Below are 144,179 nucleotides of genomic sequence, written 5' to 3'. Positions count from 1 at the left end.
TATGGATTTAGTAAATGAGCATTCAAGTAATATCATTCAGATTATGGAAGTACAGGATTTGTTGGAAACGTTAACGTATTATGATTCAAAGATAGATCACATACATAACAGAATTGCACATTTCATTGAGAAATCCAAGGATTATGTAGAAGCTATCACGTTAGCAACTAAAGGTGTACTGTCGCCCCATTTGTTGCCTATAAATTACTTAAAGTTAGTTCTGGGGAACGGAAGGGATAAACTAGGCTATGTTCCTTTGTTAGGCGAACGTAGGATAGAATTTTATTACAGCCTAATTACAGTAAGCGTTGAAAATAACGAGATTAGGATTACAATTCCCTTTGATTCTTCTGATGCCTGGCAATCTTACAGGATATCACCATTTCCGACTTTCATGACGAATCACTCAAATCCAGTAATATCCAGTTTGACAGGACACGTATTGATTTCCCCAGACAAGGAAACATATACGGTCATTAAAGACTTAAATCAATTAACTCACTGTTCAGACGCAATGGATAGAAAAATATGTACAGCTGACTCATTTGAATTCCATAAAAACTTAATGGATTCATGCGAGTTAGGTATAGTGCTAGACGATACTCTCTCCCATACAAGTGAAAATTGTCTGGATAAGCTTTATCCCTTTGACAATAATGAGTTCAATTGCAGACTGAACAATGGCTCGTGGATACGATACGACAAGGACGGCTTCAATGTATCATGCCCTGATGGATCCACGTCCTTCACCCACATCTTCGTCGCAGCAGATGGTTGTATCGGGACTTCCCCTAATTCCATGGTGACTGGTCTACGGACACTCATCAGAGAACGAGCCTACTTCGCGAACTTCACATGGACCTCTACAATGCCAGCACTCCCTCTTCCGTATAACAGACAGGTTGCAAAGCGGTTGATGAAATTGACTGAGATGGACCACCTGTCACCGACTTATAAGGAATTTCTTCACCCCATACTGCTAGCAGGATTAAGTGTGACGGTGATGATATTTATCGCCGTGAACATCCTTGTTTGGCGTAGGTTACGGAACAGTTGGAAGCTAAAACAGAACGTTTTGCCATGTCCAGACAAAACTCCTTATTTAATTCAGTTTAAAGCCGTTTGAAGTGGCCACCTCATTCGCTAAAGGAGTAAAATGCTCTGGAAATTGTGTGTGTACGAAAAGCAGTTAGTACGCTAGTAATATGTAATTGAAGAAATTATTGAACATTGCATTGTTAAAATACATTTAAAAAAAAAACATTTAAAAAAAAAATATAAATAATTTTTTCTCTCGGCATCTAATAAAATATATAAGCCGGAATGTTAAAAGAAAAGAGAAAAAAAAATAAAAGCAACAGAATCTATGGGTATTTAATAAAATATATCAGCCCTATATATAAATATATATATATATATATATATATATATATATATATATATATATATATATATATATATATATATATATGTACGAAACCGTGGTACGTGTACGTACAAGGAATTCGTGTTTGTGCACTAAAATTGAATCTTTACCAAGGTAACAAATATTTTTATTAGTTACCGTATTGTGTTAATCTATGTTTCTGACAAAGGTAACAATTATTCTTTAACAAGTTACCGAATCATATGTATATCAGTATTTTTTTTTGGTACCATATAATCATTTGATAGCAATGTACCATATATGTGATCTGTATTTATCATGCATTTTTTTTTCTTTGCTTTGGTAATATCTTTTTATATGCATTATTGTTATTATTTTTTTTTATGTGCCTATTTGGACATTCGTCCTCATTTGCTTATGGCTAAAGTTAAACAAAGAATAATACATATATCCAGTCACACCTAGTAAACATATTTTGGCTTGTTGTTAAATTTTTTTTGAAAAAATTGAGATAGCTGGCCGAGCTAATGTAATAAATGAAATAGTTAAGTATTACATGTTTAAAACACATGACGTAATATGTCATTGTGGATGAAGATGCTAGCGTGAGATTTGCTGTAGTCAGATAAAATCATAAACAGGATGTATTTTGCATCCCTCGGCAATGTAACATTTTTCTGAAACATCAACACAAATGCATACCGTGTGAAAGATTGTGTCGTCACCGGATGCAGGTGTCTTCCGAGAGACGAATGTAAAGTTTACATATTGTGTTTAAATGCTGAGACAACTAAACATACGATATCTGTGATATCGATAATTTAGGCAGTTCATATCTATACTTCACCTGAATTGGTCATCCGACCAAACCAGCTACACTCCTGTGATGGAGATGTTTAACACTGTTGTTTTTAGAGAATAAACCATTTTTAAAGTTACCATGATGAACTTTATTTCAAGACTCAACATCTCAAACAACACATACTCAATGTGTGTTAATAACAGTAGCACACTAATACATTAACATTGTGCTGTAGGGTCTTCCACATATATATTTTACTTTATTGTATTTATTGTGGTTTATTTTTTATAACAAATGGAGGCCCAAATATTACCCTTAAATACTTTCCCTTGAAAATCATATTTTGAACTACAACAGAAATCAAAGTTTGAATTACATCTGTGGTGTATTTGCACAAAATGTCTTACAAAAATAAAAGTTGGTATGCAGACGTATGTTGAATGAGTTGCATTGGTAACTCTTGTGCTCTAATTATCTGAATAATTATTAGTAGTTTTTCCTCTTTTTTGTAGAGTTTAGTAACCACTAGGAAGAACTAGTTCATTCAGTACCTGGGATGTATGCTTGAGATATTTTTTTAAATTTTTACATCTGGATGTGTAACAGAAATCTGGCTTTTTATTATTTTTGCCTTATTTCAATCGTATTTGACTTACAAAGTAAAAGTTTCTCTAGAATAGTACTTTCTTGTAGTTTTTGTACTTCATATAAATCGGTCCTTTGAAAAGAAGTGAAAGGCTTTATTGGTTCTTTCAATATAATGTATAGTATATGTTTTAAGGGGACCACTGATCTCCTGCAATGTTAGAATTTATACCGAGATGATTCACCTCAATTTTTTGTGAATGTTTTCTAAGCAGTCCTCAATAAATAGGAGTAAGGAAACCTAGGTATTCAGTCTTTACACTTATTGATTTATAACTAAAATATATTTTTTTCTTATTTTTTGGAAAAAAGTAATATAGCCAATAATATTTCCTTACTTTTTTATAACTTCTTGTATTTTTGCATTGCGAACTGTTATCTGCAAGGAATTTTGTTAGGCTAGAACAGGGAATCCAGTATAATATGATGTACTGTACTATAGAAATTTTTGTCTTCCCTGTCCTAAGGCCAGGATATCAATGTACCATACCGTCATGATCTGTGTGTATATAAGGGAGACCTATGGGTTCAGTCTCTCTCGAAACCTGACACAGCCCCTCCAATTCTGAATTTATCTGCTAGAAGATGGCATGCCACCATCTATTAAGAAGCACTACTAATTGCAGGGAAGACAGCAACACCACTTAGGCATTTGTTTACCACTGTAAGCCATGTTCTTTCTGTTACCTTCAATCATGTAACATCACCTTTTTTCTGCTCCAACCGTTTAATTTGCAAAAATATAAAATAAATTTGCCTTGACTTTAAAGTTTTGTATTGTAGATTAAGCTCTGCTTTGCTTTTTAGTATTAGGGATGATTTTAATGCATGCTTTGTTTTCATTAGCCTAACGAAAAACTGTTGTGTATGGTAGTAAAAAACTATGCTATCTTTCATAGGTTTTTGATTATTTTACAAAAGGTTTATATAGCTTATCTAGATAAAGGTTGGGACAGATTATACTTAGCATAGCCTAGGCGTTCTTGCAACTCCCTTATTTAATTTCATAGAACATTTTGGTGCAAAGTAGAGAGAGAGGGAAGGTTAGGGAACTTAGATAATGATATATGTTGAAAAACCATTTAGCCTTTACATATACAGTGCAGTAATAACTTGAGATACAAGCTTAATGTGTTCAGGACCCGAGCTCGTATGTCAATTCGCTCATATCTCGGATCAGTTTTTCCCATATAAAATAACCAAAAAAAATTAATCGGTTCCCACCCTCTGAAAAAACACCTAAAAACAATATAATACAGTGGAAAAACATGTTCTTAATTGTTCTAATTCACAACCTATGCTCACAAAATAACAAATACCTATGTACTGATTATGATCCGCATTAAAATGTGACATTATTATGGGGTTCTTACCTTCGAGACAGGCTGTAGCGGCTAACGGCGATGTGTGCGTAGGAGGAGGGAGAGAGAAAGGGGAGGAGAGAGACTTGACGGCAACACGTTCAGTACACTACATTTTTGTAAAACTACATAACATAATTAAACTTTATATTTAACTTAAATGAAATTAGCTTACTATGCACAAACTTGGAAATAAATGTTAATCTTACATTACACTAAACTTAATTGTAATTTTGTTTTCATTTTCATTTTTGTACTTTTCTTCCAGCTTGGCTCTTTTTGCCTAGCTTTTTGACTCTCTTTCACCTTCACTTTTCGCCGGCGTTTTTAAAAGGAACCTATCTAGGGATGTTTGCTTTTGTCTCCCCTTCAATATGTTACGAAAATGACGTTGTTGATGTACTCCTCTCATATTGGCAAGCCAGCTCAGTCACTCGTACACCACTCTCATGTTTTTCGATTATTAAATGTTTTATCTTGATTGTCATCATAGGCTTGTTCTTTTCACTACCCTTGTTTGCACTCGCTTGCTTTGGACCCATTGCTTATTCACTTAATTCTGTACTGATTAACGCAAAAAACACGTAAAAAATGCAAACATTACAGCCGATGCTCAGAGATAACTTTCTTTGACGGAGATCCGACGTGGAAGAGCGATCGATGCAGTTCTCGTGAGCAGCCTCTCGCACACTCGGCCACCTAGCGGCTGCATATCCTCGTATCTCAAATTTGTCTCGTATCTCGGGGCAAAAATTTGCTGGAAACTTTCCTCATATCTCAAATTTCTCATTAGTTGGGACACTCGTATGTGGAGGTATTACTGTACATCAGTATAAAGGCCCGTGCACACGGGATTATGTTTCTTATTGGCTGAAGCCTATATTCATTATCAACTTTATGAAGACATTTTGGTGTATTGCCTCTCAACAAGAGAATGCCTTGAGATAGTCACTCAGCTTCAACATAGAATATCATTTCCGTGTTGAAGTCTTATGACGGGTAAGAGGACTCGTACTAGGGAATAATTTTTTCTGTTTGACTCAAAATTTCTGTTATACTTTTCTACTTATTATTACTTCAACCCCCTTCAACTTTTATTAACTGTCTCCCACCTTACTGTCCAACCTCTTTTCTTTTTACAGTCTAGATTTTTGGGAAGGGATACCATTGCTGGGATTGGAGATTTTTTCAAAACCAATTGTGGAAATTGTGGCGCTCTTGCCAAATACCTGAAAATGTTTTTACCAAAGGAGTGTGAATATTTCCAGATTGGCATGCAGACATATCTCATTGAAACAGTTCACTCTAGGATTCCAGGGGTAGGCTGGTTTTCCGAGATAAGACTCTCAATTTGCCTGCCACTATGATTAAAGTGGAGATGATTGTATTCTTGAAATATATGGATCAAGATCTGAAGCTACTTTGCAGTCTTTAGATCCAATACCCAGCAAGGCCTAAAACTTTGTAGTGGAGCCCAGATCTTCCTCCCAAAATCAGTACTCCTCCATTCACTACGTGGTATCCCTCAAAGGCTATGGTCTTTCGAGGGAGACAGATACCAGGTCTGAAGAAAGTCCTAGCCTTCTCCAAATCCCAGCAATGACCACCACCAGATTTTTCCTCCAGAAGAGGTTGGACTCTGCTTCACCTGTTCTTGCCCCACCCTGACGAAGTCCAGGAGGGGTAGTAGGTTGAAAAAGAAGAGGGGTAAAGCACCACAGTAGTGGAATGCCTTGTGTTGCACATTTTCCGTTCATCTTTCATCTAAATCCATTCCAAACCTACTTCTGAGGTTCTATCTTGGATATGCAACAGAGATGGAAAAATCCTGGAGTTTTGCTCTAGAAGTTTTATTTTAACTTTGTCCAGTCTTTTTCTGTCAGCTCTTGAGGAGTTATCACATTGACATAGCATGAGTCCATTACTTCTCTCAGCTGATATGGTACTTGTCAGGCCTTGTTCAGTTGGAACTTCAGATCTATACTCAGCCTCCAGAGAGGAAGACTTCATGCTGTTAGTGACACGAGAGACTTTATAAAGCATGCAGTCTTCAATCATTCCAAAATTACCTGTTTTGCTCCTCAGGTGTTCCCTCAATTTTCCAGCTGATTGTCAAGTTTGCGACAATAGGAGTAACCTCTTCAGAGTCTTTCCAGGACGAGATCAAGAAGAATCTTATCTTGCAACAAAGCAAAGGATGAATACCTGGGAATGCTGTTCGAATGGGAACTTTTCCTTTTACTCATATCAGCAAACTCTAAGAGGTAGCACACCTGTTCTTTGTCAGTAGAGACCACTGAACCACTCAAGGTAGCAATGAAAATGGTCAGCATGTGAAGAAGAGTAGAGTTCTCTCTCTTCTTCCTCCTCTACCAACTCATCCTTACCACTCCTATTTTCTTCTTTTGGAACTACTTCTCAGAATGGAGAAGCAGTAGTATTCACGCAGGAAACTTCTCACAAGAAGTTCTTTTGGACTTTTTAGCCAGGTGTGTTCTTCTCGTTTTGGAGGGAGTAATTGATCTCAGCCCCAGACTGTTACCTATGGGTCATTCATGGGAGGGTGAACATTGCTCTTACCTTCATTATTCCTGTTGTGACATAGGAGAAACACTCAAGTCCTTGAGAAGCTGTACATCAGGTCTCATTCTTTGACTGCTAACTTTGGGGTTGGTCGAATGATGTTGAGCTTGATATGGCAGTTTTCTCTTTGGATTGGATGCAGGTGAATGGTCCTGGTTAAGACCCAACACTGATTTCATAAGCCAGGAGATGGTGAGAGGTTTTTCCCATCTTTCCTGTTTCTGCCATGAATAGCAGGAACATCCTTGCCCTTAGAGAGCTGCTCTCGTCCACCAAAAAGAGAGTAATTAAGCTCACCTGCTAACCAATTCCGTAGGGGTCCATAAAACAGAGAGTGACCCCACTGTGTGAGAGCTACTGATGTGGAGCTAATTGCAGGTGCGCAATCCCACTTGCACCAATCACCAGCGCTGTAGTCCAGGTAAGAGGAGGGTATAGGGCTGGGGGTTATGGCCATCTATTTAGAGAACAATAAAAATGTACAGTAGTACTGTCAGAGCCAAAATGACAAAAATTGTCTCCTCAGATTTAAATTAAAATCTGCCATACTTCAGTAATAATCGATTATAGTTTAATAGGCTTAATTAAAAACATAATCATAATAATATTATTTAATATACTTTTATTCACATAGCGAAGTAGATATGTTCTTTCAGGCATTATCCTTTCATTTAAATGGCAGAACTATTAAAAAACAAATATTATTACATTTAGTACCAGTAGCATGAAATATAATTATGGGAATCACAAAATACAAAATAAACATAGCTACGTTGTATTAATTGAAGTTATAAGATCATACCTTATACTTGAAGGGGAAACTACAGTAGTATAAAGTATTTTTTGGGCTCAGGCCATGTCGTCCTGATGGAAGGTTCCTTTAAGTAGCTTCCTAGGGTATATTTGATAACAGTGATATTCCCAGAGAATTTAACCTAAGGTCTCCAGAATTCTAACTCCTGGTGCGAATATCCTTAAAGTTTCCTTTTAGGATATCGCATAATATCGGGACGTATTCTTGACACGCCACATAGCAATCTGCACCCCGCATAGCGTATACGCTTCAAGGGGGAAAAGTGGCAAAATAAAAGAGGAGCCGTTATAAAGTTCTCTTCCTCCGTTACTGTTTGAGTACTCAGATGGCGCCATCATCGTCTGCCATCTTTATTCCTTTTTCTGTAGCAGTTTCGCTCGGTGCTTTTCCCAGTGCTCTTTCGTTATCAGGATTTATTATGCAATCTCCAGCTTCTTCTGCCTCTGGAAAGTTGAGTATTCGATTCTTATGCTGTATAAATTTAGCTCTGGCCGTAAAGTAAGAATTAATTTGAATTAAACTAGTTTTTTGGCAGAGCTATTGCCTTGACCGGAGGCGCCTTCAGCACTGTCGTTCGTAACGCATGAGTTATTTAGTTAGCCAGAACGACTTTCCCGGCATAATAGCTTAAAAGAAAATAATTAGCTATTTAGTCTTCATTGCTAAGAATTAATTATATTATGCCGATAGTACTCGCATTAGTTTCGGCAAATCAGGTAGCCGATCTTGTTTACGCTAGGCTTTGTAGCCTAGGCGTTATAGTTTACTCTCTTGCATGATATAATAAAGTTTTCCTAGTGCTATTAAATTTAAATGAAGATAATAGGCAATTTATACATGTAAGATATATGGATTGCATATAAAATTTCCTCTTCTAAGATAGTATACGAGAGAGCTTCAATGAGTTAGGTAGTCGATCTCACTGTCGCTAGGCTAGTAGCCTAGTGGCTTTAGTATACTTTCATACAATCTCCCTGGTTACCCTCATATATAGGGTAATCCCTCCTTCCCTCTGAGTGTAGCCTATGGCTACAATCCTAGTTAGTCTTTCGTTGAATTGTCATTCTGGCAAGGTTAGGCTAGGGTTTTCTGCCCCTTCACCTAGCTACTGATGGTGAGCTTTGGGTTTGGGTCAGAACCTCAGAGTACTTGTCGTGTGCCGGCAACTGATCGATAGGGAAATGTACTTCCCTGTCGTATCTTGTACATCAGCATAGGAGGCCTTGCCTCCCTAGACTGCACTTGATGGGGGCATGTGATCCCTTTCTCCCTCTGGTTTAGCGACTAGTCCTGTGCTCGCAGACCCTAGGCTGAAGAATAACGTTTATTTTTCTGCCTAGGTTGGCGCCGGCATTGGGACTCTGTTTCTCTATGATTAAGGGTGGCGGCTAGATGATTGTCGGCCCACCTTACTGTATTGGCTGACCCTAGGCTGGGGAATGTATTCTCCGTCCGCCTAGGATGGCGCCGATACTGAAACAGAGCTTCCTCTAGGTGTGGTAGGGCCGACATGCCGCCGACTCCTCTCACATCTTATACAGGACCCTTTTCCCCTTCCCATTCTGTCCTTTAGTGATGGCCTAGCCATCACATCCCTCTGGTCGTTGTCCTACAATCTCGCCGATTGCCGGCAGGCTGTAGGGCCGGCTTGGGCTTCTGCCTGTACGGCCTAGTCGTATAGCTTCCCTATCGAACATGAGCTCCGGGATAGCTGTATCGGCAGGCCTAGCTGCCGGCAGGAGACCCGTTTGCTTTAGAGTGTTCTTCAGTCCTCCCTTGGGCGGCCATCCACATCCTACAACCGGCAGATACCGGCACGGAGGTGGATGGGTGGAAGCTTGATTATTCTATATTCTGCCCTTCCATTAGAACCCTCATTCCGGAGGAAGGAAGTGATACAGTGGCTAGTGCCGCCACTCTTACATCACCCTTCACTCCTTGCTTTCTCTCTCTATTGGCTAGTGCCGCCAGCTACTATCCTAACTGGCGACTGCCGGCCACTATCCTTACCGGTAAGATGCAGGCTAGACTTGTGGTCCGACAGCCGTTAATTCACTGTCACACTTAACTCTGCCGGCGAGAGCCGGCCGAGTCAGGTATTCCAGCCACTACCTTGTCACATTGAATGCTGGCTGGGATAGTGTGCTGACAGCTGGTGACCTGCCGGTGTCCAACAAGCCGCCAGCAATCCGGTGGGCCGCCGGCCGTAAAAATTATCAATTTTGTGCCAGTTGAATTGAGCCTTAGGTACTAGCCTTGCCGGCTGCATGCCGGCAGCAACTATGGTATATGTATATACAGTAGCAAGTACATCTGTAGTATAGAGTATAATGCAGACAGAAAACTACGGTATAAAAGTATACAGTAGTTAAACTTTCCAACGTACTCTGTGTTTCCAAGCGAAGTCTATTGTTGAGACCTTATAAGATTGGGGAAGGAATTCCCTTTCTTTATACTGATAGATGATCAGTTATTTTGACCCTTATTATTAATCCTTTTGGAAGTGGGTGTTGTTTACACTACTCTATCCTTATAGGCTAGACTCTTCCATCGGGCCTCTTAAGGAGGATAACCCTAGAATTAATATTGAGGGAGGTGACAGCAATTGGCTGGGTGGGAAACACGTATGTGTCTTTCCTATTTCATTTCTAGCTTATCTATCCTAAGCTATATGCAATAAAATAAAATGGAAAATATTATTATAATATTTATTAGTTTGTCTAGTGAGATAGACTACGTTATACTCATTTTATTTTCCTCTCTTTACAGGAGGACCATGTGAAGTGCGATAGTGTCTTCTGCAACGTTCGTAGCAGGAACTTCTATGGCCATCTGGGGTGTAGGACACACTCCCACTGCTCCATCACCAAGGGACCTCTCAAATACTGGGACCCGCAGGTATGTACAGTATGTAAAGACCTGATGAATGAGGCTTTTGAAAATCACAAGACAACGGAGTCAAGGGATGCAGCTCGGGACAGGCTGCGCAAACGGGTTTGTGGCTTTCAAAAGAATTCCATGGGGCGTTACCTCCCTACTGAGTGTATGAGACCCCTTCTATTCCCCAAAGCATCTGCGGATGCTGTTACTCGTCAGCCTCACCCTGAGATCCCGGGCATCCAGATAACCGTCGACACGGATGTCTTGGATGCGATGAAGGACATCCATCTAGATGATGAGAGGATGTCAGAGGACACCGAAAAAGACCTTCTAGCGGAAGGCTAAGATGAGGAATCAATAATGTCTCCAGAGACAGAAGAGGATGAAGTCGAAACAGTCTCTGTTTCGTCGGTTCCCGCCCCAGAACCCGTGCCCTCTACGTCCTCCGCTCCTCAACCTGAGAGGTCGGACGACACTTTGTCTGCCATCAAAGCTATGATGGAAATGTTCGAGAAGGTGACCAAACAAAGGGAAGCTTCATTCAGGAAGGAGATTCTTGAGATAACAGCGTCCCGTGGGTCTCAGCGGAGACTCAACGTAAAGGATCTTCCCTCGTGTTCCGAGGTAAACCCATGGAGGGATGCTGAGTACATGCCAATTACAAACGGTAAGATCTTCGTTTCAGAGAAGCTGGGAACTGTCCCTATAGAGGACATTGAGTTCTGGCCCAGCTTTGAGTCCTATCCAGACTGCTTCGTTCGTCTAAGGACGGAACCTGTATCCAAGGAGGAGACAAAGTGCTTGACCATACGAAGGCTCAGACGTTGTTAGCCAGCAGTTTGAAGGACAGGGGCTTCACCAATTCGAAAGTGCCGGCCCTGAGCAAGAAACATCCCTCATTTCTTGCTCCAGCAACTATGGCTTTCCCCTTTGCGGAAAAGTCCTTTAAGGCGGTGATTAAGGCAGTGGAAGCTGGGAAACCTTGCCCTACACTGGAGGAGTGTAGGCCTCTTTCCCTAGCTTTGCCAACCAATCACAAAGACTGGAAGGATATTCAGCTTACCTTCTCAGTCGGGAAGTTGGAGGCTGATATCGCTGGACGTCAGTTCAGCGAAAACCTCCCCAAGTTGTCTGAGTTTCTCTTGCGCAGAGAACAAGATACAAAGAATAGGCTAGCTGCCTCTCTGTCCCTCCAGGTGTCCATGGAGGCAATGGCCAGCAAACAAAGATCCCCGGATATGTTCATGGTCATGGCCAAAACACATTCGGCAACCCTAACTAAAGACTTCTACAGCTTTGTTAGGGCAAGGAGGGTTTGTAGAGAGTTCGTGTTTGCCTCGGCTGCGGTCAAACATGAACCCAGGAAGTTAATATCTTCCAATATCTTCGGGAAAGACCTATTCCCAAATGAATTGGTCAAAGAGATAGTCGACAAGGCTGCCACGGAGAATAGAAATCTTCTCCAGAAGTGGGGCATGTCGGCTAAGAGGAAATCTCCGGATGAGGGTCCCCAACCGAAGAGGAAGACAAAGAGGCCAAGAGTGCCTTCTCGCCCTGCTAGACAACAACTTCCCAGGACCGCGGTGCTACAGATGGTGACACAGCCCCAACCCACCTACCAGATGGTATCCCAGCAGGTGGTGACTCAGTCACCAGCCTACGCTCCCGCCTATGAGAGGCAGACCACTACCTTTCGCCCTAAAGGTAGCGGGTCAGGTAGAGATTCCTCTAGACATCCCTCGAGAGGAAGAGGGGGTAGGGGAGCACACGGTCAAGGAGGCAAGCCCTCCGGAAACCAGAAGTAATGAGATGCTTCCAGTAGGAGGAAGACTCTGACTCTTCCGGGATCGTTGGACCTTCGATCCCTGGCCTCACAGCCTAATCAAGAACGGACTAGGTTGGAGCTGGAAGACAGCTCCACCATCATTTCCTCAGTTCTTCCAACACTCCACCCCGTTCTGGAAGAATATACCCGAGAGCTCTTGAGCAAACGGGTGATAAAGAGGGCAAAGCCCATTAAATTCCAAGGAAGGCTGTTTTTTTTTGTTCCCAAGAAGGATTCAGACAAACTCAGAGTCATTCTGGATTTGTCGCCACTCAACGAGTTTATCGAGAACGACAAGTTCAAGATGCTGACCCTTCAACACATAAGGGCCCTGTTGCCCAAAAGGGTATACACAGTCTCCATAGATATGGCAGATGCCTATTGGCACATTCCGATCAATCGCCAACTCTCCTCCTACCAAGGATTCAGGCTACAAAAAAGAAAGTACGCTTTCAGAGCCATGCCCTTCTGACTAAACATAGCCCCAAGGATCTTCACGAAGCTTGCAGAAGCAGTCGTTCAACAACTACGCCTACAAGGTGTCCAGGTGGTATCATATCTGGACGATTGGCTGGTGTGGGCAGCATCCAAGTCAGAATACATGCAAGCATCCAAGAAAGTGATCCAGTTCCTGGAACATCTAGGATTCAAGATCAACACCAAAAAGTCTCGACTATCTCCAGCTCAGAAATTCCAATGGCTAGGCATACATTGGGAGTTGCAGTCATATCGTCTCTCCATTCCATTAAAGAAGAGGAGAGAGATAGTGGGATCTGTCAAGAGACTTCTAAAATCTGACAGGATTTCAAGACGCCAACAGGAGAGAGTGCTGGGCTCTCTCAGTTTGCATCAGTGACAGACCCAGTGCTAAGAGCAAAGCTAAAAGATGCGTCAGGAGTCTGGAGAAGATACGCATCAAACGCTCGAAGAGATCTAAGAAGACAAATACCGATTTGGCTACGATCACTTCTCAACCCATGGTCGGAGGCCAGAAACTTCAAGAGGTCAACACCTCTGCAACCGCCTCCACCTTCAGTCGTCATCCACACGGATGCATCAAAGGAAGGATGGGGAGGTCACTCTCATCAACGCAGAGTTCAAGGAACTTGGTCCTCTCTATTCAAGACCTTCCATATCAACATTTTGGAGGCCATGGCAGTCTTCCTCACACTGAGGAAATTATCCCCTTGCCCTTCACTCCACATAAGACTGATTTTGGACAGGAAGCTGGTAATGAGATGTCTGAATTGCCAAGGCTCGAGATCGCCTCAACTCAACCAAGTGATGTTGGCCATCTTCCGCTTAGCGTAAAAGAAGAGATGGCACTTGTCAGAAGTTCACCTTCAAGGGTTCCGCAATGTGAGAGCAGACGCTCTATCCAGGATAACTCCGATAGAGTCAGAATGGTCCCTAGACGCAGGATCATTCTCCTTCATCTTACATCAAGTCCAGGAACTGCAGATCGACCTCTTCGCAAAGAGCGACAACAAGAAACTTCCTCGATACGTGGCCCCGTACGAGGACCCTCTAGCGCAGTGGTTCCCAACCTTTTCTTCAGGCGACCCCAATCGTGCACCTCAAGCCATGACCGCGACCCCACTAGTTTAGTTGTATAAGTATTATTATATATTACTAGTTGTTGGCTGTAAAAGTAAGGGACGGTAAATATTCTTCTATAAGAGGGGTACTATAAGATTGGAGAAGAAAAAATTAACATCATTAAATTTTATCATAGCACCATAAATTTTAAGGCTTAATATTAATCAAAAACCCCACTTCTGGAATAATATTTTGTCACATTCCACAAAAACAAACTAAAAGCATATATAAATGTTTTCTGTTAAATGGTAAACTGATTTTATATGGAGCCTTGGGCCTGGATCGTGGTTCAGTCTTAAAAAAGAGGGTAGGTGGCAAGGAACAAGGAGGAGGAGGTGTAGAGACGAGGGGAGGGGTCAAGGAAGGAGTAACATGGAAAAGTGGTGTAATATATTTGCAAATCGCAGTAAATAAGACGAAGCAGAAACGAAAAAATCATTGATATACAGTACTCAAAATCTCACCAAAAAAAACTCAAAAACCAACCATATACAGTACTCCAAATCTCTAAACAACCGCCAAAACAACAACCTCAAAAACCAATGACAAAATCCTCAAAATCTCTAAACAACCGCCAAAACAACAACCTCAAAAATCAATGACATAAAATCCTCCAAATCTCTAAACAACTGCCAAAACAATAACATCAAAATCCAGTGACATAAAATCCTCCAAATCTCTAAACAACTGCCAAAACAACAACCTCAAAAACCAATGACAAAATCCTCAAAATCTCTAAACAACCGCCAAAACAACAACCTCAAAAATCAATGACATAAAATCCTCAAAATCTCTAAACAACTGCCAAAACAACAACCTCAAAACCCAGTGACAAAAATCCTCCAAATCTCAAAACAAACGCCAAAACAACAACCTCAAAAACCAATGACTTAAAATCCTCTAAATCTCTAAACAACTGTCAAAACAACAACCTCCAAAACCAATGACTTAAAATCCTCTAAATCTCAAAACAACTGCCAAAACAAAAACCTCCAAAACCAGTGACATAAAATCCTCCAAAGCTTCAAACAACTGCCAAAACAACAACCTCAAAAACCAATAGCTTAAAATCCTCTATATCTCAAAACAACTGCCAAAACAAAAACCTCCAAAACCAGTGACCGAAAATCCTCCAAATCTCTAAACCACAGCCAAAACAACAACCTCAAAAACCAATGACTTAAAATCATCTAAAGCTCTAAACAACTGCCAAAACAACAATCTCAAAAACCAATGACTTAAAATCCTCTAAATCTCTAAACAACTGCCAAAACAAAAACCTCAAAAACCAGCAACATAAAATCCTCCAAATCTCTAAACAACTGCTAAAACAACAACCTCCAAAACCAATAACTTAAAATTCTCTAAATCTCTAAACAACTGCCAAAACGACAACCTCCAAAACCAATGACATAAGATTCTCCAAATATCTAAACAACCGCCAAAACAACACCCTCAAAAACCGGCGACTTAAAATCCTCCAAATCTCTAAACAACTGCCAAAAAAAACAACCTCCAAAACCAATGACATAAAATCCTCCAAATCTCTAAATAACTGCCAAAACAACAACCTTCAGAACCAATGGCTTAAAATCCTCTAAATCTCTAAATAACTGCCAAAACAACAACCGCAAAAACCAATGACAAAATCCTCCCAATCTCTAAACAACTGCCAAAACAACAACCTCCAAAACCAATGACAAAATCCTCCAAATCTCTAAACAACTGCCAAAACAACAACCTCCAAAACTAATGACATAAAATCCTCCAAATCTCCTAATCAACTGCCAAAACAACAGCCTCCAAAACCAATGACATTAAATCCTCCAAATCTCTAAACAACTGCCAAAACAACAACCACAAAAACCATGATAAAATCCTCCAAATCTCTAAACAACTGGCAAAACAACAACCTCCAAAACCAATGACAAAAGCCTCCAAATTTCTAAAAAATTGCCAAAACAACAACCTCCAAAACCAATGATATAAAATCCTCCAAATCTCTAAACAACTGCCAAAACAACAACCTCAAAAACCAATGACATAAAATCCTCCAAATCTCTAAACAACTGCCAAAACAACAACCTCCAAAACCAATGACATAAAATCCTCCAAATCTCTAAACAACTGCCAAAACAACAACCTCCAAAACCAATGACATAAAATCCTCCAAATCTCTAAAAAACTGCCAAAACAACAGCCTCCAAAACCAGTGACATAAAATCCTCCAAATCTCTAAACAACTGCTAAAACAACAACCTCAAAAACCAATGACAAAATCCTCCAAATCTCCAAATAACGGTCAAAACAACAACCTCAAAAACCAGCGACATAAAATCCTCCAAATATCTAAACAACTTCCAAAACAACAACCTCAAAAACCAACGACATAAAATCCTCCAAATCTCTAAACAACTGCCAAAACAACAACCTCCAAAACCAATGACATAAAATCCTCCAAATCTCTAAACAACTGCCAAGACAACAACCTCAAAAACCAATGACATAAAATCCTCCAAATCTCTAAACAACTGCCAAAACAAGAACCCCCAAAACCAATGACATAAAATCCTCCAAATCTCTAAACAACTGTCAAAACAACAACCTAAAAAACCAATGACATAAAATCCTCCAAATCTCTAAACAACTGGCAAAACAACAACCTAAAAAACCAGCGACATAAAATCCTCCAAATCTCTAAACAACCGCCAAACCAACGACCTTTTCGACCGAGTGACCAGCGCCGCAAATGTGCCCACTTCACAAGAACATACATCTAATAACACAATTATATTATTAAATGAAATAATAATCGAAACAATACAAATTCACAAGATGTAAATAAAAAGGAAGGGGAGGAGTAAAGATGAGGAGAGTAAGGGAAGTGGCAAGGAAATATCGAAGAGGAGCGGAGGGTGGAGGGCAAGGAGGAGGAGGAGAGGAGGGCAGGGGTTAGAAAGAAGCAGGGGGAGAAGGGGCCTGGAAAGACGGGAAGGGGGAGAGGAGCAAGGAAATGGTGGCGAAGGGAAAGGGGAAAATGGGGGGTACCATGTGGTTTTAGAAGCCACAATTATGAATACTGTGATAGGCTATCATCCACTGACATACTGTGGTGCAATACTTCGTCAGAAAGGGAAGTACTCAGTTTCTATTGTTGGCATACCACTTTTTCATGAATAATTGAGAATTTTAAAGAAACAAAGACTGAGTGTAACTTATGCAGCACATTCGAAATCACTATACAGGTATAAATGCATCAACTTTATAAGACGAACAAATAGTAGACAGTGTTTCCCGCTGCGGCAGTACAGCTGGAGTGGCTGCTTGGTTGGACGTGGACGGTGATGCTGTTCATGTATCAAATGCGTACTGCACTCAGGGATACCACCATTAAAATTTAGTTGTTTATATTTATATATAAATATATATACATATATATATATATATATATATATATATATATATATATATATATATATATATATAAAAGTCGATAAATAAAAATCCACAAATACGTTTTTATATTTTTCCTTTACTGCGAGTTCTGCCATATATTGAATTTTTATTTTTATTTTGATATTTTGAGATTTTGGCGACCCCAGGAAAAGCGCTTGGCGACTCCACTTGGGGTCGCGACCCCAGGGTTGGGAAACCTGGCGTCTAGCGGAAGCAGTGGACGCCATGTCCCTCGACTGGAACAAATGGACCAGGATTTACCTGTTCCCTCCACCCAACCTGCTGATGAAGGTCCTCAACAAGCTGAGATCTTTTCAAGGAACAGCAGCCCTAGTAGCTCCCAAGTGGCCCCGGAGCAACTGGTTCCCCTTAATTTTGGAATTACAGCCGAAGCTGATTCCCCTGCCGGACCCAGTTCTATCTCAACAAGTACAGAAGTTGACTGTCTTTGCTTCATTACAGAAAACCCAAGACCTTCATCTCATGATTTTCTATCCCTAGCAGTAAAGAAAAGGTTTAGGATCTTGAACGAAAGTATAGATTTCTTAGAGGAATATAAGTCAAAATCTACGAAAAGGCAATACGAGTCATCTTGGAAGAAGTGGGTGGCCTATGTCAAGGCAAGAAATCCAAAGGAAATCTCGATAGATTTCTGCCTGTCTTTCTTTATTCACCTTCATGAACAAGGTTTAACAGCCAACACGATAACTACGTGTAAATCTGCCTTGACTAGACCCTTGCTTTATGCTTTCCAAGTAGACTTATCTAATGAAATTTTTAACAAAATCCCTAAGGCCTGTGGCAGGCTCAAGCCTGTGGCAGGCTCAGGCCTGTAGCAGGCTCAGGCCTGCAGCACCTCCAAGGCCCATCTCATGGTCTTTGGATAAGGTTCTACATTTTCCTTCAAGTTTGGACAACGATACTTGCTCTTTGAAAGATTTGACTCAAAAAGTTATATTCTCGTTTGCTCTAGCCTCAGGGGCTAGAGTTAGTGAGATAGTGGCCTTGTCTAGGGAAGAAGGCCAGATCCAGTTTGCTGAAACGGGAGAGCTAAATCTCTTTCCCGACCCAACGTTTCTTGCCAAGAATGAGCTACCCACTAAGAGATGGGGTCCCTGGAGAATCTGCCCTCTGAAGGAAGATCTCTCGCTGTGTCCAGTGAAGAGTCTAAAGGTCTATCTTCGCAGAACTTCAGACTTCAGGGGAGGACAGCTTTTTAAAGGTGAAACATCGGGCTCAAACTTATCCCTGAAACAACTAAGGGCGAAGATCACCTACTTCATTCGCAGAGCGGATCATGACAGTACACCTGCAGGTCATGATCCTAGAAAAATTGCTTCTTCGTTAAATTTCTTCCAGCTCATGGATTTCGAGAGCCTTCGCTCGTTTACTGGATGGAAGTCATCCAGAGTGTTTTTCAAACACTACGCGGAGCAAGTGCAAGAATTAAAATGTTTTGTGGTAGCGGCAGGTAGTGTACTAAAACCTGTTGCTATAGGGTGTACATGGTGGCAGTTTATAGTGCAGCATGGTGAGTGAAATGTCATCATGGTGACATTACGAACTGTTCCAGTGTACAAAGGTGATGAAACATAGACTGAACACCAAGTGCCATGTGTTTTTTATACAAGTGTAAATAGACAGACTTCTCAGAAAGACATTAGAAAATTTATTAAATTTTCATGTGAGTGGCAAAAGATTGTTTTCAGGTAAAACAAGTATTTCTGATTTACTCTGTCTATGTTAATAAATTTTATTTCACTTGCATTTTTATGTTATTATAGATGTATGCTGAATTTTTATTTATTGTTTGACAATAAATGATGAATTGTTTTGTGCATCTTATTTCACCCTAAACAGCTTAATATAGTTATTTGTGAGCATTCATTTCATTCCTTATTATTCTGCATAATTATATCGAGCAAAGGTAGTAACTTTGTTCCTATATGTAAGCAAACCTTTCTAGCTAGAACTAACTTGTTTCAATACAAGATACAAACTTGTCTGTTATGGTACACAACTGGATTGCTATACCCTAGATGCTATGGTGGCTGACATGAACCTGTGTTCATATTATAAATACAAACTTTGGCTAAAGACATACAGTGAGACCTGTATGTCCCTTTGAATGCTAGGTTGGTCATATGAAATATGCAACTTCGAGACTTTTTCTCGAGTCTAGTTCGACTCTTCCCTGTAGGGGGCAGGAAGCACTAACATAGTATATGATTAGAAGAAATGGCATATAACGGTAATGTCATAGGTCTCTTAGGTCTGGATGACCAAGGAAATATTGTCTTGATGTTTAAGGCACAACTGGAAAATCCACGGATACATTAATGCTCTGTCCATCAGGACGACATGGCCTGAGCCTAAAAAACGGTTTGGGTGAGATAGCCATGTCGTCCTGATGGACCCGCCCTCCTTTCTTTGAAAGGCCTTGGCAGAATCCCTCCTGATAATACTGTATCTATAAGTACTAGATCAACGCTACAAGGAATAAAGATGACGGACGATGATGGCGCCATCTGAGTACTCAAACAGTAATGGAGGAAGAGAACTTTATAACGGCTCCTCTTCGAAGCGTAAACGCTATGCGGGGTGCAGATTACTATGTGGCGTGTCAAGAATATGTCCCCTGATATTATGCGATATCCTAAAAGGAAACTTTAAGGATATTCGCGCCAGGAGTTAGAATTCTGGAGACCTTAAGTTAAATTCTCTGGGAATATCACTGTAGTCAAATATACCCTAGGAAGCTACTTAAAGGAACCTTCTATCAGGACGACATGGCTATCTCACCCAAAAATAGATTTTTCGCTTCGCTCAAAATCCGTTTTTTTTTTCTTTATGTTTACATAGGAAATCATATGTGTGAGAATGCAAAAGATGTGATTATTAATAGTATTAGAAATATTTAGGACAATCACAGTATTACAAAAGACCAACACCATTGCATTCATGGAAATATCATATGCTAAAAACTTAGAAGGAATTCATTATATATATATATATATATATATATATATATATATATATATATATATATATATATATGTATGTATATGTGTGTGTATTTATGTATGTATGTATGAATGTACAGTATGTATATATGTATGTAGGTATGTGTATATATATATATATATATATATATATATATATATATATATATATATATATATATATATATATATATATATATATATATATATTTGGGCTCAGCCATGTCATCCTGATGGAAGGTTCCTTTAGGTAGCTTTATAAGGGATATTTGCTATAGTGATACTCCCAGAGAATTAACCGTAGGTCTCCAGAATTCTAACTCCTGGCGCGAGTATCCTTAATATATCTTTAAGGATATCTCATAATATCAGGGGATGTATTTTTTGATACGACACATAGCAATCTTCACCCCGAATAGATTTAAGAGTGGCGAACGAAAGGGGAGCCGTTATCAAGGTAGGCTACCCGGTGGACCCCCTCCCTGTACTACTACGCCCCATCATTCCTTTGAACTGTAGCATTTAAGCTAAGTGCGCTCCCACGTTTCTCTCGATGTTGTTACTGTTTATTGGAATATTATTATGCAATCTCCAGCATCTTCATCCTCTGGAAAGTTGAGCATTTAATCTTTCCTGTGTATAATTTACAGCTCCCTTCTCACAGTTGAATTGGCATAATTTAAGTGTGTTAAGTGGAGCACAGCCATTTTGAGACCGCTGTCGCACGTCATAAATACAATTATTTAGTTAGTAGTGCGACGCTCCCGGTATTTAGCTGTAAAGAGACTTTTTAGCTAGTTAGGCAAAATTATACTAGTGAAGATTGCATATATATAATATTTCCTATTCCAATATGCAACGTTACTTTCGTATACGATAGGACCCTGGTGGTATCACTCGTAGCCGCGGTCCCCACCCGAGTTAGGCTAGCCTAATCTGTTTTTGTATACATTAGTAATGTAAATCCCATTGTTTATTCTCTTGTATCGTTCCTATTAATTCGGTTGGGGATATATATCCCCTAGAATTTATTGGTATAATTCGATATGTTTCTCTTTTAGAGAAAAGATGATAAACCCTTCCTCCCCCCTGAGTGCCTTCCCAAGCGGCAACCCTATCTTTCATCATCACCACCGAGTAGTTAACTCCGGCTAGACTTGGGTAGTTTTTTACCATCGATCTTCTTTGCCGCTGAGTATCCCGTCTTCTAAGTATGACAGTAACTCAGGGTGTATTGTCTTGCAGCTGGCAATGTCGCCGACAGGGGAATCGTGATTCCTCTGCCGCCCACGATGTTGTCGGCATGGAAAGCTATGCTTCCTTAGTTTACAACCGAAAGTAGGCGGCATACCTGCCGCCGCCTTTCTCTCTTGTAGACTATAAGACATGTCTTATAACCGACAATGTCACCGACAGGGCAATTCTTATTCCTCTGCTGCCCACGATGGCGTCGGCACAGGAAGCCATGCTTCCTTCGCTTACAGCTAAAAGTAGGCGGCATACTTGCTGCCGCCTTTCTCCCTTGCAAACTATAAGACCCTTTTCCCTCCCCCCTTTGTCCTTTAATGTCGGCCTAGCCGTCCCGATATTCTTTGGGTCGGTATTCTACAATCATCCCGGCTTGCCGGGTTGACTGAGTTGCCGGCCAGGATCCTACCAGCGGCGGTTGGGTTACTGCCTTGGCCAACTCCCCCTTAAGTCCTTCCTTCACCAGAAGCAAATGCCCCGGGGGGAAAGGCTGAGCCGGCCCTGACGGCTGCTGGTGGGAAACCCATTATATTGTTGAGAATTCTTCAGTCCTCTCTTGGACTGCCATCCACAAACCTTGCAACCAGCAGTACAGCCGGCGGCAAAAGTTGTGGCTGGATGGAAGCTAGAATCAGATGCATTCCTCCCCTTCCATTAGAACTCTCATTCTGGGAAGGAGGCAGTAGGTGGCAGTAGCCCTTCTACACTTCCAATTATTGTGCTAAACCATAATAGTACGAAATCCTCCTTTCCATTCTCTCTCTCTCTCTATCAGTTAGTGCCGCCAGGCACTAGCCTAACCCCGGTAGTACACCGGTAAAGCTACAGTATACGACAATACAGTAGCCAGTATATCTGCAGTATATAACAATACAGCAGTTAGAAAACTACAGTATACAATAATACAGTAGTACAAGTATTTCTAACATATTCTGTGCATCCTTTCACAGTCTATTGTTGGGACCATATAAAATGTTGAGGTGAAGTATTCCTTGAACATCCTGATGAATCCTTTGATTATCGGGACACTTATAAATCACTGTTTAGTATTAATATTCTACAAGTGGAGGAGTTAGTGTAAATATTCACCGACTCCGGCTCTACGTAGTGGAGTTATTCCACTCTGTATTTTCTCTTATAGGGAAATTAGAATATTAATATTGACGGAGGTCATAGCAATTGCCTGGGAGAGGAAACACAGATATGCGTTTTTCCTATTTCCTTTCTAGCTGACTATCTTAAGCTATTAAATATACAGTAATAGTAAGTATTACTATTTTTAAATATTCATTTATATCAATGATATAAATAACGCAATAGTCATTTCACCTTTTCTTTCCTTACTGGAGGAGCCAACGGTGAAGGGTGCAGTCGTGTTCTGCAACCACAAGAGCAAGGACTTTAGTGGGCGTACGATGTGCAGGTCTCATGCCCGCTGCTGCATCCTATCTGGATCCCTGAGGTACTGGGACCCGAAGGGTTGCTCCACCTGCTCGGCCATGATGACCGAAGGATTTGGAGAAGATATCCCTGACACTACAGAGTCAAGGGATATAGCAAGAGAAACTCTTCGGAGGTGGGTAAGAGGGTTCCAGAAGAACTCTCCGGGACCTTACCTACCTAATGAATCTTTGAGGTGCCTTCTGTTCCCTAAGGTCCAATCTAGTGCGGTTGTACCCCAAGTACTGTCAAGCCTCTCTTCATCCAGCTGACAGCGGACGCAGACATTAACAAGGCACTGGAAGGCATGGACATCCACCAAGAACAGATGTCGGAGGTGTCTACCGACACCGAAAAGGACCTTCTACAAGAAGACCTTGAAGAAGATGTGGTTCAACCACCTACGGAGGAAGATGGATATGTCGATGGTAACTGAGGACCCTCAGTTTTCCGTGACGGCATATCAACCTGTGCCGTCAACCTCTTCAGCCCCAACTCCCCAACCGAATGTGCAGATCGGCAGGAGTGAAGCGCTCCTAGAGTCGATCCAGCAGATGTTGGTAGTGTTCCGGAAGGAACAGCAGGAGATTAAGCAAGATCTCAAAGAGACGAAGAAAGAGGTAAGGGAAGGGAAACGCTCTGGTGCTTCCAGAGGCTTTGCTAAGCCTCTTAGAGTTTCTGACTTACCTCACTGCTCCGAAACCAACCCCTGGAGGTACACGGAGTACATGCCCATGATGAATAGGAAGCTCTATATCTCAGAGAAGTTGGGGGCCAAACCCCTTGAAGATCTCCAATTCTGGCCTAGCTATTCGGCATACCCAGATTGTTACGGGAGACTGCAGGATGAACCAGCATCCCATGAGGAGACGGAACCGAAGGAAGTCATTGTCTTTTAGCATGACAAGGCACAGGCTATCCTATCCAATACCCTAAAATGAGCCGGATATACCAACTCCAAAGTCTCATCATTGAGCAAGAGGCATCCTATCTTCATTGCTCCTTCCTCCAGAGCTTTCCCCTTTTCGGTGAAAGCCCGTGACTGTGTCATGAGAGCAGTCGATGAGGGCAAACCATGCCCAGTGCTTGAGGAATGTAAACCATTATCTCTAACCATGCCTACCTGCGAGGAGAAGTGGGACGAAGTTCATCTAACCTTCTCCGTCTCTAAGCTGGATCCGGAGATAGCAGGTCAGCAGTTCAATGAGAACCTTCCAAAGCTGCCAGAGCATCTTTTGGGAAGGGAACAGGAGACAAAAGAGAGACTAGCCGCTTCTTTGTCTCATCAGAACTGCCTGGAAATGTGTGCAGGCCTTACCAATGCCCCAGACATGTACATGGTCTTAACCAAGTCTCACATGGGTACCCTTGTGAAGGACTTGTATGCCTTTGTCAAGTCCAGGAGGGCCTGTAGAGAGCATGTGTTTGCCGCAACAACGGTCAAACACGAACCCAGGAAGCTAATCACTTCATGCATCTGGGGCAAGGATCTCTTCCCACAAGATGTGGTTCAGGAGGTTATTGCTAAAGCCGCCACTGAGAATAGGAACCTTCTCCAAAAGTGGGGCATGTCTTCCAAGTGGAAATCATCCTCAGATGGTGGTCCCCAACCTAAGAACAGGAAGACAAAGAAAGCACATAGACCTGCACAACTTCCGACCGTGACCATGGACACAGTGCCTCAAATGGTAGCTCAGCCGCAAACCACCTTCCAGATGGTCCCTCAGCAGCTAGTAGCTCAATCGCCTGTGTTTAAGCCAGACTTTGAGAGGCACACAACTACCTTTCGACCCTACAAAGGTAGGGGCTCAAAAAGAGGTTCCTCAAGAAACCCCTCAAGGGGTATGGATGACGCTGTTGCAAAAATAAATCCTCAGGAACCCCTTAGCAATGAGAGGCTCCAGGTAGGAGGGAGACTCTTCCACTTCGGGATCGTTGGACCTTCGATCCCTGGGCCCACAGCCTAATCAAGAATGGACTCGGTTGGAAGTGGAACAAAATTCCACCCCCTTTTCCACAATTCTTCCAACACTCCACCCCCTTATTGGAAGAATATACCTCAGAACTCTTGAAAAAAAGGTAATAAGAAAAGCGAGGTCCATCAAATTCCAAGGAAGGCTGTTTTGTGTTCCCAAGAAGGACTCGAACAAACTCAGAGTCATTCTAGACTTGTCTCCACTCAACAAGTTCATCGAGAAAAACAAGTTCCGGATGCTTACCTTACAACACATAAGGACCCTGCTACCAAAAGGGGCGTACACAGTCTCAATAGACCTAGCAGATGCTTACTGGCACCTACCAGTCAGCCGCCCCCTCTCCTCCTACCTAGGATTCAGGCTACAGAAGACGAAGTATGTCTTCACAGCCATGCCCTTTTGGCTAAACATAGCCCCAAGGATATTCACAAAACTTGCGGATACAATTGTCCAACAACTACGTTTAGAAGGAATTCAGGTAGTAGCATACCTGGACGATTGTCTGGTGTGGGCAGCATCCAAGACGACTTGTCTACAAGCAGCCGGAAAGGTGATCCAGTTCCTGGAGCCCCTAGGCTTCAAGATGAACTGCAAGAAGTAGTGCCTTTCTCCAGCTCAGAAGTTTCAATGGTTAGGAATCCATTGGAACTTACAGTCACACCTTCTCTCCATTCCACCGAAGAAGAGGAGAGAGATAGCGGGATCTGTCAAGAGACTATTGAAACTCAAGCAGTGACAGATCCAGTGCCAAAAGCACAGTTAAAGGATGCGTCAGGAGTCTGGAGAAGATACGCATCAAACGCTCGAAGAGATCAACAAAGGTTGACACTGACCCGATTGCGCACGCTACTAAGGCTGTGGTCAACAGTCAAGAGCCTAGCATGAACAATTCCCTCACAACCACCTCAACCATCAGTGGTAATACACACATATGCCTCCCTGTAAGGATGGGGAGGCCATTCCCAACAAAGGAAAGTGCAGGGGAATTGGTCGCACCAGTTCAAAACCTTTCACATCAACTTCTTGCAGGCTATGGCAGTCTTCCTAACGTTGAAATAATACTATTCCCTCGCAGATCAGTCCACATCAGACTGGTGTTGGACAACGCGGTGATAGTAAGATGTCTAAACCGACCAGGCTTGAGATCACCTCACATCAATCACGTGATGCTAGCCATCTTCTACCTGTCAAGGAAAAGAAGATGGCACTTATCAGCAGTTCACCTGCAAGGGTTCCGCAATGTGACAGCGGATGCTCTATCCGGGCGAAAGCCGATAGAGATAGAATGGTCCCTAGACGCAGACTCATTCTCCTTCATCTTGGAAAAAGTCCCAGAACTGCAGATCGACCTCTTCGCAACGAGCGACAACAAGAAACTACCTCGATATGTAGCCCCTTACGAGGACCCTCAAGCAGAAGCGACAGACACCATGTCTCTCGACTGGAACAGATGGAATCGAATCTGTCTGTTCCCACCAACCAATCTCCTGCTGAAGGTCCTCAACAAGCTAAGATCCTTCAGAGGAACAGCAGCAGTAGTGGCCCCCAAATGGCCCAGAAGCAATTGGTTCCCTCTAGTTGTAGAATTGAAACTGAAGCTGTTTCCTCTGCCGAACCCAGTATAATCCCAACTGGTTCAGAAGTCGACTGTCTACGCTTCATCCTTAAAAACCAACAACCTACATCTCATGATTTTCTCACCCTACCAGCCAAGAAAAGGTTTGGGATCTCAAAAGACAAGATTGACTTTATAGAAGAATACAAGTCAAGTTCAACTAGGAGACAAAATGAATCGTCTTGAAAGAAGTGGGTTTCCTTCGTGAAAGCAAGGAAACCGACAGAAATATCAATAGATTTCTGTCTCTCCTTCTTCATCCGCCTAATTGAACAAGGCCTGGCTTCCACTACAATAACTGCGTGTAAGTCGGCTTTGACTAGACCTCTTCTTTACGCCTTTCAGGTGGACCTTTCAAGTGAAATCTTCAATAAGATACTGAAAGCATGCGCTAGACTCAAACCAGAAACCCCTCCAAAGCCCATATCGTGGTCATTGGACAAAGTCTTGCACTACGCTTCGAATATGAACAATGAGGATTGCACCCTAAAGGATCTGACACAGAAAGTGATATTTCTGTTTGCTATAGCCTCAGGGTGGCCTTATCCAGGAATGAAGACCATATTCACTTCACAGAAACGGGAGAACTGAACCTTTTCCCTGATCCTACCTTTTTCGCCAAAAACGAGCTGCCCACCAAAAGGTGGGGTCCTTGGAGAATCTGCCCTCTGAAGGAAGATGTCTCTCTTTGTCCAGTAGAGTGTCTTAAGGTCTATCTTCGAAGAACTTCAGACTTCAAGGAGGGACAGCTTTTCCGAGGCAAAACATCAGGATCAAATTTATCCCTAAAACAACTGAGGGCGAAACTCATCTATTTTATTCGCAGAGCAGATCCTGACAGTACACCCACAGGTCACGATCCAAGAAAAGTTGCTTCTTCGTTGAACTTCTTTCAACATATGGACTTTGATAGGCTCCACTCATATACGGGGTGGAAATCCTCCAGAGTCTTCTATAAACATTATGCGAAGCAAGTGCACAAGATAAAACACTTTGTGGTGGCGGCAGGTAGTGTCATTAAACCTGTCGTCTAGTGCTGCGATGAACAGTGGACTGTTTTTGGACTCAACAGTGTTTCGGGTGAATAGGCGTTAGCACCCTTGAGTGTTATACCTTCTAGTGAAAATCACTATGGTGATTTATGGACTGTTCTATATAGGTGCAGAATCTAACCAATAACACCAGTGCCATGTGAATATTTGTACACAGTGTTGAAGCATATCCAACATCTAAGTGAAACTAAACAAGTTAACTTCACATTATTGTGTGGCATTTTAACAAATGAATTAATATATGTATATTCATCCCTTACAGGTTAAAAATATATATATAACCATGATGTTCATATAGGCAGGCTAGATTCCTTCTCAGGATACATTATTATCACTTTGTTTTACTTATGAAAATAAAAAACAAAAAGTGTATCTGCGTCTTTTTTTATCCTCAAAAATAAAATAAAAGATTCCAGAGTTTTTCTATTTTCCTTAAATAGATACCTTGTTAGTAATGATTTCCAAAGAACAACCAGGTAATCTCAAAAGAAGTTTCCCTCGTGTTCCTACGGAAATGCAAACTTTTAATCCTTATAATCGAAGTCGACAATTTCCCTGCAGTGGGAAGCCCTAAGTTAGTTTCAAACTTAGTGGATATGACAAATAACAGTAATGTCATATACAGTATAAAGGTCTAGGAGACCATATAAGGAACTCATTCAAAGTAAAGGCACTTATACAAACCCACAGATATAGTACTTTCAAGTTAATTCTCTGGAAAGCTTCCATCAGGACGACATGGCCGAGCCCAAAAAACGGATTTTGAGCAAAGTGAAAAATCTATTTTTGGGTGAGATAGCCATGTCGTCCGGATGGACCCACCCTTGACCCCACCCGAAACTATTCTATCTGCGGCTATTCCTGCTTAAATGCAACAAGGAATGATGGGCCGTAGTAGTACACCGGGTACCTTGATAACCGGCTCCCCTTTCGTTCGCCACTCTTCCCCCTCAAAGAGTTAAATTATTCGGGGTGAAGATTGCTATGTGTCGTATACAAAAATAACATCCCTTGATATTATGCGATATCCTTAAAGATATATTAAGGATACTCGCGCCAGGAGTTAGAATTCTGGAGACCTATGGTTAATTCTCTGGGAGTATCACTGTAGCAAATATCCCTTAGAAAGCTACCTAAAGGAACCTTTCATCAGGACGACATGGCTATCTCACCCAAAAATAATTTTTCACTTTACTCAAAATCCGTTATGTGTGTGTGTGTATATACATTTTATATATATATATATATATATATATATATATATATATATATATATATATATATATATATATATATATATATGTATATATATACATATATATATATATATATATATATATATATATATAGTATGTATGTATATATAAATATTATATATATATATATATATATATATATATATATGTATATATATATATGTATATATATACATATATATATATATATATATATATATATATATATATATATATATATATATATATATATATATATATATATATATATATATATGTATATATATATATATATATGTATATATATAGTATGTATGTATATATAAATATTATATATATATATGTATATATATGTATATATACATATATATAAATATATATATATATATATATATATATATATATATATATATATATATAAAGTTAATTAATGGGAGATTTGTTCCTGGGATTCTTTGGAGAGCTGATCAATGTTTGGAGAATAAGTAGTAATTTTCACCTTTAAGCAAGATACAAGTTCCCTGTTTAATCTACTTCTTAATTTTCTTTTTATGAAATTCATGCTTGAAAATATTTGCTCACACAAATAAGTGGATCCGCAAATGGAGGGAACCCTAAATGCAAATTTTTATAATTTTTGTAGTTGTCTGGTAATGCATTCCAAACCTCAAAAACCATCTTTTCTTGCTTTTTTCAGATTTAGTGGCTCTCCCCATTTGTTTTGGCTAGCTAATGTGGCTTGCTGTGTTTATAAATACTCAAGATCTATGAGTAAAACTTTGAATTTTGATGCCCATAACTCTTTTTCCTGCAAATAAGCTATTTCAGACTCTAAGTAAGAAAAGGACAAGGTTTTTATCCTCCTGAATTCTTGGAAACAATTCTTTAAAACATTTCCATTTTCAAGAAAGCTCTTTTTTGGGTATCATCATAAAACTCAAAATCTGCCGTTTCTTTGTATGTCTTCAGTGATGGAAAATTAACAATTTCTCTTTTCTCAATACCTCTGACGAACACCGTAAGCTTTCATTTGAATGACAACACTCCTGAGAGGCATAAGGCAGTGTTTCCCTTTCCTTGTAATTTTCGGTTAAGATGATTTAAATGTGAAGTGATATCTACCAGAAAGTAAATTTTTTCCAGCCATTCAGATGTTGAGAGCTCTTGACATACATCACCTTTCTCAACCAAAAATAATTTCACTTCTAAGCAGGCTGAAAATCGCTCAAGAACTTCTCCTTTTGAAATCCGTCGGACTGAGATGTAAAGAAGCAGATCTGAATATTGGTAATCAGCCTCCTCCAAGAGTTCACGAAAATGTGGTTTAATACTTTCGCTAAAATTTTGTTCACAATTTTGACTACTCATGTCATCACTTCATTGAATTCAGGAGGTAAAGATTGTCCACAAAGAGCCTCTTAATCTAAATATAAAGCCCTTTTGTTTTCCCATCATGCAAGGTGCCCCATCAGTTGCAACAGAAATGATATAGCTGATGTTTATTTTCTTTGCTTCCAAACATGTGATAATAGGTGTAAATATATCTTCACCTCTAGTATTACTAGTGAGAGGCAGTAGATCAATAAGCTCCTCTTGTGGGCCCTCAGAATTTACATACCAACAAAGTAGGACAACCTGAGCTATATCTGTATTATCACATGACTCGTCACAAGCAATAGAAAATCTCCTGGGGAAGAATTAATGTCTTTTGTTTGCTTTCCTGTAATGTCTTTTGTAAGTTTCACTGTTCTATAACAGTTTGTGCAGACAATGGCACATCTTTAATTTTTTGTCATGTTACTGAATAGATGTTCTGATGCCTTGACAAAGCAGTCCTTAATATATTGTTCATCTGTGAAAGGATTTCTTATCTTTATTATTTCACTGGTAAGCAAAAAACTTGCAGCTGTTGAGCCACTGGAGGATTTCACTCACTTTGTGAATACATTACAACTCAGTGGTACATTATGTTTCAGTTCCTCTATGGCTTTTTTTTCTTGTATCTCCATTTGGATACTTCTCAGCAAATCTACTATGCTTTTTCTGAAAATGCCTTTCAAGATTACACTTCTTATTATTGGAAAGTACTTCATTACATATCATACAACATGGAAATCGTCTAGAGTTCTGTATGAATCCATAAGAGTCAGTCCATTCACTTTTAAATTCTCAATTTTCATCATCTATTTTTCTCTTTTTAGCTATTATTACTTTATTGATTTTCTCATTAACTCAATGGAGAAATAAAGCAGCAACGTTGAGCTCATAGAAGTGACTGATATTCCGGTACCGGTGGTGCTGCAGGTGAGGTCTGGAAATAGACAGAAACTGGATGAGGCCTCTCTCTCTCTCTCTCTCTCTCTCTCTCTCTCTCTCTCTCTCTCTCTCTCTCTCTCTCTCTCTCTCTCTCTCTCTCTCTCTCTCAATATTTTGAGTTTAGAAACTATATATCATCGAATAATCAATGAAATTACAGTAAATGGCTATGCCTCTAAGATTAAGTAAACCTCAGTTGGATATTGTCTAGAGTGTGTTACATAATTTCTTTGTTTTAAATAAATAAAAAGGTTAGTTTAGCTTTCAGAGCTGCAAAATTGTCTTGAAAGAGTCACACTCGACTCCTGAGTCGCAGGTTGGTGACCACTGGTATAGAGTATACACTGCCCTCGAAGCTACTCTTCTTCTCTTGGAGGGAGTGACAGAGCTCACCCAATGACTGTTTCATTAGGATATATATGAAAAGATTCACATTATGAAATGTAATTATAATAAAGCTGATAAAACCACTAGACCTTATAAATTATTGGCATATCTTCATAGTAAATAATCTATTCGGCTTTTTTCTATGCGAGCGCAGCTGAGAAAGTGTGAACTTTGTCAGTGATTTTATCATTTTATGCAGCCTGTTTAGGAAATACATGATGTAAAATCACCTTTAATTCATCTATTTTGAATTCATAAGGATGCAGTAAATAAAATAACATATGTAATAACATCATCTTTACTACATAATCAATATTTTATAAGATATCTGTTGCAGCAGGAGCTACCCTCTACAAAGATGGTTTTTTTAATTTAGCAATTATCTTTTACTACAGATATAAGATAAATTCAATAAAATTTTCCCAATTTTCAACCTCATCTTATCTAAAGGTCATCTTATATGCGGAAATACAATATAGGGCATTTCTGACATATCAGCAGCAGGCAATGGTCTTCCCAGGGGTTGAGTATAGTGGAATGTGTTTGACCACCTCCCTGTTCCCTTTTGGGGGACCCTCGGGTGGTCCCAAGTCGAGTGCTGTCCCATTTTCCTAAATCTTGTGTAGGTCCTAAGGAAAAGAAATTCCTCAGGCCAGACAACTATTCAGCAAATCACAAACTTCTTCACTTGCTTCAGCCAAAGAAGCTCCTCGGTAGAGTTTGGATCCCTTCTAGGGGGAATGGTCAATGCTCAAAGGAAGCTTCAAGCATCCTTCCCTATCCTTGGACTTAGGTCTTGTGGTGGGATGGTCCTCTTCCTCAGATCATGAATGTACACACATCCTGCTACCCTGAAGAGGGCATAATAGTGTCTTACCTGAAGACTCTTCTCTGCTTCATCAAGAGAATACGTGTAGGGGCTCCTCGAATGATCAGTCCATGCTTAAAGGGAACTTTGAGCATTCGTGTGCATCTTTTGACTTATATACTGTGATGAAATGGTCCTCATCCTTAGGGCACTGATGCATGCCCTTCCAGCTATTCTTAGAAGAGCCTCATGAGGACCTTTCCTTCTAAACTGTCCTTCTTCTCTTCTAGGGCAAGAGATTAGGAGAGCTGTAGGTTCTTCATCATGTCAAACTTTGAGATATTGGTGTTCTGTCATCTCACAGACTGATGAAGACCATGCACCAGTCACTCCTCGAAAACCAGTTCGTAATCCCATCCTTCCATGTAGGTTGACATGGTTGCCTTGTGTCATGTGAGAGCCCTGCAGTACTACTTGAGGAGGACTTTACAGCCCACACACGAGTGTTTCGCCCTTCTTGTTATCCTCAGCAGGAATAAGAATAAGAAAGAAGTGTCCAGACACTGTTCCTTATGGCATGTTGGGGCTGCTTGTTTGCAGAAGTATCTAGGGTAATTGTGTACCTCTGCCATCTCAGAGAAGAAATCACAAGCAAAGAATTGTCAGTAGCCTTTCTGGTAACCTGTATCCTTACTTGGAACCGAAGTGGGGTCTGAAGGTTTCAGAACACCATTGCCTTTCTTTACATTACAGACATTGCCCACATACCATTACACCACGTTCCTTGGGTCCTGAGTTAAGCTCCCTCACGAGACTAGTATGCATCATATCTAAGGTAACATGTGCCATATGTCTTGGAGAGGTAGAATGAATGTTTATTCAACCTATTTCTTATTCTCCTCCTAATTAAAGGAATGTGGTAGCCACAACTGTTAATCAACCCCAAAACTACTTATTTCTTCGAAAGACATTCAGCATTAAGAAAAATAAAAATATTTTTTGTCTCCGACAAGCCAAGACTGTTCGAACATATGTTGATGGTGAGTAATGAAACACAGCACCTTTCTTGCAGACATCTTTATTATTATTATTATTATTATTATTATTATTATTATTATTATTACTAGTTAAGCTACAACCCAAGTTAGGCAAGCAGTATGCTATTAGCCGTAGGGCTCCAACGGGGAAAAATAGTCCAGTGAGGAAAGGAAATAAGGAAATAAATAAAGGACAAGAGAATTAATGAACCAATAAAATGGCTTTTTTAAGAACAGAAACACCATTCAAATAGATCTTTCATAAATAAAATATAAAAAGAGACTTATGTTAGCCTGTTCAACATAAGACATTGCAAGTTTGAAATTATGATATTGTATTCCACCAATTCAACTACCTCATTAGGAAGATCATTCCATTACTTGGTCACAGCAGGAATAAAACTTCTAAAATACTGTGTAGTATTGAGCCATATGAGGAAGAATGCATGACTATTAGAATTAAATGCATACCTAGTATTACAAACATGATAATACTGTCTGGGAAGATCTGAATGCAAAGGATGGTCAGAATTAGGAAAAATCTTATGCAACCTGCATAACGAACTATCTAAATGATGGTGCCAGAGATTAATTTCTAGATTAGAAATAAAAAATTTAATAACCCATAAGTATCTGCCCAACAAATGAAGATGAGATTCAGCAGCTGAAAACCAGAGAGGAGAATAATACTTTCATAATGAGCTAATTTTTGTTTAATTGAAGAAGAAACAACAGTACCCTGAGGATCACCAGATATCACATTCCTATACTCACTATGGTGCCCATCAACAACACCTCATTTTGATCTACTATTTAGAAATACAGTGATGCCTCAGGATACGAAATTAATCCGTTCAGGATGCGGTTTCGTATCCTGATATTTTCGTATCTTGAGTCGCGTTTTACATTTAAATAGCCTAATCCGTTCCAAGCCTTATAAAAAGTCACCTTTTCTTTCATAAACATGCTAAACTGTAGTAATAAACATGCAATGCAGCCATTTCTATCATTCAATAATTAACACAACCGTTAAAAACAGCCTAATCCATTCCAGAAACCACTATGAGATTATTCAATAATGTAGTTATAGCCAAGTTATCCCCCCCAAGCCCAAAGAAAACGGTCCGTTTTCTTTACTACTGTATAAAAGTTACGGTACTGTATGTACGTAAAGCATTTAGATCAGTGAAGGTGTATTGTTACCTGTACGTACTGTACACCTAAATTAATGATTGATACCTGTACACTCTGAAAAAAAGGTTACAGTTAATTAGTGTAACAAAAAAGTTGAAACTTACCTTTTGATTGAGACGATGTCCGATAGCGAAGTCGCGGCAGAGGAGGATGGCATAAGGCAGAAAACGTAACAAGTGACAGACTACGTACAGTAATTTACACACTTAACACATTAACACTTAAACTTTACGAAATAAAAAAATGGCAGAAATAATTAACACTTAACTTTACGTATGGAAAACTATAAAAATGAAAGAAAAAATTACTTTAACACTTAAGGGTAACATAAAACTTAAAATTGAATTTTTTTTTTTTTTTGCTTTTTTATAACTTTACGTTTTTCTTATTTTCTAAATCTCTTCTACTTCTTCATCACTTTCTTTTTTCTGTTTCTTTTCTTTACTTTCACCTTCTAATTCTTCATCCCTTCCTCTTTTCTGTTTCTTTTCTTTACTTTCACCTTCGTCTTGGCCTACTAATACCGCTGGCCTCTTTAATAAGAAACTATCCATTGAAGCTTGTTTCTGCCTACTTTTCAACACATTTCTAAAATGCGTTAGGCAAACGTCATTGCAGTGTTGAAGCGCACGGTTGGTATAAACTTTTTCTGGATGTTCCTTTTCAACGTAGTCTGCCATTTTATGGAAACATGCAAGAATTTCCTTGATGTCTGCCGTTTTCAAAGGTGCAACATCCTCCTCATCACCGCTAGAGAGCTGCTCTTGAAAATCACTCACTTGCATCGTCTCCAACTCCTTCAAGTCGTCCGTCGTCAACTCCTCGTGGTGCTCCTCGATAAGTTCATCGATATCTTCCGTGCTAACTTCCAGCCCCATGGACGTACCAAGATGTACGATGTCAGCCACCTCAGACTGCTGAATTGGTTCAGGATCGTCAACGATCTCGGCTTCTCCTCCAGGCTTCCCGAACCCCTCGAAGTCTCGTGCAGAGACAGCATCAGGCCACAGCTTCCTCCAAGATGAGTTTAGGGTACGCCTCGAAACTTCCTGCCAAGCGAGATCGATGAGTTTGAGGCATATCACGATGTTGAAGTGATCTTTTCAAAATTCACGCAGAGTGAGGTTTGTACTCTCTGTGACTTGGAAACATCTCTTGAAGAGATGCTTCGTGTACAATTTTTTAAAATTAGAAATAACTTGCTGGTCCATGGGCTGGAGGAGAGGGGTGGTGTTAGGCGGTAGATACAGGACCTTTATGAAGGAATACTCGGCCAGAAGATATTCCTCGAGGCCAGGAGGGTGAGCTGGAGCATTGTCCAACACCAGCAGACATTTCATAGGGAGGCGCTTTTCTTCCAAATATTTTCGGACAGTCGGACCGAAGCAGACATTCACCCAATCAATGAACAGTTGCCTCGTTACCCAGGCTTTTGCATTCGCCTTCCACATCACGGGAAGGTTCTCCTTAATGACTTTGTGGGCTTTGAAGGCTCGGGGATTTTCTGAATGGTACACCAGCAGGGGCTTTATCTTGCAGTCCCCACTGGCGTTTGCACAAAAAGCAAGGGTAAGCCTGTCCTTCATAGGCTTATGTCCGGGTAGCCTCTTCTCCTCCGCCGTGATGAACGTCCGATGAGGCATTTTCTTCTAGAAAAGCCCAGTTTCGTCGCAATTGAAAACTTGCTGCGAACTGTAGCCTTCCTGCAGAGTCAACTCGTCGAACGTTTTAACAAAGGCTTCGGCGGCCTTCGTGTCCGAGCTGGCTGCCTCCCCATGCCGTACCACTGAATGGATGCCAGTCCTTTTCTTGAACTTCTCGAACCACCCACGAGAAGCCTTGAACTCTGGGGGTTCCTGCTGGGATGTTCCTTCTCCTGCTCCTTCTTCGGCCTGAGCACGCACGAGATCACCGAAAATGGCGGAGGCCTTCTGGCAAATTGTAGTCTCAGTGATGGTGTCTCCTGAGATCTCTTTGTCCTTGATCCACACAAGAAGCAGCCTCTCCATCTCGTCATGCACGTGCGTTCTCTTGTTGGAGAAAATAGTGACGCCCTTAGAAGGTGTTGCTGCTTTGATGGCCGCCTTCTGTTTCAGGATGGTGCCTATCGTAGACGGATTCCGGCCATACTCCTTGGCGATCGCACTTAAACGCATGCCAGACTCGTACTTTTTAATGATTTCAAGTTTCGTCTCCATCAAGAGCATCGTCTTCTTCTTCTTTCCTTCGGCAACATTCTTGGGACCCATGGCTACAGTAATACGTAATATAATACACTACGTAACGTTATATACAGTCTATGTATAGTAAACACTAATACAGTACAGTGCACAGTAACGAATGTTTATTAACGATAACACGTGGCGTACGAATGTACTGTATATTAACACTAAGTCAAACAAGCGAAAGCACACAATGTCTGTTAACGATACCGCGGTTGGAACGAAAAGAGAGAGAGAGAGATGAACGCCCGTGCGTAGGCAAGCTGGGATAGTTGCCGACCAATAGGAAAGCAGGATCTTATGGCGTCAGCTAGCGTCTGAGTAGGGAGATAACCAATGGGTGAGCGGGAGGCTGTAAGTGAGTCTACCCAAGTTCAAAGTCAGGCGGCGCGCGCTTTTTAAAATTACTCTCGGCGAAGAGTTGGGATCTCGTAAGGTTTTCGTATCCTGAAATTTTATCCGTATCCTGGGGCATAAAAATCTTGGAATCACTTTTCGCATCCTGAATTTTTCGTAAGCAGAAACTTTCGTATCCAGAGGTATCACTGTACAATGATGATATTAAAAAAGACGGCACTAAAATCTAGGCCAATCATACAAACTTCCTGACCACGATCATGAGTTTCTGTACAGGATTGGAGATTGTAAGAAGGGCATCACATACTCCAAGGCCCTTACAAAAGCCAAATTGCAAACTAAGCAACAGATTATTACCTTCAGCAAACCTATTTAGACATTTTGCCAAGACATTCAATAACTTTAGATAATGTGGGAGTTATGGAAATTGGGTGGTAATCAGCTGGACTTGAACTACCACAAGCACTCATAATGGAGTAACATTGCCAATTCTTCAACAAGTGCTAAAAGAACCTCTTCTTGCTAATTTGCTGAAAATAACAAATAACGTGGGAGGTGAGAAGTTTGTAGTCTTGATAAAAAACAAAGGAAATACCATTTCAGTCTACATCTCTATGAGCATCAATGCCCATCAAGAGAGCTTTAATTTCATGAGACCGAAAAGCTAAACTAGCAAGTTTAGCCTCAGGAAAACAGGAATGAAAATGATCAAGTTTCTCATTAGTATGCTTACTGTCAAAGACATCAGCCAAGAGGGTTCCCTTTTCCTTTGGACAGTAAGTGACAGAGATATCTAGTTTAAGTAAAGGAGATACTGTTACGTCTACACCAAAGAGTGCAGATTTAAGAGTAGCCCACCACTTATGTTACTGGGTTGTACTAGAAAGAGTTTCTTTTAACGTTCAATTGTATTCCTTTTCAATTGAAGCATATACTCTGTGAGTTAAAGCTCTTGGCTGAGTATAGTTATTTCAAGTCAAATCTGATAATCTGTTACCCTTCCAAAGATGACAGGACTCCTGCTTCTACAAATAAGCATGTCTACAATCATCATTAAACCAGGTTTTGTCTTCCACTTGGTACTTTAGCACATGGGAAGGAATACACCTATCAATTATGTTGACCAGGCTCAACACTATTATACAATTGTGACCAATTCAAGTTAAAAATAAAAACACTCAAAATGCCATTCCAGTCTGCTTGTGATTTTATATAAATCTTACATGTAAATGATACATCAGGGACAGGCTGCTTAGTCTTCACTCCTAATGAAATTAAGGCATGATCAGATGTCCCAATTGGAGAACCCACCTTACTTATCATAATGCAGGGGAGTCAGTGTATACTAGGTCTAAGCAGTTACCATACCTGGGAGTAGCTTTACTTCTGATTTGCTCACAACCTGATTCAGAATAAGTCCAAAGCTTTTAAACCATGGCAATCAGTAGGAAAAAACAATTTAACCACTCCCTATGGTGAGCACTAAAATCACCAGCAAAAACAAAAGAAGCCTCTCTATTATCATCTTGTATCTTAGCTATAATGGTAAGAAGACAATCGAAGCTAGAATCATCCATGTCTGGATTTCTGTAGATTGAACACAAATAGTTGTTATTCCATCCGCAAACTTTTATTAAATGAATCCCATGGCATCCACATTCATAACAGAACTTTAATGAAGTAGGGTAATCAGTCCTAATATACACTGCCATTTTGCTTGCCCTAGGAATGGGATCCTGTTTCAAAATTATTGGCTTCTTGAATCCAGTAATAAGGATTTCAGATGAGTGCCTCATTTCAGAACCCAAAGTTTCTGTAGATCAAAGAATATCATTCTGTCTAGACGCAGTTGTCAGGGCTTGAATATTGGCAAGCAGACCATGAATATTGCAATACAGTAAATGATTCTGGCAAAGTCTATGACATACTGGTCCCAGATTTTGCTTAATGTCTCCAGACAGAATAAGAATTAAAAGAAGTAAAAAAACATCATACTTAAAAAGTAACTTAAGAGTAATGCTAACAAAAAACTATATGTAGAGAAATATATATAAAGTGATTAATACAACCCATAGAGTAGAGATAAAAAGTCGGATAAAATTGGTCAACATGGCGGAGCTGACACCATGCAAGGATAAATACCCTCCTGGATAACCACTTCATCTGAAGGGATGACAGAAAGGGTGGTATTGAAAATTAATCCTTGTTAGGAAGACAGAGAAACAGATAAGGCAAAGACAACCTCTTGATAAACCACCAGGCATCTACAGCCCTTTTTATTAAGCTTGCCTTACACACCATTTCAAAGAAAACAAGAGGAAGAGAAGACAGATAAAATAGTGTTTCTAAGTGTACCTTGAAGCAAGAGAACTCTACCCCAAGACAGTGGAAGACCATGGTACAGAGGCTATGGCACTTCCCAAGACTAGAGAACAATGGGTTAATTTTTAGTGTCCTTCTCCTAAAAGAGCTGCTTACCATAGCTTATGAGTCTTCTACCCTTACCAAAGGGAAAGTAGCCACTGAACAATTAGTGCAGTAGTCAACTGCTTGTGTGAAGAAGAATTGTTTGGTAACCTCAGTGTTGTCAGGTGTATGAGGACAGAGGAGAATGTGGAAAGAATAAGTCACACTATTCGGTGTATGTGTAGGCAAAGGAAAAATGAACAGTAATGAGAGAGAGATCCAATATAGTACTGCCTGGGCAGTCAAATGACCCAATAACCGTAGTGGTAGTATCTCAACGGATTGCTGGTGCCTTGGCCAACCTACTACAAGAATATCTTCCTGGCAAGGAGGAGTAGTCTTACCAAGCATTGCTCCTAATGCTCCTAGCTTAACACTACATATGTTATCTCCCTGTTAGGGAGATACATTTTCAGTGTCCTAGTACTGACCTTTAAATCCTGTGATTTACTGTCAGGAGGTTGTTAGATTTACCTTTCCCACTGTTGTACGGGTTTAGGTTTTCTGTGTCCTAGTAGGGGATTCTATGTTCCTATGATTGGCTGTTAGAGGGTTTTTGGAGTTACCTTTATCACTTCTTTGCAGGACCAGAAAAGAAAAGAGCCTTTCAGCTTGATTCTACTCCCACCATTGAGAGTGTCTCCCTAGGATAAAAAGTTTGTATACTTGTAGGATCACATAACTTTTACAGTAATTTATATTTCTCTAGCTATACAAAACTGAGTTTGCAAATTAAATTTATCACCTCAATCACCACTCTCAGTCCTAGGCCTAAGGATGTAGCTGGCTATTGTATGACAGGTAGGTAGGTGGGACTTCCCCCTCAACAACCTGGCATTACCAACTGCTTTGCTAATTATCAGTTCCCATTACAGTAGTTCAGACTATGATGGACTACACAACAAATCCTGGGAACCAGTCTTCAATATTTTTATATCTGTTTTTTTTTTTTTACTTAATAGACTATGGTTTTTTTATTTATAGCCATTGCTGATAGTAATACCCAAGGCATTACCTGTCATTCAATAACTTGAAAAGAATTTATGTTTACCTTACAGGATATCTCATATTCTCCAACTTAAGGGTCTTTGTTGTTAAATAGATTTCTGATTTTAATTTTTAAAAATTCTACAGGTACATTTAATCATACTCAGCGATTGTTGCACTGGAAGCTGTCGTAATTTTTCTTTAGATCATGTAATTTTTGGATTTTAAGGAGTTCTCAGAGTCCATTATAAAAGGTTATTAGTTACATTTCTTATATTTATAGGATTACATTTAAAACATTCCTTTCATCTTCATTAAAATTTTTACTGACCATTGACAGTTTATACAAAGAACCATAAGTAATGCCTTTGCTGCACTACTTAAGTTTACAATGATTTTTGGGTTATTTTTATCTATGTACCTGTACTCCTTATCATTTTTTTATTTTGTAATATGGCTAGAACACTCTTCTAAGGGAGCGATAGACTATCTTGTGCAATTTTGACATTCAAAAGACCTACACAGTTATTTTAAACTCATTTTAGGGGGTGCTTTATTCTTGAAGTGGAGTTGATTGGAGTGAATTTATGAATTTTGGACCTTATGTCCCAACATTTGGACCTAGAAGGTCATTCAGCAACTATGCGATAGGAGGAACCTGCAGTTGTAGTATGAAGTAAATGTTGAGAGGTTGGACAGCAAGATAGAATCAAGGAGGCAGGGACTTAGGTATTGCAGAAGGCTAAAAAGTGAGTGTATCTAGGAGTCAAAAGAATGCTACAGAGATCTTTTATTAATACCTTCAGTGCATCACTTGAAGGCACTACTCTACAGGGGAATCTCAAGTTTAGGTGGTATGTACTATACGGTGTAATTAATGGAATTTAAGATTTTGAAGTATATCTTGGGTTGAATCAGTAAATTGACTATTGTCACTTCTTATTTCCACCCTCTTGGAAATATGTGACTTAGCTTTATGATTTAAAGCTATTAATCCTCTTAATAAATAAAATTTTCTTTTATTGTAGAATCTATTATTTTCATACTTCCCTTCAAATTACATCAGGTGCTGTTCCTTCTCCTCATTAAGTGGCAGTGATAAGTTTTCTCAGCTTACATTAAATTGATATTTAGCATCAGGACCCCCTCATAAACTTACCTACAGGGTCATGCTGTTTTGTCGGACAAAAGGTCGTGAAGCTGATGTGGCTAGTATTTTTTTTCATTTTAGGTTTAAAGTTTACACCTCTTATTTAGTAGCTTATGATTTAAAAATATGTAAGAAAGTATAGCTTATGATAAAAAATCATGAGAATTTTCTTAAAAGTTAAGTATAGTATACATAGCCAACCTCATTGAATGATATTAAGAGTATTTTTGATTGCTCAAAAATAGTTCTGTGGTTTAATAATACTGTATCTTTATTGCAGCTTATTCTTGATCACATAGCTAACAATTCTGATGACTATGGTGACAGTCAGCCGGTTCCCAGAGTTAGTAAAATAGCTAGCATCAAGGCTCATCAGTCAGGCATCAACAGCATTGCAATTACTTCCAAAAGTGGTGGCTTCCATCCTGACCATTTCCTCATAGCAAGTGGGGGTGATGATAACAAAATTGCCCTTTGGAAAATAACTGGACATCTAAGTAATGATAAAATATTCAGCATTTCTACCAGCCATGTCTGCGATGTTTATGGACATGCTTCACAGGTAACAGGTAAGTACACATGTATATCTCAATCAATAGGCTCAGCCCTTTTGTTTTCATTGTAGTGATTTAACTCAATGATAAACTTTTCTTGTCAGTTTGCCTACATGTAGGTTAAAGGAAATTAGGTAACTCTTGTCTGTAAAACCATGTAATAGCAATTTTTTCTTTAACTAAACTATTAATGGAATATCACATATTGTAACCAGACTTATTAGCAATAGCTAAAGAAAATTAGTTGGAATACCAGTTATAGGTCTCCCCCTTTACCTAGTCAGTTACTGTAATATATGTCACATGTCAACGGATAATGAGACATCAGATCATACGTTTTTTCACTTCATTACATGAAGGTTTGTGAATACACTTTGCACAATGAGATACTAACAGGCAAGTACCCAATTGTTCTTGTGAGGGTTCGAGTGGTACTGTCATTCCATCTGAGCAAGAAATGCAATGTTGCTGAAACTATTAGATTTGTGGAAACTTCCACTGAGATGGAAATATACTGTTACCATACAACTTAAGACATGTCACTTATAAGACTTAAAACATGTCACTTATAAGAGTTCAATGATTTTGCACAAAAATTTATAACAGTCATAGTACTGTACTCTTAAAAAGGCCATTAGCTATGCAAGGCTTGGGACACTACTCCTCCCCATGCTCCTCACTCCGGAGGAGGTGCACACTTGCCCTCTTTAGTCTATATGGTATATAGAGGACACTCCGATCTGGAATAGGGCGTGCCATGTAATAAACTGAAAATGATATATACGTGGAAATCACCCCAAAAAATAAACATATTACACAAAAAATAAAAAAGGAAATATTGTATATAGAAATGTACACAATAAATGGAAAATAATTCCACTCATTTCTTCTTGTGACCTTTGTAATCATAATAAGAATACCCAAAGATAAAAAATAATAATATCAATATTACACAACTTCAACAATAGCCTCCCTCTGGTTGCGGGCAATAAAGGCATGAACAGGTAGGATAGGGGTAGGAATAGGCATTCCTTCATCCCTCAATTTTACTTATTTGGGTTTAAAGCAAAATTTTGCAACACAAACCCCCATCACAGTATCACCATTTTCAAAATGAATACATGTACTACACTTCCACTTGTTACTATTGATCAGTGGTCACTAGCCAATTTCCGTGAAAATTATTCAGCTTCCCTGCCTTTCCCATATTATAACTCTAATTAAGTACAAGGTATTCACATCTACTAGCCAATTTCCGTGAAAATTATTCAGCTTCCCTGCCTTTCCCATATTATAACTCTAATTAAGTACAAGGTATTCACATCTACACATTCTCTAACTCTGCCTCGCCTGGAGGATGAACTTTAATCCCGTAGCCATTTGCCCTTCGGGAACTTCCCGGTCCCCTCAACCGGGAATCATATAAATATATCATTAATGCAGCATCCACCTGATGGATCACACCTGACCTCTCTCTCTCTCTCTCTCTCTCTCTCTCTCTCTCTCTCTCTCTCTCTCTCTCTCTCTCTCTCTCTCTCTCTCTCTCTCTTATCAGATACACTCAGTACTATATCATACATATTTCTAGACACAGCAAAATTACCACAACACTTTACTTCACTACATTAAACACAAACATAAGAATACATTGTTATCTTCAAGTTTATCTAGAACACGTCAAAAGAAGAAATGAGTTCTGTTCAAACAACAACATAAAATTCCTACTCATTAACTTGGTTAATGTCACATATGCAGGGTAAGGGGGTACACTCTGTTTGACACTTTTGAAAAAAAACCTCTTCCAGAACCACATGTATATGTGCCTGAGGATGTTCAGACATTGCTCAACTAATAATGTTTTGTATCACTATTATGTTAGATTTAACCATCTTTACTCAGGTTGGACCCAAATACGCTGGCTCTAGTTTGTGTTTCCTAGGTTGTAATCATTTCAAATACACACAGCCGCTCACAAATACCTTTACCAGTGCAGTTTTGAACTGATCCTCATACTTTGAGTTGTGTTTTTCATTAGCTCTTCTCAAAAACCTTTCAGTGGTGCTCATTACTCTCCTTAAGAGATTTAGCAAATAGACTCTGTATTGCTCAGTTGAATAATTTGGCAACTGTTGCGAATATATCAGGACCGTAAATGGTAACACAGGATCCTGTCCATACACTAAAGGGAAAGGTGTGTCCCTGAGTGAAGGAATTACATGCAATTTTCAAAGTTAGCTCAGCCGTAGGAAGCATGACGTGCCAATGACGGGGGTCACAAGCCACTAAGTAGCGTAAAATTTCCACCACTTCCCTATTATGAAATTCCACTAGAGATTCCACTAAGTCATTAGCTGAAGGCTTACATGTGGTCACTGAAAATTGTACAATTTTCATGAAGTCTGTAACCGATTTCACCACTTAATCTATAAACTCGAGTCCATTATCACTTATCAAAATTTTTGGGCAACCAAACCTAGTAATGAAAGAGCATAGCACCTGGGCTAATGAATTTGCTGATTTATCCTACATTGCATAAGTATGAGTGTAATGTGTAAATGTATCCACAAATATACATACAGTACTGTATGTACTTATGTTGTGTTAAACCAGTAGGAAATGGTTCTACCACATCCATTTGAACCTTATAAGATTTAATAGCAATCACAGGCCACACTGCGCTTTGAAACAGTTACAAGCATAACAACATTTTATATACCTTTCTATAGATTTTTTCATTCCTAACCAAAATAAAGGATTCACATGCTTTCCTTAATATCCTATCAATCCCCAAATGCCCTACATCCAGACTTGAATGTACAATGTAGATGGCTCGATTAATTGAAGAAGGAGGAAGAACTACTAATGCACAAATTTCCCCTCCCTTCTTCTCGTGAGCACAATATAAGATATTCTTTATAAAAAGATTCTCACAAGACACATTCGGAAACGATGTGTAACTACCTGACTCCCCTTTAATCACTGCTTGTACTCTTTCCATTCATTTCTCTTTTTTTTCTGTCCCTCTCGGACTTCCTTTATGACCCAACCTCCTAGGGCAATAACACCTGCATCATCAGGGCACTCATTCTGGACACCTCCAAACCTGTTCCTGTCATCCACACACATTCACGTTTACTATTTCCCTCTTTCTCTCTCACTAACATGTCCACTCTCTCTCTCTCTCTCTCTCTCTCTCTCTCTCTCTCTCTTGTGGATCTCATTTTCTGATTGCTCCTTGCGTGAATTCATATCCCGTTTTCTATTTTGATAGGGTACCTCAACATTTTGGGTTTGAACTTAATTCCTAGTTTTATACCCTAGTAGTTACTCCTACTACTGCACACCTCTAGAGAGGACATCAGTTACTTTGTTAGCCTTACCCTCAATGTGGTCAAACCCTTTTATGTCGAACTCTAGCAATTCAATCCACCTCGCTTGTCGAGATGTCAAGTCTCCCTTGTAAAATAAATCACATAAGAGCCGACAATCACTTTGAAACTCAGTCACCATATATAACCTCTCTAGGACCCAAAGAATAGTCAATGTCTCTCGATCGAATGTACAAGTACTATAATTCTTTTCTGCCTCTTTTAATGCCCTGGAAGAGAAACAAACAGGTTGCTCTCTACCCTCATCATCTCATTGAGAAATTATGCCACCAATTAGCTATGCTACTCGTATTTTGTCACAAAAAGTGGGCTATCAAATCTAGGATATGCGAGTAACTCATCGCTAATTAAGGTAGCTTTGAATTTGTTAAAGGCCCTTTCTTCTTCCACTCCCCAATTTAATACTTTTTGTTTTTTTAAAGCATCTAATGGTCTTACTATCTTGCCAAAACTTCGTTTGAATTTACAGTAATACTAAGCGAGGTCAAGGAACCCGGCCACTTCCTTAGGGATATGCGCCCTCGGGAAATCTCTAATTGCTTCTACTTTACAGGGGCAGGGTTGGATATGACCTAAAAATTCAACCGGTTTAAAGAATTTTCTGGGCTCCGACCCGTGTCGCCCAGTGAAATGCTCCTATAGCACCATTTCTAAGGTATATAACTGCTATATATTACCAGAGAAAAAATTGCATGGGAATGCCAGGTTGAACCCAGCTCGCTCACCTGTATAAGGTGTCGATATAATACTGGGGCGCGATAAATCACAACCAGAGGCCTCGCACCATTTAGATGTCTCCTGTCAAAATCCCCGAACAGCGAGGCGCCGTTCAACCTCGTACTACTACTAACCAACCCACGCCAGTGACGTCACTCCTAATATAGCACGCAGTTTGTTAACAATACTTTGTGTTGTGTGTAAATTTCGCTGGTTTTTCTCTGGATTTACCTCAAGATGTCCGACTCCACTGTCACTACTTCTAAGTTAAGTACCAGAGCTATGAGTTTTTAGATTTTGGAGGGGGCCTTGTCCATTTTTGTTTATATTATTCAGTTTTTTATTCACGACCTTGCTGGGTCTCCCTCGGGACAGGCTCCTTCCTCTCTCTCTCTCGTTCGTTCTAACGATTTTCAATTAGTCCTCCATACTGATTGTTTCTCGTTGTGAACTTTATGGATCTCCACGGTTCACACACCGTATCAATTTTATATTGTCCTGTTTTATGATAACAGTTATTTCATATTCATGTGCGTATATTGGAGGTTGGCATGCCTGATCGCCATCGGCGTTCTTTTCCACATATCATATCTTAGCTTATTTACGTTCGCACGCCACGGACTCGCTTACTATTTTAACGTAATTCGTATGATTGCATTAGTTCGAGGGGCTTTCATGAGTCAGTTATTACAATTTAGTTTTCATTTTGTTAGCACTTCACTGACCCTGTGTTCTATGGTAGCCCTGCCTACTCCTAGCGCCATCAGGCTTGTTCTTTCCTGTCTCTTGTTCGCGCCCTCGTTTGTTTTACGATTGATTTATAGCTAATTTTATTATTATTATTATCATCCAGCATGCCTTCCTCTCTTATTTACCATGTGTTATGTTTTTTATAGTGTTTTAATCTTTCCACGTGATCATATCAATCGTGGGTCTGGCAGGTTGGTATACCTGATATCGTCTCGGAGCCAACCTACTCCTAGCCTCCTCCCGCCGATATCTTATAAGCACCTTTGTACTCCTCCCGCCGATATCTTAAAAGCACCTTTGTACTCCTCCCGGGGGCATCCGCTTTGCACGGGCAGTTTCCCGTTGTTCTGTGAGGCATTCTATTATTATTCATTAACGTACATTACGTTTCCCCACTACTCTACCCAGTCGTAGTCGTTTCTTTCCGTCGCTCGTTTGGCCGACGATCGGCGGGGAGTTTCGACTCGTTCCGTGGTACCTTGTTATGTTATTTAATATTAAGTTGTGTACGGGCTTCTCCCGCTTGGTCCCGCATGTCACGGACCCTTTTAAGATCCCCCCCCCTCTGTCACGCACCTCACGGACCTCATATAGATATATATATATGTTTAAAGACTTCCATTACGGGATCCCCGGGAGTAGCTTTTATTCATTACCATTCGGTCGAGTTTTTTAGTTGAGCCCCGGAGCCAACGTTATTCATTATTACTTGGATTCCCTTTATATTTTAGTTGGGATAATTATAACTATATATATTCAACTTTTATACCATGATAGTAACTTTTATGATATTTAAGCACTGGGACCTTCGGCCCCTAATTGCTTTCCTTTAAGATACTCATGTATCTTTTATCTTACAGACTGTCCGCTGTGCGATGACGACATGTGTCGCTGTTCTCTCAGTCTCAAATCGCCTCCACGTCCTTCTCCCCCGCCTTTAACCCCATTTATGAGGCTCAGACCTCCTTCCGTGGCTACCAGCGTCACAGAGGTGCCAGGGGTGCCTTTCGCGCCCGAGGTAGCGGAATGGGTTACCACCGGGGAAAGTCTTCCCGTGGAAGCAGAGGAGGCAAATCATCCTCCACCCAATGAGACAACGCAGGTAGGAGGGAGACTGTACCTTTTTCGAGACCGTTGGAAGTTCAGCGATTGGGCTTCCAGCATTATCTCCAAAGGACTAGGGTGGAGCTGGATACAGGGACCTCCTCCACCGAACAGCTTTTACCAATTGCCAACAGAAGAACTATGTTCCTTCACGACAGATCTGCTACAAAAGAATGCGATCCAAAGCATACATCGCTTAAGATTTCAAGGGCGCTTGTTCAGCGTGCCAAAGAAAGGCTCAGACAAACGAAGGGTAATCCTGGACCTGTCTCGTTTAAATTCCTTCATTCGTTGCGACAAATTCCGTATGCTTACCGTCTCGCAGGTGCGGACCTTACTTCCCCGTAGGGCCGTCACCACCTCCATCGATCTTACCGATGCCTACTATCACGTTCCAATAGCAAGGCATTTTCGTCCTTTTCTGGGCTTCAAGCTAGGCAAACAAGCCTACGCATTCAAAGTGATGCCGTTCGGGCTCAACGTGGCACCCAGAATCTTCACCAAACTAGCAGAGACAGTCATTCAAGAGCTTCGCACTCAGGGAATACAGGTAGTGGCCTATCTAGACGATTGGCTAATCTGGTCAGACAATGCCCAGAATTGCCGCGTAGCAACGAACAAAGTCCTCACCTTCCTTCGTCAACTGGGATTCCAAGTCAACTTCGGAAAATCCCGCCTGGTCCCGGAGACCAAGTTTCAATGGCTGGGTCTACAATGGGACCTATGCTCCCATACGCTGTGCCTCCCCAAAGCCAAAAGGAAGGAGATTGCGAGGAAGACGAGGCAATTTCTCAGGGAGAAGTTGACCTCCAGAAGGAACCAAGAGAGGATCCTAGGTTCCTTGCAGTTCGCCTCCGTGACAGACATCGTCTTACGGTCCAAACTCAAGGACATAAACAGAGTGTGGAGATCCAGAGCAACCGCAAAACACCACGACAGACGTGCCCGCCTTCCCCCACTCCTGAAGAAAAGTCTACAGCCTTGGACGAAGGTCAAGATTCTCTCCCAGTCGGTACCCTTACAACATCCGGTCCCGGGACTCGTCGTCCACACAGACGCCTCCTTAACAGGGTGGGGAGGTTACTCCGAACACAAGAAAGTCCAAGGGTTATGATCATCAGTCTTCCGACACTTGCACATCAACGTCCTCGAGGCCATGGCAGTCTTCCTCACTTTAAAACGTCTCAATCCAGCCAGGAATCTCCATATCAGACTGGTTCTCGACAGTGCAGTTATAGTTCACTGCCTCAACAGAGGAGGCTCCAGATCAGCCCAAATAAACCACGTCATGTTGCAGATTTTCTCCATGGCGGCAATGCACAAGTGGCACCTGTCAGCAGTCCATCTAGCAGGAGTCCGTAATGTGGTAGCAGACTCCCTTTCCTGGACGACTCCGCTAGAGTCGGAATGGTCACTAGACCATCGATCCTTCCAGTGGATACTATCTCAAGTCCCGGGTCTCCAGGTGGATCTGTTTGCGACGGAATTCAATCGCAAACTAGATTGTTACGTAGCCCCCAATCTGGACCCTCAGGCTTATGCCACGGACTCTATGATTCTAGATTAGAATACCTGGAAGACGATTTATCTGTTTCCTCCGGTGAATCTCCTGCTGAAAGTTCTGCACAAACTCAGATCCTTCAAAGCTCGAGTGGCTCTCGTAGCCCCCAACTGGCCCAAGAGCAATTGGTTCCCCTTGTTGCTAGAGCTAGGTCTCAGCCCCCGGCGGATTCCCAATCCGGTGCTCACACAGACAGTACAAACTCGCAATGTGTTCGCTTCCTCAAGGATTCTGAATGCCCTAACTTTATGGACTTCATGAAGTTCGCAGCCCAATGAGGTGCGAGCATCGATCCTTCGAATACTATTTTCCTGGAATCCGACAAAAGGGAATCTACTCTCCGACAATATGACTCAGCTGTCAAGAAATTAGCTAAGTTCTTGAGAGATTCCCAGGTTGAGAAAATGACAATGAACCTAACTGTGACATTCTTCCGGACTCTCTTCGAATCAGGCCTGGCAGCCAGTACCATTACTACAATTAAGTCAGCCTTGAAAAAGATCTTCCATATTGGTTTTGGCATTGATTTAACGAATTCATATTTCTCATCCATTCCGAAAGCTTGTGCCAGGCTAAAACCTTCCACTCGCCCTAGCGCAGTTTCCTGGTTTTTAAACGATGTTCCTAAGCTGGCCTCTGAAACTCCAAATGAATCCTGTAACTATATGGCATTATTAAGAAAGTCATTTTCCTTTTGAGCCTCGCCTCTGGCTCCAGAATCTCGGAATTGTCAGCTTTATCTAGAAACCCAGGTCACATAGAGTTTCTCCCTTCCGGTGAGGTCCTTCTCTCCCCTAACAAAGTGTTCCTGGCTAAAAATGAGGATCCCCAGAACAGGTGGTCCTCCTGGAAGATTGTTCCACTTCCTAGGGATCCATCCCTGTGCCCAGTTACCACCCTGAAATCCTACTTAAGTAGAACTTCCACTACAACCACAGGGCCCTTATTTATTAGAGAGCACGGAGGAACTATTACCCTTAAGGGATTCAGGCAACAAATTCTTTACTTTATTAAACAAGCTAATCCTGAATCATTCCCACATGTCCATGATATTCGAGCTGTGGCTACCTCAATTAATTTTTTCCACCATATGAAATTTGATGAGCTCTCAAAATATACGGGTTGGAAGTCCCCTAAAGTTTTCAAACGCCACTACCTAAAACCTTTAGAAGCTCTTAGATTTGCCACAGTAGCTGCGGGGAATGTGGTTCCTCCCGAGGGTACCGAGTCCTAATCACAACGTCTTGCTCTGTCCTCTTTCCCTTGCCTGGCTTACCTGTTGTTCCTACCTGTTTTATTTACCATGATGTATTATTTATTATTCAATTGATCGATTTCTCGAATTATTTTGATCTCACTTGTTTTTGGGAATCCCCGAGCTGATGTCCCTTTGTTATGTTAATTATTTATATCTATGATTGTATGCTTTACTGCATTTTGCTTACCAAGCTGTATTAACATTATTCATACTTGTTGACTTTCCCTTCGAGTTTCATTTTGTTTATGTATCATGTCTAATTGTCTCTGTCATTTACGTGTTGATCTGTTTACGGGTTTCCATGTCCCTCTTTTTTTATATTAAAATTCATCAGCTATATTAATTTTGTGTTATTCCCTCCAGGTAGTTAGCCTTATTGGGTCCCCATTCTCTGGTACGATTTCTCTGGGCGACACGGGTCGGAGCCCAGAAAAGGGATTTTGACGAAGGAAAAATCTATTTCCGGGCGAGAGACCCGTGTCGCCCAGTGAACCCGCCCGTCCCTCCCTAATTGGGCCCCAATCTGGGGTGCTATAAGGAGTGACGTCACTGGCGTGGGTTGGTTAGTGGTAGTACGAGGTTGAACGGCGCCTCGCTGTTCGGGGATTTTGACAGGAGACATCTAAATGGTGCGAGGCCTCTGGTTGTGATTTATCGCGCCCCAGTATTATATCGACACCTTATACAGGTGAGCGAGCTGGGTTCAACCTGGCATTCCCATGCAATTTTTTCTCTGGTAATATATAGCAGTTATATACCTTAGAAATGGTGCTATAGGAGCATTTCACTGGGCGACACGGGTCTCTCGTCCAGAAATAGATTTTTCCTTCGTCAAAATCCCTTATTTATACTCTGTTAAATTCATTTTCATACCATTACAGAGCAATGCTTTTAAAACTTTACAAATATTGATATTATGTTCTTCAGCCGTTTTCCCTGTAATTATGATATCGTCTAGATAAACAAGAACATTATAGCCAATTAAGGGAGACAATACTGCCATCATTGCCCTAGAAAAATGACTGGGAGCATTTTTAACCCCAAATGGAAGAAAATTAAAATGACAAGTTGATCATTGGCTATAAATGCCATTTTGCATTTACTGTCTTCCTGAATGGGTATTTGATCGTATCCAGATTTTAGATTGACAGTTGTAAAATATTTACTATCCCGTACCTTTACAAGTAATTCTTTGGTTGAGGGCAGTGGAAATGCTTTGTCTTTAGTGACTGCTTTCAACTTCCTATAATCAACACACAATCTTACCGAGCCATTCTTTTTCCTAACTGCTACAATTGGAGAAGCACAAGATGATTAGCCCTGCTCGATAATCCCTTGTTCCCTTAATTTACTAATTCCCTTTTATATCTCTCCCTGGAATTGTATGGTTACCTTATAAGGCCTTGACTTGATTGGCTCCGATTCTCCCGTTTCAATGCTAAAGGGTAATCAATCAATCCTCCCGTGTGGCTCGACTCCAGTTGCAATGGCATCGGGATAACTATTGACAATGTTACTAACTACAAGTTGATATTCTATGGGACAGTTTTTGAGCTTGCCAAATCAAGTTCTGGGTGCGTTTGTCTGTGCGGGCTGGAGTCGCGGTGGGGAGAAATAGTTAAGAAAAGTACAAATTATTCCTAGATTTTTTTCATTTTATTATCATACTGCATAAATTGTATTTATTGTTTATTGATTCTCCAGTCCTTTTCTAAAAGAATTATCTTTATTACAGTGACAGTGCCCTGCACCCAGCAGTGATTACAGTATAGGCAAGATGAAGTTGTCAAAAGAAAAGTTACTCAAAACTTGTTTTGTTGTTCTAACTTCTTCCCGTACACTGATGAGTGATTCAAGCATGCCCTACTACATTGTGATGTACAGTAATCCCTCGCCATTTCGCGGCTCAAGTTTCGCGGTCTCAGTGCATCGCGGATTTTCAAAAATATTCATCAATAATTAGAAAAAAAATTGTGCGAGAGTTACGCGGGCGCTAGCAGAAGGTAGAGAGTACAGTAGAACATCAGGTATCAACACGGAGATGGCGCGCAACTCAAAATCCACCTCTCTGATTCGCTGGCCATCTCGGCTCCAGAATCTCCCAAGCTGATTGGCCAAGCCGCCGAGACGCTTTACCCAGCATCTCTCCCTGCCGTGCGCCCCGCGAAGGGAGACCGTATTCATTGTTCTCTCTCGCTTCGCTTGTGTTGCTTAGTCTTGCCACGTGGAACTTTTAGCTGTTTTCTTGTGCTTTTTAGTATAAAATAGTGGTTGTGACGCCCTTAAAAATGGCTCCTAAACATCCTCTATCCTCTACATCCTCTAGTGAACCCAAGAAGAGGAGAAAAATGATGATGGTGAACGAGAAAGTAAAACTATTGGACATGCTTAAGCTTAGCAGGCAGTAGCTATGCGTCTGTTGCCTGCATTTAGGAGTGAATGAATCAATGGTTCGCCACATAAAAAAAGATGAAATGAAAATACGTAAAACTACCTCAATAACGTTCTCCAAGGATACTAAGCGCGTTGTAACTCCTCGTAATAAGACGATTGTGCAAATGGAGAATGCATTATCAATGTGGATATCGGATTGTCGGGAAAAGAAGGTTAGTCTCGATACCAACATGATTCGAACGAAAGCCAAAACCCTGTATGATAGCCTAGTTCCTGAAGGAAAATCTAATGAAGACGACGAAGGTGAAGATAACGACGAAGATGATGATCCTGCCCCAAGAGAAAAACGTGGTTTTGTTGCCAGCAAGGGCTGGTTCGAGAAATTCAAGAGGAGGTTTGGCCTTCGCAGCGTTCCTTTGTATGGGGAAGCCGCCTCGGCAGATCAAGAGGCAGCTCTTTGTTACGTCGAGGACGAGTTCCCGAAATTAATTAAAGAAGGTGGCTATCTCCCGGAGCAGGTGTTCAATATAGATGAGACTGGCGTCATCTGGAAGAGGATGCCGTCCCGGACATTCCTTTACAAGGACGCAGTAAAGAAGCCAGGGTTCAAGGCCCACAAAGATCGCGTCACTCTCCTCATGTGCGGGAATGCCGCGGGCATCATGCTCAAGCCTGGCTTAATTTACAAGTCCATGAATCCTCGGGCTTTGAAAAACAAAAACAAAGCCTTGCTGCCCATCCACTGGATGAGTAATAAAAAGGCATGGATAACTAAAGCCCTCACACTCGACTGGATCGTGAACTGCTTTATCCCACAGGTGAAGCTGTAGCTCACGGAGAATGGGCTGCCCTTTAAAGTCCTCCTCTTGATGGACTGTGCAGGCGGACATGCAACGAATCTGCATTATGACAGGGTCCAAGTGGAGTTCCTGCCCCCCAACACCACTTCCCTCATACAACCAATGGATCAGGGGGTCATTCGGGCTTTCAAGGCCCTCTACACAAGGTCCACGATGGAGGGCCTCATCTCCTCCATCGATGAAGATGACGATGACTTCAGCCCCAAGAGATATTGGCAGGAATACAACATTGCAACGTGCCTGGCCAACATTCAGAAAGCTCTTAATGAGATGAAACAGCAAACATTGAATGCAAGTTGGAGAAAATTGTGGCCAGACGTTGTTCATGACTATGAGGGCTTTACGCCAGACGAAGTTCACCACTCCGCCGTAGATAAGGTTGTGAGACTGGCACGGTTAGTAGCCAACGAAGGTTTCTCTGACATGACGACGGATGACGTCAACTCACTGATCGAGTACCACTTAGAGCCCCTAACCGACAAGGACCTTGTTGAAATGACAAGATCAGCGAGCGAGGAGGCAGCTGATGTCGGCGACGATGACGAAGCTGAAGAACGTGGCCTTACCTTGGACAACCTGCAAGAGCTCTGCAACATGGCACGGGCCATCGAATTTAGTAACTGTATTGACAGTGTAATGGCGTTGTACAAGAGCATCTTTGCTCGTATGAAAAAACGTCAACAACTTCCTAGTGCGCCGAAAACCTTCTGTAGAAGCATCTGATACTCCTCCTGCTGCCTTTCCGGCTTCCCACGGAGCCACTACGCTGCCTCCTGCTCTATTGGAAGCTGTCGTTGATGATCCATGCCCCTATCAACTGACGATGAGGCATCACCTGAGGAGCAGTAAAGCTCTCATTAACCTGTGCAGTAAATCATCTTCATCTTCTTCACCTCCATCATACTGCACAAGTGTTTCATTGTCATTTATCAAGATCATCATTATTTATCAAGATCATCGTCATTGTTAGAGGTGAGTTACGTATCTTGCTATAAGAATAAAAGAGGTCTAAAATCATATCTACAGTATATACACGTACACTATTTATATCTACATATGTATGTACTGGTACACTTACACTCTATGTATAAATGTAAATGTGCTTACAGTATATGTAATGTATTAAATACTGTATATTACAGTATTTATACAGGACAGTACTTTATTTTATATACAGTGTATAATTTATACTGTAATATCAATATTTATTTACATGTTTCTTCAATGTTCTAATGATAACATATGCATTTATAGGGTTAATATACACATATTGTTATTATATATACATGTACATGTACACAAAAAATGTACGTATTCCAAAAATAAGGAGGGAACCTACTTCGCGGTTTTTCACCTATCGCGGTTGGTTCTGGTCCCCATTAACCACGATAGGTGAGGGATTACTGTAATTGTTTTTTTTTTATATATATTGACACGGAGTTTCCATGGATTGTGTTTCACATACTTGTCCCCAGAAACAAGTGAACATAAAGTGACATAGAAAAGTTTTCAGTGGCAGCCAAACTTTTAAGTGTTGTCAACGTCCAAACCCGGCTGACTGTTCATGCAGATAATGAACCACAGTGTTGCTGGGTTCTCCTTTAAGCTTGAAGTTTTTTCTGTCATAAGCTTAATACTTTCTCTGGATAATATATACATTAAACAGAAAGGCTCTGTCTTGATGTTAACATTTAGAAATTTGCATCACAAACCAGATAGGGCTTTATCCTGAAAAAGGGCTCATAGTGATATATCTCTTTTTGTGTGTGACTAACAATGATTGTAGCTGCCGGAGTTGGCTGCTGAAAACATTTTGTGACTGGACGTTTAGTGTAGCGGTAGTGTTGTTTGAGATAGTTGGACCACCCAGGCAGTACATACGGTGGCGTTTATTATGTACTATAACATGCAGATGTTTGTAGCATACCTTTAGGAACTTACTATATTGTATTTGATATGCTATTTAGCCATCCCCTCTGGGTGTAACACTGAGGTTTTAAATATTTAACTTAGCCGGTGAATATATAATAGCTGCTACTCAGCGGCTCGACAGAAAACACACTCAAAAAACTCGCGAGCGATCGCTATGAAGGTTGCGGGTGTGCCCACCAGCGCCAACTATCGGCCAGATACCACTCTTGCATGTAAACAAACCCTTCAATTCTTCTCTGTCGACCTTGACGACAAGACGTATCATTACTCGCTGTAGAACCTGGAGTTTTCTTAACATATTTGGTGAAGTACTTCATTTTGGTTTGAGCTTTCGCAGTGCAGGTGTTTTATCTTCAACTTAAATCTTGAACTCGTTTTTGGATAGATTTAATTTTTGATGACTTTGGATTGTTTTTTGGACTTTCTTTGACTTTTAAATGGCCGACCCTTCCCTTAGAACGGAAGTGTGTTTTAGGCTTTTAGCAATTATCTTATCACGTTATAAATTAATTATAGATTTTCCTCTATATATTTTATATCTCAACCGCCTTTATTAGGCCTCTTCGATTAGCTTTCCATTTATAATAAACATCAACATAAATTTTAATGACTTGTTTATATGCGACCTTTCCTGAGAGTAGGCGGTCCTAACTTGGAAACCGAAGTTAAACAACGTTGAGCCCTTTCAATCGTAAATAACTTTTACAGAGCTAATGATTTAAAACTTATTAAATGAATGTTTTTTAGTAGATATTTTATGAAAGATTTTCTTTGAATAGTCTTCGTACTGTTTCAAAGATGAACTAACGTTTAGTTTATTTATGCTACGCAGTTTGCGCTCTATCGTTACGATAGAGAGAGAGAGTATCACAGTTTCACTTTACAGAAAGAGTAAATCGATTCTGACGTTTTGTTCATTCTTCTTTCAAAGCTTAAATGTTTTAAATTCTATTTTAAAGGAACTTTTTAATTGAAAAACCTTTCAGTTTTTTCCTTTGGTCAAATAACCTGTTTATTGACGAAACGTAAGTGGGCTCTTCTCTTCGGTGCGAAATCAAGAGAGAGAGAGAGAGAGAGATAGAGACGGAGAGAGAGAGAGGAGAGAGAACGTTCCGATCTTTATTCTCGTCCCAAGCGAGTAACGTTGTTCTCGAGTTTCTCTCGTCCCTAGTCTCTGTACGGGGAGAAAGGATAAAACGTTTTTAGTTTTTATTCTCGTCCCAAGGCACTGTACGGTGAGAGATTGAAAACGTAGTTTTGAATGAACTAGTGTTTAGTCTCTTTCCCAGCCACTGATTTTTTTATCTTAAAATATGTTTACTGTTTTTTGCTTGTATTAATGTGCTTACATTATATGACTGATTTCGCAATTATAACCTTTTGATGAGGGTAGAATTGCGTGCTTCAGGTAGAAATCAGTTTTATTCATACCTAATGTGAATTGTTAAAAAATTCGATTTCAGTGAAATAAGTGCAAAACAGAAAATCGTAGTGATAAAGTGATATTGCGCAAAGTGTTATCAGTGTTGCGACCGAGGGTTCGTCTGTTCGTGCCTGTCGTTCGCCTAGTCCGAGACCTCTTGCAAGCTCCCAAGCCCAGGGGAGAAGTAATGTCGTACGACTTATGGGTTCGAGAGGCCTTGATCAGCGAACAGACGTTCCCTCTATGGTATCAGGCGTATCTCACCAAGATCACCCCTACCATAAGGCGAGAGAGACGATTTTCTCCTCGTCATCCGAAGGCTTTTCGCATAAGAAACCGTGGAACAAGGTTTCGAGGCCCTTTAAGCGAAAGTCAGTCCTTTCAGGACAGGTCCAGCGTCCTGGTTTTAACTATTAGGACAGCTCTGACCCTATGCAATCATCAGAAGACTGCTTGCCGCCTAAACAAAAGCGTAACACAGGCTCCGAGAGTCTTTTTGTAGGCAAGGTTTTGCAGTCACAGACGTTACCCTCGTCTCTTACCGCAACCATTCCCGTTGATCCTAAATGGGTTGTACGGTAAGACATGCAGAATAAGCTTGCCTCTCTTATGGAAGACTTTTCTGCCGATAAGGTTCACGTTGATCCTAGCCGTTTATCTCATCGAGATCCTGGCCTTCAGCCGCCCAAACGAACCTTTGTGCGTCCTGTTGACGTTGGCGTAGCTAAGTCACGTCAGTCACGATATGTAGAGCCTCACTCGATGCGGTCACGTGTTGATTTTCAGCCGCATTTGGACGTTAGGCCACTTCCTAATGCTCCTGTTGACGTTCAGGACGTTCGCCAACCAGCGGAGTTGACTTGTTTTGACGCTGAGCGTCAACTACCGCAGTCTAGAGTTGTTTTGACTGCTCAGACTAGGCAGTCAAAACAGTCTCGAGTGGACGCCGAGCGTCCTCCCGCACCTGTTGTTGTTGACAGTTCACAGACTGTTAAGCAGTTACATGACGTTGCGTCCTGGTCCGCTACTAATGCACCAGTGCGTGTGGACTCTGCTTGTAAAGCATTGCCACCACGGTAGGTCTCTCCCTTGCTTGAGACTCGGCTATTGTCGGACAAGGTTCCTTCTGATGAGGAAGTTGCTGTTCCCCCTCCTACTGATATTCCCTTGAGGACTCTGTCAGACGGAGAGGAGCCTAAAGCTGCTTAGACCTCTATGGACTTTAAATAAATCATGCTGATTTTTAAGGATCTTTGTCCGGATCTTTTTGTAACTGCTGCTCCTCGTTCGCCTAAACGTCAGAGTTTACACTAGGCCTAGCTACTTCGAAGCCGTTGTTTTATAAGCTAGTGCTCTCTCACTCTTCTAAGAGAGCTTTACGTTTGCTAGGCGACTGGTTTATCACCAGGAGGAGTTTGGGGGAGACAGCCTTTGCTTTCCCTACTTTTAAGCTGGCTTATAGAGCGAGAGTTTGATATGACACGAGAGAAGTTCTCGGCTTGGGAGTTCCGGCCTCTGCCCAGATAGACTTCTCAAACCTCATAGACTCTCCCTGGCGCCTGGCCATGAGACGCTCCAAGATTTTATGGTCGACTTCAGAGCTATTTTCGAGCGTTTGAAGTTTTGCTGTACAATTATGTCATGCATAAACAAGGCTTTCAGGGATGGCTCCAATGATCTGACAGCCACGTTCTCTGCAGGAACAAGTCCCTCAGGGATGGCTCCAATGATCTGGCAGCCATGTTCACTGCAGGAGTACGTAAGAGGCAAGTGCGCTCAATGTGTTCATTGTCAAGACAAACTTCACGATGAAGTCTACCAGGCTGTCTTGACAGCATTTATGGAAGGCGACTGGATGGTCTCTCTCGACCTTCAGGAGGCATACTTCCACATTCCTATACAACCGGATTCCCAACCGTTTCTGAGGTTTGTTTACAGGAATGTGGGGTACCAGTTTCGAGCCCTGTGCTTTGGCCTCAGTCCTGCTCCTCTCGTGTTTACGAGGCTCATGAGGAATGTGGCAAAATCCCTCCATCTATCGGGGATCCGAGCCTCCCTGTACTTGGACGACTGGCTTCTCAGAGCATCGTCCAGTCTTCGCTGTCTGCAGGATCTACATTGGACGTTGAGTCTGGCCAGGGAGTTGGGACTTTTGGTCAACCTAAAAGTCCCAACTGATCCCATCCCAGATTATTCTATATTTGGGGATGGAGATTTGCAGTCCAGTTTTTTTTGGGCTTTTCCGTCTGCCACCGAATAGAACAAGCCCTGCTCGAAGTCCAACTAATGCTAAAAAGAAAACGTTTGTTCAGTCAGGAGTTGGAACAGTCTCCTAGGGACTATCTCATCCCTGGAGCAGTTTGTCTCACTAGGGAGACTACACCTTCTGCCTCTCCGGTTCCATCTAGCCTCTCACTGGAACTAGGACAAGACGTTAGAGACGGTATCATTCCCAGTCTCCGAACCAGTAAAGGCATGCCTGAAATGGTGGGACAGCAATATCAGTCTGAGAGAGGGACTATCCCTAGCAGTCAAGAACCCAAACCACGTGTTGTTCTCAGACGCGTCGGATTTGGGTTGGGGTGCGACCCTGGACGGTCGGGAATGCTCGGGTCTGTGGACCTCAAGTCAGAAGAGCATGCACATCAACGGCAAGGACCTATTAGCAGTCCACTTGGCCTTGATGATATTCGAAAGCTTCTTCGAAACTAAGTGGTAGAGGGCAACTCAGACAACACCACAACTTTGGCGTACATCTCCAAGCAAGGAGGCACACACTCCTTCACGCTGCTCGAGATCGCAAGGGACCTTCTCTTATGGTCAAGAGATCGAGGCATCTCCCTGTTGACGAGATTCATCCAGGGGGACTTGAACGTCTTGGCAGACTGTCTCAATCGGAGGGGTCAGGTGATACCCACGGAATGGACCCTCCACAAGGACGTGGGCAAGAGTCTTTGGGCTACTTGGGGTCAACCCACCATAGACCTCTTTGCCTCCTCGTTGACCAAAAGGTTACCAATCTATTGCTCTCCAGTCCTAGATACAGAAGCAATCCACATAGACGCGTTTCTACTGGATTGGTCTCTTCTGGACTTATATGCATTCCCACCATTCAAGATAGTCAACAAGGTACTGCAGAAGTTCGCCTCTCACGAAGGGACAAGGTTGACGTTGGTTGCTACCCTCTGGCCCGCGAGAGAGTGGTTCACCGAGGTACTTCAATGGCTGGTAGACTTTCCAAGAAGTCTTCCTCTAAGGGTAGATCTGTTACGTCAGCCCCACGTAAAGAATGTACACCAAAACCTCCCCGCTCTTCGTCTGACTGCCTTCAGACTATCGAAAGACTCTCAAGAGCTCGAGGCTTTTCGAAGGAGGCAGCCAGTGCGATTGCAAGAGCGAGGAGAGCTTCTACCATTAGAGTATACCAGTCGAAGTGGGAAGTCTTTTGAGACTGGTGCAAGTCAGCATCTGTGTCCTCGTCCAGTACCTCTGTAGCCCAAATCGCAGATTTTCTTTTACATCTGAGAAAGGTTCGCTCCCTTTCAGCTCCCACGATTAAGGGCTACAGGAGCATGTTGGCTTCGGTCTTTCGACATAGAGGCTTAGATCTTTCCAACAATAAAGATCTCCAAGATCTCCTTAAGTCTTTCGAGACCTCTAAGGAACGTCGTTTGGCAACTCCTGGATGGAACTTAGACGTGGTCATAAGGTTCCTCATGTCAGACAGGTTTGAGCCATTACATTCAGCCTCCCTGAAGGATCTCACCCTCAAGACACTTTTCCTAGTGTGCTTGGCTTCGGCTAAAAGGGTCAGTGAACTTCATGCCTTCAGTAAGAACATCGGTTTTTTCTACAGAAAAAGCCACTTGTTCACTTCAACTTGGTTTCCTGGCCAAAAAATGAACTGCCTTCTCGTCCTTGGCCTAAATCTTTTGATATTCCTTGCTTATCAGAGATCGTAGGCAACGAACTGGAAAGAGTATTATGTCCTGTTAGAGCTCTTAAGTTCTATTTAGCTCGTACTAAGTCATTACGAGGTAAATCTGAGGCATTATGGTGCTCAGTTAAGAAACCATCATTGCCTATGTCAAAGAATGCTTTGTCATATTTTATCAGTTTTTTAATACGAGAAGCTCATTCTCACTTGAATGAGAAAGACCGATGTTTGCTTAAGGTTAAGACGCACGAAGTTAGAGCTATAGCAACCTCCGTGGCCTTCAAGCAAAATAAATCTCTGCAAAGTATTATGGACGCGACTTTTTGGAGAAGCAAGTCAGTGTTCGCGTCATTTTACTTAAAAGATGTCCAGACTCTTTACGAGGACTGCTACACACTGGGTCCATTCGTTGCAGCGAGTGCAGTAGTGGGTGAGGGTTCTACCACTACATTACCCTAATTCCAATATCCTTTTTAATCTGTCTCTTGAAATGTTTTTTAACCCTTTTACCCCCAGGCTCTTTGGAAATTTCCAACCCTTAACCCCCAAGGGGTTATTTTTTCCCCAGCACATTTCGCAGCATATTTTCTTTAAATTGCTCTAACAGCCTTAATTTTTGTCATAGAGAGGTCAGGTTGGTCACATTCTCTTGGAAAATGCCTGAATTTTCTTAAATTATTATTAAAAATATGAAAAATTAAATTTTTATAGCATTTTTTTGCATGGACGTACGGGTACGTCCATGGGGGTAAAGGGATGACTTTTGTGAAATGTACCAGTACGTCCTTTGGGGGTAAAAGGGTTAATATTGTTTTTTGGGCTGTACGGAAGGCTAAGAAGCCTTTCGCATCCTTGTTGATTTGGCGGGTGGTCAAAGTCATTTCTTGAGAGCGCCCAGATTAGGGGTTTGATGAGGTCCTGTTTGTATGGGTTGCAACCCTTTATACTTCAGCTCCTGGGAGTCTTTCAGCATCCTAAGAGGATCGCTGGGCTTCGTGAGGAAGACAGACTTACAAGGCAGAGTAATCGTCTAAGTCAACTTCCTTACCAGGTACCTATATATTTTGGTTTTGTTATATTGATAACTGTCAAAAACTCTTAGCTTATACGCTGTAAACTTAATTAACTCTGGTCTCTACCCACCGCCTTGGGTGTGAATCAGCTATTATATATTCACCGGCTAAGTTAAATATTTAAAAATGATATTTTAATTATAAAATAAATTTTTGAATATACTTACCCGGTGAATATATAAATTAAAGGCCCTCCCTTCCTCCCCAATAGAGACGCAGCGGGACGAGAAGAATTGAAGGGTTTGTTTACATGCAAGAGTGGTATCTGGCCGATAGTTGGCGCTGGTGGGCACACCCGCAACCTTCATAGCGATCGCTCGCGAGTTTTTTGAGTGTGTTTTCTGTCGAGCCGCTGAGTAGCAGCTATTATATATTCACCGGGTAAGTATATTCAAAAATTTATTTTATAATTAAAATATCATATTGTAAGTTTTTTCTCTTTCTCTCAGGAATGATATAAACTTTTTTCCTCTTCCCAAAATAAATATTATTCTTGTTTTTATGAAGACAGCATTTCATTCCAGTACCTTACACCATTGTGTCCCCTTCTCAGCCACTAATTTTTTATTTTTCTGCTTAGTATCATTGTTTTTTGTACTTAATCTGAAAATGGCTTACCTTTGAATAATATAATGCAATTATATTTTTAGCTGGGTCCCCATGCCCAGTATAAATCAAGGGGTGGTGCCCAGTGCTCCGTTCTCTTGACCTGTTATCTAGATTTTTGGGTGTGCCACCGTTTTATCTTTTTTGTGTAGTGAACGTTGGTGTGTGGTCGGCATTCGGACACTAGGCAGTTTGGGTGCTACCTCTGGCCACAGTCCGCAAACTAATACAGCGGCTCCCAAGATCCCGTTATCAGTAATTTCACTTAATTCCAATTCACACATAGAATCACTTCTTAACACAACTCTTTTATATGTCAAATTAACTATTGTATTTTAACATATCTGCTTTATGCTCTTTTATTTCTGACAAGCCCTCTAAGATTACGTGTACCCATGCTTCAAGTGGTTTAACGACCTTGGTTCCCTCCAGGAGAGGCTGAGATGGGCTCACTGATATGCTCGTTAATATCTGAGGAGATAATATTTCTCCTTTTACAGGTACGGCTGTCACCTTACTCACTTGTCTCTCCTTTCCCGCACTGGCACTAACTCTCTCATGACTTTCTATTGGCAAAATGCACCCTCCAGCCATTACTGTTACTGTCTTCTTCCCCACAAATGTATATTTTATTATTCTTAATGAAGTCAAAACCAAGTATAGCCTCAATTCCTGGAATTTCCAAGATAGGTATGATAAAAAAATCATGTGTAAACTTCACAGATCTGACCTTAAAGTTGACTATCATTATATGGCTTGCCTGTAGTTTATTTCCTCCTGACGTTTTCAAGGATGATGAGTGTAGCTGACTGTGGTGGGTTTAAGGAGCTTCCTTGTTCAAGAACCAAAATGCTGGCTCCTGTGTCAATCAGCGCTCAGATTAAATTATCTGCTAGGTCTACAGTATTCTGACCACTAAAATTCCGAGCTTCCAATTTGGATCCCAATATGGACAGCACAGTCTATCGACCTTGCTTGAAATATCGTCGCCCCTGCTACTGTCTCTAGTGCTGCAAGGTGAGGTTGGGGGTATTGAGGGAGGCGCCATTGCCTGCATGCCCGTTGGGCCCCGCTAGATCGTACTCTCTGCCTCGTTGACTGTCGCTGCTGCTTTCATGGGGAGTGGGGGCCATCGATCTCTCTCATCTCCCCCTTCCAAAGGAGAAATGTGCTTGCTAGAAGTTCCGAGGAGCTTCTTGCAAGAGGTCTCCTGCAAGACTACTACTGCTTCTTCTTACCTTTCAAAAGAAATATCCTAAGACGAGAATAGGAGGAATGAGGAAGTGGTAGAGGAGGAAGAAGTGGTTGGAAATCTATTTCCCCTTGCCAATTGTTCTTCCTTGCTACCTCTATGTGGTTCAACAGTTCTTACTGATCAAGAATAGTTGCCCTACCTCCCTGAGTTTGCCGAGATGAAGACTAAGGAAAATTCCCAGTCATATTGCATTATTAGGTACTTCTTCCTCTGTCTAGGTGTGAGATCACTCCCTCCTCAATCATGATTCTTAGACCGTAATTACGAGGACAGGTATTAATTTAGGCTAGTCAAAGTCTCTTGAGTAAGTAATATCAAGACAGTCAACCTGGGTGACAAAGCAGGCACTTTCATGATGACTAAAGGACTGTATGCACAACAATTTGCAATTGAAAACATTCTGAAAATGTACCGGTTCAAACAAGAGGGGTATGGAATCGTCCTCTATTCCCACAATTATGGACTCTTCAAGAGCCAAAAAGAGAAAACCGTCATGCAAAACTTCCAACATGAGAATCCAGGATTGTTCCACATGTAGAGTTGAACCTGGAAGTAGGATAGATTTGGCACAGATTTGGATAGAAGATGGAAAGGGGAAGGATAATCCCAGGCTCTGAGTCACCCCAACACCTTTTCTTTTACCTCTTAACCCCCCTTCATGGATTTAATCAGGGATGAGGAAAGAACAGGTAGAGCAGTCATACACACTATAAAAAGCTGTTAGTAGTCCTTCCTGGAGTTTGGAGGTTTGTGCCTTCCTCAAACCCAAGCCAATGGAGGAGGTTGGTGCCTTCCTCAAACCTAAGCCAAATGGCATGGCCACCTCCAAAGACTTTGCAGCAGTCACCCTCGAAAGGTCAAAGACCTTAAAGAATATCATTGGGTTAATGAAGGAGTCTTGACGCATGGCTCTCCACTTCCAATGCTACCTCAATGTCACCCTTTGGAAAGGAAGGCAAGGAGTCAAGGACCAATCCAATACAAAGTGCAATTGCCGTCTTAGTGTCAAAAGCTGAGCAGGTTGATTATCTGGTGAGAAAACACAAACCAGCAGAGCTTTGGCCAGGACTGCAGAGTTGGACCAAGTACAAAGGCAAAATTTGCTACTTTGGCCAACTGCCAGTCTATCGACAGAGCTGTCTCGACGGTGGTCATGACTAGAGGTGATGTATACAGTCCTCTGTCTGATTGAAGGGATCAGTTAGACCGAAGTGAGTTTTCAGACCAGCAGAACTGAGCAGGCACCCCATCCAAGGCCCCACTAGGAAGTTTCGACCACAAGAATCCACACTAGGGTTCCAAATCTTGTTGGGTGCCGAAACAATTCACACCAGACACAACCTTCAAGGTCCATGATTGCCTTGTTCCCTTTGATTGCTCTAACTCTGTGGACTGAAACTGAAGACATCACACTGCAAGTCAGAACCCTCTAGGTCAGACCTCCAAGGCTCTTTATCCCTCACAAGAGATTTTTCCCTCTTCCTAGAATACAAACACTCAAATCTAAGAATAGAGACGGAATGTATAATTGGGGGGCGCCAATAATGGATTAGGCATCAAACACCTTAGTTCCATGTCTGGAAAACGATCCCTGGTACCACCAGTCAACCAAGAGAGGAAGCAGTATCATGTATCTTCCCTCTAGTGATCAGGTCTGGGTGTCTGGCCTCGCTCGGTGCTCGTAAGCTATTTAAAAGATATAAGGTTTGTATTTGCGTAGGAATAAAATTTTTAAAAAATTAGAAATTAGACAAACGGCAATACATCTTGGTCATAAATAGTTACATTAAAAAATGTTTTAGACAAACAGCAATACATCTAGGTCATAAATGGTTACATTAAAAAATTTTTGTGGTGTTAAAAGTTTATTTGAAAAGATAATATGAATTAATATAGAATTATATTTATAATTGTGGCAAAAGATATTTACATAGCCTTGAACATTTATTTCACATTAATCCTAACATTTTCTTTTTTCTCTCTAGGTCTAAGCTGGCTCACACCATACCATTTAATAAGTACTTCAATTGATCAGCGAGTAACTATATGGAAGATCCATAAGGTTGACGACCGAGATAACACCCAGTTCAGCTCATACAGAAATCAAGATGAAATAAAATCAAAAAGCAATCATAATCCATTTACAGATCATTCTGGAAATGAAAAGCTGGAAGTTCTGTCTACAAATTTTACTGGAGTGCCTGATGTGAAAGGATTAACAGTTAGCAACATTACTAAACATATTACACAGACCAAAGAAAACCCAAGAGAAAGTTCACTTTCGAAAAGGGTATTCCTTTATGGAGTGGGGCTGCAAGTATATGATATTGAAATAAATGAGTGAAATGAAGTATTTATTTTTGTCATCGTCTTTCCAAAGGTGATACAGAGAATTAATAAATTTTCAGGGACTATTTTCAGTCTAATAAATATCTTTAGTTCTGTGGTGATGAATATAAAAGATAATTCTTTATCTTCTTACGAAAGAAGATATAAATATATTATTTCTGGACAATACCTTGGTCAAATAGTAAAATATTCATACCTTTATGGGGCTGCCATCTTTCTATGAAAAACTGAAATTTTTATTCCTTAAAATTTAGAATTTAGACAACTACTAATAATTTGGCTCTGATATTCCTCAATATGGAACTTTGTTCCTCTAAATGATGACCCTTTTTTTTCTTATATAAAAAAAAGAGTTTTCTTCTAGCGGTAGGTTTTCTTACCTTGTTCCTTGTGGCTAAATTGTGAACATTTTCCTTGTGTGAAAGCAATTACTGTACTAAACACTGTGATACTAAATTCTAACTATTTATCATAAACCAAATTCACAGGCTTCTCAAAACATTTGTAAAATCCTGACTATAGTACTTAAAATTATGTTACAGTTGAAGCTGTGGGCTCTCTGAAGAATTTTATTGCAGTATGCAATTTTAATAGAAGCCAATTACATGTTTATATTATTCTCATAAAGCTCCTAAATTCTTCCAAAAGCTTAGAATATAACAGATTTTTTGTTTGAAGAGGTAGAGCATCTTTTTACATCCTACGAGAGATACGTAAACATGCATTTGAGAATTCCTGGATTTACTGATGAAAATTAAAAAAAATATAGTATATTTAAGAATAAGAAAATTAAGACTTTCTGCACTTTTGCAAGTACTGTACTGTATAAACTAATACATTGTATCAGTTCACAAATATGAACACTATTCCATTGCTCCATCCAGGAATGCTAAAGTATCGATGGCATTAATACAGTTGTCCAAATCCCGTTTGGATACAGTTTTCTTGCGTGACTGGACAGTGTATTGACAAACTTCTTGCACCAAACTATCAATAAAAAGTTCCTGTAGAAATAACATACATATCAGTATATTGTACATACTATGAATTAATACTTTCAAGTTCAGCATTTTAACAATAGTAAAAGAATACAAATGCAATTTTAATAACAATATATATTATTTTGATACCGGTATTTACCTACAGGTCATACCGAGTGTTTTTATTTTATGACAAAAAAAAAAAAAAAATCCCACTAGACCTCAGACCCTCCCTTCCAAGAATCACCTACCCCTTGCCTCTCACAATTGAAAGTTGACTTAGACCTCTAGGTAGACAAAACCCATTAAGTGTGGGAGGGAGGGCCATAATGTGAACTAGAGGTAAGTATCAAAATAACTTTTTTTAATATACAAACCTGGGACCTTTAATCAGTCTTTGAAACTTTAATGAGTTAAAGTAGTCAATTACCTGACAGATGGTGCGCGGAAAGCTAAGCCCCAGGGCATAAGTCAGTAAGCCTATCACTTTTGACCTTAAGGGCAGGGACTAGCCAGGTTGTTAAGGAGGGAAGCGTACTGTAACTTGAACTAAGGTTTGTATAGTTAGGAAAAACAAAAATTAATTTCAAAATTTGTGCGATTTGTTCCTAAATGAATACAAACCATCATCCTTTAAAATGATTCTTTAATTATAAAATAAATTTTTGAATATACTTACCCGGTGAATATATAATAGCTGCTGCTCCAAGCGGCTCGACAGAAAAACACACAAAAACTCGCGAGCGATCGCTATGAAGGTTGCGGGTGTGCCCACCAGCGCCAACTATCGGCCAGATACCGCACATGCATGTAAACAAGCCTCAATTCTTCTCGTCCCGCTGCGTCTCTATTGGGGAGGAAGGGAGGGCCTTTAATTTATATATTCACCGGGTAAGTATATTCAAAAATTTATTTTATAATTAAAATATTATTTTTAAATATTTAACTTAGCCTTGTAAGTCTGTCTTCCTCACGAAGCCCAGCGATCCTCTTAGGATGCTGAAAGACTCCCAGGAGCTGAAGTATCAAGGGCTGCAACCCATACAAACAGGACCTCATCAAACCCCTAATCTGGGCGCTCTCAAGAAATGACTTTGACCACCCGCCAAATCAACCAGGATGCGAAAGGCTTCTTAGCCTTCCGTACAACCCAATAAACAATATTAAAAACATTTCAAGAGACAGATTAAAAAGGATATTGGAATTAGGGAAGTGTAGTGGTAGAACCGTCACCCACTACTGCACTCGCTGCAACGAATGGACCCAGTGTGTAGCAGTCCTCGTAAAGAGTCTGGACATCTTTTAAGTAAAGTGACGCGAACACTGACTTGCTTCTCCAAAAAGTCACGTCCATGATACTTTGCAGAGATCTATTTTGCTTGAAGGCCACGGAGGTTGCTATAGCTCTAACTTCGTGCGTCTTAACCTTGAGCAAACATCGGTCTTTCTCATTCAAGTGAGAATGAGCTTCTCGTATTAAAAATCTGATAAAATATGACAAAGCATTCTTTGACATAGGCAATGATGGTTTCTTAACTGAGCACCATAATGCCTCAGATTTACCTCATAATGACTTAGTACGAGCTAAATAGAACTTAAGAGCTCTAACAGGACATAATACTCTTTCCAGTTCGTTGCCTACGATCTCTGATAAGCAAGAAATATCAAAAGATTTAGGCCAAGGACGAGAAGGCAGTTCATTTTTGGCCAGGAAACCAAGTTGAAGTGAACAAGTGGCTTTTTCTGTAGAAAAGCCGATGTTCTTACTGAAGGCATGAAGTTCACTCACTCTTTCAGCCGAACCCAAGCACACTAGGAAAAGTGTCTTGAGAGTGAGATCCTTCAGGGAGGCTGAATGTAATGGCTCAAACCTGTCTGACATGAGGAACCTTAGGACCACGTCTAAGTTCCATCCAGGAGTTGCCAAACGACGTTCCTTAGAGGTCTCGAAAGACTTAAGGAGATCTTGGAGATCTTTATTGTTGGAAAGATCTAAGCCTCTATGCCGAAAGACCGAAGCCAACATGCTCCTGTAGCCCTTGACCGTGGGAGCTGAAAGGGAGCGAACCTTTCTCAGATGTAAAAGAAAATTAGCGATTTGGGCTACAGAGGTACTGGACGAGGACACAGATGCTGACTTGCACCAGTCTCGAAAGACTTCCCACTTCGACTGGTATACTCTAATGGTAGAAGCTCTCCTCGCTCTTGCAATCGCACTGGCTGCCTCCTTCGAAAAGCCTCGAGCTCTTGAGAGTCTTTCGATAGTCTGAAGGCAGTCAGACGAAGAGCGGGGAGGTTTTGGTGTACATTCTTTACGTGGGGCTGACGTAACAGATCTACCCTTAGAGGAAGATTTCTTGGAAAGTCTACCAGCCATCGAAGTACCTCGGTGAACCACTCTCGCGGGCCAGAGGGGAGCAACCAACGTCAACCTTGTCCCTTCGTGAGAGGCGAACTTCTGCAGTACCTTGTTGACAATCTTGAATGGTGGGAATGCATATAAGTCCAGATGAGACCAATCTAGGAGAAATGCGTCTATGTGTATTGCTGCTGGGTCTGGGACTGGAGAGCAATAGATTGGAAGTCTCTTGGTCATCGAGGTGGCAAAGAGGTCTATGGTGGGTTGACCCCAAGTAGCCCAAAGACTCTTGCACACGTCCTTGTGGAGGGTCCATTCCGTAGGAATTACCTGACCCCTCTGACTGAGACAGTCTGCTAAGACGTTCAAGTCGCCCTGGATAAACCTCGTTAACAGGGAGATGCCTAGATCTCTTGACCAAATGAGCAGGTCCCTTGCGATCTCGTACAACGTGAGGGAGTGGGTGCCTCCTTGCTTGGAGATGTACGCCAAGGCTGTGGTATTGTCGGAGTTGATCTCTACCACTTTGTTTCGAAGGAGACTCTCGAATTTCATCAAGGCCAAGTGGACTGCCAAAAGCTCCTTGCCGTTGATGTGCATGCTCCTCTGACTTGAGGTCCACAGACCTGAGCATTCCCGACCATCCAGGGTCGCACCCCAACCCAAATCCGACGCGTCTGAGAATAGTACGTGGTTTGGGTTCTGAACTGCTAGGGAAAGTCCCTCTCTCAGACTGATATTGTCGTTCCACCAATTCAGGCATGCCTTTTCTGGTTCGGAGACCGGGATTGAGACCGTCTCTAACGTTTTGTCCTTCTTCCAGTGAAAAGCTAGATGGAACTGGAGAGGTCGAAGGTGTAGTCTTCCTAGCGAGACAAACTGCTCCAGGGATGATAGAGTTCCTACTAGACTCATCCAATTCCTGACTGAGCACCGTTCTCTCTTCAACATTAGTTGGACTTTGAGCAGGGCTTGCTCCATTCGGGTGGCAGACGGAAAAGCCAGAAAAACTGGACTGCGAATCTCCATCCCTAAATACAGTATAGTTTGGGATGGAATCAGCTGGGACTTTTCTAGGTTGACCAAAAGTCCCAATTCCTTGGTCAGATCCAATGTCCAATGAAGATCCTGCAGACAGCGATGACTGGACGAGGCTCTGAGAAGCCAGTCGTCCAAGTACAGGGAGGCTCGGATTCCCGATAAATGGAGGAATTTTGCTACATTCCTCATAAGCCTCGTAAACACGAGAGGAGCAGGACTTAGGCCAAAGCACAGGGCCCGAAACTGGTATACCACATTCTTGAAAACAAACCTCAGAAACGGTTGGGAATCTGGGTGTATAGGGATGTGGAAGTACGCGTCTCGTAGGTCGAGAGAGACCATCCAGTCTCCCTTTCTGACCGCTGCTAAGACTGATTTCGTGGTCTCCATGGTGAACTTGGTTTTTGTAATAAAGACGTTGAGCGCACTGACGTCTAGCACCGGTCTCCAACCTCCTGTCTTCTTCGGGACTAGGAAGAGACGGTTGTAAAACCCCAGTGATTGAAGGTCCGAGACTTTCACCACCGCTCCCTTCTCTAGCAACAGAGACACTTCTAGGTTTAGGGCTTGTCTCTTTGACTCCTCTCGGTACCTGGGAGAGAGGTCGATGGGGGAAGTCGCTAGAGGAGGTTTGCGTACAAATGGAATTTTGTACCCCTCTCTGAGCAACCGAACAGACTGTTGGTCTGCGCCCCTCTTCTCCCAGGCCTGCCAGAAGCTCTTCAATCTGGCTCCTACTGCTGTCTGAGGCTGTGGGCAGTCAGACTCTGCCACGTGAGGACTTGGCTCCTCTCTTCTTTCCTCTCTTTCCCTCGGCACGAGTACTTCCCCTGCTGGGAGCTCTGCCACGAAAGGGCGGGATAAATCTGGACGCCGGAGTGTCGATCCTGGGTCTAGCAGAAAAGGATGTAGAAAGAGTCCCCTTGCGAGCAGAGGACGCCACCAAGTCATGGGTGTCCTTCTGCACAAGTGAAGAAGCTATGTCCTTAACCAATTGTTGCGGGAACAAAAACTTTGATAAGGGAGCAAAGAGCAGTTCTGATCTCTGACAGGGAGTAACTCCTGCCGAAAGAAAAGAGCAAAGGGACTCTCGCTTCTTTAAGACTCCCGACGTAAAAGAGGAGGCGAGCTCATTGGAACCATCGCGGATGGCTTTATCCATACAGGACATTATCAGTAAGGAGACATCTCTATCAGCCGATGAGATTTTCCTACTTAAGGCTCCCAAAGACCAGTCAAGGAAGTTGAAAACTTCAAAGGCTCTGTATACGCCTTTCAGCAGATGGTCAAGGTCCGAGGAGGACCAACTAATCTTCGAGCGTCTCATGGCTAGGCGGCGGGGAGAGTCTACGAGGCTTGAGAAGTCACCCTGGGCAGAGGCAGGGACTCCCAAGCCGAGAACTTCTCCCGTGGCATACCAGACGCTCGATCTAGACGAGAGCTTTGACGGAGGGAAGGCAAAGGCCGTCTTCCCCAAACTCCTCCTGGTATCCAACCAGTCGCCTAAAAGTCGTAAAGCTCTCTTGGAAGAGCGAGAGAGCACTAGCTTTGTAAAGGCTGGCATGTTAGCAGGTAAGCCTAGAGCAAACTCAGACGGTGGCGAACGAGGAGCAACAGTGACGAAGTGATCGGGAAAAAGCTCCTTGAAAATTAACATGACTTTCTTAAAGTCCATTGATGGAGGAACCGTTCTAGGTTCGTCTACATCCGAAGGATGATCATCATGATGAGGGTCAGCAACGTCCTCATCTGAAGGATCCTCATCCGACAACTGCTGAGTAACAAGCAAAGGGGTTGGCAATGCTTGACACGCAGAGTCCACACGCACTGGTGCATTAGTAGCAGTCCAGGACGCTACGTCATGTAACTGCTTAACAGCCTGACTGTCAACAACAACAGGAGCGGGAGGACGCTCGACGTCAACTCGAGACTGTTTTGACTGCCTAGACTGAGCAGTCAAAACAACTCTAGACTGCGGTGGTTGACGCTTAGCGTCAAAACAAGTCAACTCCGCTGGTTGGCAAACGTCCTGAACGTCAACAAGAGCATTAGGAAGTGGCTGAACGTCCATATGCGGCTGAAAGTCAACACGTGACTGCATCGAGTGAGGCTCTACAAAGCGTGACTGACGTGACTTGGCTACGCCAACGTCAACAGGACGAGCAAAGGCTCGTTTTGGCGGCTGAAGGCCAGGATCTCGATGAGTTAAGCGGCGAGGATCATCGTGAACCTTTTCAGCAGAATAGTCTTCCATAAGGGAGGCAAGCTTGATCTGCATGTCTTGCAGCACAACCCATTTAGGATCAACGGGAATGGGTGCGGTAAAAGACGGGGTTAACGTCTGAGACTGCACAACCTTGCCTACACCAAGACTCTCTGAGCCTGTGTAACGTTGCTGCTTAGGCGGCGAGCAGTCTTCCGATGACTGCAAAGGGTCAGAGCTGTCCCAATGGCTACAACCAGGACGCTGGACCTGTCCTGAAGGGACCGACTTTCGCTTAAGGGGCCTAGAAAAGGTTTCTAGGCCCCTTAAGCGAAAGTCGGTTTCTTATGCGAAAAGCCTTCGGATGACGAGGAGAAAATGGTCTCTCTCGTCTTATGGTAGGGGCGATCTTGATGAGACATGCCTGTTACCATAGAGGGAACGTCTGTTCGCTGATCAAGGCCTCTCGAATCCATAAGTCGTACGACATTACTTCTCCCCTGGGCTTGGGAGCTTGCAAGAGGTCTCGGACTAGGCGAACGACAGGCACGAACAGACGAACCCTCGGTCGCAACACTGACAACACTTTGCGCACTAATCACTTTCCCACGATTTTCCGCTGTGGCACTCTGACACTTTAGCTCTTTAACGTCAGCCATGAGTTGATTACGATCTGTTGCTAACGATTCAACTCTTTCACCCAAGGCATGAATGGCACGTAACATGTCTCGCATCGATGGTTCCTGAGTGCCAGTAGGGGGTTCAGGCACAACCACTACAGGGGAAGGATTAGGTTCAGGGGCATGTGGAGAGGAAAAATCTACTGATCTAGAGGAACTCCTCCTTACCCTATCTCTCTCTAGCTTACGAGAATACTTGTCGTATTCGAGCCAATCGAATTCCGAAAAGCCCACGCATTCCTCACACCGATCTCCTAATTGACAGGTTTTACCACGACAATTAGAACACACAGTATGTGGGTCGAGAGAGGCCTTTGGAAGACGCCTATTGCAATCCCTAGCATTACACTTACGAAATCTAGGGGCTTGTGAAGCGTCAGCCATTTTGAATTGGTCAAAGAAAGTCCAAAAAACAATCCAAGTCATCAACAATTAAATCTGTCCAATAAAGAGTTCAAGAGTTTAAGTTGAGGAAAAACACCTGCACTGCGAAAGCTCAAACCAAAATGAAGTACTTCACCAAATATGTTGAGAAAACTCCAGGTTATACAGCGAGTATTGATACGTCTTGTCGTCAAGGTCGACAGAGAAGAATTGAGGCTTGTTTACATGCATGTGCGGTATCTGGCCGATAGTTGGCGCTGGTGGGCACACCCGCAACCTTCATAGCGATCGCTCGCGAGTTTTTGTGTGTTTTTCTGTCGAGCCGCTGGAGCAGCAGCTATTATATATTCACCGGCTAAGTTAAATATTTAAAAAATGAACTCATCCTTAGAAGGAAGAAAGTTCCCTAAACCAATTCAATGCACCTGGTACTGTACAGAAGCAAAGGAGATGACTCCATCCACCTTCTAATAGTCTGAGCATAGGGATGCTACAGATATTAAGTTAGGCCAGTATCAAGATTAAATGGCACTTGGTCACAGGTATGGAATATGTTGTCAGAATGTACCCATGGGGTTTGCATTTATTCATGTCGTAAGACAGGGAATATACTTATTAAAGAGCATGACTCAGCTCGATTAAAACAATGTTATTTAAGGATTACTTCAAACTCCTAATACTTTTTTTATTTTTCAATTGATTTATTTCATTTAAAACCAACTTGAAAGAGAATTCTATGCTCTAAAAGTTATACACTGAAAATTTTCTTAGCTTTCTTAATATTTTTACATGTATTATTTTATCAATTTACAGAAGTCCCTTTCAAAGGTGACTATTTTTCATATGGAAGTTTATTGTTTTATAAAGTGAATGTGCAGATTATAAGATATAGAATTTCCTATCATTTCATGTTTGAATAATAAAAATCAATCCATGCTTAAAAAGAAAGTACTGTAGTAGAAATTTTTCTCAAAAAATTGACATTCAGAGATATGACAATTTGTCCTAAATTGTATTTTTCCTAGCTATACAAACCTGTAATCATTTAATATAGGAATTTGCTTCAGCTCAGCTGAAACACCCAAAGAGAAAGAAAACCAGGCAGTTGTGCTGAATGGTTGGCTGGCGGTATGGGGCGGAGCTTTGCTCCCCCCACCCCCCCACCCCCATACTGCCAGCCCACTTTCCTCATTCGAACGCTTTAGGCTCAATGTGGAACATGAGAGGGGTGGTAGAGGCGGGCATTTATATTAAATGATTACAGGTTTGTATAGCAAGGAAAAATACAATTTAGGACAAATTGTCATTTGTTCAGACGCGATATACAAACCTCGTGATCATATAATATAGGAAGACTCACTGGTTGGTGGGAGGTCTGCCTTTGCTGCTTGTGAACAGCTAACTGCCCGAATAAAGACCTAGTCTAGAATGAGAACAGAGGACTAAATCCACCCACCCTTGTCTCTTGACCCGACATGATGATGGTGGGGTCTGAGAGACTGGGAGCCAGGTCGTGCGATGGGTAAGAGCATCACCCGACCTGAGAGCGTGAATGTAAGAGACATTCAACCCTGGGGTCACAGTGACTGGATGAACCTTCATAACCAAAAGGCAAAGGGTTTATACATCCACCGTCTTCTCTTCCTAGCAAAAGACGGGGGAGAATACCTGTAAACAAACTCTAGCAATCTTACCTAGGAAGACTTATCTTGATGTATGGAACTCCCAGGGAGGAGACAGAAAGGCAGATCCATGCAGACTGCTTTCACACCGCCAAACATACCATAAAAATCAAGACAAGAGACTTCCCTGTCCCGGAGGAACTGGAGAGGTCAGACAATAGCTTGAGCCACTACCAAAAGGCCAAGAACAAAGATGTCCAAGGACTTGTGCATAAACTCCCTCAAGTAAAAGGCCGTAGAGGTGGTCGGCCGTTTCTAAACGCCAGCCTTCAGCACTAGGCCCACTGCAAGATTTCTCTTGAAAGCGAGTGTGGGGGCAATGCCCTGATCTCGTGAGCTTTAACCCTCGCTGGTGCTTAGACTCTTGAAGAAGTCTCATACGCCTTGTGGATGGTTTCACGGATCCAGAAGGGTATCGTGTTCCTCGACACCTCCTTCTTGGCTCTGCCGGTGCTAACGAAGGGTCGTCGACATTCAGGTCTGAGAGGCCGAGTTCGCTTAAGATAGCGCCGGACACCTGACGGGACAGAGAAGCCTCTCACCTAAACCGCCACTTGCCGCGGCCGATAAGGAAGGAATAGTGAAGGCCTCAAACCTGGGATCGTGGGTCGCTGGGTTCTGAGGCTTGCCCACAAACTCTGGCACAAAACTCAAGATAATCTCCTTCCAACCCTCTGCGTGAGTGACATTACAAGAGAGGCCGTGTAACTCCCCCACTCTCTTCGCCGATGCTAAGGCTAGCAGAAAAACAGTCTTAAGGGTCAAGTGCAGAGCACGAGTAAGATGAGCATAGAAATCTCCAGGGCGTTGGAGATATCTACGCCCCTCAGACGTAACACCATTGCAAGCGCAGACCTGTACCCTTTAATGGCGGAAACTGAAAGGAGCTTATCTCTGCGAAGAAAGACTAGAAAGTCTGCGATCTGAGTCAGAGACTCCGACCAGAGAGATACCCTTTCCACTACACCAATCACAGAAGACCAACCACTTCCCCTGGCAGACTGAGGGGAAGGATCGTCTAAGGTACCCTGACATCTCTCTCGCAGCGAGTCGCGGAAAGCCTCGCGTCCTGAGGAGATGCTGGATAGTCTCCACTCGTGAAGTCTGAGCGACTGCACTGCCTGGTGGTTCCTGTTCGACAAGGGTTGCCGAAGGAGACTGAGCCCGTGTGGTAGCTCTCTCGGTGCCTCAACCAGGAGCGACAACAGATCGGGAAACCACTCCATGTGTGGCCATAGTGGAGCAATGAGTCATCCTGAGTCCTGGGGTTACTAGGACCCGGGACAGGACTGTCCGAAGCAAGCAAAAGGGGGGAAATGCGTAGATATCCAGTCGATCCCAAGGATGTTGCAGTGCATCCTCGAACAAGGTTGCGGGATCTGGTACTGGAGAGCAAAACACATGAAGCTTGGCGTTGTGCTGCGTTGCGAATAGGTCGATGCATGGTTCTCCCTCGAGGTTGAGTACTCGACTCGCTACTCAAGGGTGAAGAGACCATTCTGCCCCTATTACCTGGTTTCTGCAACTTAGGGCATCCGCCAGAACATTTCTCTTGCCTGGAATGTACCTGGCTGACAAGGTTACGTGTTGACTCTCTGCCCACAGAAACACCTGCCTCGTCAACTGCTGCAAGGGACGTGAGAGCGTGCCCCCTTGCTTGTTGACGTACGCAACCACGGACATGTGTCGCTCATCAGCACTACCGAGTGCTCTCTCAAACGGGCCTGGAATTGGATGAGTGGTCTCGAGACTGCCATCATTTCCAGCACCTTGATGTGCAGGTGTTTCTCCTCTTCCGACCACACAACTGACACGACTAAGTCGTCCAGGAGTGCACCCAAACCTTCCGTGGACGCATCTGTGAACAGACGGAACTGAGGTGGAGGAGGATTTATGAGAAAGCCTCTCATGAGGTTCTCCTCGTTTTGCCACCAAAGGAGATACTCCCTTACATCGGTGGCTGCCGACCACTGCTCCTTCAGACACCACTGAGGGGAGAGGAGATGGATCCGCCCGAAAGGAACGAGCTTCTCCAGCGAGGATAGGTGACCTGGAAGAGCTTGCCACTGGAGGGCTGGAAGTTGTTCCTGCGACAGGAACGGCTGCGCAACCTCTCAGAGTCTGCTGATCCGTTCTTCCGTGGAAAGAACGCAAGCTGCTGCCGAGTCGATCAGCATTCCCAGATACTTCACCTTCTGCTTTGGAATGAGATTCGACCTCTCGTAATTCACCACAATCCCCAGATCGCGACAAAATGCCAGAAGCGAGTTTGGACCTCAATAAACTGCTGCTGCGAGGGAGGGAACATCAGCCAGTCATCGAGGTACATCAGTAGGCGGATGCCCCTCAAGTGGGCCCAAGCTGCTACCGTCGTGAACACTAGCGTGAACACTTGGGGAGCTGCGCACAGTCCGAAGCACAGGACTTTGAACTGAAACACCGTGCCCTGGAAGGTCAATCGGGGGTACTTTCGAGATGACCGATGAACGGGTACTTGAAAGTACGCGCCCTTCAAGTCTATCGAAAGCATGAAGTCGTACTGCCTGATGGCTAACAACACAGTGCGAACTGTCAGCATCTTGAACGTAGTTTGCTGAACAAACTTGTTCAATGGCGAAAGGTCGATGATTGGCCTTCAACCTCCTGTCGCCTTCTTGACAAGGAATAGACGACAGTAGAACCTTGGTGACTGATCGTGTACGACTTCTAGAGCATCTTTCTCCAACATTTCCTGTACCTCCGCCTCTAAGGCCAGAGCCTTCGGAGATGTTGGAGCTCCTGAGGGAGGCTGAAAGGTCTGTTTGGGGGCAGAACCCTTCTGAACAGGAGCAGGTCTCGGCTGCACAGGAGCAGCAGGAGCACGACCAGCGGTACCATTGCTACTTCCCGTGGGCTTGGCCTGACTCAGCCTGGCTGCGGACGGTTTCGCGGGACCAGGTCCCTTGAAACTCGCAGCCTCCGCCTGGTGGATAATGGAGTTTTTAGAGTCGCGGCCCCATTTATCCTGCACGGCCTGAAATTCTTCGGGTGGAAAGAGAGAAGTTGCAGCTCTAATAGGAGCGTTCCTGAGTGCCAGGGCCTCTCCTGGACCAATCTGTCTTGCCAAATGAGCGGCTACTGCCTCGTGCTTTTTGAGGCTCAGATTGGCATACTGGGTAGCAAGCTGGTCCAAGAGAAAAAAGCAACAGCTTTCCCACCAGACAAAGCCAGGTTCCTGTACTGCTCCATGTGTTCGGGGGTAGCAAGCTTGGTGTCCCTTGCGAACAGTGGTCGTACCACACCAGTAGTCGAGCCACGACGCAGCATGGAGAGCAGCTACAGAGATGGACTCCATAGTTGAAATCTCAGAGGCCGACAAGGAGACACCGAGATTTCAAACTCTCGCCCTCGCCCGAGGAACCCCCAGCAAGCGCTCCGACAGCGGGGTCGAGAGGGAGAGGACAAGGCACAGAAGACTCTGTGACATAGTACCTCTTCTGTCGCTAAAGTAGTTGAGGGAGTCACCAGGTCCTGCGATCTGGTCACTCACTCACTCAAATGCTCGAGCAACCTGTCTCGACCAGGGTAGTGTGATGGCCTGTGAACTGCCTTCGGGAGCTCCCCATAGGAACTCCAAGACTACACTTATCCTCAGACACTACCGCAGGAGGAGCCCGGAGGCCATTAATCTCACGCATGAGGTTAATGACCTCTAGGAACGGCGACTCCACCTCGGGATCTTCCGTCTCCACGGCCGGTGAAGGCCATGGAGGTGGCTGATCCCTCGGTCCCACTAAATCCATAAGTGTAGGGGAAGCGACATGCTGCACAGGTGATGACATTCCCCATGTGTACCGTCCCTCTGGTCCTAAGACCGAACCAGGCATGTATTCAGGAGTCGAGGAAGGACCCTGGCAGGGTTCATCCCCAACAGAATACATTGAGGTTTCCACTGCGACCGAGTGCGTGACTGGTCGCTGTGAGCCCCCTTGAAGCTCCCGAAGGAGCTCGACCACGATCGGGATCGCTGGGAACTGCAGCGCTCACAACAGGAGGTGTAGACAGGTTAGTCGCCCAAGTGGTGTGCGCGGCCTCACCTGTTACATGGCCAGAAAGCATGGGGGTTGGCTGCACCTCGTGCGGCTGGTATGCGCGAGACCTAGCCTGGTCATGCACGACCGGCCCCCATATCACGGGCAAAGCCGCAAGGTGGCTCCATGCCGGGCCTGAGTCGCACAGGTTGATTGCATAGCTGTCTGGGCCTGCTCCCTACTCACGCAACACACGAGTCGCGGAGTCGGTCCGCATGGCTAACCCTGTGGCGGTAGTCGTGCGTACCACGGATTCTTCACGAGACCACAGCTGTGATTTCTCGTGCCGAAGCTCAAGAGCGGTTCAAATCGAGTCTGAGCAGCAGCTCGGGGGCCCGGGGGACCCCGTCACCATGCTCTGGGAGACAATACCTACGCCCTCCAGCGTGGTTGTCGTGCATGGAGGCCTTGCACGAAATTCGCCGTGAACAATCCCACAAGCGAAGGGAACACGGGAATCTCTCGCGTTGCCCTCATCCTCCGGAGGAGAAGACGTGTCTCGGGACACCATGTCCCTTTGATTGTGACTGGCCTTCCTGGCCCTCTTCGCTTTCCTCTTCTTCCCCTTCCTCTTTCTCCTTGTGGGAGAAGAGTCAGAGTCAGAAGATGAAGACGAAGAGGAGGAGAGAAAGGAGGAGGACTAGAAGAGGAATACCGCCCACGCTTCCTCTTCTTGTGCCCCCTCCGAGGTACTGGAGCAGTGGTCGAGGCAACAGTAGACGACACTGGACAAGGATGAACAACCTGAGCCACGTCCGTAGGGAGAGCGTGGTGAACCTGAAAAACATATTGTATCGGCAGGAGTTTTGCCAGATTTTAATTTTAACGGACTTGCGGGCAAAGCTGTAAAGGGTTTGCCAGCAGTCATTAAAGAAATCTCCGTGTTTAAAACCTTACTCTCCCTTGTTTTAACAAGGTCAACAACAACAGGGGCATCATGGAACATGGGAGTCGATAAAGTTACAAAATCAGTTACATTCATGTGTTCATCAACAATCGGATCATTCAAATGACGTTCAATCTCGTCCGCCAGAGTTAAACGGCGTTTTAACAAACCCAAGTCAGGCTTACCTGATAATCCGAGAGATGCCCAAAGTTCCCCCATCTTACCAGGTAAAGTGTCGTCATCAGTATCAGACGGTCCAACAATCTGTCAGGTGTTCCTCGAGATCGCCGAAGTAGCGGGAGCGCTAAGGTCACCCACTTCCCCGGCGAAATCTGAGAAATCCCCGACAGGCTGTGAATCCAAGCTTCCCAAAATAATACTCACACCCTCCTCCGACTCGGAGGGAGCGTGAGCAGATTTCGCTGCGGTAGTCTCTTGAGACGACACACTTTGGACCAGCTCCCCCTTCTTCTTCAAAAGAGGCGAGCTCTCTGAAGCAGAAGAAGCTTTAGGGGTCCGGCGATATTTGCGTCAATTCTCGAAAGCTTGTCACTGCAAGGGCGGCCAGGATTCACACTTACGGCAGGGAGAACCTTGAGAGCAAGGTTTTTTCCTGCATGTTGGGCAGAGCGTGTGTGGGTCTACAGAAGGTGACGAAAGACACCTACTGCAACACCCGCCACATCCTACACAACATCGCATCTTACGAGTAACTTTCTCCTCCATAACAATCACACAATCCCTAGTACACAAGTACAAGAGAAGGCAAAGGGCTGCAGCGGAGAGTAGCACAACCATCCACGTTAAGCCGAAGCGAGTGAATGAGGAAAGTGGGTTGGCAGTGGGGGGAGCTTAGCTGCCACCCAACCATTCAGCACAACTGCCTGGTTTTCTTAATCTTCGGATGTTTCAGCTGAGCTGAAGCAAATTCCTATATTAAATGATTACGAGGTTTGTATATCGCCTCGGAACAATTTTATTTTTCCCTAACTAATACAAACCTGGAGTTATTTATGTGGATTATCTTGCAGCATAGCTGGAAGGTAGCCATTAGACTTTAATTGCAAGGTGGCAACCCTGCCTAACCACTTGAAAGGATAGGCTGGGGGGGAGGGGTACCCAGCCACCTCTATATATACTCTCACAGCAGTGAGAGACATCACTTTAGATTGCAGGTAGGACTTCCGGGGGACAGGTGACAGCGGGCCAATTTATATAAATAACTCCAGGTTTATATCAGTTAGGGAAAAATACAAATTATCTCCAAATTTGTCATTTGTTCCTATACAAACAAACCTTCCGTTATTCATGTGGATGACTCGCTCTTAGGTGGGTGGAAGTCCTAGATCTGGCATGGACATTGACCCGTTTTACCTAGAACAGTACAGTATATGACTGTGGTCTAGGAAAAACTTTGATACCTCGCTGAAATACACAAAGTGACTATACTAACGACCTATGCAATGCAGTGTAATAAAGGTTGTTTTGTATGAACGCCTTCCGAGTTTATATAGGAAAACAAGATGTATCCCATTGCTACCTCGCACAAAGCAAGGGGGACGTGGACACTATAACACTTTTATAACTTATACTAGGCTACACAAGGGAAGTGATAACTACCAGCAGAGGTTGAAGCCAACTTACAGAGGAACCCATGGTGCTGTGCTCCAAGATGAAGAAAGGGAAAGCCAGACATTCTTCTCATTCATCCCAGTCTTAACCCAGGTAACCAATGTCCTCAACCAACTGCTACTCGTCCATCAAGGAGCTTGAGGTATCTTAAACCACTTGTTGAGCAGCCAACACAGGACTGATAATGAACGTATCGAGTCTCCTGTGGGTCACGTCTTTTAAATAATGGGCTGTGAAGGTGGTCTGTCTCTTCCACAACCCGCTTAAAGAACTTGCAACACAAAGATGTTACATTTGAATGCCAGGGAAGTACTGATTCCCCTGACATCATAGGCTCTAGGTATATGAGCCTGAGGAGGATCAGGAGCCAAGGCTCTTTCAATTACTTGACGAATCCAGGAGGAAAACGTGTTTTTGGTGATCCTCCTCTTTACTCTCCTGAACTAACAAACAGAGGTGTTAGTCTGGGCCGTGTTGCTGCAGTGCGCTTAAGATAGTATCTCAAACTCCTCACTGGGCATAGTAAAAACTGATCTGGGTCATTGGTTACAGAAGGAAGACTTGCAATCTGAAAGGGCTAGAATCTATGGTCTAGCACCCCCGGATTTTGAGTCTCAGCAATAATCTAAGGGACGAAGCCAAGTGTCACTTCCTCCCATCCCCTTGAATGGGTGATGTCATACGAAAGGCCACAAAGTTCGCGGACTCTTTGCCGAGGCTAAAGCGAGCAGGAACACCATCTTCAAAGTGAGATCTCGGTCAGTTGCATGGCGTAATGGTTCATAGGGTGGTCCTTTCAAAGATCTCAAGACGTGAACCACGTTCCAAGGAGGAGGCCTAATCTCTGACTGGGGGCAAGTGATCTCAAAACTCCGTATGAGTAAAGAAAGCTCCAACAAAGAGGAAATATCCACTCCTGTCAGTTTAAAGGCTAGGTTTAAGGCTGAGCGATAAGCTTTCACCGCCTAAACCAAAAGCAGCTTTTCCTCCCGAAGGTATACAAGGAACTCCGCTATTACTGGAATAGTGGCATCAAGTGTCGAGATATTCCTTCCACGACACCAATCACAGAATACTCTCCCCATTTTGCCTGGTAGACCGAGGCCGAGGACCTACGCAAGTATCCCGACATTCGCTCCGCAACTTGTTGTGAAAAGCTCTTCTGAGAGAGGGGACACTGGATAATCTCCATGCGTGAATTCGAAGCGACTGCACGGTCTTGTGGAAGATGTTCGCGTGTGGTTGTTTGAGTAGATCTGGTTGTGGAGGGGGTTCTCTCGCTAGATCTACTAGAAGTGCTGCAGGAGGTCCGGAAACCACTCAGCATGATGCCATAGCAGAGCTACAAGGGTCATCATTAGATCTTTGGACGCTCTGATTTCGTTGAGCAGTTTTCCCATCAAACACAACAGGGGAAAGGCGTACACGTCGATGTTGTCCCAGCGTTGTTGGAATGTATCTTGCCATAGAGCCTGAGGGTCCTGGACTGGAGAACAGTACAGGGGAAGCTTGCTGTTCAGAGATGTTTCGAACATGTCTACAGTCAGGGAACCGCACAAAGTCAGAACTTTGTTGGCTATCTGACGATTCAAAGACCATTCGGAGCCTAATACCTGAGTCGCTCTCCTCAGATTGTCCGCGAGCACATTCCTCTTGCCAGGAATGAATCGAGCTGATAGAGACACCGAACGTTGTTCTGACCATTTGAGGATCTTTACTGTAAGATGGCATAGAGGCTGCGAAAAGGTACCACTCTGTTTGTTTATGTAAGCCACTACTGTGGTGTTGTCGCTCATCAACACCACAGAGTGACCTGCCAGCAACTGTTGAAACAGATGAAGAGCTAGGTAACCTGCTCTCATCTCTAGATTTATGTGTTGGTACCTTTCTGACTCTGACCACAGGCCGGAGATCGTATGGTGCAGCAGGTGAGCCCACCACCCTTCTTTTGATGCATCTGTGAAGAGCATCAAATCTGGAGGGGAACTAGAAGATTCTGGCCGCTTCAAAGGTTTTCATCTACCATCCACCAACTCAAATCCGTCACCTGATCCTGAGTTATAGGAAATCGGGTGTCCGGTGGATCGGAGTGTTGATTCCACACGGACTTCAGGTGCCACTGCAGGGATCTTATCCTGATGCGTCTGTTTTGAACAAGACGGATGAGAGAGGTTAGATGGCCTAAGACTCAACCAACGAGAGACAGGAAGAAATTCTTTCCTGAGGAAGGGTGCAGCCACTTCCTTCAGTCTATGTATTCTTTCATCTGATAGGAAGACTTTCTCTTGGAGGGTGTCTATGATCATACCGAGGTATACCAGTCTTTGTGAAGGTTGCAGTAATGACTTCTCATGATTTATCAGAACCTCCCAGGTCCTGACAAATCTCAAAAAGCATGTCTCGGTGATGAAGAAGAGTCGTCTCTGAGTCTACTAAGATCAGCCAGTTGTCCGTATATCTGAGAAGATGGATGCCATTCCTGTGAGCCCAAGATGACATTAGAGGGAATACTCTGGTGAATACCTGAGGAGCTGTCGCGAGACAGAAGCATAGAACCTTGAACTGGTATATCTTAGAAGGTCTGGAGGACCTAGAATTGACTGGTGAGAAGAGGAAGGTGCTTGCTGAGGCCATGAAGACTGGGAAGGTCTACCATAGGTCTGTGATGTCATGGCTCTATGAAGGAGAGAATCGTTTGACGACTCCCTCCATTGCTCAGCAGCCCTCTCTATCTCTTCCGGAATGAAGAGAGATGCTTAGACTTTGGCTTCCGTCGCCGCTCAAACCTTTCCCACTGGGAGGCAGACCACTCCCGACACTCACTACACTTAATATCACTATCATACCATTGACCTCTGCAGAAGGGACAAAGGGGGTGGAGACCAGTGTCCAACGCAGACATGATGGTATTGTAGTGCCAGCCTGCAAGTCCAGAGCAGGTATGCATGTTCAGCAAAAGTTAACACAAACACACTGAAAAGAAAAAGCAAACACAAAAAGCATTAATGGCAGTCTAAATATTTGGTGAGATTGAAGAGTGGCAACGACCATTCACCATTTGAGCAAAAAGCAAAGTGAGCTCAATCACAAGTGTGTGTGTGGGAGGGGTAGTGAACTACCCCCCCCCCCCCACTAACTAGCGGGATGGGTAATTAACCCTCACTAAAATTTGGTGGCTTGTCCTTTCAGCGAGTAATAACCCCTAATAAATAGTGTTGGTTTGTATTCCAGTTATGGAACAAATGCACCGTTAAACATGACATAGGAGCAAAAATCATTAAGGATGTGAAGTAAATCATAGACAATTATTATACAGTGATGCCTCAGGATACGAAAGTAATCCGTTCAGGATACGGTTTCGTATCCTGATTTTTTCGTATCCTGAGTCGCGTTTTACATGTAAATAGCCTAATCCGTTCCAAGCCTTACAAAAAGTCACCTTTTCTTTCATAAACACGCTAAACTGTAGTAATAAACATGCAATGCAGCCATTTCTATCATTCAATAATTAACCCAACCGTTAAAAACAGCCTAATCCATTCCAGAAACCACCATGAGATTATTCAATAATGTAGTTATAGCCTAGTTATTCCCCTCCAAGCCCTAAGAAAACGGTCCATTTTATTTACTACTGTATAAAAGTTATGGTACTGTATGTAAAGCATTTGGATCAGTGAAGGTGTATTGTTACCTGTACACCTAAATTAAGGGTTGATACCCTGAAAAAAAAGGTACTGTACTCTCGGCGACGAGTTGGGATCTCGTAAGCTTTTCGTATCCTGAAAATTTTTTCGTATACTGGGGCATAAAAATCTTTGTATCGCTTTTCGTATCCTGAATTTTTCGTAAGCAGAAACTATCGTATCCAGAGGTATCACTGTACTTTAATTTTCAGCAACTTACATGAACCATGACAAATTCGTAGATAATTTGTATTTTCCCTAACTATACAAACCTTAGCTATTTATTAGGGGTTATACTTTCGGCGGAGCTGAAATGACGAGCCATTAAAATTTAGAGAGAGTTAACTACCCACACCGCTAGTTAGCGGGGGTGGGGGGGGATTGCTTGCTACCACTCCCATTCACACACCTGTGATTTAGTCACTTTGCTTGGAGGTAGGACATCAAGGAGGATAGGGATGGCGGCCAAGTTTGTATAAATAGCTAAGGTTTGTATACAGCAGTTAGTAAAAAAAAATTCCGTAACTGGAATACAAACCACTCTATTTATTAGGGGTGACTCATCAATTAGGAAGGGTGAACGTCACTGCCAATCTGGCTTTTGGCTTTGCCCGGGGGCTCCTTATCTGAGTATGTTAGTACTCAAAAATAAGGAGTCCCTGCCCTCGCTAAAACCATGCTACGCAAGGTCCGCAGCCTACGCAAGCTGTGTGTTGAGATATTCAGAAGCATGACTGTCTAGGTATAGTTATTCCGAGTCTATGTATGAAAAACCTGATGTAACCAAGACTTTCCCAATACCACCTCGCCAAGGTATCGTGACGCAACAGTATTAGCTTAATACTAAGTACACAAGGGAGCATGGTTTACCTTCGGTGGTTTGAGGACAGCTTATGCAGAGAACCCAGGATGCTGCTTTCCCCACGAGAGGGTAGGATGAAGAAAAGAATAAGAGCCAGTCAAATCTTTTCATTCACGCTGACTAAAACCGGGTAACAGTGCCCTCAACCTTCTGCTACTTGTCCAATAAGGAGCTTGAGGTATACAACCAGCTGTTGTGCAGCCACCACCGGACCGATAGAGATCGTATCGAGTTCCTGTGGGTCACGTCTTGCAAGAGAAAGGTTGTGAAAGTCACCTGGAGCATTCACATCCTTTCTTGTAAAACCTGCGTCACAGAGTAATCTGCTAAGAAGGACCAGGGGCATAGCTATGTACCTGACACTGTGAGTCGTCACGTCAAGATGATGTTTCGGTGATCCTCCTCTAATCTCTCCCAGTGCTGATGACGAGAGAAAGGACCCGGGTGGGCTGTTGCCGTTTTCTTTAGGTAAAGTCTCATACCTTACCCAGGGTACGGTAACAGATGATCTGGATCGTCCGTTAACAAGTGGAGACTTGTGTAGGATCCGTCACCTCTGGCGACATACTCAGGAATGAAACTGAACATTGTCTTTCGCCCTTCTCAATAATGGGCGATGTCGAAAGAGAGACCATGAAGTTCCTTGACTCGTATGGTTGCTGTCTGAGTGTGTAGGAACATTGTCTTCTTAAATCAGGAGAAAATTTGTTGCCTGGTGAAGTGGAACATAAGGAGGTCTCTTTAGAGATCGGAGAATTTGTACCATGTTCCGAGAGGAAGGTCTCAATTCCGACTGGAGAAAGGCAAGTTGTAAGTTCGTATGAGTTAGGAAAGGTCTATTGATGAGAGGATGTCCCTTTCTTTAAGTCTGAAGGTGAAGAATCAAGGTTCAGTGATCATCTTTACCTGTCAAAACTGAATAGGGGTTCTTTTCCTCTTGTATGCACTCGAGAATTCCGCTATTGCTGAAATAGAGGTATCGAGTGGAGAGAGACACTTTCACATGACACCAATTACACAAGACGTTATACTGCCTGGTAGACTGATGCTGAGGAATTCCTCAGATATCTTGACAACCTTTTCGCAAAAGAGGTACTGGGTAGTCTCCAGGCGTACAATCATAGCAAGCAATAGCTTGTGGAAGGTGTCGAAGTGGGTTGTCTGTGATGTGGAGAGGGTTCTCTTGGAGGCTCTATCAGGAGCTGCAAAAGGTTTGGAAACCATTCTGCATAATGCCATAGCGGAGCTAGGAGAGTCCTTGAAAGGTTGACAGATGTTCTAGCCTTCTTGAGTGTCCTTCTCCAGATAAAACAGGGACAAGACGTAAATGTCATTGTTGTACCCATCGTTATTGCCAGAGAGCCTTGGGGTCTACGACTGGGGAGCAACAGCAGTTGAGATTCAGGAGCGTTGCGAACAGATCCCTAGTTGGAAGACCCCGTAAAGTCGGGACTTTCTCAGCTACAAGGTGATCCAAAGACCATTAGGTATACCTTATCTGAGATGCTGTGCACAGATTGTCGACGAGCATGTTCTTCTAGTCTGGAATGAAGCGGGCTGATAGTGGTACCGAACGGACTTTGGGCCATCTAAAGTGTTTATACTGTTAGTTGGGAAGAGGCTACGAGCAAGTTCCTTCTTGCTTGCCGATGTGAGTCTCTATGTGGTGTGTGGTGTTATCGTCCATCACATCACTGAGTTGGTCTGTTGACCTTCATCTCTTAAGAGATTTAAGTGAAGGTACTTTCGGACTCTGTCCAGAGGGCTGAGGTCATGTGGTGCAGCACTATGGTCCCTCCTCTCTTCTTTTGATGTGTTCTAGGCACAACATCAAGTCCAAGGGGTGGGGAAGGATGAGAAGGTTATGGCGCTCTGTAGATTCTCGACTGACACCCATCCCTTGAAGTTCGTCCAAACTTCTGGTCCAATGGGGGTCAGAATGTTTGGGGGATTGTGGGCCTGATTCCAGTCCAACTCAAGTCACTTTGGAATGGGAGTTGTTCTCGTTTCGAGAAGGTTTTGTGGAGATTGGAGTCTAAAATCATTCCCAGATACACCAGTCTTCTGGGAGGGAAGTAGGGAAGACTTCCACAGGTTTACCCTGATCACTGGATCTTGGTAAAAAGACTTCAGAAGTTCCGGTGCTAATGCAAGGTTGCCACCGAGTCTGCTAATGTTAGTCAGTCGTCCCGAAACGGAGGAGACAGAAGCCGATCCTGTGAGACCAGAATGGGTGTAGTGGAAAGACAGAAGCACAGTGCCCTGAACTGGTGTTTCTTGTTTGTCTAGACTGAATCTTCCAACCTTCCTAGATGGATGGTTTGGGCCTGGAAGTAAGTGTCCTTTAGGTCCAGTGTGCAAATGAAGACCTGAGGTCTTAGCCCTTGTTCGAACTCCAACATGGTGTGGACATCGACCCAAAGGGACAGCTACTTACATATCCTTTTGCATGGAAGATTGTCGACGCTGGAGTATTGACTCGTGTCGTAAAGGATCAGACGCGATACCCAGTGTAAGAATTCTTCCCTGAGAGAGAATTCCTTTAACTAACGGAAGGAAGGCAACGCTTAGCTTTACCATGGGCACTGATGGGATTGATGCTATTCCTTAGAATAGAATCAATCTGGCGAATGTTAATCAATGGTTAACAGTTGGGTATCGTGGTTACTGTTCAGTTGGAGATTGCTCGCAAGTAGTTCCCTGTCGACAAGGGTCAGGAACATTCGACTCGGACCCCTTCATACATAGGATTCCCCCGACCTTGAAAAGGGAAACTTCGTGACCACGAATATAACTTATACCCTGTGAGAGGAATCAGATGAGTTTCATACCTTATTTCCATAGGCGAGTCCAGCTGAAACTGGCTACAGACTAGGATCCCCAGATGGGAGGGAGAAGGAAATGAAGAAGACAGGTGGATGTCCTTCTTAAAACTTAGTGTAATACAGTATCCTCCACCAATGGCTACTGTCCCCTGAAAGGGCGTAAGGTAGCTACACCACTTGTTGACCTGCCACAATAGGCTCTAAAGAAAAGGTGTCTAGAGACCTATGTGTCATGTCGCTCAATTAGAAAGCGATGAATGTAGATTGGCGTTTCCAGACCCCACCTCTTAAGACTTGGGAGACTGAGAAATTCTCTTAAATGCCAGTGAGGCAGCCACTCCCCTAACTTGATGGGCTTTGGGTTGTGCTGCCTCTGGGTCTCCGTGAATAGCCCTCGCAATACCTTTCTTGAGCCAGAAAGAGATGGTATTGCGAGAGATTCTCTTCTTTACGTTGTTGGTATTAAGGAAGAGATGACGGAGACGTGGTCTGAAAGGTCTAGTGCGCTTCAGGAATTTCCTTAGCGCCCTGATTGGGCACAGTAACAACTGGTCTGTATCCTGTGTTACCTTAGTGAGGCTGGAAAATTGAAATTCTCAAAATCTCTCATCGGCAGATGAAGGATTCTGAGTCTTAGCCACAAAACCTGGTAAGAAGTTGAGAGACTTCCACCCATCCCCTAGAATGGGTGACGTCGTAAGACAGACCATGTAGCTCACTGACCCTTTTAGCCAAGGTGAGAGCTACGAGGAAGAATGTCTTAAGGGTCAGAAAGTAGTCTGAGGCCCTATTTAAGGGCTCATAGGGCAGACCCTTCAGTGAACGTAAGACCAAAGACATGTCCCAAGGTGGTGGTCTAATCTGAACTTGGGGGCAAGATCGCTCAAAACCTCGAATGAACAAGGCGATACCTTCCAAGGCGGAAAGGTCAACCCCTCTCAGTCTACAGATGAGGCTCAAGGCTGAGCGATAGCCCTTCCTCGCCGAGACTGAGAGGAGTTTTTCCTCCCTGAGGTACAAAAGGAAGTCCGCCACCTATGAAGTCTGGAAACTACTGATTCCTTCCTTTTAAGAACACAATTGCCCCACATAGTTGCTGTTGTAGCAGTTAGGAAGTTCATTGTCTTGGCCCCATCAGCTATGACTTCCTGTAGGGACTGCATGGAGTCTTGTTTTGACAGGTCCTCGTGACTCGCGAGGTAGCCGACTGTCCCAGACCATGTGTCAAACCAAGATAAAGCCTCCTGAAGGAACATTGAAGCCGCTTCCACTGCCGAGGCTTCTGTGGCTGAGAAAGAGACTGGAAGAGTAGAGTTACTTCGAGGAGCAGCCAGGTGTAGGCTTTGCCATGAGGGGATCCAAGGTCAGAAGAGAAGGTTTGGCGTCTTGGACCTTGTAAAAGCGCTTTTGCCTCATAAACGGGAATTGCAAAAGCTTATGGGATCCCTGAGACTTCATGGAACCCGTTTCTCCCGAGACCACCTGCAAGACCTTCCTCAGACGGCCAGCATGGTGAATAGACCAGGGAAGTTCAATTCTGGTCTTAGGGTTCGGTGGAAGACGACATAGCCTGTCTAAGGCTGGAGCGTCAAGAGGTAGGGGAGACAGATGCAAATCGCCGAGGCCTAAGATATTACACATAGTTCTTAGAGCCCTTAAATAGGAGGACTCTAAGTCCTTCGACGGTAGCTCGTCCAAGGAATCCTAAGGTTGCGCTAATTCCTAGCGTGTTATTACAAGTGAAGTGAAGACACGAGTAGCAGACAAACCTTTTATTTTACCCCTTGCATCTTTCGTATCAAAAGGGGAAGAGCGATAGAAGTCGGAGTGTCTGGAGGTAACAGCGAAGTAGGATACCGTTGACGAGAGTCGGAAGACTCTCTGTCATAAGAGTAAAACTCTTGATGACGATGGTTGCGCGCATAGCGCTAATTGCGCGCACGCGCGAACACTTTACATGACGAGAGTCAGAAAACTCTCTATCATAACAGTAAATCTCTCGATGATGATGGTAGCGCGCGTAGCGCTAATTGCGCATGCACGATCATTTTGCGTAACGAGAGTCGGAAGACTCTCTGTCATAAGAGTAAAACTCTTGATGGTCACGCACGCAGTGTTGGTTGCGCACGCCAAGTTGGTCGCACGTGCGAACACTCCGCGCGACGAGAGTCCGAAGACTCTTTGTCATAAGAGTACAACTTTTGGTGACTTGTTACACGAGAACCAGAAGGTTCAGTGTGATCGCGTGAGCCCCTAGAGGTCGTGTTGCGAGACCCCGAAGGATCAAAGCAACGGGGAACCGGAGTTTCCCTGTCACGAGACACCGAAGTGTCAGCGTGACTAAAGGCAAGAGAGAGCCCAAGGGTTCAGCAACCTGTGTTGCGAGACCCGGAAGGGATAGCGCAACGGGGAACCAAATTTCCCTTGTCCCGATACACCGAAGGGTAAGACTGACTGATGGTACGAGAGCCCGAAGGATCAGCGAAACCATTGTTTCGAAAGCCCGAAGGCTCAGCATAACTAAAACTTAAAGGTTTCAAGTCGTGTGAACTCGAAAGTCCAGCGGGACGGAGGCCCGAAGGACTCCTAAGAACATAAAATCCCGCAGGATCAACATGACGAGAGCCCAAAGGCTCATGATCACACCAGCACAAAGGGTGATCGTAACGAGACCGGAAGGGTCAACGTGAGGAGAACCAGCAGGTTCAAAAAGACGTCTCCTCACATTACGAGGAGGAGAACATCCGGGATGGAGAGGAGTTACAAACTCTTCCACTCTACAATCCTACGGAGAGGAACATACAGCAGACTCCGTCCGAGGGGAAGACTGCTCCAGATCTAAAGATAGCTCCTCCGCAGGGGAGGTTTGATCTCCCGAAGGAGAACATCGCTTAAGACAAGGCTCTCGCTCAACCCCTGGAGGAGAACCATAAACGTAAGGGGGGGAACCGCCGATGCCCAGAGGAGGTCTTCTTTTGAAAACGAGACTCATTCCCCCGAAGGGGGAACCTGCTTCGGAGAAAGCTCTGCCACCGCCCCTGGTGAATCAGCAAACTCCTACAAGTTTTCTCTCGCGAACGAGAGGAAAGTTTTCCCGAAGGAGAACACCTAGAACAAGCTTTCCCCCTGCTCTATGGGAAAAAAGCATAGGTGTAATAATCTCTCTCTCGCAAACAAGGGAGAAGTCAGAGGACATCGCTTAAGACAAGCTTTCTCCCAGCTCTATGGGAAAAAAATCATAGGCGTAATAACCTCTCTATCTCGCGAACGAGAAGTTCTCCCGAAGAAGGACATCGCCTAGGACAAGCTTTCTCCCAGCTCTATGGGAAAAAAGCGTAGGCGTAATAATCTCTCTCTCGTGAACGAGAGAGAAGTCCTCCCGAAGGAGGACATCGCCTAAGACAAGCTTTCTCCCAGCTCAATGGGAAAAAAGCATAGGCGTAACAATCCCTCTCACGAACGAGAGGGGAAGTTCCCCTCGAGGGAGGAACAAGCCTTAGATTTGCTTTTCCCCAGCTTAAGGGGAAAAAGCACAGTCTTCGGCGACGAGATAGCAGAAACAGAACTTGTCGAGCTGTCTGCAACTCTTCTCGAAAGAGGAAAGGTTGCTAAACGGCTGAAGTGGGGAAGCTCTCCCTCGAACGGGGGGGAGGGGGGAGCCCAATTCCGGGGAAGGTCAACACTCCCTCGTAAGGGGAGGTTCTCCAACCCCTGGAGGCAAACCTCCTGGCAGCAATCTATGCTTCCCATCAACAAGCCTTGTTCAAGTTGAAGGTTGACGAGTGCTACCTCGTAACGTGGGCAGCTCATGAGCTTCCACATAAAGCACAGGATAATGAACAGAGCGGCCAAAGACATCGGCCTTGTGTTCTACGTCGCTGCTATCTGGGCGTGCTTTCTTATTAGCCTCTCTAACATGTTTCCCCTTTGCCCTATGCTCTCAACCAAAGAGAGGAAGGGTTGAACCCCTGCATCTTCTTCCGAGGTTTTCGAGTGACTCATAATCCCTGACTCATTAGGGAGCAAGGGAACCTGGGTGGTTGTCCTGTCTGAAACACGAGGGCGAGGAGATTGACCCCTTGAGTGTATGACCGGAGACTTGCGAGATCGAGAAAGCGAAGGGCGAGAGCGATCCTTCTCTGAAGATAAGGAGCGAAAGCGAGGAGAAGCAATCTTTCTGACTTTCCTAGAGCGAACAGAGACCCTCAAACTAATATGTGAAGGAGAGGGTTCGAGGTCAGGATGCGCTTTGCCCTTGGCCTCACTCCTGACTTCTTAGATGATCCCTCGCGAGAGGAAGACGATAGCTAGGCAGAACGATGACGAGAGGAAGCGCTCTTCTTGGGTTTGCGCCAAGAGCGCTTATAGTCTCGAGGCGAGACATATTGTGAAGAGACAGAAGGCGAGGAAGAGCGAGAACGTTGACGTCTCTTCCTATATCGCTTGTCTCTCCGGCGAGAACGTCTAGGCAAAGGAAAGCGAGCTCTCTTTTTCCTCTTCTCTCTCTCCCTACTAGCCTCCGAGGAGGAGGAGGAGGAGGAGGAGGAGGTACTGCGATGTTTGCGCTTGCGACGCTGTGTATTGTAAAGCGCAAACAGTGTGAGAGGTAGGCGCCACAGGAGGTGAAGTTACTGCACCCAGTGAAACTTCAGCGGGCGCCGACTGAGTTGACGGGAGGTAGGCGAGGTCCGGCACTCCCAAGGGTTCCACAAGAGAAGGGACCTGAGGCACAACCTTGCCCACAAGGAACTGGTTCCAAACTTCCTACGAAGGAGAACCAGAAAGTCCAAGGGAAGGCCATACCGCTCGTACATTATCTGGAATGGAAGCAGTAATGGCGTCATTCCCAGGGGCGGAAAACATTGCCCCACTAGGGGAGGCGAACGGGACACGCCTGACCAAGAGGAATGGGGGTTAAATCAATGATGCCACTCTTCCTTGACTTCCCCCAGAAGGAGGGAGGCAAGGAAGAGTCTGAAGGGAGAGAACGAAAGGCCGAAGAAAAGGCCCGAGACTCCTTACCTTTCGACGGCGAACCTGGAGGTAATGAGTCTTTCTTGGATTTCTTCTTCTTCCTCTTCTCAAACTTCCCCCACTGAGAGGGCAATCACTCTCTACATACTTGGCAGGGGGAGCCTTCAGAACACCTATGACCTCTGCACCCTTGGCATAGGGAATAAGGATCCACCTCCAGCGGCGACATAAAGGGGCCACAGGATTTCTGGGGCACCCCGGAACACTTCCTCATAATAGAGGACATCACATATAACAAAGAAAAAAAATTAATCAAAAACACAAAAAAGAAAGGCTAGTCTGCCAGTCAAACAAAAGAAGGAGCAGCGGTGTTACCACTGTGACAGCTAGAATTCAATTGAAGGTACTGGTTCCAAACTTCCTTCAAAGGAGAACCAGGAAGTCCAAGGGAAGGCCATACCGCTCGTACATGATCTGGAATGGAAGCGGTAACGGAGTCATTCCCGGTGGCAGAAAACATTGCCCCACTCTCTACATACTTGGCAGGGGGACCCTTCAGAACACCTATGACCTCTCCACCATAATTTGTAAATTTTTTGTGGATTTATTATGCATCTCAGAGAATGTATACAGAAGAAAATGTGAGTTTTACCATTATCTATCGATTCACCAGTAAATTTTCCCAACGCAAATCCCCTGGTTCCCACTGGGTATCCCGCATTAACATAGGATATATTCGGGTATACCGTATCTTATTAACTATTTATTTGCGAGGGAATTGAGGGTAATTTTCGAGAAAAACAGGAGGGTAAATATATGATATTTTAACTACTAGTGAAACTGGAATTCGCTTTAAGAAATGGACGAGTCCTGGCTATTTTGGTATTTTTCTCAATATGTTTAATAGGGGCTGGGGCATAATAACTTACGAATCGGTCTATTACTATGTGAAGTATTTTTTTCACTCTAAGTCCATTGTTTACATCTGAGAGATTAAACCAATTGACAGCTTACAAGTACTTCTTCATAAGTTCCCGGATGTTGTTCTACAAATGCCATTTTTTTCCATTTTCCCCATCATTTTCAACTTCACCACCATCACATAAAGACTTCTCCAAGAGGGAACTTAAGGGAAGTACATCAATCTATTTCAAAATTTAAGAGTAATTTCATTCATGTCGGCAATTGATTATTATGGAAATGCCTTCCGTTTAGTGTAAAGGTATTGTTACTCATGTGAAATTAAAAAATAACCGCGAAATAATGCCTCAAAAGTCCGATTCTGACTTAATTTTTAGGGAAGACCAGCACATTTTCTACTGCAAAGCTTCTGTAAAGATTGCCAAGACAAAAAAAAAAATAGATATTATTTGTGATTTACTTTATCATAATGTAAGGATTTATTTGTGATTTACTTTATCATAATGTAGGATTTATATGTGATTTACTTTTAGTTTAAGACCTGGGAAGGGGTTGTGACCTGATAAAGGGGGTTCAAGCCCCAGGTCTAGGGGTTGTGACCTGGAAAGGGGTCAAAGCCCCCGGGCTAGGGGTTGTAAACTGGGAACTACTGGGTTAGGTTAGGTGGGTTTGTTAGGTTCTGTACCCTTTTACAAATTTCAAAAGTGTTAAATATGATATTTTCATAATAAAATAAATTTTTTAACATACTTACCCGCTGGTTATATATAATAGCTTTATACTTACCCGCTGGTTATATATAATAGCTTTATTCTTCTGTCCGACAGAAATTCAAAACTCACCACAATCGCATAGATATGCCAGGTATACACTAGCGCCACCACGGAGTTAGGTCGAACCATCTCTCCTAGTATCAGATTTTCTATGCCCATAGGTCTCTAGAGGGGAGGAAGGGGGGGGGGATTTTTAGTTATATAACCAGCGGGTAAGTATGTTCAAAAATTTATTTTATTACGAAAATATCATTTTTAAACATTTAAACTTACCCGCTGGTTATATATAATAGCTGATTGACACCCTTGGTGGCGGGTCAGAGACAGCAACATTAATGGAATTTCACTTAAGAGTTTAAAACAAAACTAGCTTAAGGGTTCGTACCTATTAAGGAACCTGACTTCAATGGTTCTCTGCATTAATAAGTCTGCTGTCCTTTGAGAACCACCAATCCACTCAGGGGGCTGAAGAACTCTAGGAGCTGTCAAACGGTGAATAACCTCTATGCTGACAGGACCTCAACTAATACCCTTATTCCGGGTGCTCTCAAGGAACAAATGACTTACCTGACTAAGTCAAAGATTGCCGAAGATTGTCTAACAAGTTCCAAGAGGGGAAAAGGGTACTAGGGATTAAGGGAGTGTAGTGGTAGATCCTTCACCTACTACTGCATTAGTTGCTACGAATGGACCCAAAGTGTAGCTGTCCTCATAAAGAGTCTGGACACGTTTTAAATAAAGTGATGCGAATCCAGATTACTTCTCCAAAACGTTGTATTCATCATACTTTGCAGAGAACGATTTTGTTTAAAAGCCATAGAAGTTGCCACAGCTCTAACTTCATGAGTCTTAACTTTCAGGAGCTTAATATCTGCCTCACCACAGTGTGTGTGAGCTTCTTTAATTGAAAGTCTATGAAATATGAAAAGGTGTTTTTAGACATAGGTAAAGCAGGCTTTTTGACTGTACATCAAAGAGCTTCTGAACTGCCTCTCAAACATTTAGTCCTGTCTAAATAGAACATTAGTGCTCTAACAGGACAAAGAACCTCTTCCAGCTCCTCACCCACCAAATCAGAGAGGTTAGCAATTTTGAAAGATTTTGGTCATGGGTGAAAAGGACGTTCGTTTTTGGCTAGAAAATCAAGCTGCAGGGAGCATATAGCTTTGTTGTTTTTAAAGCCAATGTTTTTGCTAAAAGAATGAACTTCACTGACCCTTTTAGCTGTTGTTAAGCTTATTAAAAATATGTTATTTTCATTAGTAAAATAAATTTTTGAATATACTTACCCGATGATCATATAGCTGTCAGCTCTGCTGCCCGACAGAAAAACCTACGGGCGGAATACGTCAGCGATCGCTATACAGGTGGGGGTGTACATCAACAGCGCCATCTGTCAAGTAGGTACTCAAGTACTCGATGTCAACATAGAACCAATTTTCTCCTCTGTCCACTGGGTCTCTATTGGGGAGGAAGGGTGGGGCCTTTAATTTATGATCATCGGGTAAGTATATTCAAAAATTTATTTTACTAATGAAAATAACATTTTTCAATATTAAACTTACCCGATGATCATATAGCTGATTCACACCCAGGGGGGTGGGTAGAGACCAGCATTACATGTTGACATTATTATGAGCTAAGTATTCCGTATTTCATTTTAGCAGTTATTCAAAATAACAAGCATAAAATAAATAAGTACCTGGTAAGGAAGTCGACTTGAACAATTACTCTGCCTTTTTAAGTACGTCTTCCTTACTGAGCCTCGCGATCCTCATAGGATGCTGAGCGACTCCTAGGAGCTGAAGTATGAAGGGTTGCAACCCATACTAAAGGTCCTCATCAAAACCTCTAATCTAGGCGCTTCTCAAGAAATGACTTTGACCACCCGCCAAATCAAGTAGGATGCGAAAGGCTTCTTAGCCTTCCGGACAACCCAAAAATATTAATAAAACATTTCAAGAGAAAGATTAAAAAGGTTATGGAATTAGGGAATTGTAGTGGTGGAGCCCTCACCACTACTGCACTTGTTGCTACGAATGGTCCCAGAGTGTAGCAGTTCTCGTAAAGAGACTGGACATTCTTAAGATAAAAGACGCGAACACTGATTTGCTTTTCCAATAGGTTGCATCGAATATACTTTGCAGAGATCTATTTTGTTTAAAGGCCACGGAAGTTGCGACAGCTCTAACTTCGTGTGTCCTTACCTTCAGCCAAGCTTGGTCTTCCTCATTCAGATGGGAATGAGCTTCTCGTATTAACAGTCTGATAAAATAGGATAAAGAATTCTCTGACATAGGCAAAGATGGATTCTTAACTGAACACCATAAAGCTTCAGACGGGCCTCGTAAAGGTTTTTAAAATAGAACTTAAGAGCTCTTACAGGACATAATACTCTTTCTAGTTCATTTCCAACCATACGATAAGTTTGGAATATCGAACGATATTGGCCTAGGCCGAGAAGGCAGCTCGTGTTTGGCTAGAAAACCAAGTTGTAGAACATGTAGCCGTTTCGGATGAGAATCCGATGTTCTTGCTGAAGGCATGAATCTCACTGACTCTTTTAGCTGTGGTTAAGCATATCAGGAAAAGAGTCTTAAAGGTGAGATCTTTCAGGGAGGCTGATTGAAGCGGTTCGAACCTGTCTGACATAAGGAATCTTAGAACCACGTCTAAATTCCAACCAGGTGTAACCAAACGACGCTCCTTCGTGGTCTCAAAAGACTTAAGGAGGTCTTGTAGATCTTTATTGTTGGAAAGATCTAAGCCTCTGTGACGGAAGACTGATGCCAACATGCTTCTGTAACCCTTGATAGTGGGAGCTGAAAGAGATCGTTCTTTCCTCAGATATAAGAGAAAGTCAGCTATTGAGTTACAGAGGTACTGGTCGAGGATACGGATACTGACTTGCACCAGTTTCGGAAGATTTCCCACTTCGATTGGTAGATTCTAAGGGTGGATGTTCTCCTTGCTCTAGCAAACGCTCTGGTTGCCTCCTTCGAAAAACCTCTAGCTCTCGAGAGTCTTTCGATAGTCTGAAGGCAGTCAGACGAAGAGCGTGGAGGCCTAGGAGTACCTTCTTTACGCGTGGCTGACGTAGCAGGTCCACCCTTAGGGGAAGTGTTCTGGGAACGTCTACTAGCCATCGAAGTACCTCGGTGAGTTATTCTCTCGCGGGCCAGAGGGAAGCAACTAGCGTCAACTTTGTCCCTTCGTGAGAGGCGAACTTCTGCAGTACCTTGTTGACAATCTTGAACGGAGGGAATGCACATAGATCTAGATGTGACCAATCTAGTAGAAAGGCATCTATATGAACTACTGCTGGGTCCGGGATAGGTGAGCAAACTATTGGGAGCCTCTTGGTCATCGAGGTTGCGAAGAGATCTATGGTTGGCTGGCCCCAGGTGGCCCAAAGTCTCTTGCATACATCCTTGTGGAGGGTCCAATCTGTTGGAATTATTTGTCCCTTCCTACTGAGACAATCTGCTATGACATTCAAGTTGCCTTGGATGAACCTCGTTACTAGTGAAAAGTCTAGACCTGTTGACCAGGTGAGGAGGTCTCTTGCGAACTCGTACCATGTCAGAGAGTAGGTCCCTCCTTGCTTGGAGATGTACGTCAAAGCAGGGTGTTGTCCGTGTTCACCTCCACCACTTTGCCTTGAAGGAGAGACCTGAAGCTTTTCCAGGTCAGACGTACTGCCAGTAGCTTCTTGCAGTTGAAATGCATTGTCCTTTGACTCGAGTTCCATAATCCCGAGCATTCCCTACCGCCTAATGTCGCACCCCAGCCTACGTCCAATGCGTCCGAGAAGAGAACGTGGTTGGGAGTCTGAACAGTCAGGGGAAGACCCTTTCAAAGGTTGATAAAGTCCTTTCACCAAGTCAGACCAGACTTTATCTTTCCGGAAACCGGGATCGAGACCGCTTCTAGCGTCTTGTCCTTTTCCAGTGAAAAGCTAGATGATACAGAAGAGGACGGAGGTGTAGTCTTCCAAGTGACACAAATTGAACCACGGATGACAGTGTCCTAACCAGACTCATCCACAGCCTGACAGGGCAGCGTTCCTTCTTCAGCATCTTCTGGATGGATAGCAGGGCTGGGGGTTGATCGTCTTGTTCAGCAATGTCCTCATCAGAGGGTTCCTCATCCGAAACTGATGAGGAAACGGCAACGGAGTGGGCAACGTCTGACTCGCAGAATCCGGTCGCACTGGTGGATGCGTGACGGAGCCGGACACAATATCATGGTACTGCTGCCCAGTCTGTGAACTGTCAACCATGGGGACGCGAGGAAGTACAGCGTCAACCCGAAACTGTCTAGACTGTCTGGGTTGTGCAGTCAACCCCCTACCGGGTTGCTGAGGTTGCCGCACTGCGTCACAACAAGTCACCTCTGCTGGTTGTTGAACGTCTTCCTAGTGACACACTGAACGTCCACAACCACCTCCGAGAGTCGCTTAACGTCAACGTGGGACTGGCAACCCACACTGGGTCGCATCGGTGGATTTACCACCTCAACTGGCGGACGCGAGTAGGATACCTCAGCGTCAACAGGGCGCACAACCAACCGGTAGGAAGGTTGTTGGCCAGAAGGTTCTTCTCCGTAAAAAATCCTCTATCAAGGACACAAGCTTGGACTGCATGTCTTGCAGCAAAGCCCATTAGGGTCTACGGGAGCAGGTGTGGCAACAGACGGGGTTAGCGACTGAAGCGGAACCATTTACCATCCCTGGAAGCTTTGTTATGCTTTAATTAAAGTCCATAGGAGGCTAAGCAGCTTAAGGCTCCTCTCCAAATGACAGAGTCCTCAAAGGAATATCAGTAGGAGGGAGAACAGCACTTTCTCATCTACAGGAACCATGTCCGAGAAAAGCTAGGTTATCTCAGTGAGGGTCTCACTGGTGCATAAGCAGCAGACCAGAAGGCAACGTTATGTAACTGCTTGACAGTCTGTGAACTGTCAACCACAACAGGTGCGTGAGGACATACAGCACTGGTGCATTAGCAGCAGACCAAAAGGCAACGTTATGTAACTGCCTGACAGTCTGTGAACTGTCAAAAAACTGAACTGTCAACCACAACAGGTGCGTGAGGACATACAGCACTGGTGCATTAGTAGCAGACCAGAAGGCAACGTCATGTAACTGCTTGACAGTCTGTGAGCTGGCAACAACCAAAGCTGTGTGGGGAAGCCTCAACTCCTGACTGACTAGTCTGCTGCGGGCGAGTGGCGGTAACCACAGTGGGTTGCGGAGGCTGACACACCGTGTCAAAACACGGCAGCTTGTGGTAGCTCACGCACGGCAACGGAGTGCTCCGTGTGTCTGTGGGAGTCAGCATGCGTCTGGCAGGGTCGACTGCGCATGGGTGGAGGAGCTCTCACAACAAGAGTGTGGGAGCAGGCAGCCGCAGCGTCTGCTGGGCGCACAACCGTGGCAGGTTGTAGGCAAACGGGTGCATCGTCAACCTTCTCCGCAGTCGGAGTGTGGGAGCAGGCAACAACCAAAGCGGAGTGGTGGTGCGTGGTGGGGACTGCCGTGGGTTGCGGAAACTAACGCATCGCGTCAAAACACGGCAGCTTGACTCCACCTTCCCACTGCTGATGCGGTAGCTCACGCATGTCAACGGAGGGAGCCGCACGTCGGCTAACGTCAACATGCGTCTGGCAGGGTCGACTGCGCATCGGTGGTGGAGCTCTCCGCAGCCGGAGTGTGAGAGCAGGCAGCCTCAGCGTGAGCTGGGCGCACAACCGTGGAAGGTTGTAGGCTAACGGGAGCAGTGTCAACCTTCTCCGCACGAAACTCCTGCATAACCGCAGCTAACTGAGTCTGCATAGACTGCAGTAAAGACCACTTAGGGTCTACAAAAGCGGCAACAGACGGAGCTACTGTCCGTTGTGACTGAGGGTCTAAAACAGCTGGTGCGGCAACAGACGGAGTTACTGCCTGTTGCGGTACCACCTTGCCTCTCTTGGGAGGTGTGCAGTCGTCGGATGACTGCAGCGAGTCCGAACTGACCCAGTGGCTACACCTGGGCCGTTGGACTTGCGCGGAAGGCACCGACTTGCACTTAAAAATCTGCGAGATGTGGTCCATGGTTTCTTACGAGAAACCTCTTCCGCAGACGAGGAATAAATGGGCTCTCTCGTCTTTGTGTGGGTGGGGCGATCTTGGGTAGATACGCCCGAAACCACGGAGGGAAAAACGTCTGTTCGTTGATCAAGGCCTGTGGAACCCATAAGTCGTTCGACATTACTTCTCCCCTGGGCTTGGGAGCTTGTAAGAGGTCCCGGACTAGGTGAACGACTGGCACGAACAGACGAACCCTCGGACGCAACACTGTAACACTTTGCGCATATCACTTTATCACTTTGATTTTCTGTTTTGCACTTATTTCACTGAAATCGAAACTTTAACTGATTTCTACCTGAAACACGCAATCCTATCCTTCATTAAAAGGTAGTAATTGCGAAAACAGTCGTACAATGCAACAGAAAACATATATAAAGATAAAGAATTCAGTGGCTGGGAAAGAGACTAAACACTAGATCAAATAAACTACGTTTACAATCTCTCACCGCACATAGCCTGGGAACAAGAATAAAACCCTAGAAACGTTTTACCTTCTTCCCCTACAGCGACTAGGGAGGAGAGTAAAAAACGAGAACAACGTTACCAGCTTGAACGAAACGTTTATTCTCCTCTCTCTCCCTCCGTCTCTATCTCTCTCTCTCTTTCTCTCTTGATTTCGCACCTGAGAGAAGAGCCCAATTATATATCGTTAAAACATGTTATTTGCTAAAGGAAAAAACTGAAAGGTTTCCCAAATAAAAAGTTCCTTTAATTTAGAATTTAAACCATTTAAGCTAAGAAAGAATGAACGAAACGCCAGAATCGGTTTACTCTTACTGCAAAGTGAAACCGTGATACACTCTCTCTCTATCGTAACGATAGAGCGCATGTTGAACGTCCTGAACGTCAACAAAAACTAAACGTTAGTTCATCTTTGAAAACAGTACGAGACTATCAAAGAAATTCTTTCATAAAACATTAAAATTTAAAAAGTATTAAATTCTTTAAAGGTTAAATACGATCTAACGGGCTCAATGTTAATTAACTTCGGTTCCAAGTTAGGACCGCCTACTATCAGGACAGGTCGCATATAAACAAACATAAAAATTTATTGTTATATGTTTATAATAAATGGAAAGTTAATCGAAGAGGCCTATAAAGGCGGAGAGATATAAAATATATAGATCTATAACGTGTTAAGCAAAATTACCAAAAACCTAAACACACTTCCGTCTAAGGGAAGGGTCGGCCATTTAAAAGTGAAAGAGAGTCCATACTCTCTTCGTCACCATAATTAAATCTATCCAAAACGAGTTCAAGTTTTGAGATGAAGATAAAACACCTGCATAGCGAAAGCTCAAAACTGGAATAGTGTACTTCACCAAATCGTTGTGAAAACAAATCCAGTTAGTAACAGCGTATTTAGTAGGTCTTGCCAGTGGCACGACAGAGAGAAAATTGGTTCTATGTTGACATCGAGTACTTGAGTACCTACTTGACAGATGGCGCTGTTGATGTACACCCCCACCTGTATAGCGATCGCTGGCGTATTCCGCCCGTAGGTTTTTCTGTCGGGCAGCAGAGCTGACAGCTATATGATCATCGGGTAAGTTTAATATTGAAAAATGACAAATTCGTACATAATTTGCATTTTTCCTAACTATACAAACCTTAGCTATTTACATGGGGTAATTCCTTCGGCGTAGCTGAATGACGAGCCATAAAAGTTTTAACGAGAGTTTACTACCCCACTGCTAGTTAGCGGGGGGAAGGGAGGGGTAGCTAGCTACCCCCCCCCCACACACACACACACACCGGTGAATGCTTCACTTTGCTTAGAGGTAGGACTTATCTTGGGGGACAGGGCTGGCGGGCACATATGTGTAAATAGCTAAGGTTTGTATAGTTAGGAAAAATACAAATTATCTACGAATTTGTCATTTGTTCCGTAGCTGAAATACAAACCACGCTATTTACATGGGGTGACTTAACCCTTAGGAAGGGCGGTGAGTCCCCTGCCATACTGGCTTTGGCTTGCCCGAGGACCCCAAATTCGAGTGTGTAGGTACTCAAGAAGTAAGGGGTCCCTGTTCCTCGCTGGCAGCTGTGAAACTGCTGCGGCCTACGTAAGCTGTGTGTGAAGGTGAGAAGTGACTCGTCCTAGGAAGTTGACCTGGAGTTCTGTAGAAGCCTGGGGACCCGTCTAGGACCTCCTGGAGAGCGTCCTTCTTCAACATGGCCTGGACTTCTGCCCAAAGGGCTTGCCCTTTTGCCGATCCCATGGCAAAAGAGCTCAACGACACTGGATTCGCTGTCAGGGGAGGTAGAGAGGCTGTGAACGGGACGCGATAACCTAGAGTGATCACGGAGATCGTCCAGGCATCTGCTCCAAGTTGCTGCCACCTTGTCGCGCAACTTTGTAGGCATCCCCCCACTGGTGGACATGCAGGGGGACTGCCAACCCTGGCGTTTACGTCCTCGGCTTTCCTCTAGGGTTTTTGCCTCCCCTGGAGGACTTCTTGCTCCTTCTGCTCTTGGCAGGAAAGGGCTTAGACACCTTCGGCTTCGCTACAGTAGTCTTCTTCGTGTCCTTAGCTGGACGGGGCTGTTGGGCCGTTGGAGGTTTGTAGGGCCTCGGTGTCAGGGCCCTATGGATGAGGGAATCCTGGTTGGACTTCCTCCACCTCTCAGCGGTGAGCTCCACGTCCTTAGGCTCAAACAAACTCTTACCGAACACGGAAGAGTGTCTGAGCCTGCTAACCTCCGAACTGGGAACCTTCTGGTGGAACCTCTCGGCCACAGCGTCCCGACGTTTGAGAATCGTATTGGCCCACAAGCTCGAGACTTGGTGGGCCAGAAACTCAATGGTCCGCGTGGCCGAGAGTAAGAAAGTCTCCAGCGCCTTCCTGGTGCTTTCTTTGGAGAGGTCCTCGGACTGCACCAGGATGCCCAGAGACCCCAGCCAGATGTCAAACCACGAAGTTGCCTGCATGGCACACTTGGTGACCTTCTCCTGGCTCAAGATCTCAGTGGCTGAGAAGGACAAGTGCCAGTTGGAGAGTCTCTCAAGAGGGACTCCCCCTGTGAGTTCTTCCACAGAGTGGTGTAACGGAAGACTCAGACAAGACTCCTCAAGGATCTCAAAGTACCTCCTCTGATGGACTCGAGGAGGCGGGAGGAGCTTGTTACCGGCACTGGATCTGCTGGAGGAGGCAAGCTCAGAGAGCTGGCCCTCGACCTTGTCCCTGGCACTCTTCATCCCTTGAGACCAGGGCAAAGCTGCTCTGGCCCTAGGGATCTTAACCTCCCAGCTCTACGTCTGACTGCCTTCAGACTATCGAAAAACTCGCAAGATCTAGAGTATTTTCAAAGGAAGCAGCCAAGGCTACTGCTAGAGCAAGAAGAACTTCTACTATCAGGGTGTTCCAATCCAAGTTGGAAGTTTTTAGAGCATGGAGTAAAACAAACTTGGTTTCTTCATCCAGTACCTCTATAGCTCAAAATTGCCGATTTCTTTTTAGATCTCAGAAGAAGGCACAATTTCTCCTCCTCAACCTTTAAAGGGTACAGGAGTATGTTAGCAGCGGTCTTCAGGCAAAGACATTTAGACCTCTCGAATAACAAGGACCTTCAGAATATCCTTAGTTCCTTTGAAACCTTACCTTCGCGAGGGGGAATCTCAGGGTCTGGGATCCCGTTGAGGTTCCTCATGAGGGTCAGGACTTGCCAGAAAGCGTGTTCTGACTCCTGGTGCTCTCCTCCTGAAGGACTGGCAGCGAAGTCTCCCGTCCCCAGTGGCTCTTCCTGGGGGAACACGTGGACATCCTCGGTGGGTTTAGATGGTTCCTGCCTGATCCTTGCTGACGATTTAGGAATCGTCTTAGAGTCCTTAGGCTTCCTCCTGGGCGGGATACAGGACTCGAGTAACGAAGGGGGCAGGCTCTTCTCCACCCCTGGACGAGAAGACTTCTCAGGGAGAGGCAGCGCTTTCCCCATTGGTGTGATGGGGGAATGGTCCGGCTCATCCGACTCTCCTGAGGATGGGAAATCCTCATCCACAGGGGAGGGAGAGAAAGTCTGGGGGGGGAGAAGGAGCCTTGCGCAAGGACCTGCGAGGAGACAAAATAGGCCTTGGAGGTGTTTCCACGGGAGACTCCTCTCTTCCTCTTCAGGGGGGAGGAAGCTGCCGCTGGTTTGTGACCCCCGCCAGAGAGGGCGGGCTTAACCCTGGATAGGTACGATGGGTCGTTTGCGACCCCGAGCGTCAAAAAAAAACAGGTTTTTCTCACGTGACTCACCCCCGTGACTGAATTTGTGTGTGATCGACCTGCAGGAGGTGTCTCCCCTACACGCTCTAGTAGTGTCCAGATGTGCATTGCTGTAGCTGTACTCCTTCCCCGATTTCTGAGACGCGTCGGGGTCGTTCGCGTCCGAGTTTACCCTTCTAAGGTAGTTTGCATAATTATCAAAGTTATTACGTATTATGAAATTGTCGTAGAATGGTGCAACTTGTATAGGTTATCAGTTGTGGAAAGTCTTGGTGGATTGTTTGGCTACCATGTGCATGTTTTTTTTTTTAGTTAAAATGTCGTTCATCACCACGAGGACCATTTTACCGCGAGTGCCCCTTTTTCATTTTTTTTCATTTTTTTGCCAAGTCATTTTTCCGTAAGATATTGCCAAATAGTGTCGTAAAACTTTTGCTTGTTTAGTGTTGGAAAGTGTGTCTAGATGATCTGGCTACCCATGCATGACTTTGTTTTTGTCAGATACGACGTAGTTATTGGTATATTGGGTATTTAACTGCGGTTACCAATTTCTGTTTTTTTTTCAATACAGTATTTGTAAAAATTACTACGTAGTAAGGAATTGCCGTATATTATTCATTTTTTTTTCATGTTTATGTGTTAGAAAGTGTGCCTTGATGGTTGGGCTAACACGTGCATGTCTTTTTTTTTATCTGAGATGTCGTATATTAGAATGTCGGGCATTTTACCGCGAGTGTTCCTTTTTCATTTTTTTTCATTTTTTTGCCAAGTCATTTTTCCGTAAGATATTGCGAAATAGTGTCGAAAACTTTTGCTTTTTTAATGTTGGAAAGTGTGTCTAGATTATCTGGCTACCCATGCATGATTTTGTTTTTGTCAGATACGACGTAGTTATTGGTATATTGGGTATTTAACTGCGGTTGCCAATTTCTGTTTTTTTTCAATATTTGTAAAAATTTACTACGTAGTAAGGAATTGCCGTATATTATTGATTTTTTTTTCATGTTTATGTGTTAGAAAGTGTGCCTTGATGGTTGGGCTAACACATGCATGTCTTTTTTTTTTATCTGAGATGCCGTATATTAGAATGTTGGGCATTTTTCCGCGAGTGCCCCTTTTTATTTGTTTTGCATTTTTTTGCTTAGTCATGTTACCGTAAGGAATTGGCAAGTAGTGTCGCAAAACTTATATTTTTATAGTGTTGGAAAGTGTTTCTAGATGATCTGGCTACCCATGCCTATTTTTTTTTTAGCCAGATATGGCGTATATATAAGTATGTGTTCGATTTTCCTGTGATTGCCATTTTTTCGTTTTTTCCCATTTCTTTCAAAATTACTACGTACTAAGGAACTATCACAGAGTAATATTTCATTTATATGTTTATTTGTCGGAAAATATGCCTTGATGGTTTGCCTAGCACGTGGCTGAAATTTTTTTTTTTCTGAAATGCCGTATATTAGAATGGCCATTTTTCCACAAGTGCCCCTTTTTATTTGTTTTGCATTTTTTTGCTTAGTCATGTTACCGTAAGGAATTGGCAAGTAGTGTCGCAAAACTTATAATTTTATAGTGTTGGAAAGTGTTTCTAGATGATCTGGCTACCCATGCCTATCTTCTTTTTTTAGCCAGATATGGCGTATATATAGGTATGTGTTCGATTTTCCTGTGATTGCCATTTTTTCGTTTTTTCCCATTTCTTTCAAAATTACTACGTACTAAGGAACTATCACAGAGTAATTATTCATTTAGATGTTTATTTGTCGGAAAATGTGCCTTGATGGTTTGCCTAGCACGTGGCTGAATTTTTTTTTTCTGAAATGCCGTATATTAGAATGTTAGCCATTTTTCCGCGAGTGCCCCTTTTTATTTGTTTTGCATTTTTTTGCTTAGTCATGTTACCGTAAGGAATTGGCAAGTAGTGTCGCAAAACTTATATTTTTATAGTGTTGGAAAGTGTTTCTAGATGATCTGGCTACCCATGCCTATTTTTTTTTAGCCAGATATGGCGTATATATAGGTATGTGTTCGATTTTCCGGTGATTGCCATTTTTTCGTTTTTTTCCCAATTCTTTCAAAATTACTACGTACTAAGGAACTATCACAGAGTAATGATTCCTCTAGATGTTTATTTGTCGGAAAATTTTGTTTACTTTTTTTTTGATTGAATATCATTAAATTTTTTAGCTAAAATATTGTTTTACATTTTTTTTTTCGATTTTATTTCCCTTCAAAAAAATTTTTTTGGGTCAGAATTTTAATTTTATAGTCGTAAAATAATCGACAATTATCCAGCAACTCACCATACAATTTTTATGCATATCCAATAATAATTAGATTAGTAAATAACACCTTGAAATTGACATACCCTTCCTACATTTCAAGTGGCAGATTAGGGAGTCTGAGTCAGTGTGGTTGGCGGCCATTTTGTGGACATATCCGAAGCGTAAGCTGCCCTATCTATATATATATTCTTGTTCCCTATAGAATTTGTGATATTTTGGTATATTTTTACCTGCATAAATATCATATTATATATTAAATATAGGTATTTTTTTACGAAATTTCTAAGTACTCAAAAAATTACCTTTAGATATGGCCCCTGATATAAATGTAATTTACAAAATAATGAAGATTTTTTTTACATATTTCTATTTTAGGATAACATATTTTTATTCCCTAAAAAAATTAGCCACTTCCTATTTCATTTGGGTACCCAAAAAAATTCATGAAATTTGGACAAATTTTTTTGGCCAAAAAAAGTTACCCTTTTTTTCTCATTTCAGATCTTCACCTCCATGGGTCTGACTTCATCCAAAATACATCAAGATGTGTCCTAAACATTCAAGAATCAATTCCTAAAAGGATTTGTGTATATATGTATAAACTTTTTTTTTATGAATTTTTATGTCAGGTCTTTTTTTTTTCTACTTAATTTTTTAAAATATTTATAATAAATAGTTTTTCTGCAGATGAGTAGTATTTATCTTTACAGTTGTTTTAAGCATTCATTGAAGTTTTTTTTGGCAAAAGAAAAAAGGAGGTTACTGCAAAAACTGATTTTTCAAGAATTTTTTTTGGCGTCGGGGTCGTTCGCGTCCGAGTATACCCTTAAAGGGGTGTCCGAGGAGCGTACCTATCCAGGGTTAATCCCCTGCACAAGAGCTCTGACTAAGGTGCCGAACCAGGGCTGCTGGCTGTCAGTCGCGCTGTCAGACACTCCCTCTGGAGGGGAGGGGATCGTACGATCCTTAGGAGGAGTCGACAAATGCGGGTTCGCCTGTGGGGCTGAAGAAAAGAGTCCCTAGACCTGTCCGGGAACCGCTCCTCCTCCGGCGAGCGCGCTGGTCTGCGCTTGCGGGGAGGGGAACGAGAGGAAGACCTGTCCGCCTGGCGACGCTCGCGCTGGGGGTCGCGTGATGGGCCCTGGTCAGGGTCGCGCGCGAGAGGCTCGCGCGACACAGGAAACTCGCGCGCGTATCAGCGTGGGCGAGAGAGGGCGTGAGGGCGCGCAGGCGAGGACTCAGGAGCGTGGGAGCGCTGGCGCGCTGGCGATGGAGCGCGTAGGAGCTGGAGCGGGCGCGCGTAGGAGATGGCGAGGGCAAGGGCGTTTGGCGCGCAGGAGCCGGAACGGGAGGCGGCCGGACGCGAGGGCGTGCAGCATCCTGATGCGGCACCGGAGGGCGCGAGATAACGGGGCCGCCTGAGCGCGTGTCCGGGAGAACCGGGCGAGGGCGCGTGAGCGCTTGTTCAGGATCGCGCGAGGCAGGGATGGCGCGCATGGCGCGCATCAAGATGTGGCCGCACTGAAGTGCGCTGCTGCGGCGGCCACGCAGGGCGCGCGGTTCGATGAGGGCGCACAGGTGTGAGTGAGGACATAAGGTGTGGGGATCGGTATCGACCGCCGACATAAAGGTCCCACAAGGGCGGCCGGGAAGTCCAGGGCAAGTACGCATGGTAGTAGAGGCCAACTTCAAGCACACTGAAAGAAGAGAAAGCAAAAACAGATTAATTATGGCAGTCAAAGCGAGGGAGAGCGCAGACAGGTCTGTTCTCTTTCCGAGCCAAAAGTAAAGTGAAGCATTCACCGGTGTGTAAGGGGGGGGGGGGTAGCTAACTACCCCTCCCTACCCCCCGCTAACTAGCGGCGGGGTAGTAAACCCTCGTTAAAACTTTTATGGCTCGTCATTCAGCGACGCCAAGTAATTACCCCATGTAAATAGCGTGGTTTGTATTTCAGTTACGCAACAAAAAGTCTTTAAAGTCAGATCTTTAAAAGAAGCAGAGTTCAAAGGTTCGAATCTGTCACTCATAAGAAATTTTAAAACCACGTCTAAATCCAGGATGGTGAATCCTGTCGACGTATCGTAGAGGTTTCAAAGGAACTAAGGATATCCTGAAGGTCCTTGTTATTCGAGAGGTCTAATTGTCTATGCCTGAAGACCGCTGCTAACATACTCCTGTACCCTTTAAAGGTTGAGGAGGAGAAATTGTGCCTTCTTCTGAGCTCTAAAAAGAAATCGGCAATTTTGAGCTGTAGAGGTACTGGATGAAGAAACTAAGTTTGTTTTACACCATGCTCTAAAAACTTCCAACTTGAATTGGAACACCCTGATTGTAGAAGTTCTTCTTGCTCTAGAAGTAGCCTTGGCTGCTTCTTTCAAAAATACTCTAGATCTTGCGAGTTTTTCGATAGTCTGAAGGCAGTCAGACGTAGAGCTGGGAGGTTAAGATGGTTTCTTACCAAGTGAAGTGGGGTTGTTTGAGAAGATCTATTCTCAATGGCAAGCTTCTTGGAACATCCACCAACCATTCCAGTACCTCTGTGAACCAACCTCTTGACGTCCAGAAGGGGGCTATTAACGTCAATCTGGTTCCCTCGTGAGCCACAAACTTTTGTAGTACTCTGTGCAGCACTTTGAATGGAGGGAAAAACGTACACATCTAGGTGTGAGCAGTCCATCAGGAACGCATCTATGTGTGACGCTTTGAGATCCGGAACTGGGGAGCAATAATTCTCTAGTCTTTTGGTTTTTGAGGTTGCGAATAGATCTATAAAGGGGCGGCCCCAAATCCGCCAAAGTTTCTTGCATACATCTAGATGCTGTGTCCACTCTGTGGGGAGAACTTGATTCCTCCTGCTGAGGCTGTCTGCCCTTTTCTTTTTCCCTTGAATGAATCTTGTCAACAGGGATATCTTTCTTTGATGTGCCTAAACGAGAAGAGGTTTACTAACTCGTAAAGAGACATTGAATGCTTTACCCCTTGTTTCGCTATGTAGGCCAAAGCTGTGGTATTGTCTGCATTGATTTGTATTACTTTGTTCAGTACTAGCTTTTTGAACCCCTTGAGAGCCAACAGGACTCCTAACAGCTCCTTTTGATCGATGTGGAGACTTAGCTGTTGTGTTGTCCACAGACCCGAAATCTCTGACTTTCCTAGTGTTGATCCCCACCCCGAGTCCGAGGAGTCAGAAAACAACACAAGGTCTGGGCTCTTTTTTTCCAAAGAGAGACCTTCCTGGAGCCTGTTTATGTTGCTCTACCAACGAAGGCACTCTTTTATTGGTTCCGCAAGAGGAATGATCTCCTTGTTGATGCTGTCCTCTTTACTCCAATGGCAATTGAGATGGAACTGAAGGGGTCGTAAATTTAGTTTCCCCATAAATACAAATTGTTCTAGTGAAGAGAGGGTTCCCAGGAGACTCATCCACTCCCTCACTAAACAAAACTCCTTCTTTAGAAAGGCGGAAAGCCTTATGAGAGCTAGCTGTATTCTTGCAGGTGATGGAAAAAACTGAAAAGTCAGACTGTGAATCTCCATCTCCAAATAAAGGATCTTCTGGGAAGGGATCAATTGAGACTTCTCTAAATTCACCAGAAGTCCTAGCTCCTCTGACAGACTCATTGTCAGACGCAAATTCTCCAGACAGCGATTGAGTGAGGGGGCTCTTAGTAGCCAATCGTCCAAGTACAAGGAGGCTCTGATGCCTCTTGAGTGGAGCATGCTTCCACATTCATCATGATCTTTGTGAAGACTAGAGGGACGGTGGTGAGGCCGCAGCCTAAGGCCCGAAACTGGAATACTTCCTTCTAGAGGTCTAAGGATAGGGCACAACGATATGTCCTCACAGACGCACCCTCTATTTGAGGGGTGGTGCTTAGCCCTAAACAAAGAACTCAAAACTGGACAACTTCCTCCCATACACGAACCTTCCGGTAGCTTGAAGTTCGGATGGATGAGGAAGTAGAAGCAAGCATCCAGGAGATCTAAAGAGATCATCCAGTGGACCTTCTTTACTACTGCAAGCTTAGTCTTAGGAGTCTCCATAGAGAAGTTTTGTCCTCTGGATGTAGCCTGAACAGTATGTGACTGACGTTGGACGTCACGGTTTGTTTGACGTTCAACGTCTCAAGCTTGTTTGACGTTCAACGTCACAAGCTTGTTGCTCGATGTCACGTTCAGCTTGACGCCCGACATCACGTTCAGCTTGACGCCCAATGTCGCGTTTAGCCACCTAGCGATCGACGACGCACTTGGAAAGTAAACGCTCGATGACATGCTTGGCCATTTGATGTCTGATATCAAGAGAAGACACTCAATGGGATATAGAAGCCTTATCATGCTGTTCAAAATTAGATTGCTGGTAGGCCGCCTGTGCGACAACGCGTCCTGAAAAGAATCATGACGAACAATCGCTTTGCTAACAGCAGGCTGATAAGACTGCATAACAGATGAGAGCCATTGCTTCATGCCAGCAGCATAGACCAACTAAGATCAACATTAGGTGACACCAATGTAGAAAACCTTGATTGCAACCCGCTTTCCTCATCGCTTACATCACTCTCCGCATTTCAGACACCAGACTCAGGAACAAGATCCTTATTAGTCTGAACTAAAGCTTTGACAACTTCTGACATCCTGACAGGCTGTATACAGCATAAAAGGGGGGACTGCCTTCCCTTACAAAAGCTTTAATGTACTTCCTGCTGTTGCAGCTGAACGTGCTGCTGCACCAACATCTGCAGTTAAGTTCTTATTGCTGTAAGAGGACGCACTAAGGCACTCCCCTATCAGCACTGTCTTTTTGACTTTGTTACTTTTCTCAGAATGATTTATTGTTAATTTATTCTCATCATTTATTTATTTCCTTATTTCCTCTTCTTACTGAGCCATCTTTCTCTATTGGAGCCCTTAGGCTTATAGCATCTTGCTTTTCCAACTAGGGTTGTAGCTTGGCTAGTAATAACAATAAAATAATAAACAGAGACTCCTTTGCCGTCTTCCTTAGCGAAAAACTCTGAAGGCGGAACGAGGAGCAGCAGGTATAAAAATGAAATGGAAACTCTTCAGACAACTCTCATGAGTTTCTGAAAGTCACACTCTTCCTCCTACTAGTCTCTAACCTAGGTAGAGATGTCTTGTTTCCTAAGAGTCAACTTCTTAAGGTTCTGAATTCTGACCTCAATGCTTTAGAGGTTTAATTCTAGCTCTCCCAACCAAGAATTAGTTCAAGCAGGACCTGGTCTGAGAACATAATATCTTTCTAGTTAATATTTATTTCTTAATATAGCGCCTGGCGTAACAAAGTTTCAACGCCAGACGCTCATGGTCATGTAGACATCAAGTTTTACTTGATGTCATGCGAGCTCTTAATGCTCAGCGCCATGTGACTTTCAGAACAATAATGCTTGCAATTAAAAAACGCTCGCGATCCAGACGCTCGGAGCTATGCCGATCGCGTATATTGAAAGCTAGATGACCAACACTCTGTTGTTGTTACGCTCAGCTTGGCGCGAGGCGTCACGCTCAGCTTGGCGCGAGGAGTCACGTTAAGCTTGGTGCGAGGCGACATGCTCAGCTTAGCGCGAGGCGTCACGTTCAGCTTGGCGCGAGGCGCCATGCTCAGCCACCTGGCGAGCGCCATCATGCTCAGCTGCTTGGCACGCGCCATCAAGTTCAGCTCTTTTTGAGAGGTAAGAACATTGAATGCTCATTACCTGTTAAGAAAGATTTTAATTTAGTTTTCAGCTTCGCGCCTGATGCGCGCAATCGTTTAAAGTTAGAAAAAACACTTTTACCTAGCCTTACCTACAGCGAGGGTGAGCGTTCTGGGGACCCCTTCGCCGTTTGACTTTACTTCTCCAATGGGTCCGGGAGCTTGCAAGAGGTCTAAGGCTAGGATAACGACAGGTTCGAACAGAAGCACCCTCCACTGTATTGAATATAATTCACTGCACTAATCTAGCACTAAAAATTTTCATTTTTGACTCTGGTATAAAACCAAAAGTATACACGCCCGTAGAGGGAGAACTTACTATTGTCACTGGCTTGAATGAGAATGCAATAGTCACTGAATCCCATATAAAATGTAACAAAATATTTAATATAAAATATTAACATATTACATGAATAGATATAGGAATAAAGAATATATCTATATATTCAAACCAACCCTTAATATTAAGGGGTTCCAATATAAGACGAAGTCACATTTAACAATTGGAACATTTATAAATATCATACGAAAAAATTTAGTATTCCAGAAACGAACAAGTAAACAACGATACAAAGAATCGTGTGACTATATCGATTGTCATGAATACTACGTCATATAAAAATTAACTGAACGCTAATTCTCTTTAATCTTTGTGAACAAATTAGCTAAAGAAAAAATACTAAAGGGACCAATATAATTGGAAAATGGCATATTCCTTTTATCTAATATAATTTAAAAACTTAGTTTTTAAAGAAAAATTTACTTTTCATAAATATCGATACAAAGAGTATTACTGTAACGATAGACAGAGGACTGCGTAGCAAAAATAAAAATGAACGCTAGATAATCTTTAAAACAGATCGAAGATTATCCAATGAAATCATACCAAAAGGACAAAAATTTTCTTAAAATAATATAATCCTTTTATTTTATATAACTACATACTTTATAAGATTGTATTAACTTATCATTCTTTGTAGAAAAAGAAAGAAAATGCAAGTCATACTCAAGCTTACGTCAAATGACTGTGACGTCATCGATGAGGCGAGATGTTTACCTATCTCCGTATGCTTTCGTTAGTCAAAAATAGGTTGAAAAATATTTAATCTTACCTTTTAAGCTATAACATAGCGATAAAATATTAAACAAAAGCCTTATAAGCGATTGTTCAAAATCTTAACAAGAGTACATCACCAAGGTAGGGCTAAAATCCAGGTTAAACACGAGTAAATTCCATTCCTATGTAGCCACTATGGCGACAGAAAAAATCTGATACTAGGGGGGATGGTTCGACCTAACTACGTGGTGGCGCTAGTGTATACCTGGCATATCTGTGCGATTGTCGCGAGTTTTGACTTTCTGTCGGACAGAAGAATAAAGCTATTCTATATAACCAGCGGGTAAGTTTAAATATTTAAAAAATCACGTTATGGCCTGTTTTCAGCCACTTACATGAACTATATATTTTTCCAACTTGTTGTTATGTTTATCATGCATTTCTGACCATTATTGTTGCTACAAATCACCCGTTTATGACATTTCCCCACCCAAAAAAACCTCGGTTTCCCACTGGGGTCCCCCATAATTGTCTTTATATAACGGGGTCCAAAAACTCATGTACAGGTGGTTTGTCCCAATAACCATGGTCACAAATGCATAAAACACAAGATAACGATAACGAGTAGGAAAAATATATGGTTTCTGTATTTGGCAAGAAATTAAAGTATCATATATTTATTAACAGGAGTCTTCCTATATATACATTAATTTTCTTATTAATAAAGTTTGCCCCGTGTTTTACTATATGTACAGTAATATCCTTATGGATCCATTTTTTTGCAAATTCCAGTTTTACAGGTAATTAAAGTATATTTTTACCCAAAATTTCAACCGAGAACCATTATAAGGAAGTAAAAGTATATGTCATGATGAACTAAAATCAGGACAATAAGGGTGTTCCAGAAGAGTCAATGCCGATCATGGGACAAAATTATCATAACTGGGACATGTCCCGGAAAACCCTACATCGGATCATTCACAATTACTGATCGGGATGATGTGGTGGGGGAGGTCGCTTAGCACTGTACCACCTCTACTTGCTAAGTACACTAACCTTGACCGACTGGTTTGCTCATTGTACATAGAAATATCTTAGTCTTTGTATGTCAGAGGCCAGTTCCTCCCTTTTGGATTAAAAATGGACATTAACTACCCTCAACTTTCCCCCCTAACCTAACCTACAAGCCGTGTCCTTACCTACTTACCTAACGGGGGGGGGGGGGGGCTAACGGCCCCCTATGACCCCACTTACACTGCCGCATTTTGGTATCATTGTACTGTATTACAGGGTAATATAACCTAGGGAAATAACTACTTTTTTTTATAGAAAAAGGTCCACTCACTTCGAAAATGACACTCGTTCCTGTCGCAAATGAATAGTTTCAGAAATATACATCTATATCCGCCAATAATGGAGGACCCCCAGTGGGAACTCGGGGTTTTTCCATGGGGAAATCATTCTGGGGAAACGGTATACAACGGTAAAGCAAGCCTTTTCTTCTCTACACATTACCTTCTTGGATGCATAGTAAACCGATGAAAAAAATAAGCTAATTATCTATATCCTATACTAACGGTATATTTTACATTTATTTGTTGACATTCTACTGGTACGTTGTAGTCGCTCACGTTCATTCGTTTGTAAATAGCATTTTTCGAACTTCTGCGCATAAACTCCTCCCACCTGCTCATAAACTCTGCCTCCACCAATAGGATTACTTCTTCTCTTATAACCCCTCCCCATTTTCTACTTCATTTTACCCGCCACATTCAAATATACGACTTCACCCGATTTATTCAAGTATTTTACTTGATCCAGTACAGCTATACCATTCCTTTTATGTAATACCCACGTATACATAAAACATTTGACCCTTGAATTACACGTTTTATTATCCAATATCTTATAAAATCCCCTCATTTTATATTCCCATTAAATATTATTTATTATACACTCCATTTTATCTTGCTATTATTCCTTTATACATTTTGTTATTACCTTGTCACGCCCCGATTTCACATAAATGCTTGCTCTGTACAAGTTTCTCATTCTGGTTCATTCATGTTTACTCTCTGGACTCCGTTGTTTTTCCGTTAACCAATCACGAACCCATACGTATGGAAAGTTTGCACAGGGGAGTTAATATTTCCAAACCCCCACCTTCCAACAAACCCTTTTCCGTGGAAACCTTTGTCCATGTCATGTCTTTGTTAGTTCAAGTGAGGTCTTTTTGTGAATTTTACGATGGAATTTATAGAAACTTTTAACGACTGCAGTATTCCATTCTTAAGAGCTTTTCGGTGAATTCTTTGATACGTCATCCAATGTTGATAATTTTCTTAAATCTCACAATGTAATAGCCTAACGATTAAGATAGCTAAGACAAAGAAGAAACAGCGATGTGGATATACAGAAGTTAAGACGTCACAGTCACAACACCCCGGTGACCCACAAGTTTCATCGTCCCAGTCATAGAAGTAAGTCATTAATTTCTTTAATTTTAATGTGTTAGTTTTACTAGTGTTTTAGCGTGCGCAGCTCAACATTACCGCTTGCCAGTACATACGAGCTTGATGTTTTATTTTCATGCGAGCAGAGCGAGCCGAGGGCAAAACAAGAACCATTATACTTAGTGTTGCTAATATTAACGTAATTATCATAACATTGCTAATGTTAGCGGAAGCGGAACATTGCTAATATTAGCGGAAGCGGAACATTGCTAATACTGGCGGAAACGGAACATTGCTAATGTTGGCGGAAGCGGAACATTGCTAATGTTAGCATAACATGCTAATGTTACGCTAGCACAGCTCAACATTACAGTTTGCCAGTACTTGTGAGTGAAGTGAGCCCGAATTGGAACAATACCCATTATATTTAAAAATTTTAACAGAAAATATGGTTTCATTGTAGTTTATTACATGGCAATGTAACCTAGGATTCCAACTACTTTTTCTTATAGGAAAAATTATGCTCCCTTCGAAAATAACACTCGTTCCCGTCGCAAATTAATAGTTTCAGAAATATATATACATCTATATCCTCCGATAATGGGGGACCCCCAGTGGGAACTCGGGGTTTTGGGTGGGGAAAACATACTGGGGAACCGATATATAACCGTAAATCAGTCCTTTTCTTCTCTATACATTTCCTTCTTGTATTTATTATAACCGTAGGAAAATACAAAACAGTATAACTGGATATATTTGGGAGGAGCCGTTTCAAAGGTTATTTCTTGTAGTAATACAGTAACCAGTGCTGCCAACGCCTGATGTAGTTTAAATGTTAGCATTCCATACCTGATGTAGATCAAATGTTAGCATTCCTTGCTAACATTAGCACCCATTTGTACGTTCGTTCGTTCGCACCAGTTTCCGACCTGCGCATATATAACCCCCCTGCGCAGGAGTTTCTCTCCCAAATTACTCTTTTTATTACCGTATTATTTTCTCATTTTATATTCCCATTCAATATTATTTATCATACATTCCATTTTACCTTCCTATATTGGGTTTATTTGTTTGGTTATTTCCTTTCCCATTTGTATGTACGTTCGTTCCCACCAGTTTCCGACCTGCGCATATATCCCCCCCCTGCGCAGGAGTTTCCTCTCCCCAATTACTCTTTTTATTACCGTGTTATTTTCTCATTTTATATTCCCATTCAATATTATTTATCATTCATTCCATTTTACCTTCCTATATTGGGTTTATTTGTTTGGTTATTTCTTTATCTCTTCCTGGTTGCACATAAATACTTACTCTGGACTAGTTTTTTTATCCAGTTATTTACCGTTCATTCCATTTTACCTTCCTATATTGTTTTTATTTATTTTTGTTGGTTATTTCTTTTTCTCTCCTCTGTGTCTTATAAATCCTTTCTCTGGTCTAGTTTCCGTATCTAGTTCATTCATGTTTACCCGCTAGAGTTCTTTGTTTTTCCCTTAACCAATCACCACCCTAGGCCTAAGCAGATATCTCCCTACCCCCCCACTTCCTTTATCCCTATTAGCGGTCTTTTCATACCCTTTGTTCCAATGCCTTTCCAGTTGTAACCTTTGACCTGGTGAGGTGTTCTGCATTTCAAGTGCGGTTTCTTTTTTCGTATTTTGCGATGGAGCAAGTTATAGAAACTTGTAGCGGCTGCAGTATTCCGTACCTAAAAGCAGTGGCTCAATTCCATGGTGATTTTTTTCTTAAATCTCACACCGTTATTCCTCAGGGTTTAAAGTGCCCCTAGTGCCGTTCTGTTTTATCTTATAGGCAAGACATTCACGTGTTTTATTGCTATTCTGAATCCATTATTCGTAAAACTAAGAAGAAACGCCGTTGTGGTTATACCGTTACTGCCTATAAAGGTACTTTTTTGGACAAAAGTCGTCTACCCCCATGGAAGATAATATTATGTGCCATCCACTTTTTGCATAAACATTCGGACCATGAGACCCTCATGGATGGTATCGACATATCTTCGAAAACTAGTGTCGATTGGAGAAGTTTCTGTTCCCAGGTTACCGAATACTTCGACGTTTTCTTCATAAAAGTAAGTCATTCCTCAATAGCCATTATACGTGTTTTGTGACCGGGGTACTTCTAGGCAAGGTTAGGTGGGTTTGTTAGGTTCTGTGGTCTTTCTGTACTATTTATATATTGTGTAACAGTTATATGGAAATATTATTTAATATTCGAATGGAAATATTTATCATTTCTGCCACTAGTAATGACATCGTGTCGTTGGTAGTTCTGTGTTCCATTCGTCACCGTTGGTAGTACTGTGAAACAAAGTAAGTCATTCCCCAATGCTTATTATATGAGTTTTGTGACCGGGGTACTTCTAGGCAAGGTTAGGTGGGTTTGTTAGGTTCTGTGGCCTTTTGGTACTGTTTATTTATTGTTTAATAGTTATATGGGAAAATTATTTAGTTTACGTATGGAAATATTTAGCATTTCTATCTCTAGAAATGTCATCGTGTCGTTGGTAACACTGTGTACCATTCGTCAACGTTGGTAGTTCTGTCAACCATAGGGTAACGTTGCTAATGTTATCGTCCCCTACATCTGTTGTTTAAATATTTTAACTCAGTATATATGTCAACAGTGTTAATATTTATATGGTTCATTTGTATTGTATTTCATTGTGTGATTTCGCACAGGAAATATATGATTTCCTATAGTAGATATCGTGATTTAACTGGTTTTCTCATTCATTTCATCCGTAATAACATCAACCAATTCGTCAACTTATAACTAACCGAAATGGTTGATCTGTTTGTTTGCGATTGAAATGATCATCAAAATCGGTTAAATCACGTTATTTGCTATAGGAAATCATATATTTCTTGTGCGAAATCACACCATGGAATAATATACAAAATTACCGAAAAATGTTATTTTTATAATAAAATAAATTTTTGAATATACTTACCCGGTGATTATATAAGCTGCAACTCTGTTGCTCGACAGAAAACTCTACGTTAAAAATCCGCCAGCGATCGCAATGCAGGTAGGGGGTGTACTTCAACAGCGCCATCTGTCGTGCAGGTACTCAGTACTCAATGTAAACACAGAACTCAATTTTCTCCTCGGTCCACTGGGTCTCTATTGGGGAGGAAGGGAGGGTCCTTTAATATATAATCACCGGGTAAGTATATTCAAAAATTTATTTTATTATAAAAATAACATTTTTCAATATCAAACTTAGCCGGTGATTATATAAGCTGATTCACACCCAGGGGGGTGGGTAGAGACCAGCAATAATTGTTTACATTATTATGAGCTAAGGATTTTTTATTTCATTTTAGCAGTTATTCAAAATAACAAACATAAAATAAATAAGTACCTGGTAAGGAAGTCGACTTGAACAATTACTCTGCCTTTTTAAGTACGTCTTCCTTACGGAGCCTCGCGATCCTCTTAGGATGCTGAGCGACCCCTAGGATCTGAAGTATCAAGGGTTGCAACTCATACAACAGGACCTCATCAAAACCTCTAATCTAGGCGCTTCTCAAGAAATGACTTTGACCACCCGCCAAATCAAGTAGGATGCGAAAGGCTTCTTAGCCTTCCGGACAACCCAAAAACAATAATAAAACATTTCAAGAGAAAGATTAAAAAGGTTATGGAATTAGGGAATTGTAGTGGTTGAGCCCTCACCCACTACTGCACTCGTTGCTACGAATGGTCCCAGAGTGTAGCAGTTCTCGTAAAGAGACTGGACATTCTTAAGATAAAAAGACGCGAACACTGACTTGCTTTTCCAATAGGTTGCGTCGATTATACTTTGCAGAGATCTATTTTGTTTAAAGGCCACGGAAGTTGCGACAGCTCTAACTTCGTGTGTCCTTACCTTCAGCAAAGCTTGGTCTTCCTCATTCAGATGGGAATGAGCTTCTCGTATTAACAGTCTGATAAAATAGGATAAAGCATTCTTTGACATAGGCAAAGATGGTTTCTTAACTGAACACCATAAAGCTTCAGACGGGCCTCGTAAAGGTTTAGTTCGTTTTAAATAGAACTTAAAAGCTCTTACAGGACATAAGACTCTTTCTAGTTCCTTTCCAACCATACGATAAGTTTGGAATATCGAACGATATTGGCCAAGGCCGAGAAGGCAGCTCGTTTTTGGCTAGAAAACCAAGTTGTAGAACATGTAGCCGTTTCAGATGAGAATCCGATGTTCTTGCTGAAGGCATGAATCTCACTGACTCTTTTAGCTGTGGCTAAGCATACCAGGAAAAGAGTCTTTAAGGTGAGATCTTTCAGGGAGGCTGATTGTAGCAGTTCGAACCTGTCTGACATAAGGAATCTTAGTACCACGTCTAAATTCCAACCAGGTGTAACCAAACGACGCTCCTTCGTGGTCTCAAAAGACTTAAGGAGGTCCTGTAGATCTTTATTGTTGGAAAGATCTAAGCCTCTGTGACGGAAGACTGATGCCAACATGCTTCTGTAACCCTTGATAGTGGGAGGTGAAAGAGATCGTTCTTTCCTCAGATATAAGAGGAAGTCAGCTATTTGAGTTACAGAGGTACTGGTCGAGGATACGGATACTGACTTGCACCAGTTTCGGAAGATTTCCCACTTCGATTGGTAGACTCTAAGGGTGGATGTTCTCCTTGCTCTAGCAATCGCTCTGGCTGCCTCCTTCGAAAAGCCTCTAGCTCTCGAGAGTCTTTCGATAGTCTGAAGGCAGTCAGACGAAGAGCGTGGAGGCCTTGGTGTACCTTCTTTACGCGTGGCTGACGTAGAAGGTCCACCCTTAGGGGAAGTGTTCTGGGAACGTCTACTAGCCATCGAAGTACCTCGGTGAACCACTCTCGCGGGCCAGAGGGAAGCAACTAGCGTCAACCTTGTCCCTTCGTGAGAGGTGAACTTCTGCAGTACCTTGTTGACAATCATGAACGGAGGGAATGCATAAAGATCTAGATGTGACCAATCTAGTAGAAAGGCATCTATATGAACTGCTGCTGGGTCCGGGATTGGTGAGCAAAATATTGGGAGCCTCTTGGTCATCGAGGTTGCGAAGATATCTATGGTTGGCTGGCCCCAGGTGGCCCAAAGTCTCTTGCATACATCCTTGTGGAGGGTCCATTCTGTTGGAATTATTTGTCCCTTCCGACTGAGACAATCTGCCATGACATTCAAGTTGCCTTGGATGAACCTCGTTACTAGTGATATGTCTAGACCTTTTGACCAGGTGAGGAGGTCCCTTGCGATCTCGTACAACGTCAGAGAGTAGGTCCCTCCTTGCTTGGAGATGTACGCCAAAGCCGTGGTGTTGTCCGAGTTCACCTCCACCACTTTGCCTTGAAGGAGAGACCTGAAGCTTTTCCAGGTCAGACGTACTGCCAGTAGCTCCTTGCAGTTGAAATGCATTGTCCTTTGACTCGAGTTCCATAATCCCGAGCATTCCCGACCGTCTAATGTCGCACCCCAGCCTACGTCCGATGCGTCCGAGAAGAGAACGTGGTTGGGAGTCTGAACAGTCAGGGGAAGACCCTCTCTAAGGTTGATATAGTCCTTTCACCAAGTCAGACAAGACTTTATCTTTCCGGAAACCGGGATCGAGACCGCTTCTAGCGTCTTGTCCTTTTTCCAGTGAAAAGCTAGATGGTATAGAAGAGGACGGAGGTGTAGTCTTCCTAGTGACACAAATTGATCCACGGATGACAGTGTCCCTACCAGACTCATCCACAGCCTGACTGAGCAGCGTTCCTTCTTCAGCATCTTCTGGATGGATAGCAGGGCTGGGGGCTGATCGACTTGTTCAGCAACGTCCTCCTCAGAGGGTTCCTCATCCGAAACTGATGAGGAAACGGCAACGGAGTGGGCAACGTCTGACTCGCTGAATCCGGTCGCACTGGTGGATGCGTGACGGAGCCGGACGCAATATCATGGAACTGCTGCACAGTCTGTGAACTGTCAACAACCATGGGTGCGCGAGGAAGTACAGCGTCAACCCGAAAGTGTCTAGACCGTCTGGGTTGTGCAGTCAACACCCTACCGGGTTGCTGAGGTTGACGCACTGCGTCACAACAAGTCACCTCTGCTGGTTGTTGAACGTCCTGAACGTCAACAACCACCTCCGAGCGTCGCTTAACTTCAACGTGCGACTGGCAACCAACACTGGGTCGCATCGGTGGAGGAACCACCTCAACTGGCAGACGCGAATAGGTTACCTCAGCGTCAACAGGGAGCACAACCGACCGGTTGGAAGGTTGTTGGCCAGAAGGAGGAACCACCTCAACTGGCAGACGCCAGTAGGTTACTTCAGCGTCAACAGGGCGCACAACCGACCGGTTGGAAGGTTGTTGGCCAGAAGGAGGAACCACCTCAACTGGCAGACGCGAGTAGGTTAGCTCAGCGTCAACAGGGCGCACAACCGACCGGTTGGAAGGTTGTTGGCCAGAAGGTTCTTCTCCGCATTTAAGTCCTCTATCAAGGACGCAAGCTTGGACTGCATGGCTTGCAGCAAAGCCCATTTAGGGTCTACGGGAGCAGGTGTGGCAACAGACGGGGTTAGCGACTGAGGCGGAACCGTTTACCATCCCTGAAAGCCTTGTTATGTGTGACATAATAGTACAGCAAAACTTCAAAGGCTTGACAAAAGCTGAGAAGTTGACCTGTAAACAACTTGGAGCGTCTCCTGGCTAGGCGCCAGGGCGAGTCTACCAGAATTGAGAAGTCTATCTGGGCAGAGGCATGAACTCCCAAGCCGAGAACTTCTCTCGTGTCATATCAGACTCTCGCTCTATAAGCCAGTTTAAAAGAAGGGAAAACAAAGGCTGTATCCCTAAAAACTCCTCCTGGTGCAAAAACCAGTCGCCTAGCCAACGTAACGCTCTCTAGGAGAGCGAGAGAGCACTAGCTTAAAAACAACGGCTTCGAAGTAGCTAGGCCTAGTGTAAGTTCTGACGTTTAGGCGAACGAGGAGCAGCAGTTACAAGATCCGGACGAAGATCCTTAAAAAAAAAATCATCATGATTTAATTAAAGTCCATAGGAGGCTAAGCAGCTTAAGGCTCCTCTCCATCTGACAGAGTCCTCAAGGGAATATCAGTAGGAGGGAGAACAGCAACTTCCTCATCTGCAGGAACCTTGTCCGATAAAAGCTAGGTTACCTCAGTGAGTCTCTCACTGTAGCATTAGTAGCAGACCAGAAGGCAACGTCATGTAACTGCTTGACAGTCTGTGAACTGTCAACAACTGAACTGTCAACCACAACAGGTGCGTGAGGACGTACAGTGTCCACTCGAGACTGCTTTGACTGTCTAGACTGAGCAGTCAAAACAACTCTAGAATGCGGAGGTTGACGCACCGCGTCAAAACAAAACAACTTAGACTGTTGTTGTACCTCGCGAACGTCAACGGAAGGTTCCGTGCGTCGCTGAACGTCAACATGCGGCTGGCAGGGTACACTGGAACGCATGGGTGGCGGGACTCTCTCAGCTGGAGTGCGGCAGAAGGTCGCCTCAGCGTCCACAGGACGCACAACCGTGGTTGGTTGTAGGCTAGAGGTTGGTGTCAACCTTCTCCGCACGAAACTCCTGCATCAATGACGTTAACTGAGACTGCATGGTCTGCAGCAAAGACCACTTAGGGTCTACAAGAGCAGGTGCGGCAACAGACGGTGTGACTGCCTGATGCGGTACCGCTTTGCCTCTCTTAGGAGGTGAGCAGTCGTCGGAAGACTGCAGCGAGTCCGAACTGACCCAGTGGCTACAACTGGGCCGTTGGACTTGCGCGGAAGGCACCGACTTGCGCTTAATAAGCCGCGAGACCTTGGTCCATGGTTTCTTACGAGAAACCTCTTCCGCAGACGAGAAATAAATGGGCTCTCTCGTCTTTGTGTGGGTGGGGCGATCTTGGGTAGATACGCCCGAAACCACGGAGGGAAAAACGTCTGTTCGTTGATCAAGGCCTCTCGAACCCATAAGTCGTTCGACATTACTTCTCCCCTGGGCTTGGGAGCTTGCAAGAGGTCCCGGACTAGGTGAACGACAGGCACGAACAGACGAACCCTCGGACGCAACACTGTAACACTTTGCGCATATCACTTTATCGATTTTCTGTTTTGCACTTATTTCACTGAAATCGAAACTTTTACTGATTTCTACCTGAAACACGCAATTCTACCCTTCATTAAAAGGTAGTAATTGCGAAATCAGTCATATAATGCAGCTCATTAATACTAGCAAAAAACAGAAAACATATATAAAGATAAAAAATTCAGTGGCTGGGAAAGAGACTAAACACTAATTCAAATAAACTACGTTTACAATCTCTCACCGCACATAGCCTGGGGACAAGAATAAAACCCTAGAAACGTTTTACCTTCCTCCCCGTACAGAGACTAGGGACGAGAGTAACACGAGAACAACGTTACCCGCTTGAACGGAACGTTTTCTCTCCTCTCTCTCCCTCCGTCTCTATCTCTCTCTCTCTTTCTCTCTTGATTTCGCACCTAAGAGAAGAGCCCAATTATATATCGTCAAAAAAACATGTTATTTGACTAAAGGAAAAAACTGAAAGGTTTTCCAAATAAAAAGTTCCTTTAATTTAGAATTTAAAACATTTAAGCTAAGAAAGAATGAACAAAACGTCAGAATCGATTTACTCTTACTGCAAAGTGAAACCGTGATACACTCTCTCTCTATCGTAACGATAGAGCGCATGTTGAACGTCCTGAACATCAACAACTGCGTAGTCTAAAAAACTAAACGTTAGTTCATCTTTGAAAACAGTACGAAGACTATCAAAGAAATTCTTTCATAAAACATTAAATTTAAAAAGTTTTAAATTCTTTAAAGGATAAAAACGATATAACGGGCTCAACGTTGATTAACTTCGGTTCCAAGTTAGGACCGCCTACTATCAGGAAAGGTCGCATATAAACAAAACATAAAAATTTATTTTTATATGTTTATAATAAATGGAAAGTTAATCGAAGAGGCCTAATAAAGGCGGAGAGATATAAAATATATAGATCTATAACGTGTTAAGCAAAATTACTAAAAAGCTAAACACACTTCCGTCTAAGGGAAGGGTCGGCCATTTAAAAGTGAAAGAGAGTCCATACTCTCTTTGTCACCATAATTAAATCTATCCAAAACGAGTTCAAGTTTTGAGATGAAGATAAAACACCTGCATAGCGAAAGCTCAAAACTAGAATAGTGTACTTCACCAAATAGTTGTGAAAACAAATCCAGTTAGTAACAGCGAATTAGTAGGTCTTGCCGGAAGCCCGACAGAGAGAAAATTGAGTTCTGTGTTTACATTGAGTACTGAGTACCTGCACGACAGATGGCGCTGTTGAAGTACACCCCCTACCTGCATTGCGATCGCTGGCGGATTTTTAACGTAGAGTTTTCTGTCGAGCAACAGAGTTGCAGCTTATATAATCACCGGCTAAGTTTAATATTGAAAATATATGTTTTCCTGTAGTAAATGACATGATTATTATTATCATTACTAGCCAAGCTACAACCCTAGTTGGAAAAGCAAGATGCTGTAAGCCCAAGGGCTCCAATAGGGAAAAATAGCCCAGTGAGGAAAGGAAATAAGAAAATAAATACATGATGAGAACCATTTTCACCTTCATTTCAACCGCAACAACCAGTTCGGCTACTTAAAGTTAGTGGAACTGGTTGTTCTGTTTGTTTGCAGTTGAAATGAAGGTCAAATTCAGTCAAATCACATTATGTACTATAGCAAAACATATATTTTCTGTCCAAAATGATAATCTGTAATACAGTGAAACTTTACCCGTATTCTAAGTTAGCTGTAATCATAAATGCAAGTGGCCGCTATCATACTTACACCTCGAAATATCTCTTAAAGGCACACGGGTAAAGATATAAGCCTTGGTAGTTGGTTGGGTCGGATAGGGTCCGTAATTAACATAAGGGTATAGAATTACTATAGCACAATTTTTTTAGTGAAAAAAAAGTATTAAACCCTGCCAATATCTTACCGTGGCCTTTGCAACAAGAAAAACTGCATCTTGATTGCATAGTTGAAGGTCGGGGTCCGCTTTCATGATCCTTTTAATTCTTGCTAGTGGGAGTTGACATCCTCTTTCCTCTCCATCACCAGCGATATCGCTCGACGTTTCCATGGGTGATTCAACGGATGACAGCTTAGTACTTTCGGATTCCATTTCCATTATTACTCAACAACTTCAAAAAAGGAACTTGTTACGTGTGTATTAACTTAAAAGTTCCTGGTTCCTGGTTCCTGGTTCCTGGTTCCTTATTGCTCACTCCGCAAAATAAGTTTGCGGGCACTCTATCTCTTTATAGATAGGTGCAAAGCTTCTAAGCTTATTCTTATTATTAAGTTTGTATCATCTGTGCCTTAAATAAATTAATATAATGTGGTTCACAATCTTTACTTTTATTCCCTTATACTTTGAAATTGGATAGGATAACACCTTGCTATCATCAGTTTTGGCAACCTGTTGTGGTAATCAGTTTGGGCTTCCTAAACTCTTCTTTTATATTCATTGCCCTATCTATAAATGCAGCCAGATCCCTGCCAGGATTTTTTAGCATACCTAAACTTATTTCTACATTCTTCAGCTGTTCTAACTTTGGGCATAAAAATAAATGTTCGGTGGTGTCTTCTTCCTCTTTGCATAAATCACACATATTGTCATCATATTTTCCCCTGAAATTTGCTCTTAAGTTGAGCATATTTAATCTTGCTTTCATCACAAGGGATGCCTTATCCAGATACATTTCTCTGATATAAGGCATAGGGCCATTTCCTTTAATAAATCTTAATTTTTTCATTATTTTCTTTTGGGTTCCGGGACCAATCTAATCAAGTTAGTGTTGGGTGAGGACTTAGCCTTTATAACGGCGACCCTGTGTGATTTTTCTTTGTTTGAATGTTGAAAACTTGAGGGCAACCAAAGAGGATAAAAAAAAGATATTTTTTTTTTATAACAAAGAGTCGAGGAGTTGCTGAGCAAAATAAATCTCGAGAATCGACTAACAGGAGCACAAAGATGTCAAATGGAAGGAATGGTAAACACAGAGACAGGCATGACACAGAGGAGGCCGGTCATACACTATCATGTACACCTGACAGGTACGCCTGAACAGTTACGCCTGTCAGGTGTACCTGATACTATCAGGCTGATAGTGTATGGCGGGAAAAACTAGACTCTCAGGCGACCTGACAACTGATAAAAATTCGATCAGTTCTGCCTGACAGGCAAGTAAACTTGTGTGTGTGTGGCGGTTTCATCAGGTGTACCTGAACAGGTCTCTCAGTTATTAACAATCATGTGATGTGAACAGTTTATTTTTTTTTTTTTTGGTTACAGCTTTGTAATTTTGATCTATTTTACAGTTGAGTTCCTTTAATCAAGGGAGATATAAGTGACAGCAACTCGTTGTACACAGATTCACTCATGCGCAGAAAATTGTTATAATCAGATGGTTCATGTCTCATTTCATTAAGGAGATTGATATGGCTAAATTTATTTCTTCTTTGCAGCCATTCCTTACACCATTGTTTGCGTTTCTTCCGTCTATTCTTTACATTTCCCAATAACTACAGATAATAAGGAGAGAAAGTACAATTCATCTTCTCGAGAATCCATAGCGAACTGACAAACTTGACAGGTATGCATGAAGAGTGTGTGTGCTCCTCAGGTATCAGGTATACCTGACAGGTGTAACTGTTCAGGTGTACATGATAGTGTATGGGATACAGTATCATGTACAAATGGGAGAGCCGAGACAATGGTAATTGATGTAGTGATGTAGTGCGAAGTAAAAGTTAAAGATATGGATCTTTACCTTCGAAGCAGATAGCTTCAATTCTAAGTCACTCGCTAACACACTTATTACTCTTAAGTTACTTACTCCTTTAAAAATATCGGGTATACTGTCCCGAGATTAAATATTCATAATGACATAATGAAATAAATGAAGGAGTAAAAATACGATTGGGTGTAATTAACCTAATCTTGCTTTATTACATAAATTTACATTAAAGAAACGGACATCTTAACATCAAGTAAAATGATCAAACAAAATGTAATAGAAAAGAAATGCAAATTAATAAGAAAAATGGTTGCTTAGACTCTGTGACCCCACGACTGTGCTAGTCTCGAATGCAAAAATCATATGTAAAATCTTTACATACAATCTAACCACACACAGCCCGAAATATACAACAGCCAGCTAAACCTAAATCAAGTAAAAATGAGTCTAAGCTAAAATGGGGGAGAATTAGTGGCCATGTATTTTATCTGCACTCCTTACAGAAGACAGCCCTTGCCCTCAAATGGCTGGTGATTGAATTACCGTTGACCGAATAGTTGCATAGTTTGCACCCTTGACTGGCCCACTCCTGGAATCCTTGCTTGTGGTGGATAGGGTATCCCTGGCTCGTCTCCTTCCCTATCTCCAGCCGTCAGGTCCTGGTGTGAGTCAAGTTGGGGTGGGGGGCGGGTGAGCCGTAGGTGCGCAGATTCACTGACCAGGTCAGTCAACCGGTCACAACTATGGCTCCTGCTCGAATGGCCCGACCCTCGGGTCGTGTGGGTTCACCTGTCTTCACCTTTCAAACAAATTAGGGTTATGGTGCATGAGTAACCCAGTGGAGGTGCCATATCGGGACTTTAGGACAGAGCAATATATTGTTGTGAAGACTGAGAATGGAGGCAGGATTTTGTACAAAATACATAGGGAAGATCAAATAAGAGAACCATATGGGGAAAACGTATCATAGAAATATGCAATGAATATGATATTGAAATAGAAGAAGTAAGAAAGTATTAAAAGCAGGAACTCAAAAAAAGAAATAAAAAGTAAAGTGGCAAATGAGATAAAAAAGAATAGAAGAAAAGAAAAGCAGAGATGACTGTGGAGAATTTATGTACTTTGTCCAGAGGCTGGAGAACTCCAGACGTGAAATAAAAATAATCTGATGGCCTACTGTAGCTTTGTTAGGTCTAAGGTTATTTACACTTTTAGGCTCTGTTTCGGCTCCGTCCTAGGGACCAGAGTGAGATGCTGGACAGGAATCTTACGTTAAGTAATTATTGAGACAAAGGTAATTGACGGGAGCAGGGGTGTATTGCAAAGTAAAAGTTAAATATATGGATCTTTACCTTCGAAGCAGATAGCTTCAATACTAAGTCACTCGCTAACACACTTTTTAAAAAGTTATTTACTCCTTTCAAAATATCGGGTATACTGTCACGTGATTAAATATTCACAATGGGCATAATGAAATAAATGAAGGAGTAAATATACAACGAGGTTTAATTAACCTAATCTTGCTTTATTACTCAAATTTACATAAAAAGAAATGGACATCTGAATATCAAAAAAACATAAAATGTAATAAAAGAAATGCAAAATGATAAATACTGTATAGACACGTGGTCTTCTGCAATGGTTAATAATTGAAATTAGGTCGGACACGTGGCCCGGTGACCCCGAGACTGTGCTAGTCTCGAAAGCAAAAATTATATACAAAAACTGTACACACAATCACATCACACACAACCCGAAATGTGTAACAGCCAGTGAAACCTAAATTAAGTAAAAATTAATCTAAGCTAAAAATGGGTGAAAAACTAAGTAGCCACGTGTTGGTACCTGCACTCCTTGGAAGATAGCCCTTGTCCTCAACTGGCTGTTGACCGAATAGTTGCAGTTTGCACAATGCACCCTTGACTGACCCACCCATGGAATCCTTGCTTGTAGTAGATAGAGTCTCCCAGGCTCGTACCTTCCATATCTTCAGCCATAGTTTTTTTTTTTTTTTTTTTTTTTTTTTGGGGGGGGGGGGGGGGGCTGGTTGAGCCAGAGGTGCAGAGATTCACTGACCAGGTAGGTCAACCGGTCACACTACTGCTTCTGAACGGATGGGCCAACGCCAGGGTTCACCTGGCTTCACCTTTCAAAACAGGTGACGGTCCTTGGGAGCAGGGTAACCCAGTGGAGGTGCCATGTTGGGACTTTTTGACAGGGCAATGTATTGTTGTAAGGAGTGCATAGGAGATAGGATTTTGTACAAAATACTTAGAGAAATCTTGCTGCTCTAAGGAAATATACGTGCAATAATCCTACCTATACTGGCTTGCTAAAAAATGATAATTTAAAGCCGGAATTAGCAATGGGCTGGTGTGATGGGCATAGCCTACATCTTAAAATTAACAAACCTTAATTGATACTGTGAAATAAAAGCTGTTTTCAAGTCAGCAGTATTGAAATCATATCCAATACCAGTTTAATAATTTATCTCGACCCACGTAGTTTGAGGAAATAACCACCTTACGCCGGTGTAACGCTTTTGCTGTGCGTTTCTACGCTGTGACGTCACGAACAATGCGCACTCTATTGTCAACAAGTTTAGTGAATTTAAAATAGTTTTCCCAATATTTTGATAAAGAAAACTTATTGTATGAGAGAACGTTTAGGGGTAACTACAGTAATAGGAGAGAGCCTAAAATACAAAAGGAAGAAGCAGAGTGAAGAAAATTTCTTCACAATGACCAAACTGAGGGTTGTGAATAGTAATGGTAGAAGAGATTGCATAGGAGAACTTGACAGTAATGAGGCAGTAATAGTTATGAAAAAAGGTTAAATATGCTAGAATTAAAGGAAAATTATATAAATATGAATGATAATGAAAGACTTTGTGTGTTGTGTAGGGAGGCAGATGATACTACTGAGCATATTTTTAACTGTAATGAGTTAAGGTAATTTAGAAATAATAACATAGAAATAGGGGATTTAGAAACCCCTACTAAAGAGGTTGTCCGGTGTATTGGAAAGGTCCTAGAAGTTAGGAGTAAACGTATGCATGCTGGGTGTAGTTTCATTAGCAAAATGCATTTACTTCTTAGTTCAGTTCAGTTCAGTTGCTGGGCGGAGGGATTTGCCTTTCCATCGGCACCTCCTTAGCTTTCTTCTTTATTCTAATTCTTTTATTTTTTGTAAGATGTGTTAAGATGAGGCTGCTTGTAGCGCTTAAGCTCCGCCCACATATGTGACGTCATTGTCCATGTCACGGGCTATCTGTATTTCCTTTGCTGTGATAGTTGCAATGAAGATACAAAACCACGCTAACTATCATTCCCTGATCCTGCCTAGCTTAAGATCCAACATGGCACAGTGAGTGAAAAGAAAAAGAGGACCTACAGTAATAACCGTGGCACAGCATGGCACCCCCTCCGAGATGGCCCTCGTTTGCATCCCCATGGGGCAGGATTGCAAGGACAGGAATCTCTGGAACCAGCATCAGGATATCACCGGCTTCCATGCTGCAGGTTTACCACGTGTTGCAACCCCAGCAATAAACCATTCAGAATCTTCAGGCTGAGATAACACCGTTGTTACTCTAAGGTAGCAATGTCCCCCAACCAAGGATCTCTTCGTCAGCGGCTCCGGAAAAGTGCGAGGCTGAGGTGTCCCCTGCAGCCTTGAGGTCTTGGAAACGCTCAATGGAGTGTTGGTTGTAACTATGCATTGTGTTCCGATACTGCAACGTGCCCTCGGTTTTAGGTATACTGACGCCCAGTGGAGTGCCCTGTCTACTGAAGGGGCATTCAATGTGATTAAGCAAATGGTAGTAAAAGCTTCCAATCAAGCAGTGCAGTAGCTAGAGTTTCTATATTTGGCCCAAGAACCTAGTGAGTCCTTCAATTATTATTTTATTAAGTGTACAAAAAAGGCTACTGATTGTGCATTCACATGTCCTAATTGCAATCAGGATTTATCTGAATATATGCTTTTATGTAAGCTCATGGTGGGCATAAGTGATAAAGTGCCCAAAAGGCAAGTGTTTCAATCATGCAATAACATTCATAATATCGACTCCCTCAGAGTTATGTGCAGTGCATTTGAGGCTGCCCGTGACGATGCCCTTCATAATAGGGCATGGCTTAGCAGCTCCCCCAGAGCAGCTGCTGCCGGTGGGCTCAAGGAGGAACACGAGGTGGAGATGGCAGCCGCCCTTAGTAATTGTGACAGGAGCACCCCTGTGGTAATTGAGGTACTTGTCATACCCCTGGGTATACCTCATGCCCCGCAAGAAAAATGACATGTAACTGGTACAGTAAAACCGGTCACCTGAAGAAGTGTTGCAGAGGGCGGAGTGCTAGGAAGAATGTTCGTGGTCTAGTAGTGGAGTCGGATATAGCGGGTGCAGTGATTGCGGTTGTCACAGGGGTAGAAGCAAGGTTGCGGAATGTGGGTGTCTGCTTGGCCAACTTGGAAGAGCAGTCCTGTGTACGAGTGGTGCCAGACACTGATGATAAGGTTTGTGTTGCGGGACCCGCTATTCTTGCGACGTTGAACATAAAACTAGATAAGCTGAGACTGAAGGACGGATTGCGAGACTTTGCCAACCTGCATCTGAAGTGTTTAGGGTTGACCTCTTGTACCATACAGTAGAATACAAGGTAAGGCACACAACCCAGGAAGTATACTTTGTAAAGTCCTCCATTGATTTTCATTTATCCCTAGATACTTGCAAGAAACTTGTTCTTGTGCCAGAAACGTTTCCAAACCACGCCCCCTTCACAGACTCTGTCCCCACAGCAGCAAGTGCAACCCATACTTTAGCTAAAGCAACCGATCAACCTGCAAGACTGTCGGCCATTCCGGTTCCCCCTAGAGAGGAGAATATTATCAGATTAGAAAACTGGTTATTAGCCAATTTTTCAAGTACGACTTTCAACAATGAGAGAGAACCCCTCCCGGTAATGGATGGGGAACCCCACCGTATTCACTTATTACCTGACGCAGTTCCTTACGCCTGCCACACACCTGCGTCAGTACCTAAGCACTGGGAAAAGGAGGTGAAAGTCCAGTTGGAGGAGGACGTCAAGAGAGGGGTCTTACAAAGAGCTCCCACTGGAGAGCCCACAGAATGGTGTTCACGTATGATGGTTGTGGCCAAGAAATCAGGACAACCAAGGCATACTGTTGACTATCAAAAACTTAATGCTAGTTGTAGAAGAGAGACACACCATACCCCTATGCCCTTCGATATGGTATCTAGCATTCCCCTTTGCTCATACAAGACTGTGGCCGATGCCTATTGGGGTTTTCACCAGGTAGAGCTGGACAAGGAAAGCATACTGCTAACCCCATTCATCACACCTTGGGGCAGGTACCAATACCAAAGGACACCAATGGGACATTGTTCTGCCTCCAACGCATATACACACCGTTTCGATGATGCCATTGAGGAGGTACCCAGGAAGTTTAAGTCCGTGGAGGACACACTTTATGGTTAGAGCGTAGAAGGCGTCTTTTGGCATGTGTATGACTTCCTGGCAGTCTGTGTATATAAAGGCATCACTTTGAAACCAGAAAAATTCAAGTTCTGCAAGAAAAAAGTGGAATTCGTCGGGTTCGACGTCGGTTGGGACTCTACAAGCCTTCAGAAGATTATTTATCTGCCATCAAAAGTTTTTCTATGCCCCAAAAGCCCACAATATCTGACATCCGGTCATGGTATGGTTTTATCAATCAGCTGGCCCCCTTCCTTACAACAGCGCCCATTATGTTCCACTTTAGAGACCTACTGAAGAAGCCCTCAGGCAAACAGGTCTATTGGGATGAGCACTTTTAGGAGAAGTTTCGTCAAGTGCAAGACATCATCTGCAAGTTGGCCAAGGATGGCCTCACCTACTACGACAAACTGTGGCCGATTGTTGCAGTCACTGACTGGAGTAAGGAAGGTATGGGCTTCGTCATCCTCCAACAATATTGCAGTTGTACCTCCGTCAAAACCCCCTTCTGTTGTAGAGATGGTGGTAAAATAGCTCTGTGTGGCAGTCGTTTCCTCACGCCCGCCGAGTCTGGGTATGCAGCTGTGGAGTGGGAAGCCCTTGCGGTAGCCTGGTGCTTAAAAAAGGCACGATTATTCATATTGGGCTGCCCGTACTTAACCATTGTTACGGACCACTGCCCTTTAGTCAAGTTACTAGGCAATAGAAGTCCCGGCGATATCACCAACCCCAGACTATCTAGGTTAAAGGAGAAAACATTATTGTACAATTTCAACGTTAAATACCTACCAGGCAAGAGAAATCATGCTGCTGACTTCCTCTCTCAATTTCCTGCCCTGAGGACGATGACAGATAGACAGGATGTGAGCTTCAACGAAGAATTAACGATTGCTAAGGTGTCAGCAATCACGGAAAACCTACAGGAGCAGTGCACCAAAGACGAGAAAACTGTTGAAGAGGCAGCCCTGGATGACCCAGCATATCAGCTACTAGTTGCTCGAGTGACTGCAGGGGACTGGAACCCAAAGAAATCTCAAGAAATTGCATGTTAGAGGCCCTTCTACTGCATCAGAGAACGTATCTCTATATCTGGCAACCTGGTCACATACTGCTTCAACGACAACTGCATCCGCCTTGTCATTCCCGAAGGGCTCCGCCATCACATAACCACCAAGCTCCATGCTGGACATCAAGGCCTAGATACAATGTTGAGAAGAGCGAGACATTCGGTCTATAGGCCGGGCATCGAGGGTGACCTCCAGCATCATCGCTCACAGTGTACATCGTGCGACGCCCACTCACCATCACTCCCTGCTGAAGTCATGAAAATGACCCCTGCCCCAGAGTATCCATTTCAACAGACTGTCATGGACCTGTTTCAGCTTGAAGGAAAACTGTATATGGCATAATGTGACAGGCTTACAGGCTGGCTAGAAATAGCCCATTTCCCTAATGGCACCTCATCTGCAAAGGTCATGGCAAAATTTAGGCATTACTTAACTCTATGGAGAGCACCTGAACAATCGTCTACCGACGGCGGCACCAACCTGGTGAGTGAAGAGATGATGACCTTCTGCAGGAGATGGAGAGCTGACATACGCCTATCATCGGCCCACTACCCGCAGTCAAATGGGAGAGCCGAGGCCGCAGTTAAGTCCGCAAAAAGGATAATTAGAACAAGTATCAGCAGGACTGGAAGCCTCGATAACGACAAGGTATCATTTGCCATGCTACAATACCTGAACACGCCCTTAAGGGGTATAAGTAAATCTCCGGCACAATTGGTAACTGGGAGACAGCTACACGATGGTGTACCGACCACAAAACTCAACTATATGATAGACCAACACTGGAGAAAATCCGTTAGATAAAGAGAACTTCAGGTAGCAGAGAAAAAGGAGATAATTGAAAGCGGCAGTGACAGGAGGCTAACGCCCCTACAGCCAGGCATGCATGTTAGGGTTCAGAACCAGATGACCAAGGCCTGGCACAGGCTGGGAATCATAGTCGAGCAACGACCTTATAGACAGTACATCATAGGACTAGATGGTAGTGGGCATCCGTCGATAAAGAACAGAAGACACCTCAAAGTCACTGAACTACTTGTACAGACACCTTCCAACAAGTGTGTTTTTATGTCTATAAACCCTTTGTATGTATTTCACGCATTTGTTTTAAATTCAAGATATTTTGTTTTGTATCAGTAAACGCGAAATTCTCCACTCTTTCTTCTGATGTAATAACAAATATGTACATTTTATATTAAGATTATTATTCCATGATTTTTGTACCAAAAGAAACACAAATTTAAACCTAAGCCTGCTAATCCGCCTTAGGCATTTTTCCGTGCTACTTATACGTCTGCACGTCTCTATGTTGTCCGACTCTTTCGTCAATAAATTATCAGTGTAGGTTGTCCGGAGTATTGGAAAGGTCCTAGAAGTTAGGAGTAAACGTATGCATGCTGGGTGTAGTTTCATTAGCAAAATGCATTTACTTCTTAGTTCAGTTCAGTTCAGTTGCTGGGCGGAGGGATTTGCCTTTCCATCGGCACCTCCTTAGCTTTCTTCTTTATTCTAATTCTTTTATTTTTTGTAAGATGTGTTAAGATGAGGCTGCTTGTAGCGCTTAAGCTCCGCCCACATATGTGACGTCATTGTCCATGTCACGGGCTATCTGTATTTCCTTTGCTGTGATAGTTGCAATGAAGATACAAAACCACGCTAACTATCATTCCCTGATCCTGCCTAGCTTAAGATCCAACATGGCACAGTGAGTGAAAAGAAAAAGAGGACCTACAGTAATAACCGTGGCACAGCATGGCACCACCTCCGAGATGGCCCTCGTTTGCATCCCCATGGGGCAGGATTGCAAGGACAGGAATCTCTGGAACCAGCATCAGGATATCACCGGCTTCCATGCTGCAGGTTTACCACGTGTTGCAACCCCAGCAATAAACCATTCAGAATCTTCAGGCTGAGATAACACCGTTGTTACTCTAAGGTAGCAATGTCCCCCAACCAAGGATCTCTTCGTCAGCGGCTCCGGAAAAGTGCGAGGCTGAGGTGTCCCTTGCAGCCTTGAGGTCTTGGAAACGCTCAATGGAGTGTTGGTTGTAACTATGCATTGTGTTCCGATACTGCAACGTGCCCTCGGTTTTAGGTATACTGACGCCCAGTGGAGTGCCCTGTCTACTGAAGGGGCATTCAATGTGATTAAGCAAATGGTAGTAAAAGCTTCCAATCAAGCAGTGCAGTAGCTAGAGTTTCTATATTTGGCCCAAGAACCTAGTGAGTCCTTCAATTATTATTTTATTAAGTGTACAAAAAAGGCTACTGATTGTGCATTCACATGTCCTAATTGCAATCAGGATTTATCTGAATATATGCTTTTATGTAAGCTCATGGTGGGCATAAGTGATAAAGTGCCCAAAAGGCAAGTGTTTCAATCATGCAATAACATTCATGATATCGACTCCCTCAGAGTTATGTGCAGTGCATTTGAGGCTGCCCGTGACGATGCCCTTCATAATAGGGCATGGCTTAGCAGCTCCCCCAGAGCAGCTGCTGCCGGTGGGCTCGAGGAGGAACACGAGGTGGAGATGGCAGCCGCCCTTAGTAATTGTGACAGGAGCACCCCTGTGGTAATTGAGGTACTTGTCATACCCCTGGGTATACCTCATGCCCCGCAAGAAAAATGACATGTAACTGGTACAGTAAAACCGGTCACCTGAAGAAGTGTTGCAGAGGGCGGAGTGCTAGGAAGAATGTTCGTGGTCTAGTAGTGGAGTCGGATATAGCGGGTGCAGTGATTGCGGTTGTCACAGGGGTAGAAGCAAGGTTGCGGAATGTGGGTGTCTGCTTGGCCAACTTGGAAGAGCAGTCCTGTGTACGAGTGGTGCCAGACACTGATGATAAGGTTTGTGTTGCGGGACCCGCTATTCTTGCGACGTTGAACATAAAACTAGATAAGCTGAGACTGAAGGACGGATTGCGAGACTTTGCCAACCTGCATCTGAAGTGTTTAGGGTTGACCTCTTGTACCATACAGTAGAATACAAGGTAAGGCACACAACCCAGGAAGTATACTTTGTAAAGTCCTCCATTGATTTTCATTTATCCCTAGATACTTGCAAGAAACTTGTTCTTGTGCCAGAAACGTTTCCAAACCACGCCCCCTTCACAGACTCTGTCCCCACAGCAGCAAGTGCAACCCATACTTTAGCTAAAGCAACCGATCAACCTGCAAGACTGTCGGCCATTCCGGTTCCCCCTAGAGAGGAGAATATTATCAGATTAGAAAACTGGTTATTAGCCAATTTTTCAAGTACGACTTTCAACAATGAGAGAGAACCCCTCCCGGTAATGGATGGGGAACCCCACCGTATTCACTTATTACCTGACGCAGTTCCTTACGCCTGCCACACACCTGCGTCAGTACCTAAGCACTGGGAAAAGGAGGTGAAAGTCCAGTTGGAGGAGGACGTCAAGAGAGGGGTCTTACAAAGAGCTCCCACTGGAGAGCCCACAGAATGGTGTTCACGTATGATGGTTGTGGCCAAGAAATCAGGACAACCAAGGCATACTGTTGACTATCAAAAACTTAATGCTAGTTGTAGAAGAGAGACACACCATACCCTATGCCCTTCGATATGGTATCTAGCATTCCCCTTTGCTCATACAAGACTGTGGCCGATGCCTATTGGGGTTTTCACCAGGTAGAGCTGGACAAGGAAAGCATACTGCTAACCCCATTCATCACACCTTGGGGCAGGTACCAATACCAAAGGACACCAATGGGACATTGTTCTGCCTCCAACGCATATACACACCGTTTCGATGATGCCATTGAGGAGGTACCCAGGAAGTTTAAGTCTGTGGAGGACACACTTTATGGTTAGAGCGTAGAAGGCGTCTTTTGGCATGTGTATGACTTCCTGGCAGTCTGTGTATATAAAGGCATCACTTTGAAACCAGAAAAATTCAAGTTCTGCAAGAAAAAAGTGGAATTCGTCAGGTTCGACGTCGGTTGGGACTCTACAAGCCTTCAGAAGATTATTTATCTGCCATCAAAAGTTTTTCTATGCCCCAAAAGCCCACAATATCTGACATCCGGTCATGGTATGGTTTTATCAATCAGCTGGCCCCCTTCCTTACAACAGCGCCCATTATGTTCCACTTTAGAGACCTACTGAAGAAGCCCTCAGGCAAACAGGTCTATTGGGATGAGCACCTTTAGGAGAAGTTTCGTCAAGTGCAAGACATCATCTGCAAGTTGGCCAAGGATGGCCTCACCTACTACGACAAACTGTGGCCGATTGTTGCAGTCACTGACTGGAGTAAGGAAGGTATGGGCTTCGTCATCCTCCAACAATATTGCAGTTGTACCTCCGTCAAAACCCCCTTCTGTTGTAGAGATGGTGGTAAAATAGCTCTGTGTGGCAGTCGTTTCCTCACGCCCGCCGAGTCTGGGTATGCAGCTGTGGAGTGGGAAGCCCTTGCGGTAGCCTGGTGCTTAAAAAAGGCACGATTATTCATATTGGGCTGCCCGTACTTAACCATTGTTACGGACCACTGCCCTTTAGTCAAGTTACTAGGCAATAGAAGTCCCGGCGATATCACCAACCCCAGACTATCTAGGTTAAAGGAGAAAACATTATTGTACAATTTCAACGTTAAATACCTACCAGGCAAGAGAAATCATGCTGCTGACTTCCTCTCTCGATTTCCTGCCCTGAGGACGATGACAGATAGACAGGATGTGAGCTTCAACGAAGAATTAACGATTGCTAAGGGGTCAGCAATCACGGAAAACCTACAGGAGCAGTGCACCAAAGACGAGAAAACTGTTGAAGAGGCAGCCCTGGATGACCCAGCATATCAGCTACTAGTTGCTCGAGTGACTGCAGGGGACTGGAACCCAAAGAAATCTCAAGAAATTGCATGTTAGAGGCCCTTCTACTGCATCAGAGAACGTATCTCTATATCTGGCAACCTGGTCACATACTGCTTCAACGACAACTGCATCAGCCTTGTCATTCCCGAAGGGCTCCGCCATCACATAACCACCAAGCTCCATGCTGGACATCAAGGCCTAGATACAATGTTGAGAAGAGCGAGACATTCGGTCTATAGGCCGGGCATCGAGGGTGACCTCCAGCATCATCGCTCACAGTGTACATCGTGCGACGCCCACTCACCATCACTCCCTGCTGAAGTCATGAAAATGACCCCTGCCCCAGAGTATCCATTTCAACAGACTGTCATGGACCTGTTTCAGCTTGAAGGAAAACTGTATATGGCATAATGTGACAGGCTTACAGGCTGGCTAGAAATAGCCCATTTCCCTAATGGCACCTCATCTGCAAAGGTCATGGCAAAATTTAGGCATTACTTAACTCTATGGAGAGCACCTGAACAATCGTCTACCGACGGCGGCACCAACCTGGTGAGTGAAGAGATGATGACCTTCTGCAGGAGATGGAGAGCTGACATACGCCTATCATCGGCCCACTACCCGCAGTCAAATGGGAGAGCCGAGGCCGCAGTTAAGTCCGCAAAAAGGATAATTAGAACAAGTATCAGCAGGACTGGAAGCCTCGATAACGACAAGGTATCATTTGCCATGCTACAATACCTGAACACGCCCTTAAGGGGTATAAGTAAATCTCCGGCACAATTGGCAACTGGGAGACAGCTACACGATGGTGTACCGACCACAAAACTCAACTATATGATAGACCAACACTGGAGAAAATCCGTTAGATAAAGAGAACTTCAGGTAGCAGAGAAAAAGGAGATAATTGAAAGCGGCAGTGACAGGAGGCTAACGCCCCTACAGCCAGGCATGCATGTTAGGGTTCAGAACCAGATGACCAAGGCCTGGCACAGGCTGGGAATCATAGTCGAGCAACGACCTCATAGACAGTACATCATAGGACTAGATGGTAGTGGGCATCCGTCGATAAAGAACAGAAGACACCTCAAAGTCACTGAACTACTTGTACAGACACCTTCCAACAAGTGTGTTTTTATGTCTATAAACCCTTTGTATGTATTTCACGCATTTGTTTTAAATTCAAGATATTTTGTTCTGTATCAGTAAACGCGGAATTCTCCACTCTTTCTTCTGATGTAATAACAAATATGTACATTTTATATTAAGATTATTATTCCATGATTTTTGTACCAAAAGAAACACAAATTTAAACCTAAGCCTGGCTAATCCGCCTTAGGCATTTTTCCGTGCTACTTATACGTCTGCACGTCTCTATGTTGTCCGACTCTCTCGTCAATAAATTATCAGTGTAGGAAACTGTCTCTCTGTACCCTCACAACTGGTGATCCCGGAGCAGAAATGCCCTTAGACACTCTTTTCCCTTAGCAGACTTAAAACAGCGCTCGCTTGAGTGTTTTGGATCGTGAGGTACAATGAGATCACCATTAACGGACTAAATATGGTGCTCTAACGAGCGTTTTGGCGAAAAAATTTCCGATGCCTACCAATGAGTTTACCAGTTTTGCGGCCGACATGGCCACCGTATCCAACCCACCCGCAACCTTGCCTGCTGAACAACACGCCAACCTGGCGAACATCAAGCTCCCGCTATTCTCACACAAAAACGTATCAGCATGGCTGACCCAGGCAGACGTTCAATTTCGCATCGCGGGACTCACCCGGGAGACTGACCTTGCCAACCTCATACCGTCAACGCTACCAGAAGACGGTTTTGACAGGTTGGCACAATGGATCGAGTCCCGGGCAGGTCGTCCATCATACACAGAAGTTCGGGCAAAGCTTATAGAGCTCTACTCTGCAACCGTACCTCAGCGTGCCCACAAAATCTTTGACCTAATGCAGCAACCCCTCGGGGATCAATCTCCGACAGAAGCCTTGGAAAAATTGCAGAATTTAATTTTCCTCCCCAACCGAGATGCAGACGGAAACAGAAGGAAGATCGACCCAGACCGAGAAATCTTCCTACGTCACCTTCCACCAGAAGTCAGGATCCAACTCCTGCAACCCCACCAGCTGGAAACAAACGACCTCATCAGG

At 43.2% G+C, this 144,179-nt stretch overlaps 2 protein-coding genes across 2 annotated transcripts; one reads left to right on the top strand and one right to left on the bottom strand.

Moving 5' to 3' along the window:
* Window positions 1-23,461: 23,461 nt before the first annotated feature.
* On the top strand, window positions 23,462-67,001 carry LOC137636703 (uncharacterized). Its single transcript, XM_068369082.1, has 3 exons — window positions 23,462-23,662; window positions 42,125-42,413; window positions 66,643-67,001. Exons 1-3 carry the CDS (start codon window positions 23,462-23,464, stop codon window positions 66,999-67,001), a joined length of 849 nt encoding a protein of 282 aa, XP_068225183.1.
* LOC137636705 (DNA polymerase epsilon subunit 4-like) lies at window positions 66,504-129,487 on the bottom strand. Its single transcript, XM_068369083.1, has 2 exons — window positions 128,829-129,487; window positions 66,504-68,010 (listed from the first exon to the last, which is right to left on the bottom strand). The coding sequence occupies exons 1-2, from the start codon at window positions 129,018-129,020 to the stop codon at window positions 67,870-67,872; spliced, it is 333 nt and encodes a 110-aa protein (XP_068225184.1). The 5' UTR covers window positions 129,021-129,487; the 3' UTR covers window positions 66,504-67,869.
* Window positions 129,488-144,179: the final 14,692 nt, after the last annotated feature.

Source organism: Palaemon carinicauda, unplaced genomic scaffold (genome assembly GCF_036898095.1).
Source record: "Palaemon carinicauda isolate YSFRI2023 unplaced genomic scaffold, ASM3689809v2 scaffold360, whole genome shotgun sequence".
NCBI classification, from domain to species: domain Eukaryota; kingdom Metazoa; phylum Arthropoda; class Malacostraca; order Decapoda; family Palaemonidae; genus Palaemon; species Palaemon carinicauda.
This window is presented reverse-complemented; position numbering and strand designations above follow the sequence as displayed.

Bases quoted from the DNA above. Each gene is read 5' to 3' on its own strand.
- LOC137636703 (XM_068369082.1), top strand. From the start codon at position 23,462: ATGTCGATGGTAACTGAGGACCCTCAGTTTTCCGTGACGGCATATCAA. The intron at 23,663-42,124 runs GTAAGGGAAGGG...TCTTTATTGCAG, and splicing joins TCAAAGAGACGAAGAAAGAG to CTTATTCTTGATCACATAGC. The intron at 42,414-66,642 runs GTAAGTACACAT...TTTTCTCTCTAG, and splicing joins ACATGCTTCACAGGTAACAG to GTCTAAGCTGGCTCACACCA.
- LOC137636705 (XM_068369083.1), bottom strand. From the start codon at position 129,020: ATGGAAATGGAATCCGAAAGTACTAAGCTGTCATCCGTTGAATCACCC. The intron at 68,011-128,828 runs GTAAGATATTGG...TTATTTCTACAG, and splicing joins TTCTTGTTGCAAAGGCCACG to GAACTTTTTATTGATAGTTT.